General features: G+C 51.8%; 7 protein-coding genes and 1 long non-coding RNA gene across 13 annotated transcripts; 4 read left to right on the forward strand and 4 right to left on the reverse strand.

The window, feature by feature from the left end:
• The first annotated feature begins 1,108 nt into the window (after positions 1–1,108).
• On the forward strand, positions 1,109–18,636 carry WNT2B (Wnt family member 2B). The gene is made up of 5 exons (XM_065698092.1): positions 1,109–1,435; positions 13,448–13,668; positions 15,428–15,705; positions 16,521–16,785; positions 17,650–18,636. The coding sequence occupies exons 1-5, from the start codon at positions 1,272–1,274 to the stop codon at positions 17,877–17,879; spliced, it is 1,158 nt and encodes a 385-aa protein (XP_065554164.1). The 5' UTR covers positions 1,109–1,271; the 3' UTR covers positions 17,880–18,636.
• Positions 18,637–23,892: 5,256 nt separating this feature from the next.
• ST7L (suppression of tumorigenicity 7 like) lies at positions 23,893–46,922 on the reverse strand. The gene is made up of 16 exons (XM_065698716.1): positions 46,715–46,922; positions 45,781–45,863; positions 44,539–44,698; positions 43,650–43,704; positions 42,968–43,083; positions 40,944–41,022; positions 40,035–40,189; positions 39,196–39,293; positions 38,493–38,607; positions 36,616–36,688; positions 35,976–36,078; positions 32,840–32,990; positions 32,613–32,705; positions 29,747–29,886; positions 24,614–24,682; positions 23,893–24,408 (listed from the first exon to the last, which is right to left on the reverse strand). The coding sequence occupies exons 1-15, from the start codon at positions 46,911–46,913 to the stop codon at positions 24,629–24,631; spliced, it is 1,674 nt and encodes a 557-aa protein (XP_065554788.1). The 5' UTR covers positions 46,914–46,922; the 3' UTR covers positions 23,893–24,408; positions 24,614–24,628.
• A 270-nt stretch (positions 46,923–47,192) lies between these two features.
• On the forward strand, positions 47,193–59,676 carry CAPZA1 (capping actin protein of muscle Z-line subunit alpha 1). The gene is made up of 10 exons (XM_065698717.1): positions 47,193–47,297; positions 52,724–52,787; positions 53,044–53,095; positions 53,944–54,007; positions 55,102–55,308; positions 55,689–55,768; positions 56,202–56,280; positions 56,769–56,840; positions 57,457–57,519; positions 58,130–59,676. The coding sequence occupies exons 1-10, from the start codon at positions 47,259–47,261 to the stop codon at positions 58,268–58,270; spliced, it is 861 nt and encodes a 286-aa protein (XP_065554789.1). The 5' UTR covers positions 47,193–47,258; the 3' UTR covers positions 58,271–59,676.
• Positions 50,353–61,201, reverse strand: LOC136023811 (uncharacterized). 3 transcript variants are annotated; one of them, XR_010616708.1, is made up of 4 exons: positions 61,019–61,201; positions 51,842–51,986; positions 51,334–51,567; positions 50,353–50,804 (listed from the first exon to the last, which is right to left on the reverse strand). It is a non-coding gene; the product is annotated as an uncharacterized LOC136023811 (long non-coding RNA). The 3 variants fall into 3 exon arrangements; XR_010616709.1 differs by lacking the exon at positions 61,019–61,201 and adding an exon at positions 52,697–53,299; XR_010616707.1 differs by lacking the exon at positions 61,019–61,201 and having other exon boundaries at positions 51,842–53,299.
• A 363-nt stretch (positions 61,202–61,564) lies between these two features.
• On the forward strand, positions 61,565–68,360 carry MOV10 (Mov10 RNA helicase). The gene is made up of 22 exons (XM_065698085.1): positions 61,565–61,781; positions 62,617–62,713; positions 62,814–62,947; positions 63,034–63,272; positions 63,341–63,581; positions 63,809–63,931; positions 64,036–64,189; positions 64,267–64,421; positions 64,534–64,710; positions 64,873–65,020; positions 65,091–65,252; positions 65,337–65,440; positions 65,710–65,807; positions 65,896–66,015; positions 66,101–66,203; positions 66,333–66,456; positions 66,535–66,726; positions 66,851–66,925; positions 67,017–67,142; positions 67,300–67,388; positions 67,517–67,638; positions 67,855–68,360. Exons 1-21 carry the CDS (start codon positions 61,648–61,650, stop codon positions 67,629–67,631), a joined length of 2,910 nt encoding a protein of 969 aa, XP_065554157.1. The 5' UTR covers positions 61,565–61,647; the 3' UTR covers positions 67,632–67,638; positions 67,855–68,360.
• A 286-nt stretch (positions 68,361–68,646) lies between these two features.
• On the reverse strand, positions 68,647–77,670 carry RHOC (ras homolog family member C). Of its 2 annotated transcripts, XM_065698086.1 has the most exons (6): positions 77,590–77,670; positions 76,321–76,393; positions 70,304–70,461; positions 69,917–70,037; positions 69,492–69,622; positions 68,647–69,355 (listed from the first exon to the last, which is right to left on the reverse strand). In XM_065698086.1, the coding sequence occupies exons 2-6, from the start codon at positions 76,325–76,327 to the stop codon at positions 69,182–69,184; spliced, it is 591 nt and encodes a 196-aa protein (XP_065554158.1). In that variant the 5' UTR covers positions 76,328–76,393; positions 77,590–77,670; the 3' UTR covers positions 68,647–69,181. The 2 variants fall into 2 exon arrangements, with proteins under 2 accessions (XP_065554158.1, XP_065554159.1); XM_065698087.1 differs by lacking the exon at positions 76,321–76,393 and having other exon boundaries at positions 77,590–77,664.
• A 2,350-nt stretch (positions 77,671–80,020) lies between these two features.
• PPM1J (protein phosphatase, Mg2+/Mn2+ dependent 1J) lies at positions 80,021–87,242 on the reverse strand. 2 transcript variants are annotated; one of them, XM_065698240.1, is made up of 10 exons: positions 87,164–87,242; positions 85,476–85,602; positions 84,686–84,997; positions 84,212–84,324; positions 82,775–82,859; positions 81,165–81,283; positions 80,897–80,960; positions 80,585–80,692; positions 80,333–80,484; positions 80,021–80,194 (listed from the first exon to the last, which is right to left on the reverse strand). In XM_065698240.1, exons 1-10 carry the CDS (start codon positions 87,178–87,180, stop codon positions 80,047–80,049), a joined length of 1,245 nt encoding a protein of 414 aa, XP_065554312.1. In that variant the 5' UTR covers positions 87,181–87,242; the 3' UTR covers positions 80,021–80,046. The 2 variants fall into 2 exon arrangements, with proteins under 2 accessions (XP_065554312.1, XP_065554311.1); XM_065698239.1 differs by lacking the exon at positions 87,164–87,242 and adding an exon at positions 86,724–87,085.
• A 6,141-nt stretch (positions 87,243–93,383) lies between these two features.
• Positions 93,384–111,382, forward strand: TAFA3 (TAFA chemokine like family member 3). 2 transcript variants are annotated; one of them, XM_065698241.1, is made up of 6 exons: positions 93,384–93,566; positions 100,397–100,481; positions 100,758–100,873; positions 106,873–107,022; positions 107,916–108,040; positions 109,302–109,710. In XM_065698241.1, the coding sequence occupies exons 2-6, from the start codon at positions 100,468–100,470 to the stop codon at positions 109,527–109,529; spliced, it is 633 nt and encodes a 210-aa protein (XP_065554313.1). In that variant the 5' UTR covers positions 93,384–93,566; positions 100,397–100,467; the 3' UTR covers positions 109,530–109,710. The 2 variants fall into 2 exon arrangements, with proteins under 2 accessions (XP_065554313.1, XP_065554314.1); XM_065698242.1 differs by lacking the exon at positions 109,302–109,710 and adding an exon at positions 110,187–111,382 and having other exon boundaries at positions 93,438–93,566.
• Positions 111,383–137,819: the final 26,437 nt, after the last annotated feature.

The following is a 137,819-nucleotide window of genomic DNA, read 5'->3' on the forward strand; positions in this document are numbered from 1 at the left end:
GGAAGGAAAGAGCAGAATGAGCTGAGCTGGGTGGAGGGCAGGGGGCAGCTGAGGGCGCTGGCAAAAGGACTTTGGTGGATAATGAGGTTTACAATCACAGTAAATAATTAGGCATAGTGGGAAATGCCAGCAACGAGAGGGTACCCACTGCAGGCTAATGCCCGCTCACCTCCAGGCTGGGGGAGGACCAGCCAGCCAGGGACCGCATAGGGAAGACAGAGCTCACAGGTAAGGCTGGTCTTCCCCAGCTGCCAGCCGGGAGTTCAGGGCGATGAAGGAAGGAGAGCTGAGAGCCACCAGCACACCCACCAGCTCTCCCTGTCCCGCAGCCACAGCAGAGGTGGAAGAGCTCCCACCACACTGGCACGAAGGAGCGCGGCTGGCGCTGCACCAGGGGAGGCAGGCAGTGACTCTCGCTGCGGGCATCACCTCCCCAGGCAGCGCCGCGGTGTCCTGAGAACAACCCCCGTGTCCGCAGTGCAGCTGCGGGGCTGCCCCGCGCCCGACACCCTCCCCGCGTCCCTCCCGGCCGCCAGCCCCGAAGGCACCGGATGCCCTCGCTGCCCGCACCGGCACCGGCCGCTGGCGGTCGGAGCGCGGTTTCCCACCCAGCAGTGACACCTGGCGGGACGCGAGCGGGAGGAACCGGCCCGGCCCCGGGCATCCCGCCGCGTTCCCCGGGCGGAGCCCGACGGGGCGGCCGCGACCGGCGGCTCCTCGCTGCGTCCCCGCGGGTGCGGGCGCGGCGGTGGGAGCGGCCCCGGTGCGCGGCGGCGGGGGCAGGAGCCCGGAGGGGGCTGTCCGACGTGCCCTTGGGGAGGCGGGGGTCGGTCCGGCCGGAGCGGCGGCTCCGCGCCTCTGACTCTGCCCAATGAGAGCCCGGAGCACGGCGGGCGCTGTCAATATTTGGCCGCGGCCCCTGCGCTCCCATCCCCAGAGCGTCCTCACCCGCCGCCCAAGGACCTCCATGGCCCGGCCCGGCCCCGCCGCCCGTCCCGCACCGCTCGGGGGGTGCCGGCCCCGCTGAGCGCCCGGAGCCCCCGCGGGGAGCAACCCCCCTCTTCTTCCCCGCCGCCGCCCGGCCCGGCCCGGCCCCGCCGCCCCCCGCGCAGCAGCATGCGCCTGGGAGCGGGGGCCCAGCCGGGGCTCGCTCAGCAGCGCGGAGCCGGCCGCCGTGCCGCGGGGCCGTGACGGGCAGTGCCCCCGAGGGGAGCGCGGGCAGGACCCCCCTCCCCGGTCATTTCTCCGTCTGGACCCCGCCCCGGAGAGATATGCTCAGCCCAAACCGCCTGGAAGCGTCTCCTGGGATTGCCTTGGCCCCCGGGCGTGCGGAGTGCGGAGCCTTCCCTCGGACGGCGGGCGCGGCCCCGCGGCTTTGCCTCCCCCTCGTACTCCTCCTGCTCGCCCTGACGCCCCGCGCCGACTCCTCGTGGTGGTGAGTGAGTCCCCGCGACGGGTCCGCGCCCCGACGGTCCCGGGGCTGCGGCCGGAGGGAGCGGTGCGGGCAGCGGCTGCGGGAAGGGGATGGGAATAGGGGATGGAGAAAGGGATGGAGATGGGAAGCCTGGCCGGGAGCTGGGGCAGCGCTGCGAGCCCCGCAGTGCCGGAGCTCAGCGCCCGACGTGCGGCGGTGGGAGCAGCGCTCGGGGCAGCGGGACCCTGGGCTCCCGGGATTCTCCCCGCACCGCCGGGCGCATCGCGGGCCCCGGCCCCGGCTGGAGCCCCGCGGCACAACGGGCTCGGGGCTCCGCTTGGCTCCACCTGCGCGGCTCCGGGGGAAGCGCAGCGGGAGCGGCAGAGGGGGCATCGCCTCCAAGCTGCCGAACGGCCCCGGCACCGCAGCCGCCGCCGTGCTCCCACGGCCTCGTTTGCCCCCGCGGCCGGGACTTGTCATGGGGCCACCTGCCTCGGCTCCTGCCTCATCTGCTGGGGAGCGGAGCCCCCCGCACCGGGACCCCCCGAAAGCCGGCGGCGGGGAGCGGGATTAGCCCTCGGTGCGGTGTAGACCTGGGAAGCGGCGAGCAGCCCCGAGCCGGTTCGCCCGTTGCAACCCGGACATCACTCCGGAGTCCGCGTCCCCGCGGGCTGCGGTGCTGCCCTGCGTACTCGTATTGCAGCTTCCCCTAAACTGGGAAGTTGCCGTTCTCCCTCGTCTGGGTAAGATGAGGCTCTGTAACAGACAGATACGATGCCACAGAAAATACCAACCTTCTAGAAACTAGTCTCCTCCCGTCCCGATTGCTGTAACAATGAAAATTCATGGATGCAGAATGAGAGTAATTAGGAAAACAAGGGCTGTGAAGTTTTTCAAGCGACCCCGTGCTGCTTCAGCAGTTCAGTAACACTACAGGGAAAAACAGTTTGCTGCAGGAAAGTTCTCAGCGCTCCCCACCCTAAAAAGTCCTCTCTAATCTTGTGGAAAACACTGTTTTCCACGCCAATCTCATCATCATTAGCACATTGTAGTGGATGAGGCAGAACTTAATCAAATTCAACCCATCTGCTGCTGAAAGAGAAGTGGTTTCTGGAATTCCTCAACTACCGTGGAGCTCGTTGCGAGGGCCCGGGAGCACTTAGTAGTCGTGCCGATAACCCAAGTATTCCTAGTGTTTGAGAGCACGTCTGGGCGTGTGGCAGTCATGGCCCGGCTGGCATCCCTGGAGAGCGATCCAAGGGTGAGGAAGGCGAAGGGGAAAGCTGTGGGGCTGGGAGGGAGCCAGGAGCCCAGGGAACATGCTCGGGCAGCGGGTTGCAGCCAGGCACAAAAGGTGGATTCCATGGGGGAAAAGCTCCCTGAGAGCAGCAGGGGCGTTGGGGGGCACATGATGCAAACCAGCAAGATCAGTGCTGCTCCCGGCTATGCCAGGAGGAGTTCCGCAGCCTGATGAGCCCATGGGGAACTGGAATAGCTGGGCAAGAAAATGAGTCATGGTCGGGGAGCATCGGGTTGATACAAGTGCTGGCCTGGCTGCCAGCCGCAATGGCCCCACGCGTCGGGGCAGGTGAAGGCACGATGGTGTCTGCAGCTAAGGGGATGCTGCTGATGTGCTGAAAGCCGAGGAAGGAAGAGTCATAGGGTAGTGGAGAAGTTGGATGGTTTCTCTTCATTATCGAGGATTACCCCAATATCATTTTTATAGGGGGAAGAGAGGCTCAATAGAGCTGAGGAGTGGGTTAATGGAGTGAAGCTGCTCAAAAGGACGAAGTATCGAGTAGCTGCAGCATCATTTGCCCGGAGCCGGGCAGTTCTGGTAACCCTTGAATGCTGCTTGAAGGATGTAAATTCTTTCTTTAGGAGCAGCATGAAAAACACCTATTTTCCTTGCTCTTGTACCCCACTTCTCCCCACAGCGACTCCACCGCAGTGTCAGCCCTAATTCCAAGCACACGTCTCTTCCCAACAAGCCGGGGGAAAACCAGCCGCATTTTAAGCCTCTATAGCTGCGGCTTATTTGGAGGAAGCTGGATTTAGCTCCCGCAGCAGTTTGTGGTCTCAGCTTGCAGACCGGCTCCCTGCCTGGCAGCTTCTCTGCCGGGGGAGGACAGGATGAGAGCGGGGACAGCCCTTGGGGCGGCTGGGGCTGGAGCCCAGCATGGGGCATGGGTCCTTTTAACGTTTTCAGCAAGCAGAATTGATCCCAAGGGCCTTAAATGCGTGGCTTTCGAAACAAAACCAAACAAAAAGTAGAAAGCAAATACACTAAACTCAAAGTTCCCATTTTTGATCATACTTTTCTCTTCTGTAGATCAGAACATTCCTCATTGAAATTCCTTCATATTGAAATGGGTGGTTCTGCTGGACATGTCAGCGCTGATAAAATACCGTGTTTAGATGCAATTGTGTTTTACTGAAAACGGTCTTGACCAGCTGTGGTTTGGGAAGAAGCCATTCCGTGATTTACCCAGGTTTTCAAGCACATCTTCAGCACTACTGATATTCCAATAAATACATTTGGTGGTGCATCATCGCTCCTTATTTTTATTATTGTTGCCAAATTCTTCTAGGGATTCACACACAATAAACTTGTGGAAATAGAGGAAATGCTTCTCATTTTCGGAGTCAACTTTTAAAGTAGATTAACAGGAAAAAACCCCAGCCCTGGGTCCGTTCCGATGGCAGGACATGGGAAGGAAATATCAACCAAATGTTTCTTCTAAACAACTGCAAATTATTAATTTTAGGTGACGTCAGGCCCGGCCCACGCCGCCTCCCAAAACCACCAGGAATCAGGGAAATTTGGCTCTTGAAGAAGTGTCCCTGGGTGCATGTGTGTGTGTGTGGAGCATGGAGTGATGGGAGCAACGTTGGCCAGGCAGAAGGGCTGGTGTGGCTGTGGCCAGCGGCACTGCCTGGGCTCTGAGGCCACCGTGATGGCTGGGAGCATCATCCGTGTGGAAATGCTCCCAAACTATAAAGCGTTCCTAAGCAACAGAATACCACTGAAACACAGACTGAAATGAAGAAGGAATGCAACGGGGAAAATCCCTAAATCCCGTTTACACTTGAGCGCACTTCGGGTAGGGAGAACAGCGAGGGCCAGGGGACGGCAGCTCTGCCCGGGCAGGGCTATGCCCTGCGAGAGGCCATCGAGCCCCAAAAGTGGCCTCTGAAATTCCTCCTGGAAGATTTTGGGAGATAAGACAAACGTTGCTTATAAACATAACCCGTGCGGTAAACAAGCGCGGTGTAAATAACTAAGGAGAGTTTACTCGCTGTCGAGAGCCCCGCTGGCTGCTCTGGTGTGGAAAGCCGTTTACAATTGAAGGTTTGGTTAAAGAAAAATGTCCACAAAGCCGCACGCACACCCCCTGCACCCACCCTCACACGTCCCCACTTGCCTGCAAGCCCACACGAACAGCCCCCCCCCAACAGCACACCAAATCCTTGTTAGCGAACTTGTTTGTTGCTAACCACAGCCCTTGGAAAGTACAAATATTTAATTTCGTCTGGCATTGGAGCAGATGGGAGGCATCAGGCTCCCAAAGAGATAAAACAAATCTGGGGAAGGAAGGATAGCACAAGCTTGGGCGCGGGTTGAGGAGTGTGGAGGAGCCTGGCAGCCACATGGGGCTCCTCAAGGCATCGCCAGGTTACGGGGCTTCCACTGCACCCTGGTGCTTGGTGCCTGTCTCATTACTCTTACGGATGCTCTAGTCCGGACTTAAGGAGCCACCATGCTCCAGCTCCCTTCTTGGCCAAGGGAAGAGGTTTCATGGGCACGGAGAACACACCAAGGGCAGAGCATGAAGCAGACATGCCCTGCGCTAGAGTCAACCCTCAGAGCTGGCAGCAAGCTTTTCTCAAGGGCTTGGCGAGGACACCCCCATTGCAGGTGGAGAAGGGGATTTTCCTACCGCCATGCATAGGAAGGAGCAGTGCTCCTGCAGCCATTCCTCTCTGGGCTTTGCCATGTTTTTCTCTCATGGCACCAGTGGTGGGTCCTGGTCCAGGGGCTGTGGATGGGCATAGAGAGTGATGGAAAAATTGAGCCACCCGTATGTGTGGGTATAGGATACAGGGGCTTACTTAAACAGGCACCACACTGAGGTGTGTGGGAGGGGAAATAGCATCAGTAGGAATGTTTGAAATGAAGCCAAGGGAAAGACAGCTGCACGGAGGAGCTCCACAGCCATGTAACCCTTCTGGGGTCACTGCCTCCCTCCGTGCCAGGCCCAGCGGGCAGACCCCAGCAGCACCAGGAGTGCTTCACTAGAGTCTAGCAGCTCATAAGGAGGCTCTGAGCACTGTTTTCTGCAGCTCGTGATGCCATGGATGAGCTATTCCCTCCTCCACCAATGCAGAGTAGCTCATCATCCAGCGCCGGTGCTGTCACAGGCAAGGTGACATCTCAATGGCGAGATGATGCGCAGCGCTCAGAGCACAAGGGAGCTGCAGGGGGCTCACACTGCCTGTACATTTGTTGTTGCAGAGCATTTTGCATGGCAATAAAAGCAGGAGGTCAGTGACCAGGAAGTCTTTATCCCAGCTCCGGCTGCCCGCACAGCCACACTTTGAAAAATCAGTTTTAAAGTAATGTCAGACTGATGGGGAATGAACCCTGTGGCCTCTGCAGCAGCCCTGGTGTTCTTGGTTGGGCTGTATCGAACAGATGGGTTCTCTCAGTCACTCCGCACCGTTAGAGTAATCCCAACTGTGTTTCTTAGTTCATTTGTCATTAGGGTCACTTTCACCTACAGGAAATCTTTCTTGCAAAGCAACGCAGAACAAAGCATCCTTCTGCTTTTCTAAGCTCATTCACTTTTTCTAACACTAAGAACAATTCGGGCAGTGCCTGCAGCCCACCAGGAGATGTGTGCTGGGCTCCGAGCAGCTCGCATCTAACACAAAAGTGATGCCACGGACTAGGGAAGAATTATCCATCTTACTGCACCACCAGAGACTGTTTTACCTCCCCCCCTTAGCAAAGTGCTTTGAGATCTGGGGGAGAAACCAAATTGATACTTCAGGATGAAGCATATTCTTGATGAGCAGTTTGTGTTGTATTCATTCTTCACCCTCGAGGGACAGCTTTCACCCAGCGCCGAGTGAGAGTCTGGGGCACTGCGGCATTTCCCTTCCCACAAAACCAACATCCCGTGGCTGCAGACGGGAGCAGGAAAACCACAGAGAGGGGACTGCGACAAGGAACCAAAGGCAACTGGGAAAAGGGCGGTACAGAAAGGATCGAGGTGCCGAAAATGTCCCTTGAATGGCACTGGTTGAACGGCTCAGCATTATGGTCTTACAAATTACTCAAGTGAGACTAACGCTCTCAACATACAGAGTAGTGGCTCTAAGTGAGGAAATTAGGACTATTAATCATTGCAAGGCGTTAACAACTCCAGCAGGCCAGGATGGCTCTGTTCCCAGTGGGGCTTAATAAAATACTCAGGATTTATAATAATAAAGTAATATCTCAAATGTCTATAGCACCTTGCAACCCACAGTGCTTTGCAGTTGGCTATAAATTGTCTGCCCAGAGCCAGGGAGAGCAGAGGAAGGAAAGTGCAGCATCCTTGGGAAGTATGCAAAGAACTTGAGGAGGTGAATGCTGCCAGGCATGCTGGAATTTGCTCTTTATCAGGCACAGAGGCAGGGATGTTGGATTTGATCCTATCTGGATGAGGTGTCTCCAATAACTGTCTAAGTCTTTCCAGCCTCCCACCAAAATACAGATTTCGTGCTGACTCAATGGGATGGGAAGAGAATGGAAGCCAAGATAGTTTGGCTCCCAAGTTGATCTTTCAGGACTATCAAAGTGGTTGTAATGGGGAAGTGGATCGGTTTTCTCAGGGGGAGGGCTCCAGCAGCCTCTGACACCACCAAGAAGCCAAACCACGCTCCCATCTCCATATCCAGGGCAGAGCTCTTGGAGCAGATGTCAGCAGAGATGAGGCTCTGTGCAAAGCAAGCTCTTGGCCCCAGCCTGTGGGATGGATGGCACAGGAGGCTGAGCATCTCCTACCCAAGGAGATGGGGACTGGGGCTCCAGCATTCACCACTGACCATGGCACAGCACGTGCAGGGGCAAGAGCAGAATCAGTGCCAAAGGGAACACCCCAAGCCGGGACCAAGCCCCAGTTACAGCTCAACTCATGGGTGTCTGGTGGCACACACTGGAGCTGTGGAGGGGCTTGAGCTCAGCCTTTCTTCCAAATGGTGCTGAGGTTATTTGTCTGAATCATATTAGGTGGGAGAGCTGCATGTAACAGGCAGGCAGCGGCAATCAGAGGATGCTGAGTTGACAGGCACGCTTAACACGGCCAGGAACAACACCTTGTGCTTTTCATGCCTGCTTGCATTTTTGGTTCGGTTTCCTTTGTTGTTTAAACATGGCTTGGTCAAGGTCAGAGCCCCCGAGTGCTGCTCTGCACGCAGCGCGAGGCTGCCAGCATCTCTTTAATGCCTGTGAGAAAGGAGCCTGTTTGGAGCCCCGTGGCTGGGTCCAGTGGTTTAAGTTTGCCTTACCCAAACTGAGAGCACCCTGCACTTGAGGAGAGGCAGCGTCAGTATCTCTGGTGAGACCCCCCCTGCAGCCCTGATCCAGCTCTGAGGCAGCAGCACAAGAGGGACGTGGAGCTGCTGGAGTGAGGTCAGTGGAGGCCACGGAGCTGCTGCGAGGGCTGGAGCAGCTCTGCTCTGGAGCCAGGCTGAGAGAGCTGGGCTGGGGCAGCCTGGAGAAGAGAAGGCTCCTGAAGGGGAGACCTGAGAGCAGCTCCAGTGCCTAAAGGGGCTGCAGGGAACCTGGAGAGGGGCTTGGGACAAGGGCCTGTAGGGACAGGCCAAGGGGAATGGCTTGAACCTGCCCGAGGGGAGACTGAGATGAGCAGAAGCTCTTCCCTGTGAAGGGGGTATGACCATTTTGTGGTTCTATGATAAGTATGTAAGGGAAATTCTCAAGCTGAAAACCCATTAGATGGGATGTCAGAGCTGAGCCTGTTTCCTGCACCAAGGCTTTGGTTGGAGGAGCAGCTGTCAATGATACCCAAGCCATCACGCTGCCAGGCTTCATGGTGTTGTGTCTGGCCAGAGCATCTCCTGCCCCCCAGGCACTGCATCCTCCTCGTGCTGCTGTTCCTGCCCTACTCTGAGCCAAAGAAGGAGTTACAAACAGGTGTCAAAATGGTTTTGGATCCTCTGGAAGAAGAGCTGTTACCCTGCCACGGATGAACTCTCTGCATTACCATAGGACACGTCTGGCTTACTGACTGTGAGCTTTAAGGTCCCTTCCAACCCCAGCCTGTCTGTGATTCTATGATGTTGGAGGGCAGCTGCGGCAGCCTGTAACCCACACACCCCACACTGACACATGGGCAATGACCAAAACCACACAATGAGGCACTAGGAGGAAACACAGAGCTTTACCCAGCCACCGCAACCACCACAGCCCTGCAACGGCTGCTGTTTCCCTGCAATGCTTGTCCTGACCCTATGGAAAACAAGCGGCAGCCAGGAATGCTGCAGGGATACAAAGCTTTGCCTCTGTGGGGCTGACTTACCAACTCCCTGGAGAAACGGCCCTGCACATGTGGCTGGTGGTGCGAGCCATGGGGCTTCGCTGCCGTTGCCTCTTGGGGACTGGAGAGCCAGGAACCGCTGGGTCTGCCAGGAGAGTTTTAGCCATCAACCGCAATCACTGCCAACAGCTCAGCAGCAGAAGTTACTGCCTGCCTGTTGCTGAAGTGCCTTTGGTTGTGCTCTGAGGAATCTGCAAGACATAGAAACATAGAAACCCAGAACGGTTTGGGTTGGAAGGGACCTTAAAGCTCATCCAGCACAGGCAGGGACCCCTTCCACTGGAGCAGGTTGCTCCAAGCCCCTGTGTCCAACCTGGCCTTGAGCACTGCCAGGGATGGGGCAGTCACAGCTTCTCTGGGCACCCTGTGCCAGCGCCTCAGCACCCTCACAGGGAAGAGCTTCTGCCTAAGAGCTCATCTCAGTCTCCCCTCGGGCAGGTTCAAGCCATTCCCCTTGGCCTGTCCCTACAGGCCCTTGTCCCAAGCCCCTCTCCAGCTTTCCTGCAGCCCCTTTAGATATTGGAAGGCTTCTTCAAGGTCTCCCCAGAGCTGGTCAGGCTCTCATGGGAAGCCCGGGAGCAGGACACATTCAGCACGGAGGCACGCCGGGGAAGGGGGTTAGCACAAAACGCACGCTGCCAAGTAAATAGATGCGTCTGCCTCTGATTTGCATGTTTATCTTAGAAGCAATTTGGGTTTCGCCTTGTTTACAAGAGTCGAAGTCAGCAGACTCTCAACAAGAACAACAACTGGGAGCCAACACGTGATGCTTGTCTCCTGTCTCCTGCTCCCCCAGTGCAGTGGGGCAACCAGCGAGGAGCTTGCTTCAGCTGCACCAGGGGCTGCATCTGTGCAGCAGATTGCTTGTAGGGAGAAGGAGGGTTAGCAGGGAGCAAGGAGGGTTAGCAGGGAGCAAGGAACGCTTCATCTCCAGGCTCTGGAAGTACTTGCCTTTCTAACATGAAGCCTCCATGGGCTCTGCACAAGCCGCTCCTCTCAGGGAACAGGGAAGGGAAATCAGTGCCACACGGGGTAGCAGAGAATTCCCATGCATCACACCCATCTCTTGGCTGCTGAACTGGAGCGAATGGGAAATACAGGCTGGTGGTTGATGCTGATTTGCAAGAAGCAAATGGTGCAGCATCACACAGCCAGAGGCTGCCAAAGGGACTGGTGCCAGCCCTGTCCTGAGCTGAGCAAACAGCTCTATGCTTGGCGAGGCAAGGGCTTTACTACATCAGGACCTCACAGGAGGCAGCAGCCCATGGAACCCCATTTGACAGGGTGGGGGATCGTTATCCCCACATGCACTTAATTATCAGCTGCCTCCCTCGCAGCTCCTCCTTGCTGCAGGCTCTCACAGCCTTTCTCCTTCTGACCATGCAGAATCCAAGCCGGAGCAGCCTCCAGCATCAGAAAGAGTTTCTTCTCACAGAATCTTAGCTCAGGGCTTGAGGGTTCTTTTTTGCCTGCAGTGAAAATGTAGATTTCCCCAAAAGTGCAGCATTTCACGGGAATTTGCCACTTCCAGCACAACTTCATTTGTTAAAACCGAAGTTCTGACAAGGCCGGCAGGGACTGCTCGGAGCATCCATTGTCTTTCCTCTTCCAGTGTTTTTCAAGTGCCGTAGTTTTTTAGGGATACAATCGGAAGGGATGCTTTCATCGCTACAGAACAAATGCTTGGGCTTTTTCCCCTGCCACCATCCTGCTTGGCAGAACTCTCTGATGTTCCCCATCTCGCTCCATTTCAGAGGAGCTGAACCCAACTGGAGCATTTCTCACGCAATGGAAGATCTCGGCCCTGCCGAGGTAACCCCAGCCTTTCCAAGAGGGGAAGGAGCCGTGGCACTTAACATGGCCACAGCCATCGGGAGGTGGGTTTCAGGATGCACTGCCATGGGTGCCTGTAGGTACCGCAGCAGATACAGTGCTTGTTGGCAGCCACAAGCAAAGGGAGATGCAGGCACTGGTGCTCCGTCGGCGGTCGGTGCCCTTTGCCCTGTCTCCTTCCACTTTCTCCTGCTGATAATGTTTGCTCTGAGCTGAGTATTTGGCAGGAGAACTAAGCAGACGTAATTAGCTCCGTGTGCAAAGGGAGGGCCTGGTGTTTATCTTGTCTGGAGGGTTCTCCTTGCTCTTGGTCTCCCAGGGGTGCTGTAGTTGGTGCATTATCTTGTGGCTCTCCGCTTGTGGAGGCAGCTCCTCCTTCTCCAGCTTTTCCCAGCATCTCTCCTCCAGGGAAGGGGAGCTTTTGTACTGCTGCAACCTCCATCCTGCAGCCTTGTCCCAGCTCTTGGCAGCACAGGCAGGGACATATCAGCCATTCCCATCCTTGCTGGGACCAGCCAGGCTGTGCAGAATGAATTCAGGACCATGGTACCCAGCCATGCTTCCCTGCGGGATCTCTGCAGCCGCACTCGAGACCGCTGGCCATTGCCATCACCCAGCTGGTGGGATGCTCCTCTTGTCCTGCTCCCTGCGGGAAGTACCGGCAGCTCCTGCAGCCCAGCATGAGCAAGGCAATTAAACACCCATGGGCAGCATTGCTCCTGTTGGCTTTTCTGCCCTAAAGAGCTTCTGCTGCCTCCCTTTTCCCCCTGCTGCAGGATGAAAGGCTATGAGCAAAATAATGCTCACAGCCTTCGAAGTTGGGGCTTACAGAGCCATGGGGGGCCGGGTTTATTATCCTCAGCCCCAGCCTGAGATGACCTTGTGTCTCTGCCAGCATTTAAGCAAAATATGTTTGAAAAGGGGATGGATCCCACTGCGTTTTGTGCTCCCAGGGCTTCCCTGAGCCCAGAGCTCTCTCTGGGGCTGATGGAAGTGATAGAACATGGCCAGAGAGAGACAATGAAATATGGCCCAAGCTGATGGCTTTTTATTCTCATTAAAGGAAAGTTCTTGCTTCCAGTCGGGGTGGGGGGGAGTGTGTGAAAAATGTGAATCCCACCCAAACCTCATCCCTTCCATCCAGAGCCACAGCTCCGTGCTCCCTAGCAAAGCACACGCCGCCGCTGCCTGGCTGGGATGAGCGGGTGGCGCAGACAAGGGCTGCCCGGGATGGAAAATTCCATGTTGCCACCATTGTCCAGGCTGGTGCAAAGCTCAGGGTCCCTCCCTGTGTCTATGGAACGCTGCCCGTGGGGCTCAGCCAGGCTCTACCAGACTGTTGTCTGTACATTGTCTTTCTGCTCCGAGCTCCCACCCTCTCCCAGTGCTGCAGGGAGGGGACCGGGATGTAGGCAGGGTGCAGGGATGCAGGCAGGGTGCAGGGATGCACACAGGATGAAGGGAAAGCTGAGAGGTTTAGGCTTGTTCAGCCTGGAGAAGGCTCAGGGGTGACCTTTTCACTGTGTTCCGGTATTTAAAGGGTGGCTACAAAGACGGAGACTCCTTTTTGACAATGAGTCCTATGGAAAAGATGAGGGGTGATGGGCACAAGCCACTCCTGGGGAGATTCCGACTGGACAAGAGGAAAATTTTTCCCATTGAGAGCAACCAGCCATTGGGATAATCTCCCCAGGGAAGCGGTGGATTCCCCAACATCAGACACTGTTAAGATGGCTGGACAGGGTGCTGGGACATTAAGTCTAGGTCATGCTTTGCCTAGGAAGGTTGGATCAGATGAGCCTTGAATTTCCTTCCAGTCTGGGGTTCTGTGATTCTATGCAGAGCAGTGTGATCCAGGACTGCAGCAACGGGAGGTGAAGCCTACTCCTCCTCTTCCGGCTGAGCATCGTGCGGGTGCCTGTGCCATGGACCCCGCAGTGTGCCCCAGCCAGCGTGCAGAGCCTGTGCTGGGCTCCATCCTGCTGCGCTCAGCAGGGCCGGGCTGGGATGCAGGGGAGAGGGTGGGAGCGAGGTTTTGCACATCAGCAAGTTCCTGTGCTCTGCCCTAGGAGCTCACAGAGCCCTGGCTTGCAGGGCCACGAGCACCACAACTCGCAGCACCCAGAGGTGGCCGTCTGAAGGGAGATGGGCTCTGCAGGACCCCTGCTCCCTGGCACAGCCATGTGCACACAGAGCAAAGCTTCACCCACCCTGGGCTGGTGCAGCTCACAGTATTTTGTTAAACCCAAAGACCAAAGCCAAGTGGCTGTGATGGCTCAGCAGTGCCCTGTCCCTGGATCCTGCCTGTCTGAACCACAGCGGTGGGCAGGTCTCCTTGGGCAGCCAAGCAGGTACAGGGATACAGGCAGGGTGCAGGCAGGATACAGGCAGGGCTCTGCATCTCACCCACAGCAAGGGGATGCTGCAAGGAGGGATGCCCTCAGCAGAGCCCAGAGCAGCTGTGACAGGTAGAAAGAGGGAAAGGTGGGCTTCAATATCAACCCCTTCACAGCAGAGAGAAGACCCAGGGAGGCAGAGCCCTGCAGCTTCCCCCTGTTCATGCAGTGTGATAACGTGGTTCTGTTCTATCCCACAGGTACATCGGGGCGCTGGGTGCGAGGGTGATCTGCGATAACATCCCAGGGCTGGTGAACAAGCAGAGGCAACTGTGCCAGAGGTATCCTGACATCATGCAGTCGGTCGGGGAGGGAGCCAAGGAATGGATCCGGGAATGCCAGCATCAGTTCCGGCACCACCGCTGGAACTGCAGCACCCTGGACCGGGACCACACCGTCTTCGGACGGGTCATGCTGCGAAGTAGGTGCTGCCCCATCCCCTCCGCCTTGTCTCCCTGGGAGAGTCTCTCCTCTCGCTGGGCTGCCGTGCCCAGTGGCTTGAATTACTCCCTTAGGAGAGCTTTGCCTTTCCCTGTAAATTAATCAAGCTGTAATGGGAGCAGAGCGCTGCGTTCGGAATAGCCGCACCAGATGAGATGGAGCAGGGGGAGCACTGGGGGAGAAGGGGGAAGGAGGAGACACCTCCAGAGAACAGGCTCGTATGTAAACAGTAATGGGATATATAAATATTTGGAGAGCAGGGCTGGCCAGGACTCAGCAGTTCACGTGGGAACGGGCTGCTCCCTTGCATGGCAGAGCCGCGGCTGCAGCCCTTGCTTCGGGCTCCGAGGTGGAGGAGGACCTCGGCCACGGGGCCCGAGCACACAGACCCTGCAGGGAGGGACCTTCCGCTGCAGGTGAGGGTCGGGTACAGCGCAGGCAGGGATGTACCCAAGGAGCAAGGAGAAGAGGCCGGATGGGGACAGGGACAGGGTGGTTCTGGAGCAGGAGCAGCACCGTGGGCTCCAGCAGCAATCGGGCCCCGGGATCCGGAGAGAACCCAGCACTGCGGGACAGATGCTGCTGCACGCCGTGACGTGCCGGGGCACTTCCAGCCATGCGGCCTCGGAATCAAAGCAGTCGGGAAGAGCCTTTCCACTCACCAGGAGGGGCTCATATGGAGGACATGTGAGCCCCACAGCGGGAGTGGGAGCGGGGGGCTGCTCCCAGCTGCAGGGGGATGGGGCAGCTCCCTGTGGGGTGAACAAGCAGCAGAGTTTGCGAGGAGACCCCCAGAGAGGAGCTGGTGAGAGGGAAGCGGCTGAAAGCACTGGGATGCAGCATTCACCCCACTATGCTGCAGCCTGCCCCGTCTCAGCCTCTCCATCCCTGTGCCTGCACCTTTACTCTTGCTCGCATCCTCTCCAGGCAAAGGATGGGGAATGATGAAAGCTCCTTGCCACAGCCCCATCCTGCGAGGCCCAAAGAGAGCTCTGCTGCCTTTGAAGTTGCTTTCAAAGGCTCTCAGAATGAAGATGAACATGGTTTTGATTTGCAGCTTCTTTTACAGCATTATAAAACCAGCTGCGAACTCAAACCAGAGACATACAATAGCAGGCAGCAAGCTGTGCCATGCGGGACAAGCCAAGCCCGGCCACAGCCGGCACCAGCTCCCATGCTCCACATCTCCCTGGGACGGAGGTGGCCTTGGCTGAAGGGTGCTGGTGGGCACAGCACCAACAGGCACCCATGCTGCCCCCAAGCTTCAGGACAGCAATGGGGACCAGTCAGGCAGCCCTGAGAGCAGCCCAGCGTCTGAGCTGCAGGGCCCTGAGGCTCCACATGAAAATATCCTTACAATCATAGAATCAACCAGGTTGGAAAACACCTCTAAGCTCATCCAGTCCAACCATTCCCCAGCACTGCCAAGGCCACCACTAACCCATGGCACTGCGAGCCTCATCTATATGGTTTGTGAACCCTTCCAGGGCCGGTGCCTGCAGCCCTGCCCTGGGCAGCCTGTTCCAACGCCTGAGCACCCTCTGGGGAAGGAATTGTTCCTCGGCTCCATCTAAACCTGCCCTGGTGCTGCTTTCCCTTAGGCTGGAAGGTGCCAGGGAAGCTGGGGCTGGGCTTGTCTTCCCTGTGTGCGGGATGCTTTCACCCAGCCGCATGGTGCCATGCTCCTTGGCACAGCCCGGCATGCTCCCTGCTCATCCCTGTTCCTCTCCCTGTGGCAGGCAGCAGGGAGGCCGCCTTCGTCTACGCCATCTCCTCGGCCGGCGTGGTCTATGCCATCACGCGGGCGTGCAGCCAAGGGGACCTGAAGTCCTGCGGCTGCGACCCGCTCAAGAGAGGCCGCTCCAAGGACGAGCGTGGGGAGTTCGACTGGGGCGGCTGCAGCGACAACATCAACTACGGGATCCGGTTTGCCAAAGCCTTCGTGGATGCCAAGGAGAAGAAAGTGAAGGATGCCCGGGCACTGATGAACCTGCACAACAACCGCTGCGGGAGGATGGTGAGTGCAGCCCCTGTGGCTGAGTTGGCAGCATCCCACCGGGATCTCTTACAGGGGAATGGGCAGTAAGAGCAGCCTGGGCATGGGAGCTGGGCCCTGCGTGTCCAGGGAGGGCAGGTACCACTGCAGACAGAAGCAGGATGCTGCCCCTGCATGGTCTGCGCAGGGAACAGCCCCATGAGGATGGCAGGACCCTGCTTACTTGTGCCCCCAGCACGTGCCCTTGATGATGCTGGCATCAGTGACCATGGGAATCACAGGGTGCTTTAGGTTGGAAGGGACCTTAAAGCTCCTCCAGTTCCAACCCCTGCCATGGGCAGGGGCCCCTTCCACTGGAGCAGCTTGCTCCAAGCCCTGTGTCCAACCTGGCCTTGAGCACTGCCAGGGATGGGGCAGCCACAGCTTCTCTGGGCACCCTGTGCCAGCGCCTCAGCACCCTCACAGGGAACAGCTTCTGCCCAAGAGCTCAGCTCAATCTCCCCTCGGGCAGGTTCAAGCCATTCCCCTTGGCCTGTCCCTACAGGCCCTTGTCCCAAGCCCCTCTCCAGGTTTCCTGCAGCCCCTTCAGGCACTGGAGCTGCTCTCAGGTCTCCCCTTCAGGAGCCTTCTCTTGTCCAGGCTGCCCCAGCCCAGCTCTCTCAGCCTGGCTCCAGAGCAGAGCTGCTCCAGCCTCCCTATGCAGCATCCCTCCCTGGTTAGGGGCCCCGTCTCACACAGGCGCGGGCTGAGAAGCTGCACCAGGGACGAGCAGACACAGATGTGGTTTGTGACACCCAGGGTGACCACCGCTCCTCACAGCATCCCTCTTCCCACAGGCTGTGAAGCGCTTCCTGAAGCTGGAGTGCAAATGCCATGGAGTGAGCGGCTCCTGCACACTAAGGACTTGTTGGCTGGCAATGTCAGATTTTCGAAAGACAGGGGATTACCTAAGGAAGAAATACAATGGGGCCATCCAGGTGACCATGAACCAGGACGGCACCGGCTTCACCGTGGCCAACAAGAACTTCAGGAAGCCCACAAAAACAGACCTGGTGTACTTTGAGAACTCACCCGATTACTGCGTGATGGACAAGTCAGCAGGTAAAAGCCAAAGGTCCAGTTGTGGCCCGAAAGCTGCTCTTCCTCCCCTCCTGCCCAGCCTGGCAGGGCTGCTTTGGGATGTCAGCTCCCCCAGCAAGCCCCGGTCCGCAGTGGGGTTGTGCTGTGGGGGGTCACCCAGTGTCAGTACTCACTGGAGCATTGGGTTCCCTGCGCAGCCAGGACTGGATTTATCCATAATCCTCAGGCTTTCCGCTAAAGATCCAAACTGAGGATGCTTCTCTCAATGAATGCAGCACAGCATTTCCTCAGAGCCTGCCTCCTGCAGAGCAGAGCTCTCTTAAAGAGGCAATAAAGAGCCCGTTTCTCACAGCAGGCTGCCGGCTCCTCCTCTGAACACAGCTTGAGGGATGAGCAGGGAGGGTGGCCGCAGGGCTGCTCGGCTCCTGCAGGGATGATCAGTGGTTTCCCAGCCTGGAGCATTCCCAGGTCAGGGGTTCAGGGTGGCTGTGGGGGCTCGGCTGATCAACAGCCTCTTCCGTGCAGCCAGTGCCCAGGCTTTGGGGCTACACTGTAGGACCATGCTGCAGCACGTGCTGTGACAGAAACAGAGAGAACTCACCACTGCTAAGGCATGTAGCCAAGGTCTCTGGTGCAGATGGTAGATACAGGTTGCCTAAAGAAATGGTAACTGCCCCATCCCTGGCAGTGTTTTAGGCCAGGTTGGGTGATGTGGTCTAGCGGAAGGTGTCCTTGCCCATGGAGGTGGGTTGGAACTGGATGATCCCAAACCCCAAACCGTAGCCTGTGATACCCAATCTCAGCACTGCTGACCGCAGGGCAGGGGTGGAGGCATCATTTGAACGAGGAGAAGGAACACCCTGACCCGCTCTCTCCCCCCTCCAGGCTCGCTGGGCACGGCCGGCCGCGTGTGCAACAAGATGTCCCGGGGGACGGACGGCTGCGAGGTGATGTGCTGCGGGCGCGGGTACGACACCACGCGCGTCACGCGCATCACCAAGTGCGAGTGCAAGTTCCACTGGTGCTGCGCTGTGCGCTGCAAGGAGTGCGAGGACACTGTGGACGTGCACACGTGTAAGGCACCCAAACGGGCCGAGTGGTTGGACCAGACCTGAGGAGATGGAGCGCAGAGGGAAGAACCCACCGCCACCTCCCCTTCCTGAGTTTTAAACCCCTGTGCCCTGAGGGCCAGGACGTTCTGGGAGCTGTAGTTCAACTGCATGGCTTTTATTTAATTAATTCTGCAAAGCACTAAAGAGGACTACATTTCCCAGGAGGTGCTGTGGACCCTTCTGTTTGCTCAGCAAAACTAATCCCCTACCTGGGAGGAGTCTGCAATCCTTGCTTAAACTGTGAAACTGCCGTTGCCGGTTGCGCTCTCTCTGCAAAGGAGCCGTGCAGCCGATAGGGATGTGGAGGACCGATGGTCGGGATGTGATGGCTGAGGACACGTGCACCTCCCCAGAGAACTTCTGTTGCAGTAAAGCTTCACCAGCAAACAACCACTAGTGCAGAATAATCCACTCTTGCAGAAAGCATTCTTGCTTGTACTTTCCAGCAAGGCCAGAGGAAGGGTGTTGTGAATCCGTGCCATGATCCCTCGCACTGAGCACCAGCAACCTCTGCACGAGGCTTCTCCCCATCTCCCCAGCGAAGGCGATGAGTGGAGCTGTGGGTTGAAACTGAGTCCTCAAGGACTGCACAGAGGCAAGGGCCAGCCCCAGGTGCTGGCAGATCCAGAGGGATAGAGAGAGCAAAGCAACCTGTGAACATACTGGTAGGTTCTGGAGTCAACAGATAGAGCAGCGTCTCTGTACAGCTCACTTGTATGTTGTGTATACTGCTTATTATTTTAAGTCAAAGTTCATTATAAACCTGTATCAGAAAACTACGTTCTTTGCTTTTTGAGTTCCTACATACCCCATTGGGCACTTCCGCAGAGCAGGATTCAGCCGGCAGCATTTCTGCTACCCACGTGCCTGCAGCTCCTAAAGCACAGAGCTCCCCACCTCATTTCCCACAAGGCAGAGCCGTGGCATTCAGTGTAAAAAGCCCCAGGGAATCCTTATTAAGCAGCAGCAACACTCCAGGACACGTAATGACACAGCACAGGGTCAAGCAGGAGATGCTGGTTTAGCTTCCAAACCTTTCCCATAAAAAGAGAACCAACTCAAACACCCCAAAAACTTAGACCATCAACTATGAGCAAACCCAGAGAGCCTGGGTATCAGAAATACAGTGGTTCCCTAGAGCTAACACCAAGGGCCGGTGCAAGATGAAGTCCCACTGTGGACTTAGAGGAAATGCAGACTGGTCGATGTCTTCCTGCAGGTGAGCCCCAGTGAAGCTCCCCTTCAGCACACTCCTCAGCAAGAAGTTTCCCATCTATAAACGTTTATGAAGGCTGCAGTCCCATCAGGGAACACTCAGTTCAAGCCCCTCAAGTAATGTACCTAAAATGTGCAGGGAGCTTTTTATGTAAGCTCATCTTCTACTTACGCTCCAGCCAGAAGCATGTCTGAGCTCAAGGACAAGGAGCAGAATTAATTCCTCCATGAGCTTCAGAGTAACTTACCTTCTTTGAAGAAGCTGGATGGGACACCCAGGAGGAGTTAGAAGGCATTGGAAATGCAGGATCCATAGAAATTCAGGCTATTTTATCTCACATGTGAGAACAGCCATTCATGTCACCATGGCCCAGGTGACACCACCATTTTTGGGATGGATGTAGTGATAAGATCAAGTTGCAGCATGACCAAGTTGCAAGTGATAAGACCAAGAGCTGCAGCGATGCAGAGCACACGCACTGCTCACCTATACCCCGGTCCCAAACCCCCTTGTTGCTTCCCTTCGGTTCAACATCACATTCACACACACACAAAAGGCTTTGCTCATGTGGCCTGTGGGGGACATCTGCTGTAACAGGTCCAGCTCAGGGTCAGATTCATCAGGGCACATTGACTCCCATTTGCACAACCTGCCCAGACCTGTGTGGGAGCTTCCATATCCTGAATCACTGCGGCCGAGTCACCACGGGCTGCTCCAGCGAGCAGTGAGGGGGTCACTGCTCTGGAATCTCAGCTCATGAGTCAATGCAGGAGAATGCGATAGTCACACACTGTGTCACACTGGTTTAGAACTGATGATAGTCTACAGCCAAATTAGAAAAGAAATCAAGAGGTCCTTAAGAGAAGGGTCCGAGCTGCTGAGGCCGTGATGTGATTGCACAGCTCAGTGCATCCAGACTGAAAGGAAAATGTCACTGCCCAGAAATAACCAAAGCAAGCAGATCCCCACTGGAGACACACACTCATCTTGTGGATGCATCCTCACTGAGGCACTAAGTGTGGGTGTGTTTTCTAGCTTTCCCCAATGACCAGACTCACCGAAGGGCCCACCAAAAAGCACAGTACAGCAACTGAAACTGGAAATAAGGAAAATTCCAAGCACATGAGCAGCATCCCTCATCACTGTCTTCTTGCTACAGTGCTAAGGGCTGGGGCATGCAGAGCACACCCCACTTGGGAGGCTTGAGAAGGGGAGGAGGGAGCCAGGAGACAAGAGGCAGAGCTAGAAACTGGAGCTGCCCTTCCCCTCTATCCACCTTTATTAAAAGCAGGGTGAATTCAGACCAGTGTGGTTGCTGCTGTCAGCATGACCTGTGTTGAGAGGATTTTGACCCGTAAGATCAGAATAGCTCACACATCACCTGCGCACTGTACAGCCTTAACTGCAGAAGAGGGAAGTATCTGTCAGTCCTTTATAACAGCAAAACAGGGCAAGCTGGGTACTACACAGAAGCTGGCAGAGAACAAACCCCATCTGCCCTCCCTGCCCATGCTACCAACACTGTCCTCCGCTCAAAGCACAGCACTAGGGTGGGGGCTTGCTCCCTGCCTTCACAGCGCCCATGTATGAGCAGCTTGGAAGGTGCATTCCCTCCCTCGGTGTCTCATCTGTGGGCAGGGACAAGGGTAACATTCATGTGTCTGTGTGAGCCCCATCCCCGTCTCCTTTCCTCTCAGTGAGTTTGCTCTCGTATCTAACCTCTCCAGCCTGTTGGCACTGGAGGCAGATGATGCAGCCTGTAGAGGTGCAGGCACTTCCCTCTCCCCCTCCCCCTGGAATCTGCCTCTCACTTGTGGTCCTTGGGATTCACCCAATGTTTCTCAGAAAAAAAGAAGAGGACCTCAAGACAAGTATGCATTTAATAAGCAGAGAGACAAATAAGCTCCAGTTATCCCAGCAGAATTACAACACCAGAGAACAATTTTCTGCATTCCTCTGAAGGCCTGAAGGAACCCAATTGCCTGCTCTCAGCCTAAATAGGTACCAGACACCAAGTGCTCCATAAGCAAACAGAGCCCCCAAAGTGCAAAAATGAAATAAGTAAAAAGCTTCACATTACATATAAACCAGCCGTTTGCACCTTGTTATTAATGGTCTTGACTATGACCTTTAAACCCTGCCTTGCTCAGAGTCATGGATCTACGAGCCTTGGCACCCTCACAACAATTCCAGGATGAGGAGCAGGGAATAAACAAGAGCACCGGAGGAGATGCGGAAAGGAACTGGTCTGCCACAAACCCAGAGCAGGAACTGCTCCAGTGCAGCAGGCAGGGCTATGGGGTAACCATCTCCATGTGAATCTGTCACCAAACCTCAGTGACCAGGGCTTCTGACAGCAGAAGTCCTGCTGCCACATATACACATGCACAAAAGCTAGTAACACACACATCTATCCCCAGAGAGCAAAGGGCTCACAGCATGGTAAATAACTGCAAGAGAGCTCATTCCCCAGAGGATAATTCTGATGTGGTTCAAAGCCCACATGAACTAGAGCTGCCTTAACGAGACCATGATACCAAGAAATATTAGTCTAAACTGCCTCATTGCTGCTCTAAGAGCTTTGTTGTTCTAACAGCATCAGTAGCCAGTGGAAAGTTTGCCTCCATAAAGATGCTCAGCACAAAGTCATCGCCTCTGGAGGAGAAGGCACTGCCACACATGGCTGAGAACACTCTGGAGACATGCTCATGCTTGGCTGGCTTGGCTTCTCTGGGCATGCTGTGCCAGTGCCTCAGCACCCTCACAGGGAAGAACTTCTGCTTAAGAGCTCATCTCAACCTCCCCTCTGGCAGGTTCAAGCCATTTCCCTTGGCCTGTCCCTACAGGCCCTTGTCCCAAGCCCCTCTCCAGCTTTCCTGCAGCCCCTTTAGGCACTGGAGCTGCTCTCAGGTCTCCCCTTCAGAAGCCTTCTCTTCTCCAGGCTGCCCCAGCCCAGCTCTCTCAGCCTGGCTCCAGAGCAGAGCTGCTCCAGCCCTTGCAGCATCTCCATGGCCTCCTCTGCACTCACTCCACCAGCTCCACATCCCTCTTGTATTGTTGCCCCAGAACTGGATCAGGGCTGCAGGGGGTCTCCTTGGAGTGCAGCAGAGGGGAAGAATCCCCTCATATATATATATATATATATATATACACACACACACACATATATGCATGCAACTTAACTGCATATGGACTGATACAGGCTATTACCATGATATGGATCAGGTTGTAGTGCCTTGCTCCAAAGCGGCAAATCCATGTCCTATACTGCATGAACAGCCCTGCTAGGAAATCATATAGAGAGCTCCTCCTTCCTCAAGAATTACTGGCACTTGCAGAGAGAGGAAGATTTTCATTACACTGCCTGTTGCCAGCTATACTTTCAGCATAAGCCCATCCCCTTTCTGTTACTGTTATGTCAGGGGAGGACAGTGAAAGAAAGCAGCTCTTGGGATGATACATGGGAGGCAGTGCTTCATTTATAACCCCACACAAACGCTGGAAAATGTTCAACTTTAAAAAGCATTAGGTTGGTTACCTTATGGGCCCCTGCGGACCAAGAAGTGAAATTACATGAACACAACATATCTATTAATCACCACAGTGATTCCACAGTGAGAAACAGCTCCAATGACATACATTCAGCTGGAAAGAAAGTTGAGAAAATTACCTGCTAGTAGTTAGGCAACTCAAAAAATGTGATAGTACCTTTGTGTAGGGCTCCCCTCTTGACTCCTCAATGAATTCAAGTATTTCACTTGGATTAAAGCCCAGCCAATACATACACACAGTGGAGAGGAACAACAGCATTTCTAGCTAAACATGTGTGTTTCCTCTCAGTCAGGGTTACAAATAAGTTACACTTACATGAGATGCATAGGCAACTCTCCACCTGATAGCACTTTGCTTACAACGTAAAGAAGGAGTTGGGAAAAGAACAACAAAAAAGTCATTCCCAGTCTTCTGCATCAAGACAGATTACAGGTCAACTCAAACTGACCTCTGATTGATTGATTTAGGTGTTACTATACAGAACAGAGAAGGCTACAGCAAGTTTCTTCCATCCAAAATTGAGAAACTAGAATAATTTACACCACCTTTGAAAGCAGCCGTCGATGTCACAGCTCACATCAATCCTTCACCAAGATCAGTGAAGATTACACATGTAAAATCTCCCTAGTTATCATGGTAAGTATATATGTTTATCTATAAAATGTAAGACGATGGCCAACGTTTCCTGTGCTCAGAATTAGCATTTCTCCACCAGTTTGGGCTATTTTTATCACTCCCACCCTTAAGCAGCCTTGGTTAACGTGACTCTGCCTCCTCAATGCCAAGCAGTGGACCTGAATGTGAGAAAGGAGACATTTTCTCTAATGGGGGTCATACCAATTACCTCAAACCACTTGGCTGCCACAGCCATTTTTTCACCTCTGCAGTAAACAAACCCTTGTAGCTGGTCCGTATATGAAGCAATTCCTTTGAAGAGTGCTCCACATCTCTGCTCTCTTCAAGTCTTGATATCAACAACGATGAGACTTTGGACTAACACTTGAAAGTTCAGGTCTCCCAAAAGACTCCCATGCAGATATCACAACCACTTTTGGCAGTTTCAGAAAGCAGCCTGTGCTTCAAGGCAAAGTGGTTTGAAAGACAAAAGATACACAATTAAATTTAAAATATCAGTGTGAAGGAGTTTATACTTCCATTTCCTTGCATAACGCAAGCTTATAGGACACAAACAAATCTTTGTTTGCCCACTAAAATCCAATTTAAACAGACACTTAAGAAGGCAACAAGTTCAGTGTGTTAAGAAGCAACCTTTTAATAAAGAAAGCAGAACCATACTTTGCTGTTAACAAATATTTTGAAGAAGGCTTATAAAATTAAACCTAAGCCAATTATCTGGTGCATCTGCAGCTGAGAAGGAAGTGTCAATACTCCAAACATCTGCTCCATTCGTGTCCTCTCCTTTCTTACAGAGGAAGTATCAGCTTCCAGTTGTATGATTAAGGTATTGCTCAACAAAAATTGTTTTCTTAGATGATTACAGACTAAGGCCAAAGAAGGAATTCATAAGTTAAGCACCATTACCAACATGGAAGCCTGTCAAAGGTAGGAGTCTGAAGAGCACAGCTTTCTTCCTTGTCCCACACATCTAGGGGTCAGGTAACCACCCAGGGTGAGGCTTATGAGAACAATCATGGAAAGCACCTCCAGTCACACTGGAGTCGGCTGATGCCAGAAACTGGACAGCAGGAAGACCCTGATGTTTTCCATAATGGAGTTGAGGGGTGAAAGAAGAGTCCCAGAGCACTGTAAGAAATAGAACACAACAACAAATTAGCTCAGTTTCCAAACCAATGTCTTTTCACAGGCTCAGAACCACTCTGTATCTTTCCCTCAAGGCAACAGAGCTGATGCCATGAAATAGGCTTGTAGGAAACATTAAATATCACCCAAGACATACAAAAGAAGAAAAACGCCTCTGGAAGGCAGGGCTCCAGTCTCATCCACTCACCTTGGTGCAGGCCACTCAGCTGGAGGCCAGAACACTGGGAGCACTCACAGGCCACAGCACCCGCAGCACCTAGGGAGAAGCAGGGGGGATTAGGACAGCGTTTCTCTGTGCCACAGCTCTCCCAGCCACCCTCTTCAGTGTGGAACAGGCTGGGGAGGAGGACAGTGTGTTTTCTTGGAAGTTCATGGATTCTGTATAGGTCATCAACTCAAATGTGTGAAAACTGAACAGACCATCCACCAAGACCAGCCCATGCTTCCAGACAGGATCCATATTCTAGATGCCATCTAAACAGTTCCAGAAATAAAGATTAGGCTAAAACAAATGGTGCAAACTCCTCTGCACCTTCTCAACCCATCCCCCAAGTATTCCACTGGGACTTGCGTTATCCTTGCACAAACCCTCTTTTCACAAGGCAGCAATGACAGGACTCATTTACTTTGAGGGTTTTACTTGGGCCCTCCTGGCTTCTATCATAACCTCAAATATTACATTAAAAAGGCTTTTAAAACATAACATTCGGAGCAGCGCAGGAGCTTTTCACTGAGCTAGCTTCTTCCCTGCCTGCTTGCGTGTGGCACCTTCACATTAAGTGCATGAGTTAAGATGTAGATTAGCAAGGCAAGAAACCTTTGCCCTTGGCATCGACACTCAGCTGTGACAGGAAACTTCAGGCTTTGGTTTTTTTCTATGAAGTGTAGAACCACTCATTTCACATTGGAGGGAAGTGCACATCTCCAAACTATACACATTTTCTCTTAGATAAGCAAAAGACTCAAGTGTTTATAAATATGAAAAGTTCAGCAGCTGGCTCAAAAGTTAATTCTCCAGTCTCACTAATGAGCTCTGGGGAAAGTGGCAGAGGGATTTGTTCAGAGAGTAACACAGTGTGTCACAGAAAGCAGGACTTGCCAGACAGGGCTCTCTTTAGTCCTATTTTTCTCCCCCCTAGACGGCTGCTATCGGCAAAATGGCAAGAAGTCCTCTAACGGGGAGCTACAAACAACAAGAATGAGAAATGTTTTCTTCTAATCATGCAATCATAAAAAATAGCTGATTTTTAATGTAAGTCCCATGACTTCTTGCTTTGTTGTGAAAATATCAAGCAATCCGTACCAAAACACTTTAGAAAACGGACTGTCTTAGGATTTTGTCCAACTCCCTGCACAAGGAAGTTGGTTTTAGTAGGATTTAGCAGGAACACTGCTGCAATATTTTTTCAGTACTTTAATATTAACTACTACTGGCCTATTCCAGTAGCATAAAGTTTGGACTTAAAGAATGGGACTGACTCACTTGGAAGGTTAGCTGTTTTCAGGAACTTCTAAGAAGCCTATTTGCAGCGCCTGCTGTCACTCTGCATCTCTGGCTTTCCTGAAGGCAAACTTCTTAGTGTCTTCGTAAGAGATTACAGAAGGATTTGGACAAGATGTTACAGAGCTACCCAGTTCTCCACCTATGTAATGATGAAAAACTAAACATCCATACTTAACGGAGAAATGATCAGACTCTTTTGTCTGCAGTTTCAGAGGCTGTTTTATGTAAAAGTATTTTTCAGCTTGCTCAGTGAACTACACAGATTATAGCCATGCCTTTTGTGTGCTTCCTCCCTCCTGTCACTTACTGAGGATATTCTGACCAGCTTCCTTAAGTAGTTGCTGGTCTCTGATGACCAAGAACAGGGTGATTCTCCAAGAGATCAGAAATCTGGCTGAAACAAACAGCAAGGCTGAGCTCTTATCCACTGAGAGCAACTGTACTTGTACTTCAGCTGACGTGGAGTTCTCTACCACTACCTATGCCACTGTCCCCAGTGGCACATCTTCCCTTCATCAGAGAATATTTAAAGTCCTAGTTGCAAGAGAAATGGGAAGTCACAGTTGGCTCTAACTGGACCCATAAACCACAGAATGGTTTGTGTTGGAAGGGAGCTTAAAGCTCATCCAGTTCCAACCCCTGCCATGGGCAGGGACCCCTTCCACTAGATAAGCTTGCTCCAAGCCCCTGTGTCCAACCTGGCCTTGAACACTTGCCAGGGATGGGGCAGCCACAGCTTCTCTGAGCATCCTATGCCAGCGCCTCAGCACCCTCACGGGGAAGAGCTTTTGCCTTAAGAGCTCATCTCAAATCTCCCCTCTGGCAGGTTCAAGCCATTCCCCCCTGTCCTGTCCTCACAGGCCCCTGTTTAAAGCCCCTCTCCAGGTTTCTTGCAGCTGCTTGTAAATGCTAATGCCAGCACCAGTCCCTGGTGCCGGGAAACCCTTGCACCTCTGCAAGACCCAATGAAACCCCCTCTGGTGCCTGGTCCCAGGGCTGGGAGCATGGCCCAGGACAGACCCCTTCCAGAAGGATCTGACCCACGGACAGCGCCAGCGCTCCGGTCTCTCTTGCTGGTGTATTAGCTGTATACATTGGAACTAGTAAATGCTTCATTGTGATTTTTGGCCACTTGGAACATTTTTAGCAACTTGCCAAGGTTTACCCTGTGATTTATTATGGAGGAAACAAACTCAAGCACTAACAAATGAAAATATGTAAACTCAGACTTTTCAAGTCAATACAAAGGTATTCAGCTTCTTAAAACCCTTTAGAGGCCTGCAGTTTGCTGTAGGTTCAATTGCTGGAAACAGGTTGCTTAAGAAACAACTGAAATGTAATCTAAGGAGTCACATTTAAGTCACTTTATAGAGATTTATAGTGAAAAATTCCGTATGTATCATACTTTCCAAATATCCTTCCTAAAGCTCTGTTCTGGATTTGTTGGGAAATTTAACAGTTCAACAATTTGTTAGGAATATTTTATATTGCTTTTTCATTAAGGCCAAGGTACTCCAGGTATCTACCATCTAGAACTTTATTATCTCGAATTACTGTATGTAATAAGTTAAAACACACCATGAAAATATACTTGTAATAATTAAAAACATGGGAAAAAAATAATGTAGAAAGCTTAAAGCACTGGAATTACCTGCAAATATAATGCTACATACAGCAAATAATAGTTTTATTACAGTATTTTTTGGTAGAGAGGCAGATGCCTTTAAATAGAAGGTAAACTTCCATTTTCGGTATGAAAATTCAACTAGATGCTAGTACCATGTACTTCCAGAACACAGCAGTGTTAGCAGGCATCACAGTATTATCTGTACTTAAAATACTGAAGAAATCTATGAATAAAAATCAGAAGGGTTAGTTTGATTTTGAGTATCATTGTTTCTTGCAAGTTTTCTGAATGCCTTGAATGCATCAGGAATGGGATCAAGAGCACAATAATCTAATAATTATGGGTATTATTGGGAGTTCACATTAATTGCATCTAAAATAGCAGAACACTGGAAGATTGTATTGTCAGCTGTCAATCTCAAGAGATGAACATGGAATTCCTTTCTTCACCGTTTATCTCAGTACACAGTTTCCACTTTAACCAGCATGAAGCTGGTACAGTGAGTGGCAAGAACCTCTCTCTCTGTTCCTGCCACCAGTGGGACTTGGTGGAATGACGCAGCAACATGCATGTTTCTTGACCATCTTTTCAACTGAATAGACACTATCCAACCTTTCCTATAGGAAACAAGCAAAATAAACAGACTGCCAAATGACCAAACCCTGGGAGTCTTTTCTCCTCATTTGGACACGTCACTTGACATTCAAAATGCCATTATGCAAAGCCAACTAACTTGTACAAAGTCTTTTTTTCTTTTGGTTCAAGAAACCCAGCAGAGAACTTCACCAAGCAATTCTTTGTTAGCATAACATTTGACCTTGTATCTCTTTGGAAATCATACAACTTTGCTAATGCAGTCCTTACAGAATTAATCAAGCAGATAGTTAGACCCTGGTTACTATGAACCCAGCCAATTATGAGCAGCACTGAAATTTGTCACTGGCATGTCCAACTACATTTTCCAACATAAAGATCAACAGAACTGTGTGGAAATGAGGCCCCACTCTCAGACCTGCATGACTTGGACACTGTAGACTAGAATCACTAGCAAAGCCAACGCTTTTAGGAACTAAGTATTCTTAAGCAAAAAGGCTCACCTCCCTGGTCTCCATTACCTGCTGCATTAAAACAGCAAGAAAGCATAATGCCTTTCACCCTCTATTTTGACTAGAAAAGCTAGAAGAAATGATTCATTGAGAGTTCAGAGCTCTTTACTTGCCACTCTGCTTTACAACATGAGCTCCACAGTTCAATAAAGGGCAAATCTACTGCATGGCTTAGAATGAGAAGTGGGGAGGGGAAGCTGCCTAGACAGTTCCTCCCTTGGTCAAATGAGACAGCACAACTTTCAGAGTGCAGGGAAAGAGGACAAGGTTACAGCCAGCAGCAGTGGTAACAAATAAGGAAAAGAAACCTGGAAAAAAGCAGGGCAGAGAGAAGGAGAAAGGAGACACACAGAAGGTACCCATAGGAACAAACAGCTCAACAGCAGACGTATTCAGATACGTTTAAAGCAGCCTGGATTAGAAACATATCTACCTAAAAGCCTGATTGCCATTGTCAAGTCTAATTTCTGTCCTTGAACAAGTACTCAAATGACAGAACTGTGGGCACTGAACACATTCTCCATCGAGTAACTGGAACCGGGTGAGATATCAACCCATTGGTCTGGTTCCCAGAAGGGAAGTGGCAGCTAGCTAACTGCTGAACCCAGCTGGAACTTAACAGTTACTTGACCACTGCTCCCATCCATTCCATTCACATCATGCTACTAGTTTCCAATGCTCAGCAAGAGACCTGTTTTTTCCTGCAGCCCAGCCTGCCTTTTACTCATTTCTCAAGATCTCCAGTCAACAAATGTATCCAAGGTTCTCACACCGCAGTCTTGACTTCCATGAGAATAAAATCCATACTCACCACAGTGCTCTGTGCCAGAATTTCTCTGAAATGCTGCTCCCTTACCATAAGAGGGCAAATTAAAGCCATGCTGTTATAGTAACAGTCAGTATCTTTCCAAATCAGACATTTTGCTCAAATTTCAACAAGTGTTGATCACTATTGAGATTCTTACAAAAGGAGAGAAAATGATTCATGCCCAACAAGCATGAGACTGACTAGAACATTCTTCACCACCAGCCTCTAAGCTTGAAACATCCCACAGGTTACCCCATGACAAAGAGAATACTCACAGCTTTAGCAAAAATGACCATCAGCTCAGGGAACTGGTGCGTGAGGAGGGCAAGCATCGCCGAAAAGGAACACAGGCCTGCTGTGAAATGGATGAAAAAGGGGAGCTCCTTCTGTGGGTAAACGGAGACTTCATGAAATGCTGAAAGGGAAAATGGAGAATTATTGGTATTTGATAATCAAAGGCAGTCTTCTGGATTACTTATAGTCTTGTACCTCAGTTCTAGGCTTTCAGAGGGAATAAGTAGGGACTATTGTGCAGCACGTTATGTCCCAGCACTTAAACTTCTCAAACCTTTTCCCCTATATTAAATTCTTCAGCAGTTGGAACTACATGATCTTAATGTCCTTTCCAACCCTAACCATTCCATGATTCTATGCTTGTTAATAGTTGATACATCTTTCTCTTCCCAATCTTTTTTAGCTTGCATGGGCTTTATTTTTGAAGCATTTCATCAGGCTGGTTTCGGTACCTACTCTTTCAATAGGACAGCGGGAAGAACTGTAAAATTCACAAGCTGTCCAAACTACCTAAACCGACTGAAACAATTCAGGTGTTTCAACCCTCTGAAGCATTAATCCTGTTACCTGAAGAGACCAGCACTTCTCCCCACCCTGTAAGAAGCCCAATGCAACCATCCCGTTGTATATGCAAGGTAGCTCCTTAATACTTCTCAAAGATTCCTGCTTCGTAGGCCACAGTAAATTGTTTCAGAGCAGCTGACAGAGCAGACCTCAAAGAAAACACTACCAGGACCAGGTTATAAATTCTGCACATAGCAGCTCCTTGCAATTTCCAATTCATGGTAACAAAATCCAAAGCACGCGATTAGACAGACTAGGGACTGGCATCTGGAGCTTTCAGCACTCAAGACACTACTACTGGTTACTAGCTGAGGACCCATGTGTGAATTTGCAATTACTGGCTCAGAATACCTGCAGCTCTGAATTTTTATCCAGTGATTTTAAAGGGTTTTTAAATGAAGACAAAAACCAGTTTCTATAGATGTAAGTAACTCTGAAAGGGCAGCATGCTGCTGCTTAACAAACTATGCTTAAAATCTAAGAAAACCCTCAAAATTTAAGCAAGCCCTCTCATAAAACAAGAAAATGCAATAATATTAATTTTTAAATTGAAGTTTGAGGAAGAAGACACTTTACCCTCCCAGTTGTTGCCCCTAAATGCTGGCATATAATAAGCTTCCATTGTAAGAGCAAGCCCAGCAGAAGTGGTTTGTGCCCTTGCAACTTGTTAATGGTCAAGTGCTTGAGTTTTGGTTTGCTTTTACGTATATGATTTTGGAGCACTACTAAGGAGAACATTTGGAATTCTGTGTCTAATGCTCCTCAGCCATGTTTAATGTTCTTCCAGAGACTATCAGTTCACCTTAATATGCAACCAGCCCTGATAGGCCACAGTACAGGTGATAGTAACTTGCTCCTCTCTACTGCACAACCAAAGAAACCACTTGTCTACCATGGAACACTTTTACATTCATACTATGTGAAACATGGAGCAATATAATTTAGGAAAGGTCCCAACGTAAGTTTTTCCTACAATGAAAAATCAAAATCAAATCCAAAATAGATAAGGACATCTAAAGATAAATCTGTGTGTTCACAGCCACAGAACTGCTACCAGTCAGACCAATATAGGATTTGTGAATCATTGATTTGGTCAACATTATTTTAAATAGATAAATTACAAAAAAAACCAAAACCAAAAGTGTCAAGATTTCTCAAGGAAGTTCTGCAATAAAAGTGTTAAGATGATTTTATTTATGGGTAGGTTTATATTTAAAACATAACAGGAATGCGTGAGTGATCCTGTTGAAATAGCTGCATGTGTTGGTGTTTAATTATGCTGGGAAGTCTACAATTTAGGGGTAGTTGCTAACCAAGGAATTCCTTGTGCAATATCCTGCATAAGTGAGAAATGAGTAATTTAAAGCAGTCTGGGGGCAAATTTAAATTACACATTTTAAATATAACTTCAGGCTTTTGAAACAGAAACAAGTATGCGTAGTTTTCCTTTCCGCAGCTGTGGTCTCAGTGGTTCTGCTGGTGCTTTTGCAGTAGCCCTTTTCAGTCCCATGGGACTTGTGTTTCTTCATGATGTAGAAGTTCACCCCAACAGAATTCTATTAGCATGTACAATTAACAGTCCAATTCTGATCTGAATTAATGCTATTTTCCTAAATCTAATGAGCACAGAGCCCAGTGATTAGTCTGTTTGCCTCATCTAAAGAAAAAATCACATGTAGGCTCGTCATTGCACAAAGTAATCTTGAAGTAATGGGCAGCTGAAGAAGACTTACTTTTCAGTGTCAAGTGTTAGTATAAATCCATAAATGCATACATAGATAAAAAGTTTGAGGAAGCAGACAAATATGTACCAATGAATTAATGACAGAAAGCAATATTCTGTGAAGCTAAGATAAACCAAGGGTTTAACCGTTTAACAAGTTCTGCTAGATGCTGAAATGCAGGGCTGGAATCATGCATTTATTCCTTGCTAAAAGGAGAGCGCTCCCCTACAACAGCAGTCAAATCCATGACTTCTTCTAAAAGTAACTTACAGAACTGGCCCACTTTGCTGTTCTCAGAGTTGGCCAAACTTGGTCTGAATGTACCAGACACAGATTTCATCTCCAAAGGACTTGCGCTGTTACAGAATCAAGCTAACATTTAGCACACATGCATGTCAAGTGCTTCAGGATCGTTTGGGAGGGACAGCAACAAACAGCTGAATCCCCTTCACAGGAAGCTCCAACTAAAAAATTCACAGTAAGGTAAATACAGAATACCACAAGCTGAACATGTCCTTAGCTTATGTTTTATTATCATTACTGCTTAGAAACCACTTACTTGGCAACAGTTCTCTGTCTGCTGTTTCTGTGCAACTGGGATAGGGATAGAACAGATGACCTTTCTCTAATGGGTATGGGATCATCCTAAATGCTGAAAAAAAGAGCGAGTGACATTAGATCCGTATCTAAACCAAGTGACAAAGAGAACCAATTGTGCTGGAGATGAATAAAGGCAGAGAGACTAGTCTACTGTATAGAAAAAAAAAAAAAAGGAGAGATACTTACTGCCCTCCCATGTGCAGTGTAGCAGATTTAGAGCCCCTTCTATCCTCTTCCAATGCTGGAGGTGAAAAAAAGCATACGCTACTGCCTCACTGTCCCCTCGCTTCAGAATATGCTCTGGAGGTAGCACCAAGCTTTTCATTTCTAGTAAATACTGAAAGTAAGAAAGGAAAGGACATGGAATAGTCAAGAATTTTGAATTGTGAAACATAAATGATCATTTGAGGCACAACCGAGCATATCACAGGGGCTAGCTTCTGCCTGTTGAAGAACCAGCCCCATCCCACCACGGAGCAGACAGCCCACATAGGAAGTGAAAAGCAGCAAAACACATGTTTTATCTAAGACTCAATTTGGGGTTTTCACACACAAAGGAAAAAACCATGCATCTTCAATAAGGCAAAATAAAAATACATTCTTGTGGACTATACATACAAGTGTAACATTGCAGGTACAATAGCAATGGGCTACAAGTTTAGGCTACTAACAACCAAACCACCGAGGTTATTTTTGCACATCATTTCATCACCCAGAGTTTCAACGTGGGAGGCTAAGTACTTGTTAGCTCTCAAGTATGAGGAGCAAACCAGAAAGTGTCAGTGTGCTAACCAAAGGAATAACAACAAACCAAACCCAGGAAGATCTTGGTTTCACGTGGTTTTGCTGGACTACCACAAAGTATCTCTTGCTTTCAGTTTTTTTCAGTTGCAGCCTTGCCCCTCCATCAGCAGAATAGCTGCTGCACAGCAGGGCCAGGGAACACAAGGATCAATCATTTTCCATTTCCCTCGAAACACAGGACATGCAATTTTATTTTCTCATAGCTATTAAAAAGGGCAGGTATTCATTTGAATTTAGCTTTTAAAACCTGATGAGTAATTTTTACAGGAATGAAATGACAGCTTCAGCTCCAGGATTTACCTGTGAGTCGTTCTTTCCTACCATGTAGTGTCTCACTGAATCACAGCCAAAGTTAATCCACATTCTTTGATCAATGTAGCTGGCAATTCCTTTGACTGTCTCCCGAAGTGTAAGAATGCAGCTAACTCGCCGATTTATTTCAGCAGATGCCACAAACTATGAGATTATTTACTAATCCAGTTTGAGGACTTAACTTTTCCCATTCAGATTCTTGAAGGAATGTAGGAGGGGTTATGCCCTAGCCAAATAAAGCACATTTACTGCCTGGCTAGGTTCTTCCCTTAGTGCCTTGGGCCTGCACTCCAGAGGGGAATACTCCTGCTAATCCCCTCTAATCCTCTTCAATTTTTTTCTTTTTAATTTATTTTTGTTTAACACAGGGAAGGATCACTCACACTGGGCTGCTGTGGGAAAATGGTCTCCAATATCTGACCCTTGACCTGACTCCTCATCACTACTAACCATGCACAGTGGTGGGGATGAAGCCCCACTGCAAGTATTGCCACTCCATGCCAGTGCGTTGGCTGTCTCTGTGTCCACGTTACCCATAAAGAGCAAAATTCAAGAGTCTGGCAGGTTTTCATGTCAGTGTTCAACCATAAAACAGGCAAAGTCTCACCACTGAAAATACCTTGGGGTCTGCAGATTTGAGAAAGTCTTTATACACAATATAAAATTCTAATATATTCAGAAGATAATTGGAAAAGATTGTTTCCTACATGACCAAAATGTAGTTACAGATCTCTAAAGTGAAACAGCTCAGGAGGGCCAGTTCTCCAGCACTGCAAAATGCCTTCCTCACTTGCCAAACAAAACCCATCCTTGTAAAAGCAGAACTCAGAACAAAGAGAAACAAATACTATTTTCCTTATGCAAAATGATGTTATGTGCAAAGACAACCCCTTTCATCAGATGTAAGAAGAAAGGGATTTCAACTTCATATACTCATTTATTTTTAGTCCATGGGACAGAACTGACTACAAATTCCAAACCCAGATTTTCTTCCCCACTAGTCCACTGACTTTGCTTGGACTATGAGCATTTCAGAGCTCTGGATAGCCAGCACCAATTCCTGCCCTGCCATCTAATAAACTCATGTTTCAAAGCATTATTGTAATAAAAAAAATCAATCATGAAGACGACTAGATAGGTACAGAGTTAGAAGAGAAGATCAAATTGCTAAAACCTGGAATCAACTTCTATGATTGTCTATAGATCTACAGAATATATTTTGCTAATAGCCTGTTTGAAATGGTATCTTAGCTTCTTTTAAAATGTATGTGAAGCTCCTGAAACAACTGGAGGATACACAAAATAAAAGCACTTTTAGATAACGATAATGCGTTATAATCTTCTTCCCCTAAAGGCAGAGGCTAAAGAAAAATCTGTCTGAGACTGTCTGAAATGAACTTGCCACGCTCTTGATCAGTCATGCACACAAGCAGCAATTTCTCCCATCAATTAGCTTTCTCAGTGCACATTCTATTAGATTGGACAAGCAGACAGAATAGAGCAGCTGGATAATTCCAGCCCTCCCAGCACTGGTCACTGGGACTCCGTGATCATTTGGAGAGGATTAGGTCCTGGACTAAGCCAACCTTCTGCATTCAAGGTTTCAAGCTGAACACATCACCAATGCTAGTACAGTAAAAAGCAACATAACATTTTATTTTCACCCAGTGGAATCTGTATCTTGGCCACTTCAAGTAATGCCAGCAATTACATTACACCCTGTAGCAACACCAACTCTGAATCTTGTTGACACGTGGATGAATAAATTAAGCGACTGTAGATCTTTGCATAAGCTGAGTCCTGAAGTCAGCCGTGGAAGCACAGCAGAAAAGTGCTTTGAAATACTGTGAGTGGTTATTGCTTGGAGAACTTGATTTGGCTTTAAGGATTTTAAATATCTAAATTTCTATGTATTAATGCTTACCCAGTAAAGGGACTTAAGTAACAGATTAATGGATTTTCCAATGAGTTAGAAAATTCTGAGTTTATATGTTTAAAAAAAACCCTGTTTGATCATCACCTATTGCAAACAACTAATTCTGGCACCAAACATTTATGACATATATGCTGATGCATTTAACTCCTTAGTGGCTGGAGTTACCCTAACCAACCCAAGGGAACATGGGGCTGGAAAGGCAATAATACAACGTGACTTGCTTTCAACAGACAATAGGAAGCGGTCCAATAGGAAATAAAATGCTCCTACCTTTGGAACATGAGGGTTAAATTCCACAGCTCTATGAATTGCTTCCACAGCATTAATTTCTGCTGTACTGAGCCCTCTTTTGGAAGCAGTTTCTGGGGAGAACCTAAAAGGAAAAACCCATACTGAACAAAAGTAATAAATAAGAAATGCTAACCAGGTGTTGATTTGCATTGTAAGCTTGGATTTCATTAAAAATTGGCTGATTTATCACAAAAGATAAACAAACCCTTCTAGGAGACAAATGGTCATGTTCATTTAGGCATCCTGACTGTCATCCATACCCATATGACAAAGTTTTGTTTAACTTTTTGAAACAGCATGTCAATCATATAAGGTAAATGAGTGCCCAGTTATTCATATCCCTGATACAGCATCACCTACTCGGAGGTAAAGCTAGAAATCAGCTGTGCAAACAGACCAGGGTGAAAGTGAAATGCTAGCATGAACCATCACAACCACCCAGAACCCAATCCCCAAAACAAAGAAGTGTTGAACATCACAAGCAAGACGCTGAAAACAAGACTGATACAAAACGTGTGTACATGGGCTCTTGAGAAACATCTTCACCTGTATTAACTTTATGGATGCTTAATAGAAACTTTAGATTACATGTTAACTACACACACATATGCATGCTTACCTTTCTGAAACAGCCCTGGCTTTTAACAGGGCTGCTGTGTAACATATTGCTGCTGACTTTGGAAGACTGATATCTATGATAAAATAAAACAATAAAGCTGTAAGATTCTAAGGCAAGACAAACATTTTAAACCCACATCCTTTGAGCTTAAAGACTTTTACTTGGGTGTACCAGACAATGAATGTAACATCTGGAACATTTCAGCTAGGATGAAAAACTCAGCATTTCTTTGCACAGTCTCCCTTCTACTCACCAGTCAGATTAACAACTGATTAACAACTCAGAGCTGTAGTTAGGTGGTAAAGAGTAATTTTTTCTTCTTAATGTACCAAAGCATTGAAACTGAACACAAAGAGACATGCATGTTTAAATACACACTTAAGACTGGTGTGATTCTCCTCACAAGGAGGTTTAACAATCTTCTTTTACCTGATACTGCAATTGCAAATTAACAGCGAGCTTTACACAACACTAAAAGAGAGACTGACTTGAAGCTGACCAAAAAATGACACTACTGACAGGTAGACAGATTTGACTGAAGATGCAATTTCCATTCTTTTCCAGTTCCATGGGGAAGAATTCTTTTAGTTGTAGCTTTTTGTAGAATATCTGAGGCCAAGTTTGAGCTGACAATTACAGATTAGAAGGTTAACACTCCACAGTACAAGTTTACTTTAAAAGCAGACAAAGTCTGGGGTCTAATTCCCAAGTACCATGTTGTGTACAGTCAGATAGCTCTTCCTTTTTTTTTTTTGTAAATCCCATCCTGGGCTTGTCCATCACTTACTAGAAGTCTGGCTGTCGTGTCAAGCAAAACACAGGGGTGCTACAGAGAGTCTGAAGCTCATACTCATTTTTCCAGATGCTTGGAAAAAAAAAAAATCAGCAACCTTTTCTTCAGTGTCACAATTCCTGATTTTAACGTAAAGAAGCATGAGGAAATAAGGAAATGGTTCTGTTAAATTAATAAGGATCCACATAGAACACCATGGACAGTCAAGTAACACAAGCAGGCTGCTAGGGTGGCCATGCAGAAGGGGCACAGGATTTGGGCAAGAATATTCTACTTTCAATTCATTGAAGCAATAAAGAACAGACATAAGAGAGAACATAGCAACTGCTCACAAGCAGGGAATAATGGCCACGAAATACTGCGTCTGTGTCCCCCCATTCTGAAGGTAATTTAAGGGACAGCTTTGACAGCAGCACTAATGATGTGGGCATTACCTAGATGGCAAAACTGTAAGGACAATAAGAAATTAAGTACACGTTTTATTAACTCTTATCTAGACTTGCACAGTACCCAAAATGTATTAGTCGAGATAGAAAGTGAAAGCAAGCTCTTGCCATTTAATAGCCCAAAGCTTGCACACCACTAATCTCTGACATGCAGCACACTTGCACATTGCTAATCTCTGGCAAGCAACCACAGTTTAGAGAATCACGAGGCCAAGCCTAGAAGATAACAGAAGGGAAAACTACCTGTTCCAGCTTATTTACAGCAATTACTATAGGGGCTATGCACTGACAGATAAAAGTCTGATGAATTTAGGCATAATCAGGGATGCAGAAGAGATTAAAAATTTACAGTATCCTTGAATCGAAGCAGAGTGAGCGCAGGGATTTCTTTACAGATTAGAAGTCACTTAAAAACACAAAAAAAATTTGTGTGCTATTTAGCTTCCCTACATTTGACCTCATTGCTCAAAAGAAAAAACTTAACTTGGACTCTGGAGCTTCCTATTTGTTGCTGATGAAGTGAATCTACTCACCTAGCTGAGCTTAGGGGTACACATCTACTGGACAGTCACACCTTGCCCTCCTCACCTACACTCTTACATGAAAACACCACCATTTCCCCAATAGACATCACTTACCATCATACTTTGCTAAAACTGCTTGGACATCTGCATAGGCCTGTAACTCCAGCAGTGCCTCCAGGAGGTTTTCATGAATATTCAGCATGCTGAGAAGTGGAAACTCTTTCATTAACTGCAAATCAGTACAGAGAAATATATTAAGCACATGCAGAATTGCACCTGAATCCCTGAAATACTTCACAGAAATCAGTACAGCAATCTAAGCTTTTTCAACATTCTCTTCCTTCAAAGTGTTAGAAACTGGCACATAAGCAGCATGAAAAGAATCACATTTCTACCTTAGTTTTTCCCTATATTCACCTGCTAGAAAATAAGTAGATTGAGGCTCACACAACACACTCTCAGCCCAAATTCGCACAACTCCCACAGTGAGCTGGTTTGGTCAATAATATTTTCCTATGAAAAAAGAACTTATGATACACCTGGGGCAAGTGAAAGAACCACTGTGAAGTCTAAACCTGGCTATTTTTACAAGTTAGAGTCAAGCATGAAGCAAACTGGACAGCAGAAACATACAACATTATGTAACTTAAACCTGACATGGAAGAACAAAAAAACCTGTTCTCAAATCAATCACAACGTACAAATCTCATGAGAAGAGAAATGTATTAGATTATTTATGATGCCTAGAAAGGAACATCAAACAATCAATTTGGAAATGTGACAAAACAAGTTGCTCTCTTTTTACATTTTCACTTACATCTCTCATCATTTTTACTGCCTCTCGTATCCTTCCAAGTTTTCTGGCACACATAGCCAGTCTCCTTTTCACATACACCAATACATTGGTGTCTCTTCCTGGTAACAAAGACAGAAAAAATTAGGCTATCAGTTTCAGTTCTTCCCTCTCTTTCCCTCTCTCAAAAGCCCCAAACCACCCAAAAACCCAAAGCTTCCCCTGTGAAGGTGCTGAGGCCCTGGCACAGGTTGCCCAGAGAAGCTGCGGCTGCCCCATCCCTGGCAGTGTTCAGGGACAGGCTGAAAAGGGCTTGGAGAAACCTGCTCTAGTGGAAGGTGTCCCTGTCCATGGCAGGGGGTTGGAACTGGATGAGCTTTAAGGTCCCTTCCAACCCAAACCACTCTGGGATTCTCTGAACCTTTTTCATAACCACATGCAAAAGCATAAAATAATTACTACTGCTGTCCCAGGCAAGGCCCATCTAAACCAATGGCAGCAACTTTCAACTAGGTTAAATGAGAAAAAAAAAACAAATCTATTTTTTCCTAAAAATATTTGCTAGAATAAGAGCAAATGCTACCGGTACACACTAACTGCTTCAGTAATTTGCTCTACCTATCCATCTTTCCCAGAAATAATGTACCGAGCCTCAGCAAGACAAGACACGATGAGTACAGAGCGTAATTGCCACTGCTTAAGATTCATTCAGGTGCTACAGAAGATCCCATAGCATGCCACGCACAAGCATGGCTAAAAGAGTAGGAACTCCTTCACTGAGCTGGAAATCAAACTAGAACCACAAATTATAACTTTAGTTTTACATTTCTGCTCACACAAAACCAAGAGTTATGATTCCTTACTCAGCTGTGCTTCATGCTGCGGACTTTGGGAATGGCAGTTCTGAGACTTCCTGTAAATCATTTCTCCTGCTTTCAGAGCCTGCTTGAAATACTTCTCAGCATCCACAATAGTTGTTGCTTCTTCCTCAGCCAGGAGGACATATGCAGTGGCACAACTGTAATAAGGAAGGCATTAAGTTTAGTATTTTTTACGTGTTAGAAGCATTAGAACTGGGCAGTTTTCACTGATGTTTAGTATCAAAGCACTAACAATATTCAAGTACCAAAACATTGCCTCAAGTTCAAATGGCGAGCGGCAGGAAAACAGAAACCTTTTCCATGTTACGGAGCACGCATTTGGAGAAAGAACAAAAGAGTAACAGCAAGTCAAATTATTTTCCTTGAAATATTAAAAATGCTCTGGCAATTGTTGGGAGCGGGTTTCTGTGGTTGCTTTGCTTTTTTTGAAGCAGGAGGTAGACATTTTGCACAAAACCAACATGACTACATAAAAACCAGACCACAGATGTGTGTGGAATTGTTTGGTTTGTATTACAAGAGTATTTTCAAATGCCCCACAGGAGTGACATCTGCGAACTTCCAACAACAGTATTAGCATGATGCCACCTCTGAAACACAACCTCTTCTTCAACTGAGACTGTTCCATACCTGAATAACATTTCTCACTGGTTATGGCTACTGATACATAGATTAAATGACATCTTACCCAAGAAAAGAGGGTAACAAAAGCTATTTTATAATAGAATGGTTCAATATTTCAGTGCAACTGGCAGCCCATGTAGAATTCTCACAGTCATCCTTAAGCTATTCAGAATTATCAGAACACAAAACTGACAGTGTACTCAATATCACTCCATTTAATCTTCCCCACTAGAAACACAGTAATTGAACTTAAGACTCTAAACTTACTCATTGTTCAACTCTAAAGCTTGATATGCTGCTTTAATCCGAGCTTGAGGGTTTCTCTCTCGCCACGCTTTCTGCATAACTGTTGCAAAAACATTGAAAGGTTGATGAGGGACAGAGACAAACACCTGAGAGCCAACTGAGGTGATGCTGGCTGCTCTGTGTCAGCTCCACAGTAACATTCACTTCCATTCTGCAAATTCCTCTTTGCTATACGACTGGTACAGGGAACAGTAAACAAGAGTTTGAATTCCATAACCAGCAAACTTGAAACTTCTCATCATGCAGCAAACTTAGTTGAAGAAAGCAACACCACCAGGAAGATTATTCTCCGACCACGTAAGAACTCCTACGCCGAGAGCAAAGACAGCTTACACAACCAGGCAGATGTACAATTTCTACACTGCTACAGATTTTTGGAAACACTTCCCCAGACTTGCTGAAAGCTTGGCAGGAGCAACTGTTAAACACAGGTTCTTGCACGGACCCGCACAGAGTTTTATTTAAGCTTTCAAACAGAACTTCAAAGGAAACAGGGATGGAGTGTGCTGTGTCTTGCATAGGTATTGTTTCATACTTAAGGATTTAGACAATTACCAGATCACAAAGGGTTAAATTACTTGTTTTTAAATTTATAGAATCCCAGAGTGGTTTGGGTTGGAAAGGACCCGAAAGTTCATCCAGTTCCAGCCCCACATGCCATGGGCAGGGACACCTTCCACTAAAGCAGCTTGCTCCAAGCTCCTGTGTCCAACCTGACCTTGAGCACTGCCAGGGATGGGGCAGCCACAGCTTCTCTGGGCACCCTGTGCCAGTGCCTCAGCACCCTCACAGGGAAGAGCTTCTGCCTAAGAGCTCATCTCAGTCTCCCCTCTGTCAGGTTAAAACCATTCCCCCAGTCCTGTCTCTACATGCCCATGTCAAAAGCCTTTCTCCAGCTTTCTTTTAGAGGCCCTTTTAGGTATTGGAAGGCTGTTACAAGGTCTCCCCTGGGCCTCCTCCGCTCCAGGAACATTTGAGTTGCAAATTCAATTCAAGATATACTATAATAATTTATCGCCTTATCAGAACGTGTTCTAGGAACAACCAAAAAGGGTGAAATTATCTATTCAAAAGGGTCACTTGAATTGCAACTTGAATTCAAAATCGGTCAGATAAGGAGCAAACAAAAGTTCAGTGAAATGACTCTAAACCCTTTCCCACTATGCTTGCATTAGGGAAAAATGGAAATCCCAAACTGAAACCCAACTTCTAAGCAAAAGGAAAACAACATATTTGGAGCTACCACTTTTTGCGCAAGAACTAACAGCTTTCACCCTAAATCTGGAGGTCTGAAAGAACTCCAAAACTCATGGAGTTACGTATCTGGCCTATCTCAAGTACGATAAGAAAACTGAAGAATCTATACATGTTTCTTTTGGAACAAAACCTTCTGCTGTCCAGCAAGAATAACGTGGAAAAATGTTTGAGTTTTCTTTTGGAAACAAAATATTAGTCTTGGCTTAGGGAGCGAGACAATACACTCCATTTTGTGAAACAAAAACACATCGTTCATGTCAAGCATGTCACAGCCAGCTGACAAGTAACACTTCCCCAGCTTGACAAATTGACAATGGTTTGCACCCAGCCTGACAATAACCAGGTAGAGAATGTTTTCTGCACTGAACATGTGGAACACAATGGAAGAATTCTGCAGACTGCATTATTCGTTACTGAGGTTTAAATGAGACATCTCTGGCTGTTGAGAATACAATCCAGGTTTTCAATATTGTGCTGTTAACTATTTGAAAAGTGTGAGATATTAAACTAAGTCAGGATCCTGACAGCCTCCAAGTTAGTAGACAAAGCACATGGCGAAAAACCCCCATCTTTTCACTAAGTACATCTGTTAAACCTCATTAGTAATTGAGAAAAACTATCATTTCACAATGCATTTCACGCAATAGCTTGTGCTACCATCAGTATATATTAAATACCCACTTTACACTCTCCAGCAGTCAGATATGCCATGCATATGACACTGGTACCTGTATCTGAAGGCCGAAGGGCGTCTGTATCACATGTGAAAAAGTTCTGATGATCCTGAGCAGACAAATTCATGTCGTAGTAGGTAAGAGGCTCCTTTCCAGTCACCCACATGTACCTTTAACAGGAGAAATGTCAATAAGAGGCACTCCAACTAAATAACAATGCTGATATCAAGAGGGCATTAATGTGCCTAACAACCGAAGCTAGTGCAGGAAAATTCTATTAATAAAAGACTGGAGCTACTAACCAGAAGTTTCAAGTACTACTGTCCCATAAACTGTACAGATTGGAAAGTACTAACCAACCTGAGAACTCACTTCCTAGGAAGCAGTTTTTCCTACGAAGTAACACAAGCAGACTTACAATACAGCCACATCAGTTTAATAAACAGAATTTAAATTCAAAATCACTGTCTGAACCTCTGAATAAAGCTTTTCCTCCTACTGTACTCTCTCTCTCAAAAAAAAAAAGATGTTATAGTAATATTTGCATTCTTAACATTGAAACTGCCAAAACTTGGATAGCTGCCTTTTAAACACAGGATTGGCATCAATCACCACTATAATCCTGCAGGTCTCCAGCTGCCTCCTGATATTACTAGTTCGAGCTCTGTACAGAAGTCATGTGTATGCCCCCAAATTCATTTTAACAACATGCAATGGCAAGTAGGGTAATAAATACCTGCTGTACTCTGCCCCTCTGAAAAGATTGAGAGGATTTCGCCACACTTTGCACTCTGAGGAAAAAAAGAACATGAACTTTTAAAATATGGAGTCCAGGCAACATTCCCCTGACTTTGAAATACAGGAATGCAAATGCAGGTTTACTTTCTAAAGGTGTTTTAATTGTATCACTACACAACCTGAACAGAAACATATGATCTTCTCTATAAACTTCTGCTATTCCATAAGCATTGTTGCTTCCCAACATTGCTGGGGTACAAAAGCACATGGTGGAAAGATCAAGCACTGCCATTTACATTCATGCAATGTTTATCTTGCACATATTCAGAACAGAAAATATCTAATGTTACTGAAAGAGTTTTAACTGAATAGGCAAAATATTTTAACCATATTTTTAAGAATAAACATTTTAGATCAAAGACATATTATTATTTATCATAGAATGCTCTGGGTTTGACAGGACCTTAAAGCTCATCCAGTTCCAAACCCTGTCACAGGCAGGGACACCTTCCACTAGAGCAGACTGCTCCAAGCCCCTGTGTCCAACCTGGCCTTGAACACTGCCAGGGATGGGGCAGCCACAGCTTCTCTGGGCACCCTGTGCCAGCGCCTCAGCACCCTCACAGGAAAGAGCTTGTGCCTAAGAGCTCATCTCAGCCTCCCCTTTCCCCCTTGTCCTGTTCCTACAGGCCCTTGTCCAAAGCCCCTCTCCAGGTTTCTTGTAGGCCCGCTTCTAGGTATTGGAAAATTTTGCTTACTGGAAGATTTTGTTTATCTTTACCATTATTAATAAGCACTAACGAGGAGACAAAGCCATTTAAAAGCCAGTTCATACCAACCAGCAACCTTGAAGCCTAAGGAAAACTGCTGGGACACATCAGTAATACCTGGCATGTTCTGCCTGCTGGTCTCACTCTCTCCAGCAGAGAATGCTGCTGGTGCTGGAGGGCTGTTTTCTGCCCCCCCAATGAGGGGCCTCAGATGACTCACAGAAACCTGCTCAATGAAAGACGTGCCATACTTTCGGAAATGCCACCACTCGAACACCTGTCACAGGAGGAAAACACACCAGAAATTCCTTAGGTGACACCCTTCCTACAAACATCAGAGATGAGGAGCCAGCTGGTCACAGCTGGTACATCCCCTTGCAAATGACTGTAGACAGAACCCATCTGCTTACAAATTAACACCAATTATTTTGGCCTGTCTGGTCATGCAGGATCACCCACATGACATGAAAGAGACTAAAAAAACAACAGTAAAATTTTAGTCAAACCTATGTTCCTCCCTCCCCAAGTCATTAGAATAATGTCTAAACCCTTTCAGTTGGGTTGTGGTTGGAACTGGATGGGGCAGCCACAGCTTCTCTGGGCACGCTGTGCCAGCACCTCACCACCCTCACAAGGAAGAACTTCCTAATATCAAATCTAAATCTACCTTCTGATATCTAATCTAAATCCTTCAATCAAGTCCCAAGCAACACTACTCACTGCAAAACAGTTGTGTCTGCCGTAAAAGACACTTTTTTTTAGTGGTGGCTACAAGAAAACCTTACCTATGAAACAGACTTTGCACATTCTGGTAAATAGTTTTAACTGATGTGAAAAGACATTTTCTTTAGGTTCTAATACTGAAATAGAGATTAACCTAAAAGATTTGCATGTAGCACCACAGGTTTAGATGATCCTCGCTGAATCATTGCTCCATTTTCAGTTACATGATGACACTTGCATAGCACCACCACCCCCCGAGTTACTGTGGGAAGCCAACCAACCAACCAGCTGGGTTAAGGGAGATACAGATCTCAGTGTTTTCTTTACACAGAGAGGCCTGCAGAGTTTGCATGTGTTTGTTGCATTTTTCACATATCTATGCATATATGCACATCTGTGCACATACATACGGCCATGCACCTCCCTAAAACAAGTGATTTTCCTCAGACTCACCCTAACAACACACATAGCAAAACAGTCATACAATTCATCAGAGAAGATACTAAACAAGTTCCTTCCTAGTACAAAGGCACCCTCTAGAGTCTGACCAGAAAAGAGCTGACTGCATTTACCCTTAATAAAGTCATCTTAGAGGTGTTAAAAGTTGTTTAAAAGAAATAAACACGGACTACTTACAAATATCAGCCCAGATATAAAAGATGAAGTCACTGTAAGGGCAAAGTAGAATTTTGGAGTCAAAGTGCTTAAGAACACAGTCACTGTTAAGAGAAACAGAAACAAAGGCTTTACAAGAGAACTGAAAAACCCAAAGAGGTTTTTATTAAACAATGCCAAATGAAATATGCAAATTACAATGTGGCCCTAATAGCTTTACAGATGTTCCTTTGTTAGCGAATTCTTGCCATCTAGTATTATTTCTTGCTTGCAACCATCTATTACAGTAAATTAGGTTATATACCCAACCTAAAAAAAATTCAGTGTAATTCAGTGTAAAATCTTAAGGCAGGTTCAACCACATCACAGCTGCTAGACCACAAGCCAATGTAATGTATTATTTCATTTTAATCCCAAATGGAAATGTGCTGTTTTGATGCAAGTTGATCCTCGACGTTCAGAACACATTTCCCACGGACCTCCCTTCCCGGTATTCCCAACACAAGGCAGTTTTCCAGCGCTCTCTGCCCCTGGGTTTGACCCTACTGCACATCAGCTCCGGCCCCGCCGACAGCCCGGGAGAAGCACAGGCGGGCGGGCGGCAGCTCGGGCTCACCCCCACTTCAGGCTCCAGCCGCCCCGGGAGCGGGTGTCTGCAGGGACACGCAGCCGGACGCCACGGGACGGGGCGGGGGCCGGGCGGCAGCGGGGCACGGCCGGCATCGCCCCGGGCACTGGCCGGGCCGCCTGGGACGCGGGCCCCAGCGAGAGCCCCGGGGCTGGGTGGATGCGCTCGGTGTTGCCGCTGCGACAGGCTCAGGAATGCGGGCGCCTGGCCCGGCCCTGCTCGGCCCGCACCAATGGCCCCAGAGCCCTCCGCAGGAGCTCAGTCTGCACAGGGGGAACCGTCCCCGCCGAGCCCGCAGCCCCCCCGATGCGGCCCGCCGCGTCTCACCGGCCGCCAGGCTGTCCCGGAGCCGCAGCGGCACCCGCAGCACCACGTAGAAGAGGCCGAGCCCAGCGGCTACAGCCAGGAGCCCGCGGGCCCACGGGGCCGCCGCCGCCACCCTCCGCCTCAGCTGCTCCCAGCGCCGCAGCGCCGCGGCCGCCCCGGGGCACGGAGGCCCCCGGCCGCTCCCGCCGCCGTCCGCCATGGCCGCCGCCGGGGGACGCCGGGAGAGGGGCGGGCCGGGCGGCGGGGCGGGGCGCGGCGGGCGGCAGGGGCGCGGGGAGGCTGCTCCCCGGGCCCATCACCGCTCCTGCGCCGGCGGAGCGAGAGCCGAGCGTCCCCGGGAGCCCCACAGGGCCCCGCGGCTGCCGCTGCCGGCGGCTCCGCCAGCGCAGCCCCTCCCGGTCTGCCCGCTCCTACGATGGCCGCCACCGCGGCGTCTGCCCGCAGCTAACATGGCGCTGAGCGCGCTTCCGGGCCAGCCCGGCGGCGGCGCGCGGTCCGCCGTTCCCGGCATACTCCGCGCGGGGCCGGGCCCAGAGCTGCCAAAATGGCGGACTTCGAAGACCGGGTCTCGGATGAGGAGAAGGTAGGGAAGGGGTTGCCGCTTCACGGGCGGGCGGTACCCCTGTCCGCACAGCACCCGCGGGGGGTAGTGGGTGGGAGGTGGTGAGGAGGCTCCCCCGTTCCCGGTGTGCTGGCCTGTGGCCCGGTCTCACATCGCCCCGGTGCGGGCGCGCCCCCGAGCCCGGCCGGGCCGCTGCTGCCCTGGTGAGAAGCCGGCGGCCGGGAATCAGCGGTTACCTACCAGAGCAACGCTTTGCTTTTGGGTTTGTTTCGGTGCGGCTGCGGGGGCTCGGCGCGTCTTTGGGTGTGGAAATACATTTTTTGGTCTTCCGCTTGCTCTTCCCTGGTCAACAAAGTTAGCGGCGTCTTAAGAAGGTGCTGTGCAACCTATTGGGCTCCAGAAGGTCTTCAGAGCACGTCTGCACGTTTTCTGCTTGCCTCAGCTACTGACAGTAACTTTGATGTTGATCCTACAAATTATCCTGGATGCAGTAGAATCACAGAATCGACCAGGTTGGAAAAGCGCTGTAAAATCAAGTCCAGCCATTCCCCCGGGTCTGCAAAGTCCACCACTAACCCATATCACTGAGGGACTAAGCAGAAGCAAACAGGGAAGGGGAAAATGGAACAGGTAGCACTGATGCTATTTAACACATGAAATTCACTTTTTGTGCCAGTTAACACTAGTTGCCTACAACAGTAGTTAAAATGCTGTTACTCTTCCTTACATCATAACAAATATTACATGTAGCTTTTTGCTTTGTTTCTTAATGTTCTAGAGGAGGTATTAAGCTCATGGATCTTCGAGGATCTTGCAAGTCTGGAGATTGCTTTCATTTTTCCCTTAAACTGCCAATTTCAGCTTCATTACAATGACATTCATTGTGAATCAAGCAGAGCTTTAAAGGTGCAACTCATCCTTTAGTTAATATTTTAGATGGCATGAGCATTGTTGGAAAAAAGAATTCCAGAACTGAATTGATCTGGCCTTTAGCACATAACTGAGATCTAACCAGTGATGTATAAACTATTTTCCCCTGGTATCATTTGGCTGAATTTCACTTGATATAATTGAAGTTATCATTGCATCTGATGTGAAAATGAAGACAAAACTGAAGCTTGCATCTAGGCTAGGGATTTAGTCTGGGACTGAGAGCCAGTGGTACAAGGACTTGGGGTCACTGGGTGGGGTTTTTTCCTCCTTTTTCTGCATTCACATGAAATTTGCAGCTCTTTCAAAGCACTTGCAGGGAAGAGTTGTCCTTCAAAAAGTGGCTTTTCAGAACTACGCTTCCCCCAAGTGCTGTATCTGGCAGAGTAGATGGGATTTCACTTGAAATCGGAGCTTACATTCTATTCCACGTCCTGGCTCAGGCAACCTAGATTCAGTTTAAAGCAGCTCCATGCCAAGCATGGGTAGAAAAGGATAGAGAATCTGAAAAAGAAACATGCAGTGAAGATTTACTGTAGGGTCCATTTCATAACCATTTAGATATAGATAGGTCTAGACCTTTTATATAAGGTTCCTTTTTTAAGTCTGAGTTTACCAGTGCTTCAGTATAAACAAAATTAATTCATTGCACCCCTCCCAAGCCTCACTTCTTTATTCTCTGTGTATTAGGTAAGTTAAGGGATTCATTTTAGTGTAAGGTCTGCTGCAGCATACCCTTTTGTCTACTTAAGTTCATCGTGCTGCCATTTTGCCAGTTACACTCATGGCTGAGCAGCCTCTCACAGCCACTTTCCCCATTTCAGCAGCAGGAAGTGAGTTCTGCTGGCACCTGAAATGGCAGCGCTGGCCAGGAAGTAGGTCAGCTTGCAGAAGTCTTGTTTTGGTGCTTCTGCAAATGAACATCCTGTTACTGTGCTGACACCACTTTGAAACAAAACAAGCCTCAAAACCAACTGCAATTCAAATGCTTGACATTTAGAATTAATTACTCCGCAGCCTGTTTCCTGCACTCCACTCCTGACTTCAGTAGTTTGATTTAAATGCTTTGTGTTTAAGGTTGGATGGGGCTTGGAGCAACCTGATGTAGTAGAAGATGTCCCTGCCCTTGGCAGGGGGTTGGAACTGGATGAGCTTTAAGGTCTCTTCCAAGCAAGACCATTCCAGGATTCTGTGATTTTATTGCTCCACACAAGAGGCAGGGCCAGGAATCCCTTAGAAAAGTGAACACCGTTCACTTGCAGAATTTTCTTTGTTGATGGCTGGTTTTGTGATAGTATTTGGTTGAAATGCGGGCTTATTTCTATGTTGACTTAATTTTGTTCATCCTTCCAAGGAAAAAGAGTTTGTGGAAGACTAAAAATCTCTCCTGTAATATTTACTTTGGTTTGGGTTTGATTTTTCAGTTTTTTCCTATTTTTTTCCACAAGGATCTGTTTAGGAGAATCCATTGATCTAAAAGTCAGCTTATTAAAACAGCGTCCCCTTTATGAGGGTTCCATGTACAGTACAGTAGTACAGTTCTGCAGCCACAGCACTGATGAAGAAATTCATAAAATACTAAATTTTATGCCTTTTTAGGGGCCTTATTTTTCCATATGTTGAAGCACCTCATAGAAGGGAATCTGTTCATCTGGGGAGTTAATTTGCAGGATGTATTCTAGCACAGTCCTCCCACTAACAGGCATCACAGCATGAAGTGCTTTAGCACAGTGCCACACTTTAGCACAGGGACACACCTGCGCTAGTGCTTCCACTCGTGCTTTCTTAGGAAAGCACGTGGTGTCATTTCAGAAGCCTCTCAGCTATTTTGGGCTGGCTCTCAGCAAAGGCCACAGAGAATATGAAGCAGGAGTATCTCTCTTAGTTACTTACACATTATCTTCATCACCTTCCAAATATCTGATAGTGAAATGTAACAAGGCTGTGGGAGCAATCTCTCCTTGTTACAGTTCTGTAGATAGTGAAAACTTTCAAACAGCAAGAGCTGCATTTTTAAGATTGTTGGATACTCACAAAACTTACCTAAAAACAGAAAACCATGAGAAAGTAGTTTGCCATTCTGTATTGCAGCAATTACACAAGTCTTTATGGTTTCATTTCATTGTAGAATTACTTAAAGCATGAAGATAATAGATGCTCAGTCCAGTTAAGGCAAAGCTGTTACACAACACTGTTGGAATAAGGCAATGTACCCTTTGTTTGGGAAGGTGTTATTTATTTCCTTTCATGGCTTGCTTTAAATCATTATGTGACAAACAATACAGACAACAACTTAGAATTAAACCAGGGAGTACAGTTGAGAGAAGCAAGCTCTGGCATAATTCAGCTGAAGAGGATGGATATATGCACACTCCTTTGGTTTACTGATTGGAATGGAAAGTAGAAAAAGTAACCAGAGTTGTAATGAGCACTGTTCTACAGTCACCTTCAATAAATGGCTGAGGCAGGAGGGCTCATTGCCCAGCTGCTTAGCTGTGCTTATTGCAAGAAATGTGACTTTCATTATTCCAAGGGAGAGTTTTAATTTGTGACATTTCCTGTTTCAAGTGTTCCAAGATGAGTCTATTCCTTTTGGGCCTGTAAAAACCGTAAAAGATTCGATTATGAAAACCATAAACTCACTAGTTTCAGCAGAATCAATTCCTAGACCACCTAAATTCTATCAGTGCAATACATGTATATTGGATTTCAGAGCACAGTGCAGGTTTATTACTTTTTTGAAGAGAATGGTGTTTTTCCGTTCCAGGTTCAAAGGTTGCAGACATTCAGGTGTTTTCCTTATATTTGGCCTTTTCAGTTATTTATTATATTACTCACAGCTTCACATCTCTGGGTTCTTCCACTACTCTGACACTTCATGGCTGAGCTACAGTACAGTTTCCAAGAAAACACTACAAGATGGGAGGAGCAATAAGCCACAGAATGGCACAAATGGTGTGTCTGCTGCTCAGGGTTAGGAGTGACCAGGGCAGCATTAGGGGATCGCAAAAAACAACCCCAACACCTTCTCAATTTTGAATGCTTTCACTTCGAGGCTCTTGTCTGACTCTTCTGGTTCATTTTAGCACTTTTCCTTCCCCACTTCTGCCAATTCCCAGCTTTTTACCTTGTATCTCCGTAGTGCCTTCTGCATGCTGAGCACATATGTGGCTTTTCAAAGTCCATGGGGCATAATTAGCTGTGGAAGCAGTGCCATGGCAGTTGATGTAATTGATTTACTGCTCCATTTCTTGAGGGATCAACCTCTGCTACTTCACAGGCTGTTTGCTGTGAAGCTGTGGCATCTCGTTCAGCCAGTCATCAGCAACAAACAAGTTACATCACAGGGAATCACAGTGTCCTGCAATATAAGGTGTAAGGTTCTCTTAAGTGCAAGGTGCTGCACATGGGTTGGGGCAGTCCCAAGCAGAAATGCAGGCTGGGTGGAGACCAGACTGAGACAGCCCTGAGGAGAAGGACTTGGGGGTTTTGTGTGATGAGAAGCTCCCCATGACCCAGCAGAAAGTACTTCCAGCCCAAACCAACAACCCTGATGTGGGCTGCATCCCCAGAGCATGAGCAGACTGTGTGACCAGTCAAGGGAGGGGATTCTGCTCTGTTCTGATGAGACCCACCTGCAGTTCTGATCCAGCTTTTGGGCCCCCAGCATAAGAAGAGCATGGAGCTGTTGGAGTGAGTCCAGAGAAGGCCATGGAGATGCTATGAAGTCTGGAGCAGCTCTGCTCTGGAGCCAGGCTGAGAGAGCTGGGCTGGGTCAACCTGGGGAAGAGAAGGCTCCTGAAGGGGAAACCTTAAAGCAGCTCCTAGTGCCTAAAGGGGCTACAGGAAAGCCGGAGAGGGACAGGACAAGGGCCTGTAGGGACAGGCCAAGGGGAATGGCTTTAACCTGCCTGAGGGGAGATTGAGATGAGCTCTTAGGCACAAGCTCTTCCCTGTGAGGATGCTGAGGTGCCGGCACAGGGTGCCCAGAGGAGCTGTGGCTGCCCTATCCCTGGCAGTGTTCAAGGCCAGGTTGGATACAGGGGCTTGGAGCAATCTGCTATAGTGGAAGGTGTCCCTGCCCGTGGCAGGGGTTTGGAACTGGGTAAGCTTTAAGGTCCCTTCCTACACAAACCACTCTGGGATTCTGTGATGTGTCAAACACTCATTAGCTCTAAGGTTGTGCTGCAAGTTACCATCTAGTTACAATTACACTTTTAATCGAGTGGTTTCTTATTCTTTGTATATCTTGCCATTTACCTGACTGTTTACAGTTCACAGGTGCCCATGTCAAGTTTGAGCTTCTTCTTGAGTACACTTAGAATTATTCTGCTACATAACACTAAAAATCTAGTTTTAAAAGATTATTTCTACTTTGACAGTGCATGCCTAGATTTCCTCCTAAATCTGGCACTTCTGTCACTGTCAGAGTTGATATTGATGGTGAATTGCTTCAGTGTAGGTTGCAGTATGTGAACTCAGTGAATTACCTTTATTCCTTTTCTGCTTCTCTGTAGGTGCGTATAGCTGCAAAATTCATCACTCATGCACCCCCTGGAGAATTCAATGAAGTGTTCAATGGTAAGTAAAGAAGGTAAAATGATTGGTGGCGTTTTCTTCACATTTCATGTATTATAAGAGTCTAAGGCTCTGTCACAATATAGTGCTTTTAAGGTTAAGAAGTGGTGAGGGAAATGCATGCTGTCATCCTGTGACTACACATGCTTAATGAAATGGTGTAATAATTTTAATGTTTGTATTTGCCCAGTTGGAAATGAAATGCATAAAGAGAAACATTTGATTAAAACCCCGATAACCTGAACTCTCTGTTCTCCAGATGTCCGGTTACTGCTCAGCAATGACAATCTTCTCAGGGAAGGAGCAGCACAGTAAGTACTAATACTTCAAACACGAGTGAAATTACCATCAGAGATGCATGCTTTCTTACACCCATCACTCTGTGACAAAGCCATCTATTTCTTATATTGAGAGCAATCTTCTGTAATTCCTTATCCTCCCAACAAAATACATAATGAAAGGCATGGGTGATTCTTTTTAAAGCCCTAAGTCAGAATTTATACTGTAGAGGCCATATAAAACTGACAGGAAGGCACTCTGCCAAGAAGTTTTAACTCTGCAGCAGCAGGAATGTCTGATCTTGTTGAAGCGTGATTTGGAAAGCAAGTGAAGCCTGAAATACTGAGTAATCCTTAGCTAAGGTTTAGAAGAAGAACTGCCCTAAAAAGAAAAGCTTTCAAAATACCTTGTTTACTTATACAGTCTCATCAGAAGGTGTTTAAAGATTATTGCACACAAGCTTTTTGATGCTAAGATCTTACTGCAAGCTATGTGACATGTCACTCAGCAGGTCTTTGCATAAGAAGATTGTTGTGAATATTAGTCTACTCATTTGCTTACCTCGCTGCTGTCTGAATGGGAGCTGGGGTGTTCCTGTTTTGGCCTGCTCACGTTCCCCCAGGCTGCCTGCTGTTCCACTTTTGAACTCTCTTCTTTCCTGATCATCACTAAAAGAACCTGGCTTCAGACTTGGGGTTTTATAGCTGTCTTTAATAAAAGGTATTGAAAAATCCTTTAAAAGGGCTCATGTATATTATTTGCTAAGTTGAAGTTTTCTGTAATACAAATCATACCATGTACTACTTTTGATTGTACATTTAACTGTAGTCAAATAAATGTGCATGTACAGCCAAAGTTCATGTTCTTTTAATTCTTACAGTGCATTTGCACAGTATAACATGGATCAGTTCACTCCGGTGAAGATAGAAGGGTATGATGACCAGGTAAGGGAAGACTCTGTGCAGTTGAGGTTTGTATTACTACACTGTGCAAACCCAATAAAAATGTTGTTTCATCAAGATGTTGGCTAGCTTCATTCTACTTAGAAGTTACCACCTCTTCTCCTCTCCCCACATCATTCTGTTACCAACCTTTTGTTCTTATAGAAGCGGCATAAGTAAAACATTCTTCTAAAGCATTGTCTGATACTACCCAGTAACTAATTCATTGTCCCTTAAGTAATGGTCCTTGCTGAATGCTATTAAATAGGAGTATGAACAAATAAAGATTATTGTTTATTTAAAGCTCTCTTGCAAATCCTTATGTTGCTGCCTGCTTACAGCTCCTACTGAGAAGCAGTAGTAGATCCATTTTCTGCATTTTTAACCCATTCCCAGCTACTGTACAAAATATGTCTGGTCTGTTCACCAAGCCAGGTGCCTCCATAGCTTTCCTGCTCTTCCGGATATGTTCATGGGAGGGAAGTATTTCAGAGGGCTGTCTGTAGAAATATCTTTGACAAGAGAAAGTTACAGAACAGCCTGCAAGAACCCCAAAATCAATATTTGGGAAGCCAGAGAATTATGGTGAATAAGGCAAAGGAGAGGGGAGGCACAGTGCTACTTTGCTGTGTACTTTAGTTGGTGTATATTAGAAATAGCCACATCTCTATCCTTCTTCACCAGAAGGAGAGCTATTGCAACATGGAACATGACAATAAATGATAAATCCCAGAGTAAAATTTTTTGATTCCTTTAGAAATGAGACAGGAAAACAGCAGAAATAACCTCAAAAGCAAAACCACCTCTTTGTGTTTTAAGGATGCCCAACTTTAGGCTAAACTTGCACATTATTATAATATAGCCATTTCTGGGAGAGAAGACTAAGTCCAGTATTACTGTGAAGAGCAAAGTTTAACTCCAGCCTCACTAAGCTACTCTTAGTTGAATTTATTACTGAAAATCCTTCTTTCTTCAAGTACTATTGTAGCTCAAAGAAAGAATCTATGGAAACATTGATATCTATTCTGATAGGGAAAAACACTAAGCAACACATTTACAGCAGCATAAGTATGTCTTAATTTCAACTTCTTTTACAGGTCTTAATCACAGAACATGGTGATCTGGGCAACGGCAGATTTTTAGACCCAAGAAACAAACTTTCTTTTAAGTTTGATCATTTAAGGAAAGAAGCAAGTGACCCCCAGCCTGAGGACACGGAATCGGCTTTAAAGCAATGGAGAGATGCCTGTGACAGTGCACTGAGAGCTTATGTGAAAGATCATTACCCCAATGGCTTCTGTACTGTTGAGTATCCATCTTTCCCTGAAAGTTCATTGTTCCATGTCAGGTGCTTTGTGCTGGGCAGTGCTGTTGGAATTCTCCAGCCTCACGAGTGTTTTCACCAACTTTGGATTAAGAAGTTCCAAAAAGGGTGCAAATATTTTGCTTGCACACAGTATTAGATCTTCTTTCTCGTAGTCATGACTACCAAGCACCTGAGCACCTTTGGTTAAGTAAAAGGAGGCATTATTTGGACGTGTGGAGGTGTTGCACAATGTCATTAGTGGTATATGTTCCCAGTGCAATACCACAGTAGTAAGCCTCTGCAATGCTTCCAAGAACAGAAATGAAGAATGGCTTTCCTCTGCTCTTGGGCCTTTTTAACTCTTTTTTCTAAACACAGGTTTATGGTAAATCTATAGATGGGCAGCAGACAATTATTGCCTGTATTGAGAGCCACCAGTTCCAGCCCAAAAACTTCTGGTAAGACTATTTCAATGTAGTGTATTTTCTTCCTTTACTAGTCCTCAAACAAACCCATCATGTATGTTTTCTGACACAGTCTGAAGAACAAATAGTCTTGGGCTTCCAAAGAAGTTCTTCTCTCATTCTGTAGTCTCTTTTCCTTGCAACCCCTTTGGCACTTCCCTAAAGCCTTCGATGTGGCTTAGTGACATATCCGGAGAAAAAGGTTTTAGGCAGACAGATACCCGCTTACATATTCCAGAGCTACCGGAGCTAGTCTGTGCTGAAGCTGCATGGGGTTCTGCTGTGCTTCAGAAACTTAATTCAGTGCCATGCAAGGCACTGTAATATTGGTCATAAGCTGACAGCAGAAACAACTTGCTCTGGTTAGTTTGGTTCTTTTTGTTGTTTGAGCTTTTTGGAAATGGTTTTCATGCTTTGCTTGTGTTAGGAATGGTCGTTGGAGATCAGAATGGAAGTTTACCATCACACCACCGATGGCTCAAGTGGCTGCAGTGCTCAAAATCCAGGTGGGTTACTTTTTCTGGCAGTAGCAGAAAAAAGCTGTATCGTGTTTCCCTTACACAGATGCATTTGACTCAGAATGAGATGCTGAAGTGTAGCCAAGATGTCCTTCTCAAGTCAAGATGCTATTACACTATACAATTCAAGAAGTTAAATGTAGTGTTTCAGACATCATCTGCAGTCTGGCCTGTGGTTTATTATAGCATTACCCTATAGGCCTCCAACTCTGCTTCACTTTATAGGGCTAAAACCTATACCATGAATTCTTTTATACTTGCTCTTATTTCAACTCCAGGCGTTTACTGCATTAACATAATCTTGAACAGTCTTGACAAAGAATGAAACCTTTTAGAAAATCCATCCTCCTTTTAGTCTCCACGTAAGCAGAGAAGACTGGCACAATGGTGCTTTTGTGCCATTCTAGTGGCATTGGGGGCTCTAGGGATTGCAAAATGAGTGTTAATGATAACCTGCATTTCGTTTCTCTATTCAGGTTCACTATTATGAAGATGGCAATGTTCAACTGGTTAGTCATAAAGATATCCAGGACTCTGTACAAGTTTCAGTAAGTATGCTAAAAGATTGGGTTTATGATAAAGCAACTGTTTTATTCCATAAACACTTCATGACCACATTCTCTTGATTTGAGAGTAATATAATTATAGGGTGACTAGTCAGCATAGTTGTAGTGTTTAGAGTCACATGGGAAACACATTCTCAATTGCTTAGGTTGTATTAGGAGTCTCTATTGGAAAGCTTATCCTGCAAGATTCGGTTCAAGAGGTCAAAATGTGCTTTTCTGTCTCAAGCACAACTGTCTGTGAACAGTAAGAGCGGTATACTAAGGGAAAATAAGTCCTTAGTACAGTGAGGGGGAGCAACAGTCCTGAAATCCCTGATCTGTACCATGAAGGTCTACTTCCCTTCTGCTCGCTAGGGTGCAGTACTGCTCCAGTTTGGAACACAAGCGCTAGCCAGTACCTGGAATCCTAGAACAGTTAGGGTTGGAAAGGACCTTAAGGTCATCTAGTTCCAACCCCCTATCTTGAACCTCAACATGAGGCAGAAGCTACTGAAGTTATCCACTTCATCTATACTCAGCCTATCATTTGAGAAGAAACGCATCATGTAGCTTTTGTAAGTTGCTCTTAAACATAGACATTTCTGTTTCCCCTTTGTAGAGTGATGTCCAGACAGCCAAGGAATTTATTAAGATAATAGAAAATGCAGAAAACGAGTACCAGGTAAGATTGGTGGTGGTTAAATAAGAATCACAGAGTCACAGAATGACTTGGGTTGGAAGGGACCTTAAGGATTATCTAGTTCCACCCACCTATAATGGAATCGTGCCAGTCTCCATTTACAGCTAATGGAAACATGGAAAACTGACCTTTAAGTCTGTCTCTGGCTGAATCTGGTATTGATTGTAAGAATTACTTAGGAAAGGGCAGTAGTATTTGTTTAAAGAATAAATTTGAAAGCTATTTATAATTAAGAATCAGGTTTGCTGTGGGGTTATTTTAAATGGCTACAAACGATGCCTGGAACAAGCATGGAAGAGGAATGGGTGAGTCTATGAATCTTCCTCTGGGATAGTTAAAAACACTGAAGAGGAAATTTGTGTCACAGCTTTTTCTATTGTCCCAGCTTGTGTATAAAGGGACTCAGTACATGTAAGTCAGTGAAACACCAAAGGAGATACCGTTAGGTTTGTAAGGGGAATTTATAGAAACCCTTTTGTGTACACACACCAGTGACTGTTGTATGTCTTCACCTCATAGAAAAGGGTTGTGGACTTTACGGTGATGCTTTCTCAGAGTATCTTACCCCTGCTGTCACTACTTGCCTTTGCAGACAGCAATCAGCGAAAACTACCAGACGATGTCAGACACCACTTTCAAAGCCTTGCGCCGGCAGCTTCCTGTCACCCGCACCAAGATCGACTGGAACAAAATCCTCAGCTACAAGATTGGCAAAGAGATGCAGAACGCTTAACGCAGGAAGAGAGATCGGGGGAGATGAGGAAATGTTTGTGTGCAAAAAAACAAATGTGGTCCTATGCCAAGTAGATGGTTTCTAAACCAGTGCAGCATTTTTCTAGGGCTTTCAAAGTTAACAGGTTTTCTAGCCTCAGAGAGAACTGTGGAACAAATAGCATTGTCTTTGTGTTTTGTGTTTCCTGCTGCATAAACTTCCTGTTGTGACTGCATTTACTGATAGGTTGTTTTAATTAAGCCACATTTCATGGCTCAGAAGTGTAGCTGTTTTCAATCACTGGTTGGAAAACTTCCTAGCTGGAAAAGCCCTATTACAAATACAGCTGAGGGTGCAGAGCATTCCCCTCACCCGTGTACAGCACTCCAGGTACTCCAGTAAGTTTGTCAAATCTGCCAACAGCCCCCAGCGCTATGCTGCAAGATACAGTAAATGCAAGAGACAGCGAGTCCTCGTGTAGCCTGACCTCCACAGAGCAAAAGCCTGCAGGCTTAGGTTGTACTATATCAGATGAGTTTACAAGACCCTTTATAGAACCCCCCTCCACGCAGCCAGCTCTTCCAGGGACACAATTAGTGGGTTTTTAACCTGAAGATTTGAGCCATGTTCCCTAAAAGTGAACGTTTTTGCTCTCCCCTCCCCTGTGTGTGTACGGTTATAAGGCATTTGCATTTTTACAGAGCTACAAGCTCCTGTGTTGAATCACTGCTGATCCATGTAGTCTGGATGGTGATTAAAGATGCAAGTGTCTACAGAACAATAGGTATGTTGTGCTTCAATGCTTTGTGGCAGGTTCCTAGAATTTGTATCACAGGTGTATGGATGGATAGTGTACAAAATAAATAAACTTGCACCAAAGTGAGAGAAAAAACCCTTTCCATTTTGTCTCAATCATGGCCAGTTTCTTATTATCTTAAAGGGGATTTTGGTATCAATCTCTTGCTCTCCCAGTGCTTGCTCTGTTGCTTTTCTTCCCCGCTGTAAAAGCAAAAAACAACAGTCCTACGAGTTTCTCTGTAAGAGGAGGCTGAAGGAGCATGTGTCTGCCTTTCAGTCAGAACTCAGAACATGTACTTACTGCAAAATTAAACCTTTGGTGAGCTTGCTTTGCTTTGTTTGCACTTGGTTATCACTGGGCCTTCCTGCAGTTGTGGTTTTTAAACTGGCTAGTGTCTTCCTGGGTTTAAATACACAAATGGGTTGGGAAGATAGGGATGGGGCTGCCTGTGCATTCCACTTCAGGTTTTGCACAGTAACATCACAAAATAAGTGTGTCTATCCTTTGTGAGAAGTTTTGTCTAAATAAAATATATTTGTATTTGCTGTTGAGACTGACCTTTCATCCTCCAGGCACCCTCTGTATCCAATAGTCTAGTGAAAATACACTGGTCTTTGTTTTAAAGCCATCTGTGTCTGGTCTTTCCTGGTTTTGCTTCTGTTAGCTCCTGCTGGAGGCAGATCTACAAGCACCAGCCTGAAATCTGGGCTGGTGTTGTGTGCAGACCCACAGGTGATGCTCCCACCCTGGCACATAGGCCAGGGAGCTGCAGGGCTGAGAGCTTTCCAATTGAAAGAGCACTGATTGATTGAAGCCCTGTGCATGAGGGAGAGCAGCAAATGAGGTTGTTCCACTCATGGAAACATCTACAGCACCTTTCCTCAGCTTATTGAAACACTGGCAGCGGGTTGCATGCTGTGCTGGGTGAACCATCTCTGAGGTGCCGCATGCCACGGAGCAAAGAGGTGCTCAAGGCCAGTGCTCCAGTGGAGTGTTTGCAGAAGAGTCACCTCCCTGCCCGCAGTGCCCAGAGTTGAAAGGTTGTGTGGACAAGCATCAAAGGTGCTGTGCTCTATGGCCATGATCCCATCTAGACAAGCACTGCAGTAATTCCAAGAATGTGGAGCAGAAACCAGGCCCAAGATAACGCTGTGCACACAGCAGAGCTTTTATCTGCCTCAAGGCTTTTCCCCGCTCTGGGTTAGTTACACTGTGAGCAGCTCACCACCGCCTGTTCCAGCCTGAAGACTGTTTCTATCTCTCTGTCCTTCTCCAAGTCTTTAGCTAATCATCCTTTAGGGCGATTCATTCCCTGCCCACTCCTGGCCCTTCTCCCCCACCAGCCTTCTTTACAGCAGGCTCAGCTATCCCAGTCTTAGCTCCCTCCCAGCTCCTATTTTTCCTTGGAAAAGGACCTCTTCACGTGACCGATCGCCACTGGCGCGCTAAGAAAGCACCAGCCCAGCAGTGACACATGCCCAGAAGCATCCTAATCCTTACAGCCATGGCCTGTGGTCTGCTGGAGACCAAAGGCTTCAGTGGAGACTGAGGCCAGCTCCAGAGCAGCACATACCCTGTGCTGGCTCTGCTGAAGTGTGCAAGAGTCAAACCGACCGCAGAGGAGTCACGGTGAGCAGGCACTGCAGCGTGAGCGAGCCAGGGAAGGCACAGCCAGCCCAGGCAGCAGCAGGGCTATTCAGCTGCACCCAATGGAAAGGGCTTTCCTACCTGTTTGCAAGACCAAACATTAAAGCTCCAAGACTCTGCCTGCAATATGTGACAGAAAGACCAACAAGCAACTTCTTCAGAGGCTACACCCCCATTTTCCAAGCCCCAGAGCCATCAAACAGCCTACAAGGAGCCCTCCACCATCAGTCTATCAGGCATCTCCAGGCAGCAGCACATTCTCAGCATGGCCTGGGGCAGAGGAAAGGCCACCCATGCTAAAGCAGGGAAAACAACAGACTTACCCCAACACACCCAGGCCACAGACAGGGCCCAAGCAGTGCTGTGAGCAGTCCCAGCCTCTGGAGCTGTTTTACAGGGGCAGGTCGGGGATCACCATCCTCACTGGGCAGGCTGGAGGGTGACAGTACAGGAAACCAGCTCCTGCCGCTGCCCTATTTATAGAGCTCCTGCCCCTCATCATTGGATACAGCCCTGCCAGCACTTGGGCTCCCCTCCTGCCCCCCCCCCCCGGGCAACTCCAGCCAGTGTTACGGGCCGGGGGGGGGCAACAAGCCCAGACCTCTGGTACCCACCGCTCGGCTCCCGCAGCCCTGCACTTCTGGGGTGCCCCTGTGGGGTACAAGGCGGGGGGGGGGGGGTGTTGTGCACCCCGCGGGGGTCCGGACTGGGCCATCCCCAGAGCCTTGCGTGGACCCCGCAGCCGGGAACCCGCCGTGGGGTGCGGGAGGCGCGGGGCTATGGGGCAGGATCCGGTTCCTCCCGGCCCCCCCCCCCCCCCCCCAAGACTGTGCGGGCGGGCTCGCATCGCGCACGGCCCCTTTCGCTTTCGTTTCCCGTTACGGGGCCAGCTCCAGCCCAGCCCAGCCCGGCACAGCCCTGCGCACCTCCTCCGGCTCGGGTCTGTTCAGCCATGCCGCGGGTCAGCGTAGTGGAGGCGAGGCTGCGCGGGGATGAGTTCGTGCAGTTCCTGCGGGACACGGGCCGGGAGCAGGAGAGGCGGCGGGACACGCTGCGGAGCATCTACAACCAGGAGTTTCGGTACAGGTGAGAGCGCTTGGCCAGCCCCGGGCAGCATCGCCTGGGACTGACCCCCCGGCATTGCCTCCTCCCCCTGGCCAGCATCACTGATCCCCAGCCAGCATCACTGGGGCTTCATACGGGGTGTGAAGCCAGCTCCACCCGGGTGTGCAGTAGCGCTGCGGAGCAGAGGGGTCTTCAGGGGCTCTCCTTCGTCATCTTATTGGTGGGATGGAAGAGCTTTCCGAGCAGTGAGGACCACCCGGGCCTGTTAAACACGGGCTCTGCTCTCTCCAGGCATGGATTAAACCGAGCAGCATCGGGATCTGGAAGCAGAAGGGGCAGAGCTGCCTCTCCGCACGCCAGTCCACATGCCCCCGAGCTCCTCCATTGCACCACAGCAGTGCTGGGATGTTTCCCAGCTGCATGCCCCCACCAGCAGCCACCCCAACAGCTTCGGACCCCCCAGTGCCTGCCTCACCCCATTGACACCGGTCACGCTGGCCCTTGCCCAGTGTCACCACTGTTAATCATTGGCAAAGCCGGGGCTCAGCCCGGGTGTGGGAGGAGAGACCTGGGAAGCGCAGTAGCCGTGCCTTGGAGGAGCTCCCATCTGTGCTGCAGCTGCGCAGGGGGTGACCCCTCTGGACAGCCTCTGTTCAGGATGTGGGAATGGGGACATGTCCCTGCCCATTCCTTCTCCCTTTCCTGGCACAGCAGGCAACCATCACATGCTCCTCACCCTAACCTCAGCCCTGCTCCACCTTCCGTTGTTCCCACTTTGCCTCCTCTCAGCTGCCAGTGCTGAGCACAGCCCAACCGTGCTGTGTCCTGCACAGAAACCTCTCCCTTGTCTGTGCAGGACTGAAACGAGAATGCCCAACTTCTCCTGTGTCCTGTACGCGCTGAAGGTGACCCACCGGGTGCAGGTTCAAGGGGAGCTGGTGCACTTCAAGAAGGTGAGGGATGCTCTGGGCCGGGGCCGTGCAGCAGCAACACTGGGACTGCCTCTGCTGGAGCTGCACCTGAGGCCATGCTGATACTGGCTGCTCCCTGCAGAAACAGCAGCGCGTGGTGGTGGCAGACCAGTACTGGAGACCCAGAGCGAAGGCAGAGGCATCGGTGTCCACACCTGCCTCAGGGCAGCAGCCCAGCTCCCGTCCTCGAGTGCCCCTGAGCCGTGCCAAGAAGTGGTATGACCAGCAGCACCCTGCCCACACCCGCAATGCCCTGGGGATCCCCTCCCTCACTTGGAAAACCTGTTCCTGCCTTCCCGCAGGGCCGAGTTCATCAGCGAGAAGCACGGGGTAAAGATCTTCTCGGAGCACGACCACGGCAATGGGCACATCCGCTTCCCGGTGGCGCTTGGCAAGCGCCAGACGGTCACCGTGGTGGTGCAGAACCACGGAGCAGAGGCGGTGACGCTGTGGAGGTGCCGGCCACGCAAGCCCTTGAAGGAGCTCTCCTTCACTGATGAGCAAGGGGTGACACAGGGCCAGTCGCTGCTGCTGCACCCAGGTAGGGTCCATCCCCTGCGCCCTGCCCTGTCCCGCTCAGGACCCAGCACTCACCTCTTGGCCGCGCAGGCGGCACATACCCCATCCAGGTGCAGTGCCTGGCCTCCTGCAATGGGTACTTCCATGTCGTGGTGGACTTTGAGTTCACCAAGGAGCCAAACTGCTCCTTCAGCATCGGGCGCTGCATCGCTGCTGTTGCCGAGAGCCAGCTGGGCAAGGACCTGGGGCCCTCGGCACCATTCCAGCCTTACCAAGCCAGCCTCCAGCACCCTGTCACTGTTGTGACAGAGGATGGCATCCCCCCTGACGGGTATGTGGTGGGGTCACCAGCTGCCAAGGCTGCTCTCCAGCTGGGACAAGGCTCAGCTCCCTGGGACCAGGCTGCCCAGCACCCTGGGACAGTACTTCCTTCATCCCTGTGCGGTGGCCCGTGGTGGCGGGGCTGGGGACACCCTGCTTGGTGGGGACATGGGTGGTTGCATCCTGGGGGCACCCCAGCTCTGCAGTCCCTGTGGCACTGCTGTCCTCTCCACCCAGCTTCCTGAAAAGCAAACTGGAGATGGAAATCCCGCTGTCCACCTACCAGTACCCCAAGAGCCTCAAGGACACAATCCTGCTCGGACCCAGCACCAGCGCTGGCTCCAGTTGGGCTGCCATGCAGTGAGTACTGAGGGATGCGGGCGATGCTGCCCATCCCTACAAGGCCCCTGCTGCCCCTTGGCTGAGGTGTCCCCAGGGCACGGTGACATCCCTGCTGCCTTCAGGTCGCTGCTGGAGGCCCCCCTCCAGGCTGGGAACTACCAGCAGAAGTTCCAGCTGCTGCTGCACCTCGAGGAGATCCAGATGGAGGTGGACATCCGGCGCTACGACATGCAGGACGTGCCCATGGTGCAGGAGAGGGGGCTGCTGGTCCTCGACGTGCGTATGGGAGCCAGGGGGGCAGGAGGGGTGCTGGGTATCCCGGGGTGCCGGCATCACCCCAGCATTGGGTGCAGGTCCCTGGTGTGGCTGAGAACCGCCCGTCGGTGCTGAAGGGGGATCACCTCTTTGCCAACCTGAGCAGCGAGCGGCACCTCTCCCCACTCGTCCAGTACAAGGGCTACGTGCACGATGTGGAGCTGGAGAAGGTCAGCCTGGGCTTCTCCTCCAAGTGAGTGGTGTCCAGGCTGGCAGGGCCCTGCTTGGATGTGCCAAGAGCCTGGGCAGAGCCCAGGAGGGTGCAGGGAGCATCCCGGTGCCCCGCTCACGCGGCTCCTTCCCAGGCTGCAGAAGAAGTTTGTGAACAACCTGAGGTTCGATGTCACCTTCACCTTCAACCGGCTGCCGCTGCAGGTGCAGCACCGGGCAGCAGCCCTGGCCATGGAGCGTGGCTTGTCCAGCCTGCTCTTCCCCTCTGCCTCCTGCCACAAGTCCCTCTTCACAGGCACCTTCCAGCCACGGTGAGTCCTGTGAGGCAGGATGGGATGGGGATGGGATAAGGATGGGGATGGGATAGGAATGGGGATAGGATGGGGATGGGATAAGGATGGGGATGGGATAAGGATGGGGATGGGACGGGGATGGGGATGGGAACCCAACCCACTCTGCCTCTGCTCCCGCAGGTGGTTCGACCGCAAGCTGCAGGCAAATGAGGAGCAGTGCAGAGCTGTGACACACATCGTGACGGGCATGTCCCGGCCAGCCCCATACCTTGTCTTCGGTCCCCCCGGCACCGGCAAGACAGTGACTCTGGTGGAGGCCATCAAGCAGGTGAGTGGCTGATGCCCAGGTCCAGTGCTGGTCATGGGGCTCAGTGCTGTCACCCCCTCCTCCTGCCTAGGTATGGACGTGCTTCAAGGATGCCCGGATCTTGGCCTGCGCCCCATCTAACAGCGCTGCAGACCTGCTGTGCCAGCGCCTCATCAAGGACATTGCCCCCCGGCACATCTACAGGCTCCTCGCCAGCTCCAGGAACTACAAGGAGGTGCCTGCTGAGATCAAGGTAGGTCCCGGCCCCTCCATCCCAGCTCATCTGGGTTGGTGGCCCCCGCCGAGAGCAGGGTCCTACCAAACCCCTGTGTTTCAGCCCTGCTGCAACTGGGATGATGAGCAGAGCTGCTATGTGTATCCGAGCAAGGAGCACCTGGGGCGCTACCGGATCCTCATCACCACACTGGTGACAGCAGGAAGGTCGGAGGACCTGGGATTGATCCCACCTCCCATGGCAGGGAAGCTCACGGACTGCCTTGCAACCAGGCTGCAGGGGCAGTCCCAAGGGGGTGCAGAGGAAGGTGGGCAGCAGCAGGGACCCCTTGTCTGCAGGAGGACGAGGACAAAGGGGGTGTGAGGGGATGCCGAGGGGATGCCAAGGTGATGTGAGGGGATGCCAAGGGGATGTGAGGGGATGCCAAGGGGATGTGAGGGGATGCCAAGGCAGCCTCACTCCACTTCCTCCCCAGGCTGGTGTCGGCCAACTTCCCTCCAGGATATTTCTCCCACGTCTTCATCGATGAGTGTGGCCAGGCGGTAGAGCCGGAGAGCGTGGTCGCCATCGCAGGTGAGTGGTGCCTGGCTGCTGTCCTGGGGACCAACGCTTCCGAGTCCTGGGGATCCCCGTTCCCCTGCTGAGCTCTTCCTCTGCACAGGGCTCCTGACTGCCATGGACCAGGACACCAACCCCAACGGGGGGCAGCTGGTGCTGGCAGGAGACCCCCAGCAGCTGGGCCCCGTCCTGACATCTCCACTGGCCATCGAGCACGGCTTGGGTGAGCAGGGAGAGGGGGGGGAGCGCTGCAGGCACCCAGGGATGGAGCAGCCTTGCAGAGAGCCATGGGGTCTTGTTGGGCACAGGCACCTCGCTGCTGGAGAGGCTGATGCTGCACAACTCCCTGTACAAGAAGTCGAGCGGAGGATACGACCAGCAGTTTGTCACCAAACTGCTCTGGAACTACAGGTGGAGAGAGGGACAGCATGGGGATGGGCTGCTTGGCGTGTGCACCACGGGCTCTAGCAGGATGCATGGTGCCCAGGAGGGTGCTGGGGCTGTGTGGCACCCACCCTAGGCACTGTCCTCCCTCTGCAGGTCCCATGAGGCCATCCTCAAGATCCCCAACGAGCTCTTCTATGACAATGAGCTGAAGGCCTGCGAGAGCGATGAGTTTGATGTCCGGAGCCTGTATTGTAACTGGGAGGAGCTTCCCAAGAAAGTGAGGGGAAATGAAGGAAGGGGAACAGGGGAGCCCCGAGGTGCAGGTGGGGCAGAGCCCAACTCTCTGCACCTCCAGGGCTTCCCCATCATTTTCCATGGGGTTTGCGGGGAAGACCGGAGAGAGGCCAAGAGCCCCTCGTTCTTCAACACAACGGAGATCGAGGTGCTGGTGGAGTACCTCAAGAAGTTGCTGCAGAGCCGGGGTAAGGGGCGCTGCCCCAGTGTGTCGCCAAAGGAGGTTGGCATCATCTCTCCCTACAGGAAGCAGGTGAGGGCACAGCTCTGCAGGCAGGGCATGGGCAGAGACTTCCGCATGGGACGGATGGGCAGCCCCAGGGCCGCCACACGAGGATGGCTCCATGACCTGGCCCGTGCTTTGTGCCTCCCCCCAGGTGGAGAAGATCCGGAAAGCCATCACCTCCCTGGACCCTGTCCTGCGGGCGCTGCCGGACATCAGCCTGCTGAAGGTACGGTCCTAGGAGCTGGGGGAGAGGAACCCCCCCTGCCCCACCACCCCGGGTGCTCCCCAGCCCCTCGTCTGCTGCCGTCCCCCCCCAGGTGGGCTCTGTGGAGGAGTTCCAGGGCCAGGAGCGGCGCATCATCCTCATCTCCACCGTGCGCAGCTGCGGCGAGTACCTCCCGCTCGACCAGAACTTCAAGCTGGGCTTCCTCAAGAACCCCAAGGTACCTGGGGTTCCTTGGAGCTGGCCCCTCTCCCTTGGCACACCCCACCATTCACAGGCAGAGCTGTTCCGGGTGCTCAGCACCTCACCAGAGCTGTTTACTGGGGAGGAGGCTGCGAGGTGCTGCTGCAGGTAAAAGGCTTGTTGCTCTCTTTCAGAGGTTCAATGTGGCCATCACCAGGGCCAAAGCTCTGCTGATCGTGGTGGGCAACCCGGCTGTGCTCAGCAAGGACATGCACTGGCAGAGGTGAGCCCCATCCGGCTGTGCCTGGATGATGCTGGGACATGCCCAGTGCTATGCAGGCAGCGAGAGCAGCACAGGCAGCAGGACCAGGGCACCCTCCTGCCCATGCTCCCCTTGCTCTGTGCCCGCAGGTTCCTCAGGTACTGCAGGGAGGAGGGTGGCTACACAGGGTACCCCTATGAGGAGGAGAGCCAGGCAGCGGACGGCCTCGCCGTGGACCTCCATGCCCTGCACCTCGGCAACTAGCACCCAGGTGAGAGGGGCTGGAGCTGCTGGTGAAGCTGTGGCAGGATTGGGGTGAGCAGCGGCAGAGCTGGACCTGCAGCAGCAGCATCAGGGGACGGCAGCAGTTTCATGTGTGTGAGGGGCACTGGAGGCTTCTCCTGCAGCAAACACGACAAGGCTGAGGCCAGGGGCTGGTTGTCCCCTCCCAAGCCAGCAGCCAGCTCTGCCATGGGATTTTCTGCAGGAAACCCACCTGGGAAAGGAGGAGAAGTCCCATGGAGCTCCAGCATCCTTCAGCCTGCCCCTGGCCTGCAGCAGCAGCCTGCTCTCCCCTTGCTTCAGTGCATCCCTGCGGAGACAGGGCTGAGCCCCTCTGCAAGGGGGTCTCCTGACAGTGACTGCTGCAGCCAAGAGCCCTGGCATGGACCATGGGGCATCCTTCATCCGCTCTCACAGAGCGGGACCACACCAGCACCGGACTGGGTCCACTCTCCACTTCAAACACGACACAGCCATGGAAAGCCAATTCTCTGTGACTGCTCTCACCATTCAGTGAGTGGCTTCAGTGAGTTCCAGCCTCTGAAGAGCATCACTGGGTGCAGGGGGAGCTCAGTGCTGCAGGGGGTGACTGGCATGCAGGCAGAGAGCTGGCTGGGCACAGCGGGGTTCTGCACCCCTACCACAAGAGCAGGCAGGGCAGTGCCGGTTCGCTTTACTTTGCTTCCCTAGAATAAATGTTTGGAGAATAAACAGGGCATTGATGTTGAGTCCTGGGCCCTGCCACCGCTGCTGGGGCTGACAGAGCACGAACTGGCTCGCTCTAGCCTTGCTCCAGCATGGTTACAGAGGAGGGATGGCTCCAGCAGTGACCACAGTGCCCATTACATCAGCAACCGGTGTGGCTGGGGAGCTCCCACCTGGCTCTTTCCAAGTGAGCTGCTCCCTGGGTCTTACCCAAACAAGTGCTGATGAGCCCTGATCCTGCGCAAGCAGCTGGAGCAAGAGGGGCTGAAGGATGCCACACAAGCAGAGCTGATTACTAAAATACCGGTTTGCTTTTATTGTACAGTTTGGCAGTTCGGTTCCTGGTGCTCAGTCCGTGACCAAGGCACACCCCAAGAGGTGTCACTGGCAGAGCTGGGCTGAGGTGCTGCCCCAGCACAGGTCCCAGGAGCTCTGCACATGGGGATGGGCTGAAAGCTGCCCTGGGCAAGTCTGTATAGAACGGTGTGTGCTGTCCCCACAGCCGAGAGCACCCTGAGGACCCAGCAGACCCCACACTGGAGCTGTGGGCACAGCCACCAGCACCTCCCCACCTCTGTGGCTCCTGCATGGAGCTGGGGATGGAGCAGGAACACCACAACCATCCCCACGGGAGAGGCAGAACCAGGGAGATGGGTACAGACTGGGGCGACATGGGCAGCTACGCTAATGCCCACCCATAGAGAGCAGTGGGTACTGAAGGCACTGGTGGCTCTGGAGCCTCGCAGGGACACCCCAGGCTCGCGTGGCAGCTCCGGTGCAGAGGGTTCAGGGCAGGTACCGGCACCGCGTGGTCCCGCTCTGGCTGCTCACAGCAGCGGGCAGCCCCTGCGCTTCTTGTTCTTGCGGACCTGCAGGCCCGCTCGGGTGGCCATCTCGAAGACCTCCCGCACGCCCTCCTTTGTCTTGGCTGAGCACTCGAGGTAGCCAAAGGCGTTGATCCTGTTGGCCATGTCCCTCCCCTCCTCTGCCTTCACCGGCTCCTAGGAAGCATCAAATAGAGGGTTTGGAAACATCGCCAGAAAGCAGCAGCAGAAGCACAGTGCCCTTGGCTGTGGGTCCAGCCATCAGTGCCAGTGGTCGGCTGGCTGAGGCAGCAGGACCCAGCGCTGTCCTGACCTGCTTCATCTTCGCCAGCTCCCGCCGCGTGTGCTCGTCATTGCGCAGGTCCTTCTTGTTGCCCACCAGGATGATGGGCACGTTGGGGCAGAAGTGCTTCACCTCTGGCGTCCATTTCTCGGGGATGTTCTCTGCAACAAGCACACAGGGACCCCCCTGAGCTCCCCCCCGGCCTCCTCACAGCCGGGGGAACCGGCACTGGGGTTTTCCCTTGGGAAGTGGGGAGAATTCACCCCACAGCATCCTCCTCTCCCACCGCCTCCAGCAAGCCAGGATACTGCCAGCATCTTCCCGGCGCACACACGAAGCCAGGGGATGGAGGGGAGGGACGGGCAGCGTGGGGGCTTCCCGGAGCCCAGGGGATTTAGCAGCAGCACCCGATCCTATGGGAGTCCCTGGTCTCCCCCTCACTCCCTGGTCCCTACCGAGGCTATCCGGGCTGTCGACGGAGAAGCACATGAGGATAACATCCGTGTCCGGGTACGAGAGGGGCCGCAGCCTGTCGTAGTCCTCCTGTCCCGCCGTGTCCCACAGGGCCAGCTCCACCTGCGAGGGCAGAGGGGTATGGTTGGCAGCTGGCAGGCATCTCCATGGGGCAGGAGCCAGCAGGTTGATCTTCCTCAGCCATAGCTACGGTCTTCCTCAACCTGGGTTCCAGGCTACCCAGATATACAAGGACCATGGGGCTCCCCCAAGAGCTGCGAGTGCGTCTGAGCTGCAGGGACCAAGCCAGGTGGCAGCGATGGATGGTGGCAATGCCAACACAGGAGGGAGGGGATGGGAACAGCTCCGGCACCCGCAACAGCCCTTACCTGCTTCCCGTCTACCTCTATGTCAGCAATGTAGTTCTCGAACACGGTGGGCACATAGACCTCGGGGAACTGGTCCTTGCTGAACACAATCAGCAGACACGTTTTTCCACAGGCACCATCTCCCACAATCACCAGCTTCTTCCTGATGGCTGCCATCGCTGTGGGGAGAAGAGCGCAGCTGTGAGCGGTCCACGATCCTGCCCCATCTTTGCCCCTTGTGCCCCAAAGTCTTTCACATGACTGCCACAAGCATCCGGGCACATCCCAGTGTGTGGATGCCATGCCAGGCACATCCCTGGCAGCCTGCACTGCCTGGACAGGGGCTCTCCTGACACCCTCGTGCACATCACCAGCACCTACAAGGAGCCATCTACACCAATTGCTGCAGCTACAGCCAGAACCACCACACTGATGCCCAGCCAAGGCAAGGGCTGGTGGCTGCATGCAGGGACCTCCTGCAAGATGCTTGACTGCTCTGCCCTACCCAGCCAGGCTCCTGGCCATCAGCCAACCCCTCCACATTGGCCTTCCTGCTGTGCCACCACCCGGAGATTGGATTTCTGACAACCTCAGAGTCAGGCAGTAATCCGCGATAAACCAGTTGTGCTGGTTGTATTTAGATGATGAACTCTCCAGGGCAGAAGCTGCTCTCTGGGTCTCACCCAGGCGCGCTCACCCTCTCCCACATCGTCCCATCAGCAGCTGGAACGTCCCAAGCTGAGCTCTAGGGGGTCTGGGTGAGCACAACCTGCGTGCAGAGCACCCAGCACTGCGCTGGCCCCATCCCAGCCAAGCTGACAAAGAGGCCTTTGCCACATCACCACTGGCACTGGCGGCATGGAAGCTGCCATCCATCAGGCAGCAGAGATGAAACCCCACAGCAAAGCGGGCTGCTTTCTGCCCCACTTCAATGCAGTCTTGCAAGTACAACCCCCACACACTCTGCAGGAGACCTCCCCTGCAGTCCTGATCCAGCTCTGGGGCAGCAGCACAAGAGGGACGTGGAGCTGTTGGAGTGAGTCCAGAGGAGGCCATGGGGATGCTGCGAGGGCTGGAGCAGCTCTGCTCCGGAGCCAGGCTGAGAGAGCTGGGCTGGGGCAGCCTGGAGAAGAGAAGGCTCCTGAAGGGGAGACCTGAGAGCAGCTCCAGTGCCTAAAGGGGCTGCAGGGAACCTGGAGAGGGACATTGGCACAACACCAAACCTTAACTATGGCCTGGTGCATGTCCTCTCATGGGGCAATCACATTCACGCCTGGAGCCTATAGCAAAGGAGGAAAAGAAAACAGCCTCCTAAGGCTGCATCGCAATTAGCTGGGAGTGAAGCATTAAGGAATGAGACTCGGTGCTGACTTGCATTTCAAACACGGGCTGAAGAGAGCTCCTCTCATCCGCACCCTCAGCAGGTCACTGCTCAGCTCCTGCCTGGAGGAAACCTCTCGGACCCACTGCACGGAGCCCTGGGGAAGGCGCAGGCACCAGCTCTCACAAACCAAACTGCCCAAGCACGGCCTTGGGGCAGAAGACAAAGATTCCACCCAGCTCCCAGCCAGACCCTGCTCCAGCCCTGGATCCTGGCAGGTTATGAGCACTTTGGCTCCCAAGCCAAAGCAGGAATGGCTCATGGCCGCCGAGTGCTGTGTGAAGTTGGCACTTGCAAGGTGAGAATAGTGAGGATGAAGGGCTGTATCCGGCAGGATCTGGCACTCCTCAACTGTCCCAGTGGAAGAGCTTGAGACTGTAAAGGGTGAGTGCATTCATGCATCACTGAAGAAAATGCTTGAAGTGCCCGAAGGGTCCCGCGGCTGGGGTCTGAGAGAGGACAGAAACCAGGTTTCTGTTCCAAGGGGAAGCAAGGCTTCCATCCCCTTTCATTGTGTCCTCCTGCATGTCCCAGCTGGGCCAGGGATGCCACAGCCTCCAGCATGGGCATCATCCAGGAGCTCATCCCAAGGAGACAGGACACGTGTGTTACTGAAGCAGATAGAAGGGCTGGAGGAGTCTGCTCTCCCCTGCCCACTTGAAGGGGAAAGCTTTCAAGGATGGTATAACCCTGGGGACACAAGAAATGCATCACCCCTGCTGCAAACCATCCTCGGCTTGTGCTGTCTCCAGCCATCACCTCCACAACACAGGAAAAGGAGAGCTTATGGGCAAAAGAGTCTATTTACTTAAACAGAAAAAGTCTATTTACTTAGACAGAGAGCTCCTTTACCCACAGCAAAACGTGATTTGCTGCTTTGTATCTCAAAGACAAACAGAGGAAGGACGGTGGTGTGGGACGCGCCGCTATCTACTCCACACAGCGCAGCAGGAGACGCATCTGCAGCGCAAGGCACAGCGGATGCCCTGACAGACAAACACCCACTGCCAGACCCCGAGATCTGCCTGTACCCAGTCTGCCGGACATCAGACCTAAACCAAACACAACCAGAGTGGGGCTGCCTGCTCCCCTGCCTGCAGCCATCCTGCTGCTCCAAGCTGGCACCGCACCCAGAGCCCCTTCCCACAGCCTCTGCTGTCCACCCTGACCCAGGATAGCTCCAGCCCCAGCAGCTCCAGATCCCGGCATGGTGCCGAGCGGTGACTCAGCGGGCAGAGGCACCGTCCCCACCCCAAACCTCAGCACAATTCATTCCATTACTCACGAGAGCAACCCAGAAATAGCCCTTACTAATCCCGAGCTGGCGTGCAAAGGCGAGGGAGGGGGACAAGAAGGCTGCGAGCACCGTGTGCTGTCCCCATCCCTGCCTTTGCTCAGCCAGCACAGCACCAACACAGACACCAGGAGAAATCAGCTCCTCTGCCAGGGGATGCTCTGTCACTCAGCAGGATGAGGCCAGGCCTTTACATGGGGAGCCTGATGCAAAGGGCTTCACACAGTTCCCAGATCATGAGCAATAAAAGAAAGTGGAAAACATGAAGACAATGTGAGCAGCACAGCTTGACTACAGCCGCCAGCAGGCCAAATGATTTCAAAGGACACAGTTACCCACATCAGACAGGGAAACTCAGATTTTAAACTCTGCCAAGTGGTAACCACCCTGAGTTACAGCAAAGGCTGCCCAACCACGCTCACAACCCAACCCAGCACGTACAGGGGTGTGAGCAGAGATAGCTTCTGCTCATTCACAGAGATAACAAAAGGGAGCAGCAAGTTCGTGCCCATGGTGCTACCAGCACCAGCCTAATGCTGAGCAGGCAGCTCCATCAGCATGCCAAGATACTACAGAATGAAACCAAATCGCCCCATTCTGCTTTCTAAGCAGCTATTCCAAAGTCATCACTACAACACCAGCTGGGCTCCAGGACAGCCTTGGTGTTATTTGCCTCTCCCAGCTCTGTGCCTCAGTGAGGCTCCTGCTGAACAGGAAAGGGGGAACCCCTCCGGCAGCAGGATGTGTCCATCACCCAGTGTCTGCTGCGGGATCTCAGGAAATGGCAGGGAGATGTTGATGCTTTGAAGGGCTCCAGCCAGGGACAGGAATCTTCCAAGGAGGTTCCTTGGAGAGCCCAAGCTCCCGGAGCAAACAGTGGGGTTTTGTTCTACAGCAGAAACTCCCAAGTGCTGCTGCTGCCGCTGCACCCTGACCCAACCTCTCACACCTCGTATCAGCCAACCAGCCCCATCCGCTCTGCCCACAGCCCCAGAGCCCGGGCAGGGCTGGGATGGAGCCGTGCTGGGAGCAGCCCTTCCCAGGGACACCCCCAGTGCTCCCCACAGCCCCCGGGCTCGGCAGACACCCCACTCCCAGCAAAACCTCCTTATCCAGAAGGAGCACAGGAGAGCAGAGCAAGGAGGGGGGTCAAGCAATTGCGCATCGCCCCACAGATGGGAGAACAGGCCTGGGGCTCATGCTCCTGCCCTGCAGAGCTGCCACCAGCATCTCCTTACAGGCTGTTGGATGATCAGGGAGTATTCCTGTGCCCTGGCAGCTCTCTGGGCATGCCCCTCAGGCTGGAGTTACAAGGAAAAAGCAGTCCCGGCACCCCGAAGCCCTGGCACCACCAGAACCCCAGCACTGTGACACAGCCACAGAAGGAAAACCTCCTCTTTGAAGAGAGGTGCTGGGAGCTGGTATCGCTGTGTCTTCAGCTCTGCTCAGTGTCTTAACACAAAAAGCACCCGATGCAGTTTGGACCGTTTTGATTTAGTGCTTGTTGGGGAAGGAGCTGGGATAACGCAGCACAGACAGGCTCAAGGCTGGAGCGGCCACGAGGGATGCAACTGGGTTATAAAAGCCCCAAAACACACACCTATGGCTGAGGCTGTGCAACCGGTACCACAGACAAGAGCTGAGGCGGCTGCAGCATCCGCGGAGCACAGAACACTCGCAGGGAGTGCAGCAAACGCTTTGTGAGCAGTGCAGCCAAGGACAAGCTGTCTCACTTCTAAACATGGCTCTGTGTGTGCACAGGGCTGCTGCCACCGCCAGGGCACCTCGGGACAGGACCCGAGAGGTGCCACCGGGCAAACAAGAGCCCCTTCGGGCAGCCCCAGGCCACCACAGGCACCGCTGGACCTGCAGGGGCCAGGACATGGGATGCCTCCATGCAGCGGGACCCACTCTCCTCACCCCACCGCTGGGTCACAGCTCCCATCAGCAGAAGTGGAGCCCCACCAAAGTGTGTGTCAAGGCCATGGCTGTCCCCAGGTTAAAGTAGTTGAAAGGGAATTAAGGTGTTTGAGGAGAGAACATGGGTCAGTTGCCAGCAGAAAGCCTCTCCGTGCCGTTTCACAACAGGAATGGTTTTAGGTGGCAGGACTTGCTGGCACAGCCGGAAGTAAACTTCCACACTAACATCTGACAGGTATGCCCATCGAGGGGGATTTAATTCGCTGAGACATCTAAACCATGGCCAAGGTAGTGCAAGTACTGGCAAGTGCCTCAGGTATCAGAGGAACTCTTACACAGAAGCAGAAAAACATTCCGAAAAGGGCTTGAAGTGAAGAGCAATGAAATGGCCAGGACAGAATCATGGCATAGAATCCCAGCCTGGTTTGGGTTGGAAGGGAGCTTAAAGCTCACCCAGCTCCAACCCCTGCCACGGGCAGAGACCCCTTCCACTGGAGCAGCTTGCTCCAAGCCCCTGTGTCCAACCTGGCCTTGAGCACTGCCAGGGATGGGGCAGCCACAGCTTCTCTGGGCACCCTGTGCCAGCGCCTCAGCACCCTCACAGGGAAGAAATTCAGATCTAATCCAATACCCCCAGGGCTCCAAGCTCCACAGTGGATCACAGCTTCAAGACAATGAAGTGGTGCTGGCTTTGGCACAGCAGCATCCCCAGTTTTAGGCTCCCCCAGCTCCGAGGTTCCAAGCTGTGCACTTATGAGCAGCACAGAGGAGAGCAGCCTCCAGCCCTTGTTTGCACCAGCAACCATCACTCACACCCCAAGCACACACCGCACCCGCTGCTTGGAGCCTCCCATCCTGCCTGCCACTGCTGCCAAAGCTGCCCTGAGCTGTGGAACACGCCTGGCTTTACCCCCAGGAAAGCTGCCTGAAACCTTCTTGTATCGAGACCCGTCATATCCAAAGGATGGGCGACCATGCAAAAAGGAGCTCAACCTCAGTGCTTCCAGTTTAGATCTTCCCAGTTCTTTCCCTATAATTGTCAGCTATGCTTTGGGCACAACCAGCCAGCCTGGGCATACAGCAGACTCCAAAGGGCAACCACCCAGACCCAGACCAGAGCTCCTTTCATTGCTAAATCCCACAAAAACATTCCAAGAGGACTTGGAACAGAAAAAATCTCAAGCCTAAACAAAGCCTGAACCACAAGTGCTTGAGCCCTGTGGGGAAACGCTGCCTGCCCTCACCTCCTTTTCCAAAGGACATCATGCCATGCTCTTATTTTACCTCCCATGGAAGTAACAGCCTTCCCAGCCCCAGTGCAGGACAAGTGCCTTGCTGGAAGCTCCGAATACCACGCTGCAATCCCGGCTGATGCCTATACTTATGCAAGGCCTGACTGCCGCTGCCCCAGGGCCAAGCGATGTTTGCTAATACATTCCTTACTTTTCATGTCAATACGCCTCTCCAGCGCACACAGCCAGTTAGGAGGTGAGCCTGGTTAAACGCTCCCGATAACCTGTTGGAAGACAGGGACTTGGCTTATTTTCCACTTAAAAAAAACCTTACCCTGGAGAAGCTGTAGCTGTCAGGAACACGGATTCCATTGAGCCGGTAAAATCTCACACAGTCGCTACCTGCACTATGCGCAGCTCAGGAGGATGAGCTGGACCCAAATATTTGGACACCAAAAGGCACTTGGCAAAATAGAAATAACATGCAAATGGTCTCAGTGAAACACAAGCAGCCAAAGCTGCTGCCTCGCAGTCTCCATTCCACAACCTAAACACTTTGCTGGGAATGGGGCAGTACTGCTGCCTGGCTGGAGGGACCCATTCATGTCCCTGCGCCAGGATCCCCATCGTAACAACACACCCAGGGATCCCATTGCCATTGGGAAGCTGAGGCTGGATTTGGGGGGGTTGGAGGCTGCTGGGAAGCTTGGCTGCCAGACTCAGTGCTGAAAAGAGCCGCGCAGTCATGCTTTTGGAATGCTCCCTTGCTCCTAAGACATTACACAATTATTTCTCCTCCCTGCAAGCCCCCCTAACATAAATGTTTAAAAGTGAGCTCAGCAGTAAGCAAAGAGGACTTTGTTTTCCTCTTTCTGAAGAGACACAAAGCGGCTGCTTCACGAACAGAGCCACTTGTGGGGATGCTGTTAGAGCCCCGCTGCTGCGGGGAGGGTTGGTGGGATGGGATAGAACACCCGGGCTCTCCCCCCCAGCCTGGCCGGGGTCAGTCAGTGGTGGGGAGGCAGCCGCAGCTCAGCCCCTGCGGCACCCACGAGTCAGGACCCGCAGCCCAAGGCTGCAGTTAAAGGACAACCCGCGGTGTCCCGACTGCCACTGACTCATCCCTGCCCATCCCAAGGACCCCCGCCCCATCCCAGGCACACCCACCCCATCCTGTCCTCCTGCACCCCACCCGGCCCGGGAGGGGGGGGGGGGGGTATCCGCTTCTCAGCTCTGCTCCCCCAGCAGTGCCCTAACATCACACCAGCACTGACCCCCCCCCGCCCTGAACCCCGATCCCAGCTCTGACCCCTCCATCCCCAGCACCGACCCCCGATCCCAGCTCTGACCCCTCCATCCCCAGCACCGACCCCCGATCCCAGCTCTGACCCCTCCATCCCCAGCACTGATCCCCCCCAGCCCAGCTGCCCAGACCCCAGCAGTGCCCCCTCCGCTCGGTTCCCCCAGCCCAGCCCCGCACCTCTCTCCGCCGCTGCCGCGGTCCCGGTCCCGGTCCCAACTCTGGCCCCGGCGGCACCGCCCCGTGCAGGGCCGCCCGGGGGGGGCGGAGCTGAGCCCAGCACCCGCCCCGGGGGCACCCCGCCGGGCAGCGCGGCTGGGAAGGGGAGGGGGGACCGGTGCTTCCAGCCTCAGCCCCCGGCGCTCCCCTGAGGGCCCCCGGTTTAGGTAGCGCCGGGCAGGGAGAGGGGCTGAGGGGGGGCTCCGAACCCCCGCTTCATGTAGGACCGACAGCGAAGCTCACCCGTGCTTTGCCCTCCAACCGGGAATCAACCCCCCATCCGAGCATCTCTCAGGGAGGCGCTTTCCCCCCATGACTTGGAGAGGCAACCTCTTCCAGGGATGCAGACCCCAGGGGGAGAGGGGGCATCACCCGAACTCCATCGGACCCCCTCTGCACTTCCATATGCTGCCTACTCGAGGAAAGCCCCATTTCCCACCATGACAGACACAGCAAGCATCCAAGGGACAGGCCCTATTTGAAGCATTTCAGGTCCACCGGCAGGAAGGGCTGTCACACAGCAGGCTCCGCACCGAGGTGAGCCCAGTGACACAGAGAGGGTTTCATCGCCCCTTACCACCACAGGCTGTGAGCAGGGAAACCATCACCTTTTTCTTCCTTCCATTTCCTTGTCTATATCCAGGTGCTGCCTGCAGCAGGGAGGAAAACCAGGCTGGTACCTGCAGGTTTCCAATGCTTATCCAAGCCCAACGCAGCATACAGCAGCCAGGTCCCATTCTGGGTCACTGACCAAACCTGCAAGCCTTCCCTGTGAGACTGGAGAGCTCCAGGTTGCTCTGATCCCACAGTGGGGTTCCTACTCCCATGGGATCTGTGCAGTGTCAAGGGCAGAGGGACAACAGCTCACGTGGCTCTGCCTGGGTCTATTTGCTGCCAAGCCTGCCTACACCAATTAATCAGGGCTAATTGGCTTTTAGGTAAGTCTTCGTTGCAGGAGCTCTGAAAGAGAGACTTTAAAGTGGGGCTGCAAGTGGCAATGCCTTTATTTAAACGCCCTGTGCTACACCAGGACAGGCTCCTGGCCTCAGTATCCCTTCCCTGCTCCCTTCAGCACAGATGGCAATAGGTTATCTGCTCACTGGAGAACTTTCACTTCCCATTAAGTGCACCCAGTTTATTTACACCCGATTACAGGAGACAAACAACATCCACCAAAGGTGACACGTGACAAGAGCTGACTACACCCAGCAACAGCAGGACACAAACTACTGGTGCCAAACCAAGGGACCACAGCCCTGCTCTCCCATCACCACGCTGCCAGGATGAAGCATTCCCCCTACGATGGGAGGATGCAAACCTCTGATAGGTGCAGGAAATGCATCCTCCAGGATAAAGGTTGTGTAATTCAAAAGAAGACCTTGTGCAGGGACCAGCCACTGCTGCAGCTCTGCTCAGTGCCAGCCTGGAGATCATTAAGGGAAAGGAGGGAGTTGCCTTTCCTCCATTCCAGTCACTACCAAGCTGCTTTTATTGTGGGCTTCCAGCCCTCAGCTAAGCAGATCCACACAGCAGTTAAGCTTGCCTGAATAGGGCTGCTCTGTGGCCAACTGCAGCTCAGTTTAGAACCACTCAAAACTATAGACATATAGTCATACAATCTCCCCACACCAAGATTTAGACATTTTCCAGCTCAGCTCTCCAATTAACAATAAATAATTGGCTCCAGAAACACAGCAGTGACCCAAGGCATGAAGAGGGGTGGGAGCAGAACCCGTGGCACAGCCAGCACAAGTGCAATAGCTCGTTCCTTCCCAGGAGCTCTTTGTGCTCCTGTGCCAGTGATGGAGCACAGCCCCATCCTCCCAAACCAGTGACTAAGACGATGCACATGGCTGGGATGAAGGTGCGGGGGGCTGGAGAGGACAAGCACAAAGCTGGGATGTCAGTTGTGGGGCTTGTCCACCACCGCCCCACGCACAATAGCACTGAGCACTGCCTTCAGCGGAGCTTCACCCACCACAGCCCATCCCAGCCCCAACAGCAGCTTCAGCGTCACAGGACTGCAGCAGCAGGCACACGCTTCTCCAGGTACAAGTGCTCCACCTGCCCAAGGGCCACTGCACACTGCTGGAACCTGTGCACCCAGGGTGAGGTGCAGAGGATGCCCTGAGAAGCCAGGGAGCCTTTTGGCTCTTCACAGCAATCAAGAAAGTAGCAGCACAAAAACCATTCCTCCACAGCAGTCCCAGTCTCTGCGCAAGGCCCTTCCATCTCACCCAGGGCTGTGCTCACACAGGGGGAGAGGGATGCTCTGAGCAGGGGCACAGACAGAGGCTCCAGGTTTCTTACTCTTCTCACAGTTGGCTCAGGAAACAAGTGCTTGGGGGAAGAGGTGGCCCCAGGGCAGCACCAGTGTCCTGCTCATCTCCATCCACGCTGCCCTGGGGTCATTGAGCATCACGTGTAGTTGCCTGGACCGCCCAGAGGGATCACAAAGACAGAGATGTCATCGCCGGAGCCCAGTTTGTCGTTAGCCAGCCGCCAGCCCCGCTCTTTCAGCACCCCCCTGGACCGCACCACCAGCTCCTGGGCCACCATGGTGTACCTGGGGACAGAGCACAGCGCGGCTCAGCAGTGAGCCCAGCCTGCAGGGATGCACGGCCACAGCCCTGCTCTAAGGAGCAAGGCCAAGGGGAGGTGTTAGAGCGCAGGACACACATCCCCCTGCCCACTTGAAGCTTACCTGCACGGGTCATTGGGCTCATAGCTCGTCAGCACCTCCATCACCACACCAGCCACCTCCTTGTCATTGGTGACATCCCAGAGCCCATCGGTGCCCAGGACCAGAACATCATCAGGGCAGTGCTCATATTGCGTGAGGTCGTAAACCCTGACCTGGCAAGCAGCAGGGCAAGACACAAGGGTGAGGGGCAGAGAAGATTCTCATTGCTCCAGCCATGGCAGGAACCGCTGGGCACAGAGCAGCCAGGCTCACCTCCGGGAAGCAGGACAGGAAAGGCTTAATGTGGATGTTGGAGCTGAACACCTTGAGGTCATGGTCTCCTAGACCCCGTGTCACCCCAATCGTGGCCAGCACCCGAGCCTGGAGAACAGTGAAATCAAAGGAAAACTTTCAGCTGCTTCATCTCCACCTCCATTCCCAGCTGAATGGACAAGGCTGGGGAGGTGTTTCCACCACGGTGGCTTTGGAGTGGTGACAGCACAAGCAGAAACAGGCTGGAAACCCCCAATTCAGCACGAGCAGGCAGGAAGTGACCCCCACACCACTCCTGCCACAGCACTTCACCTTTTTTCCTTCCCCATAGATAAGTGGAAACTTCAGGTCATCCTCTTCTATCTTTTTGTAAGCCCTGGTTAAAATAAGACAACGTGTCAGCAGGAGGAGGCTTCCAGCACCTCCCCTGCCTGCTCAGGACACAGCACCCCCAGGGACAAGGACTGCTCAAGACATGGGTACCCAGTGTGCCAGAGCCCTGGGAGTGATGCTGATCCAGGCAGAGCAGCACCCTGCATTGCCCCTCAGCACAGAGCCTGCGAGGTGGTTTAGGGGTTACCAGCCATTCATGTCCTGGTCTCTGTACAGCATCTTCCTCCCCAGCTCCTTGGGCTGGATCCTGCGGGGGAACTCGAGGTGCGTGAACTCCTTCCCCAGCAGCTCAGGCCTCAGGAATGCCTGTAGGAAGAAGTGATGGCTCAACTGATGGGCTGGGAGAGCAGGCTCCATGGAGCAGCGCCTGGCCCAGCAGCCAGCACTGCCCACAGCACCAGGCATGGGACCTGCCAACCTGCTGGGACCTCAGCTATGGCACTGCATGGTGGGGACATCACCAACTGCTCTGCTGCAGCTGGAACAGGGGGTGGTAAAGCAGCTCCAAACCACCCGATCTGTGCTACCCGCAGAGCGGAGACAGGAGCTGGGCACTGCCATGCCAACACCCAGCATGAAGGTGAAGCTTTTGCATGGGGAGTTTTGGGAAATAAGGATCTCCAAAAGGGATCAAACCCAGGCACATTCCAGGAGGAGCTGGAATTTGCCCAGAGGAGTCAGAGCTGCAATCCTCCCAGGCTCAGCACTGGGCATGGCAGCCGCCTGAGGCAAAGAGCTGATGGGTCTTTCAGAAACCATGACCGGGCTGTGATAAGGGACAAGCAGCAGCACAGAGCCCCTTCCCAGAGCAACCCAGGGCTTCCTGGAGCACAGACTGGGAATAGGGACAGCGCTGGAAGATGCAGATGGAGGAAGAAAGAGCAAAAGAAAGGAGCAGAGCCCTTGGGAATACAGGAAGGTTCAGTGCAGAGGCATGGAGAGCCCCATCCGCCTCCCGGGGGGGCTCTGACCATGGGCGCTTTGCAGTGGAGCAAGCGCGTGCCTGGCTCCTGCCTGCACCCTGCCCACTGCAGCCGGCTGGAGGAGATGCTGCTCCCAGCAGTTTCCTCCTGTGGATCACCCAAAAATAGAGTCAAGAAAAAACACCCCAGTGTTTTTCCAAGCCAGGAAACAGCATCCAGCGAGGCCTCCTCCTCTGTGCTGCCATCAGAGAGGTCTTTATAACCTCAAGAAGTCTCCCTGCGTGGCACAGGAGGGTTGTCCAGGCCAGGCAGGAGAAGGAGCTTTCAGGATGAAAGCTCAAAACCCACTGGCACACATCAGCTCCCTGCCTCCCCAGGCAGCAGCCAGGGAAGAAACTAGGACTCGCTCCTTGGACCGTGCGAGGGAGCAGGATGGATGGAGAGAGCAGAGCTGTGCTCCTCCTCCAGATCACTGCACGAGCAGCCCAGCGCTCCTGCAGCAGCACAGGCTGCTCCCCATGCCCGGGCAGGAGAAGGACAAGATGGACCAAACTGGCTCCATGCAACAGTACCAAACCAGCCCCATGCTGAGAGGCCAGGACCCCCAAGCCAGACTCAGGCACAGCCCCTGACACTGACCCTGCAGCAAAGCAGGGCTCCGCCAGCCATGAGATGCCCCACACCAGTGAGCCAGGGCAGCTCTATGTCCCAGCACCTCTGGGCAGCCCAGAGAGCACTTGAGGGATGAGTGCCATCAGCAGGTCCCAGCTTCAGGGCTGCCCTCAGCCCCTGGACCCCCACCAACATGGCAGCACAGGGGGCTGGCTGGGAGGTGGTTCAGCAGGGACAAGGTTAGAAGAAAGGTCTTTCTTACTAAAAACTGCAGCCTCTGCCTCTCTGTCTCTGGAGTAAACTCCCTGGACATTGGAATGATTTCCCCGTTACGGATGATAATGGCCCTGCAATGAAACATGGAAGGATGAGATTAGAGAGGAGGAGAGGAGATGTGGCAGGGGAGCTAAACCTGGCTCCCTGGGGCAGATTCCCCCATGGCTGCTCAGCTGGTGCAATCTCTTCCCATGTGCTGCCTGCCCTCTTCCCTGCTAGCCCCTGCCTCCCTCCTGCAGCGATAGGGGCAGGGAGGAAGAGAAATGGAAGAGAAGCATGGGGCAGAGGGAAACAAAACAGAGCAAACCAAAGGACAGGTTAGAAAAGGAGCAGTGCAAAGGTGGCAAACCCTCCTTTAGAGGGGAGCTGCACATAGGACAGGCAGAAATCACCAGCAGCAGGACACGGGTGCAAGTGCCCACCAGCACTGCGGGTCACTGCTGGGGATGGTCTAATTGATGTGTTAAAGAAACATAGAAGTCTGATTATGGGATGTTTCTGGATGTCATAAGAGGGGATGGAGGACCTCCAACGCTGGTGACCCTGCTGTCCTGCCTCTGGCTGGGATCTCCTCCAGGGATGCAGGGCCTGGCTGAACCCAGCTCCAGCAGCATCTGATACCCAAGGAGGGAACACAGAGGCACAATGACAGCCTCAGGACCCTGCTGGCACCGCTGTCCTGCATGGCTGGTGCCTGGCCACTGCTGCCGTGGAGGGGACCTGCACTCAAAAGCAGAGGCACAAAGGATCTCCTCTGTCCCAGAGCTGGAAGCACGTCCTCCACAATCCACCAGAGCCTGTATTTGCTGGCCTGACACTGCTGAGGACATGCTAAGCCAGGGCAATTCGAACCAGCTTCGCCCTCAGGTGGACTTTCCTTCCTGCCATTGCTCTAGGGTACAAACACCCCCAGGCGCAATTACAGGAAAACACCCAAGGAAATGCACATCAGAATCCTTGGGCTCCAAGCTCCCAAGGGATTTATCTGCACACAGATTTGTGTGTCCTTCTCCTGAAACAGTTCATAGGTACAAAGCATGCCCTAAAATGATGCCTTGCACATTTTGGAGAGCTTTGCTGAGGGCAATTTTCACACCCCAGCTTGCAGCCCAGGCCAGCACTGGCAGCAGGATGTGACCCAGAGCCATCCGGGAAGCAGACAGGATGCTGTTGGGAAGGAAGGGAGCAAATCCCAGGTTTGGGGAAATGATTCTGCAGGCCCATGGGTGCCCTGGTCAAACACAAAGCCCACAGCAGGGCAAGTTGTCCAGGGGCAGGCAGGGGGTGGCTTTGCCCTCTCCCCAGCACAGCCCAGCTTCAGGGGTGGAGCTGGGTGCTCCTCACCGTGCCTCCAGCACTGCTCTGCTCTACCAGGGTGCTCCCCAGTTACCAGGTGGGATGGGGCTGCCCTGTGGGGCCGTACCTGCTGTCACCAGCGTTGGCCACGTAGAACTTGCCCATGAGGTAGACGGCAGCCAGGGCACAGCAGCCCCCAGCCAGGCGCTGGGACGCTTTCTCCTGCTCGATCTGGTCGTCCTGGGGAGACAGAGAGCGGCTCCAGGCAGGGCACCTTCCCATGCAGCCCAAGGGACAGGGCTCCATCGGGACAGTGGAGCGGACAGGATAAAGTGAGACAGGAGGGGAGCAGCTGGGACTGCTGGAATGAAATGCAGTGAAGCATCCACACAGAGCCCAGGGCCTCTGCATCCCAAAATACAGCAGAGCACCACAGTGCCCTCCCCAAGACCATCCTGCTAAGAGCCCTCCCTCACTGCAGACCCTTCCTTGCTGTAGAGTTGCCTTTTGCCAGAGGGGAGAAGCCAAGGTAGACACAGAGCAAAGGGATGCTCCCAAAAGATGTCCTGGGCATCCCTGCAGGCTAAGGGGGCTCACTCACCATGTGCTTAAAGGCATTCTCAATGGCACCAATCACCAGGCTCTCGTGGGAGACAGCTTTCTCCAGGTGAAACCGTGGCACAGCATCACTCAGGACCTCCCCATCATCCTCTGTGAGGGGCACCTGACTTAAATCCACAGGGCCATGGGGGAGGCAGATGGGAGGTGGGGATGGATCCTGCAGGATGTCCACGAGGTCCCGCAGCTGCTCACAGATGTGCAGATGGAGCCTCTCAGATGCCATGACAGCAGCACCACTGCCCGCATGGCCATCAAACAAGGCCCAGTAGTGGAAAAAAAACCCCTTCCTGCCCTGTGGGGAGAGAAAGGAAGGTGAAGAGAGCCTGTGAGGAAGCAGACTGGATGGGGAATTCAGAGCAGCTGGGTCACCAGTCAACACAGGGCTGTCTCCAGCTCACAGGTCCCATCCCAGCCCAGGCAGGAGTGCTATGGGCAGCTGATCCAGGGTTCTGGACACAGCTGGTCCCTGGCTGGAGCCCAGCCCTGTGTCAGCACCTTGTGTCTTCAGCAGCCTCCAAAGGAACAGCAGGATGGGGCCAGCAAGCAGCCACCTCCTTGGCCCAAGGGGCACATTGGCCAGTGGCATCCCCAGGCAAGCCAGCCCTGGTGTATGCCAACAGGGGTGATGGCAGGAGCTGGCAGGGAGCAGGGCGGCTGGCCCAGGAACCAGGGGAACCCCCAGGGAAGCAGTGCTGCACACACACTGCCATGTGTCCCGTCTCACATCCTGCTACTGAACATCCTCCTGTGCATGCTCCCCCTGCTCTCACCCCAGTCAGCTCCCCACAGCCTTCCTTGGACAGCAGCCGGCCTCTGGGGCTGGGCCTTCTCTCCACAAACACCACCTCGCAGCATGCCTGGTCCTCGTTGTGCTGGCTCTTCCCCGCATTAATCACCCTGCCGAGGGGAAACAAGGGGTAAAAGCTCTGCCTTGCACCCCATGCTCCAGCAGAGACCACCCCACAGCACCTCACCCGCCCCAAGGATGCTCTCCTCTCTGCAAGCAGAGGTCCCAGACCATTTGCATGGGTTGATCCAGGGCCAGCAGCTCCCACCAGCACAGCCAGGTCCAAGCACCAAGGCAGAGGACCACAAAAGAACTGGTTGAGAGTGACTGCCCGAAGACCTGCATGAGTCTCAACACACATGCACCCAGTCAGGACTCACGGACAGGATTACAGCGTCCTCCATGTCCCATCACACCCAGCACCTCTCAGAGGAGGGGAGAAGGTGAAACCAGCAGAACCTTTGCTAAAAGATTCACACTGACTTTTCACAGCCTATGCCGGCACAGTAGAGCTCAGGTCTAGGCTGCAAAACCTGCTCACAGGAGGAAGCTGTGAGCATGTACAGCAGGATGAGCTCTTTGGGCATGGACTTTTCAAGTGGGTTGCAGAAAGAAGTGTCAGGAGACGGCAGCTCAGAGTACTGCTGAGCAGAGCGGGTTTGGTCCAGGTACTCTCATCCCAGTATTTCCTGGGGCAAATTAGCATCTCTAAGAGCTCCCCAGGATATGAGGAAGATCAGGATGCAGGAATGGACTAATCACGGAGCAGCAAAAATGGCCTTCAAAGCCCGACCTTCCCAACTGTCCTTCAGTTACAGATGAAACTCACAGCGGGTAAAAGGAGAAGAGAATCAGGCTCTTGAAGGGGAAGTCAAAATCAGGTCCCACTCCCAAAACAGATTAAACACCCCGAGTCCAGAGAGAGCCGCATCAGTTCCCCATCAGTGCCACCGGGCATTGCGCAGATATGCACAGGGACAAACGAGACAGACGAGCCTGAAACCCTCGGGGACGGGTACGAGCACAAACGCACGCTGACGGCATCCCCAGCAGCCGGCATTTACGGAGCAAGCTTCCATCTGCTGCTCCTGGAGAAGCAAACGCAGCTCCCGGCCGGCTGCTGCGACCCACTTTAGCTCCCACGGGTGCCGAGCGCTGCCAGGCCCCCTCCCCAGCGCCGCAACCCCCCCATCATCCGCCCCGTGGGTACCCCCCCCCAGGCCCCGCTCACTCGGCATAGCCCGTGCTCCAAGGCAGGCGGCGGCGGCCGTCGCGGGGGCTCTGCACAGCCCGGCCAGCGTGGTCCTGGGCACGGCGCAGCTCCGCGGGGCTCAGCTGCAGGAAGGCGGGCCGGCAACACGGCTCCGACCGCCCGCACGGCTCCGGCCGTGACCGCCCGCACGGCTCCGACCGCCCGCAGGGCTCCGGCGGCTGCCCCCCGGCCCCGCCGCTCCGGGGCTCCGCTCCCAGCCCCGCCACCAGCTGCGCCACGGCGGCGCGCACCCGCGGCAGCATGCCGGCAGGAGATGGGCCGAACCGAGCCGTGCTGAGCCCCGCCGGGCCGGACCGGGCCGGGCCGTGCCCGCCGCCCCGCCCCGGGAGCTCAGCGCGTACGCGCAGCGCCCGCGGTTACTGCGCATCCGGGACGGCCCCCGGCGCATCCCGGCTCACCCCGGAGCATGATCCATGGCTGCGCGGGGAAGCTGCTCCGGGCGGGTCGTTTACCGGCTTCAGGGAGATGGGTCTGCGGTGGAGACGGGCTCGCCATGCCCATACGGGGCCGTTCGCCTTCCTGGCTTCCTGGCTGGATCTTCCAAGGGCTCCGGCAGAGCCATCTACCCTGATGCGCCATCCCCTTCCAGAGGCAGGTGCTTCGTCACTCTCCCGGCGCCCGTCAGCAGAACCCGACCCTTCGGCAGCCGTGCCGACGAGCAGGGAAGCTAACATGAGAGGGGCGAGGGATTGCGCCCACTCTTCCGCCCAGGCTGCAGCACTCCAGCACCGGTCGGGATGCAGCTTTAGCTGACCCAGAACAGCGCATTCTGGCTAGCTGGTTGAGGAGCTGCACTCGCACAGCCCAGCCTCAGCCGCTCCCTACCTCTAGGGTCCTGTTACAACAAAGGACTTGCTAACCGTACAGTATTTTCCTACTATAAAGTAAAATTGAGGCTATTTCCTAACACTTAGGTACCCAAAAGTGCTCAGCTCCACAGAGGAACCATTTATTCCTCTCTATGCAGGGCTTTGGTACAGCAAGGCCTAAGCAAAAGCAGGGCTCTCACTACCAATTCTGTAAAGCCCTCTGTGGTTTAGCCACCTTTTTTATCCAGAAGTCCTCTAATTTTACTAAATTGCTAAGGTGACTATATGGAAGTTGCTCATTACTCTTTATACTCACATCTTCTAGCCCTCAACATTAAGCTGTGCAAAACCCTGCCTTTTTAAGGCAAGCCCACATCCCCTTTCCCCCTCTGCTTTCTGGTACCCCCTCACATACCCCTATTTGAAGCTGCTGCCTTATTTCCTGCCTTGCTTTGCACCCTCTTGCTCAGCTGAGTGCCCCAGCTGTTACTTGGCTCCAATTAGAGCATTTCCTGATAAATACATCCCTGCTTTCCCTTTAGGGGTCTTAAAAGACTGAGGGAGGGAGGTAGAAGTGTTGCTCTACAGCTCTTTGAGATGGAAGTATAGGTAAGTTTATAATAAAACCACAGGCTGGTTTATGCTGTATGGGACCTTAAAATTCATTCAGTTCCACCCCTCTGTCAGAGGCAGGGATGCTTTCCACTAGAATAAGTTGCTCCAAGACCTGTCCAGTCTGGCCTTGAACACTGCCAGCCCCTCACCACCCTTAAATGAAGGATTTCTGCCAAAGAGCTCATCTCAGCCTCACCTCGGGCAGGTTAAAGCCATTCCCTGTTGTCCTATCCTTGCAGGCTCTTGTCCAAAGCTCCTCTCCAGACGTGTGTTGGCTTCTGCATATGCTTCTTCACTGCATCTCATGTTAATGGGTCAGAGCTTCCTATCAGATCTCTGTGCTCCTCTGTGAGCTGCTCTGCTGCCAGCACCACACTGCCAGGGTGAGTGCATCTGCTGCGGGAGCTGCAGGGAGGCAGGAAGGCGCTGGATGGCGGCACAGGCCGCCTTGTCCTTGTTTCAGCTGTCTTCTCCCTTTCAGCATCTCTGTCCTGCTGCTGGTAGCGCAGGGGGGTCTCAAAGGAGTGCAGTATCCTTTGTGTTAACCTTGGAAATCACCGTGTTGTCCAGTGAATGTGTATCCTCTCTGTAGGACTGACAGTCTACCCCGTACTGCTGAGTCACCAGGATGCTTTCCTTGGAAGGAAGGAAATGGCAGTTTCCAGTAGGAATTTTATGATGCTGTTTGACATTTGTTGCTTCTGTTATGCTAAGCACTGCACAGCATCCTGGGTTCAGCTGTAATGGTTATTTTTCTCCTGAGTAGTGCAGTGCTGTGTTTCAGCTTTAGTCTGGGAGTAAGCAAGTGGCTGCGTGGTTCTGAGTTACCGACTTGGGCTTAAACCACAACACACAGGAAGAATGGTCTGACACAAACACACACTGCAAGAATGCTGCCTGCAACAATGGAATGCTAATAACAGCTTTCCAAGAAAAAGGGCAACATTTCCTCCTATTCATATTGCCTGCCCCTTTGATGGCAAGTTTCTTCCTGGTCTGTGAGGCTGGGGTTCCCCTTCACAAGCCTGCCTGGAACAAGACCTGTGCATGTGCCTGGGGATGCAGTCACAGGCCGAGTCAGACTATGAGCCTAGGGAGCAAATGTCAGTAAATGGCCATTTGGGATGGAGCCTGGGGAGCAAATGCCAGTAAATGGGCACTTTGGATGATGGCAGCTCTGCCCTTTGTCCTGCAGTTCCTGCAGAGATGCCTGTACTTTACCTGCCTCCATGTCCCACCCAAAGCATCCCCCCTGCTTGCGCTCACCCTCTGTGAGCAGTGGGGTTTCCTTCTCCTCTCCTGCCCCACAGCTCCAGGAAGAGGATAAATGCCCCCGTCCTGCTCTCCCTCAATTGTCAAGGGTTTGCTTATGCAGAATAGAATAGATGTAAGGTTATGTAATCTTTCCTTTTCTGGATAGAGTTGTGTGAAAAGGATAATGAAAATTATTTCTTTTAATTTCGGGGGGGGGGGGGGGGGGGATATAAATGGAGGAGCACTCTTCCAAATCCCATTTCAAATAAAAAATACTATTTCTTAGAACCATAGAATGGTTTGTGTGGGAAGGGACCTTAAAGCTCATCCAGCTCCAACCCCTGCCACGGGCAGGGACCCCTTCCACTGGAGCAGCTTGCTCCAAGCCCCTGTGTCCAACCTGGCCTTGAGCACTGCCAGGGATGGGGCAGCCACAGCTTCTCTGGGCACCCTGTGCCAGCGCCTCAGCACCCTCACAGGGAACAGCTTCTGCCTAAGAGCTCATCTCAGTCTCCCCTCTGCCCAGTGAAAGCCATTGCCTTTAGAGAGGAGATTTTAGCCCTTTCAGAAAGCTGTTTTCTTTGACAAGACCAGCCCTTTCCCTGGTTCTCCCTGTCCCTGTGCAGGGCAGGAGATGCTGACCCCAGCAGGCCAGCATCTGCGTGTGCATGAAAAGGAAGCGATGTGCACGAGGAGCATTAGGACCGATAACTCCCTGCCTACATGCTGCCTTGGCAAACACCAATTTGAAGACAACAACATAGGAGTTAGACTTACATTATGCTGTTTTGCTGAGTTTCACGTGCAAATGCTTAGAATTAAAAAACCTTTGCTGATTTTCTTCATTCCTTTATGTACCTGAGCCCCAGAGGACGTAGGATGAAGCCAGGAATATTTCCTTGTGAGAGAATGACAGGTTGGTGGCATTTAAGCCAGAACAGAAGTAAATTAAACATCTAGATCATAAAAGTACCAGAGGATGCTTAAAAATAGGCTCTTTGCAGCAGTGCATTAGTTGCCTGCACAGCTTTACTGTGTAATGAGCAATATATTAATTTATAATTAGTGTAATACAGTGAAGCTCAGCAAATAGCTCTGTGCACTCTGGATAATTCATCAGCGGAAGCAGCAGCTCTTAATGGTTTCCAAGGTTTGCCTGTCCCCTGTAATTGGGAAGTTCAGAATTTATTGTTATTTCTTTGAAGGGATAATTTGGTTGCAACCACACATCTTTATCCCATGTCTGCTCCTGGCAGAAAAGCCTTTGGAACGCTGCAGCTCTGGGGATGTGTGACCTGTCTTCAGGCTGTTGTAATCAGGGGTTTGAGCCTCTGGCTCTTGTATAACGCCACCTGATAGCAGAAATACGGGGAAACAAGAATAAATGTGTGGTAATAAGGCTAATAGGAATTTATGGAGCTTTGGGGGATTTTATTTTTCAGGCGAAGCTCAGACCTGCACCCCATGGGATGCTCAGGCTTCCCAGGGATCCTCCCCTCTGTGCTGCTGTGTTGTCAGGCACTGAAATTCCTCATTGTCAGCAAGGCCCTCTGAAAAGGGAACAAAATCCTCAGAGCTGGGGGCTCGGTGCTGCCCCATAGGAATGGGGTAAAGAAGCTTGAATCTTGAGTCATGACCCACTGAAGATAGGGAATGACAACTCTTCCCTGGGAATAAAGCATCAATTCTGCTTTTTCTGGCTTTAATGAAATACTCTGTGTGCCTCTGCCCATTAGCAGCTGCGGATAAGTTGATTGCACTGAGGATTTAAAGTCTTTCTGGCCTGCCCATCTGCCTCATGTAAGCATCTAACCCAAGCCTTTGTCCTAAATCTTGGTTTTTCTTCCTGAACAAGAGCTGCTTGGCCATCTAGAGAGCCCAGGAGTGTTCCAGGTACACCCACAGCTTCCAGCCTAAGGGAAAATGAGTTCTTACATGGTACCAGCAGTTTTCAGTGCTAGGATTTTCTAATGCAGTCGCTTTCCTTGCCAAACTTGTCTTGTTATGGATACCAAGAACTCTTCCCCTCTCCCAGTAAAACACAGGGCTTGAAGAGTCCCAGCCAGGGGAGAGGGATGCTGGAGGCTGCTGCTGTACTGTTGAACAAGAAGTCAGTGGGAGAAGGAATTACTGTGGTCATTTCCAGCCGGATTTGAATGAAATCAGTTTTACCAAAGTCTTAATTCTTCCCCTGCACTGAGATGCTGTGCTCTAGAAAGCAGCAAGTTTGTGTTTTTGTACCGTTGCATCAATAAAAAGCTTGATTTTTGCAGGCTTCTTTATGGAATAATCTGGCCTGATTTAATTGGAATTTGGCTGGTGTGAAAGGTACTTTTGATTGCATTTGCTCTTCATTTCCGTGAAAGCTTTGTGATCTGAAAACTCATATGTTTGTATTTATTTATCATAGCAATAGAGACCTGAATTGGCAGAGTCTCCATCAAGTTACCTGACATAGAAACAGCAGATTGAATTTAGTTTCATATTGATTTTTGCCATTATTATTAAAACCCTCTGCTCTGGAGGAGGAGCTGCTTGTATTTCCTTAACATCTTATTGCTGGCGGTTGGGTTAATCTTGTAGAGCATTTCCCTTTTCTTTTTTGAGCAACCAAATCTAATTAATTGCAATTTAACATGTGGGGATCTTGGCTCTATAAAGGGGAGGAAAAACCTCAGCTGCCTTAGATAATACAGCAAAGAAACCTGTTCTTATCATGGGCCTCTTAAAGCTGGGGTGCTTTCCCCTGGCTCCCTGTGGGTGTTTTTGGGTGACTCATTCCCCAGGGAAGATGTCAAGTTTGTGGGTCCCCCAAGAGCTGGTGGATCACTCGGGGCATCTCCATCCAGCCTGGCTCTCTGCTTTCACCAGCACTAATTGGTTTTACTGATCCAAACTGAGGATGTTCTAAATCAAACCAAGATCACAGAGGGACAAGTCTGGGCTTCTGCTGTGGCTACACTAAGGGAGAGGCACCTTCCCCAGTTTTCATCACTAAGATGCTGTCAGGGGCTTCTACAAAACAGATGCCTGGTGAGGGCACCCAAATGTGGCGCTTTGCTGGGCTTTCCAGCAGAGCCAGGAGAGGGGATGGATGAAGGTGTCGGTGACCTCATGGAAAGAAAACGACTGGGATGCTTGCAACCTGCCCACCCATGGCTTATCTGAAGAGCTGCCGTTGATCTGTAACTGAGATTGGTCTTGGAAATCACTTGGTGCTTCTGGCTGAGCTGTGGTTTGAAAGGTCCGGGGTAAACTGTGAGCTGGCTTCAAAAACCAAAGGCTTCATCAGTGCACAAATGCTTTAAAGTAAGGCGGAGAAAACGAGTTGTGTGTGATTGCAGCTGCCCCGGGGCTGCGGGACTGACTCCTGGCAACAGCTGTTGGGAAAAATCAGCCCCTGCTTTTGCTGTTTCTTGGGAGAGTTGTGAGAGCAGCCGGTGTAGAGCCCGGGGTGTCCCGGGAGGGCTACAGGGCCAGCGCAGTCATCCGGGGTTGGGCTTGGGGTCCCGGTGCCAGGTCCTGCAGGTACCGGCACTTGAGCGGGTCTTGTCTCCTGTAAAGTTCCGGGTTTGGTGGTTGATGCTGAAGCCAGGCTCCGGGTTCAAGAAGCGAGGCTGGCAATCGGCGTGCCTGTCTTCTGTCCGTCTGTCCGTCCTCTCACCGTACAGTACCACTCGTTGCCCGCCGGGCCCATCACACCTTGTTTTGGGGCGGAAAATACTTAATTCAGGTAAATGAGCTCAGCCCGGTCCTCCCCCTTTCCTACGTTAATGAACGCCGGGGCTAATCGGGGCGGAGCAGCGCCCTGCCGGGAGGGACCAGCGGTGGGGCGGGCTGGTGCGGAGCCGGGTGGCAGCCCGGGATCACGGTGCGGGTCCCGAGGGCGGCGGCAGGCGGCGCTGCGCCCCTTCGTGCGGCCACCGGCACCGCACCGGGACCGCTCCGCTCCGCGCCCGCCCAGCCCCGCGCCGCCCCGAGCGCTGCCGGTGCCGCCGCCCGGCGATGCCACCGGTCCCCGGCCGCAGCGGCCCGCGGACGCGGCGCTGACCCGACCCGGCGGAGCGGGCGCACGGCGGCCATGGGCAGCGGCGGCCCCGGCCCGCACGGACGGCGCAGGCAGGTACGGAAAGTTCGGGGTGGGACGCGACGGGACGGGACCCCCGGTGCTGAGCGCGGCGCAGCGGCGAGCGCCGGCGGGGCTCCACGCTCCTGCCCGGTGCCGGTCGCAGGGCGCTGCGGGGAAACGCCGCGCCCGTCCCGCTGAGGCTGGGCCGGTACCGACCGGGCACCGGGGGTGAGCAGCGGCGGGGGGAGCTGGGGGCTCGGCGGCACCGGGGCTCTGCGGCGGGGTGCGCTCCAAGCCCGGCCGCGGCTCGGGTGCAGCGTGGTTGGGTTCTCTTTCCCCTCCGGTCGGTCGGTGCGAGGCTCCCCGAGCTCCTCTGCGGCTCGGTGCGGGGCTCGGGTGGGTCTTCGCGGTAAGTTTCTCCCTGTCGGCTCCTGCTGAGCGCTCGGTTACCGGTGGTGCCATAAGAAGTGGCGATCTCCGGCCCCTGCCCGGCCCTTGGCGGGGGGCACAGCCCGCGGAGGGGGTGCTCGCCCCGGCCTGGCTCTGGCTGGGGGCTGCTGCTGAGGGCGAGCTCTGGCCGGGGCGGTTTGCCCCCAGTGCCACGATCCTGCCGGCCCCTCGAAGCTGCTTCTGGAGAGATCCCGGGTGACTGCAGCCAAAAATGCTTCTTCACCCTGGAAGGGGAAATCGAGACCAGCCGTTTCCTGCCTTTGGTGCAAGCTGTCCCCTGCAGCCGAAGCTTCAGGCAGGACGGATGGGTTGTGGGCTTCAGTCTTCCTCTACCCTTTTCTCTCTGTTGTAACTCCTTCAGATAGGGTGGGCTTGCTTGGCTGGAGCAGGGTGGGGGTGCTGGATGGGGAGCAGCTCTCATGGGCTGGTGTCCCCCTTCACATGCAAGGGGATGCTTGGTGGTCCAGAGGAGAGGGTGAGCTGCACCGGTCCCATTCCGGAGACGGGCAGGAGTGGATCCATGCTGTGGCGTTGGGCAGGGAGCAGGAGTCTCCTCCTCCTGCCGGTTAGCATTCCCTTTTGATACCGTGTGAGGCTTGGGGGGCTACTCAGTGTGCAGGTCCCCTTGTCCTGTGAGAACTCATCTGTGCTGGGGCACGCACACCCCAGCAAAGAGCCCACTCAGGTGAGATGCTGCAAGCCCAGGGGAAGCAATCTGAGCTGTCAAGCCCTCTGCTTTCCTCCCCTGAGAAGACTGAGCTGCTGTTGACCTTGGGTTTCAACACCCCTGAGGAGCAACCATGCTCTGCCAGAGAGGTTCCTGGCACTGATGAGCCTGAGGTTCAAGCTGTCAAAGGCAGCGGGGTGGTGGGATTCACTGAGCGAGGGAGCCGGAACAGGGTCATGCCAGGGTGGAATTAGAGCTAAAAACTCTCCTGCTCACCTTGGCTGGGAAGGCAATGCTGCAGATGCTTGAGGAATAAGCAAGGAGATGGAAATAAATCACAGAAGAGAGTGCAAGAGAGCACACTTCGGGGGAAGGAGTCCTTTGTGTTTCTGTGTGCTCCTTGGTTTCCTCTTTGCCCTGGAGGACACATGCTCATGCTGCCCTCACTGGAACATCTGTGGGGCTGGACTGCTTTAAGTGCACCCAAGTAAGAGCTAAAAGGACTCCGCTCAACCTAGGGCTCTTGGGCTTGGGTCAGGCTCCCCTGCAGCAGGTTTTCCTCTGGGGAGGAGCAGTGCAGTGTCTGGGGAGCACAGAGTATGGGAGGGTGCAGGAATCACTGCATGAAGCTCTTGTCAGCGCAGCTCCAAGTGGGGATGCAGCCTCCTAGGTGCTGTCCCAGCGCTATCGCTGTTGTAGCTCTGACTCCTCAGCTTTACCTGTAACTGAGCATCCTCAGCACTGCAGAGGGAGCAGGGTTTGGCCAGACTCCTGCCCTGCACTAGGATGGGGAGGTTGCTGCTGCAGTTGGTCTGTGCTCAGGGGATGGCAGCATCTTGCTGACCAGGCTCCCCAGGGACACCCCAGCCCTGCAGCTTGTTCTCAGGATGGGCAGCAGCAGTGTCTCAGAGATCCTGGGCCAAAACCTCACAGCCTGAGCGCTTCCTCATCAGCCCAGGGTGGAGGATCCAGCTCCTGGCTGATTTCCCAGCCTTTTGGAGAAGGGTGATGCCCTCTGCCAACCCTTCCCCGCTGCTTTTGCCTTCTCTTTGGCTGCTGGAGACAGAACCACACCGGAGCCTGTGCTGTTCCTTCCCAGGGGATTGTGGAGGTGTCTCCTTGCTTGTCAGCATCTTTCAGGGAGGCATCAGCTTCTCGGGAGACTCAGCAGCCTCTCTGTGCCGCTGCCATCGCCTCTTGTGCAGCCCATGGAGCTGTGCTTCAGGGTGAGGGAAGGACACCTTTCCTCTGGGCAGTGCCCATGGGCACAGAACAGAGCGGTCTGGGCACCCAGCCCTCCCTCTTGTATGAGGGGGGGTTCATCTTGGCCACGAGCATCATGAGGTCTGCAGGTAGCCATGCGCAGGGTGGTCAGGGGCTGGCTGTGCACTTTGTCCCCTGCTCCTGCACATTGGGGTGTTTGCTGAGACTTCTCGCTTCAGGGAAGCAGTAAAATAACCTCTCCCCCTTCAACGTGCATTGTGACATCTCCACCATCGTGGGAAGGTTTCTGTGCCTCACGTTCCCTCCCTACTCTGCGCCTGGGCTCCGGGGCACCATAGAGCCCTGGGTTGTGCTCTATGGGTCAAAGCCTGCACCTCTCCATGCTCTAAACGAAGCTGACCCAACTCCAAGAAGTGCTGAAATAGCAGGAGCATGAAAATAGCTTCTGGCAAACTGGCAGAAGTACAGGGCCAGATGTGCACAAAGGTTGACAGTGCTGGAGCTGTGGCAGGGAGGGCTCGTGTCACTTGGCATAGAAAACCAGCCGCTGTGCTGGCCTCCCCCATCTCTCTCTGCTTCTCTTTTTGGGTGGAACTGCGCTCACTGTAATTATCCAGCTCGCACGGACCGTTGCAAACAATGCTCCAGACCTGCAGGACGTGGAGCATAATCTGGCCTGACAGAAAGTCCCTCATTAGCACTGCGGGTGCCGGCTGCGTTCCAGCCGAGCTGCGATGGCACCGTCCTGGCTGCGGGGTCACAGCTCTACCTGGGGCCTTAATGAAGGAGGAGGAGAAAGCCTCCAGCTCCTGTGACCAAAAGAGGGGCTGGGCGCTGGGAGAGCAGCACAGGGCTGCTCCTGGTGTGTCTCTGTGCTGGGGAACCTCCATGGGGCTGAGATGCAGGTGATGGCCCATGTCTGTGTGCCCATGGGGAGGGACGTGGGCCCATGCAGAGGGGCAGTCATCTCTTGCCATGCTGGTTACGACTGAAGTTTGTCTTCTGAGAGATTTAGGCCCTTTGGGGTTACTTCAGGTCCCAGCTCAGACCCAAAAGGTGGAAAGTAGCTACAAGATGTTAACGGAAAATTCCACAAAACTCCGGACAGAACGTAATGGAATAGAGGATCTTGATATTTTCAATCAAAATTGAGTGCTCTGATGTGCCAGAACGCCACTCTTCATTTCAGCATGACATTCCAGCATGTCAGACCAAACATCTGTAGCTGGAGTCTCACAAAGGTGGAGGTTGATAACTGTCAAAATAGCAGTTTCTGTGGAGCTCTGTTTCCTGATGGGAGTTTGTGCTGGAGTGGGAGCACTGAGCGCCTGTGCCAGCGTGGATCCGGGGAGGAGCATCGCTCCGGTGGCACCTCCTGGCCCCGTGCTCCTCAGAACCCTGGGTGCTGTCCCCAGCCGCCGGCTTGGCTCCCGCTCGGCGCAGCAGCTTCCCTTGAGCACAGCGTGGACACCGTGGCTGCATTATTGATAACGCTGTGATTTATTTATGCTTCCTTGGCTCGAGCAAACAGCTCAGCCCTTCTGAGCTAAATATAGGCTGTGCTGGGAGTGCAGCCCTGTCCTGTGTGGGATGAAGGTAGCCAGCGGGGCGCTTGCTTTTTGGTCCTGCTGAGGGATTTGGGGATGAATCCCTGGATTGATGGCTCCTGGAGCCATCTCTTATAGTGTGAGGCATCCCTGCCCATGGCAGGGGGTTGGAACTAGATAACCTTAAGGTCCTTTCCAACCCTAACTATTCTGTGATTCATTCTATGATTCTGGAGAATTCAGTGATCCTGAGAACCCCACGGGAAGGAGCTGGGCTCTTCCAGCATGGCTCTGGGTGGCCTGTGGGGCTCAGTGCTCATGCCTGGAAGTGTGGCTGTGCTCCCTGTATGCCCTGTGTAGAGGGGGAGCTGGAGCAGCAGCTGGGAGACCAGGATGTCAGACGTGAGCCGACCTCCCATGGGACCTGGCCGCTCTGCTGGAAGCTGCACGGGGTGTGTGTTGGCATCCAATGCTCCCTGCTGCAAACAATGCAGAAGCTGGTGCCAGCATCGTGTCTGCTGTCCTTGCATCTGGGCTGCCAGATGTGCCCCTTTGTGCAGCAGGACAGATGTGTGCTGTGGCACACGTCCCTGGCTCCGCTGGTCTAGCGTGGCGGGGGGGATGCGCTGTGCAGGGGGGCATCCTGCCATGGTGCTGAGCACAGATGCACACAGTGCCCCTGGGTTCCAGTGAGGGGCTGAGCAGCTCTGAGAGCTCTTTGCTTTCTCATAGAGGGGCTAGCATGCATTTTAAGCTGCCATCAGTATCTACACAATGGGCTGTGGCATCTCTGAAGGGACTCCAGCAGCGCAGGCTGTGGGGTGAAATTCCCCCTCTGAGGAAGGCTCTTGCGGAGCAGATTCCGGGAATTGCCTAAATACAGCTTTACACGGGGGAGATGGCGCGGTGTCATTGCATCAACTCGTGCCTGCTTCAAGGAGCGATGGTTTCCTTGCACATGCAGCCCTCCCGGCTTCATTCTGCTGATGCAGAGAGGGCTGGGGCTGTGTGGGGTGTAGCCTGAGTGAGGGTTGTGCTGGAGCGGGGTCAGTCCCTTGTCACCTTGTCACCGGTGGGCAGGGATGGAGCCAGGTGATGGTTGCGAGTCCATGTCCTCCCCAGCCATGCTCTGCTCCTGGCCACGCCGACTGTTCTATAGCATTAATGAAGAGTATTTGCTTACATCTACATTCTTTTCTAGCATAAATCCTGTGGGTTTGTTAAGACACCTTTCCCCCTTTCTCTCTTTTATTGGTTGGTTGGGGGTTTTTTCCTGGTCAAATGTCAACATTTTTGATGGCATTTTTCTATCTCTCGTCCCCCAGCTGGGAGAATCAAAATGAAAAATCTCATTTGAAATCAGCATTTTGGAACAAAGCGTTTTTTTATTTCAAAATGCCAGTTTAAACTAGAACAATTCACTTTGAAATGCTTCAAAACAAGAAATGCCCTTTTTACCACCTCAAATCACTTGGTTTTGATTAAAAACGTCAGTGTTTCCTGTTCTGGTGCTTCATTGTGAGCCTGTTTCACTGTCTCAGCCTGGGCCAGAGCAGATAGAAACTGAGAAGATGGTTGGGAATTCCAGATTTATCCTCCCAGCAGCCAGGGTTTGCCTGGTGCCTGCCAGGAATCCCACACTGCCCTTGCTGCCTGCATTGATGCTGGTGGGTAGAGGTTCAAGCCATTCCCCTTGCCCTGTCCCTACAGGCCCTTGTCCCAAGCCCCTCTCCAGGTTCCCTGCAGCCCCTTTAGGCACTGGAGCTGCTCTCAGGTCTCCCCTTCAGGAGCCTTCTCCTCTCCAGGCTGCCCCAGCCCAGCTTTCTCAGCCTGGCTCCAGAGCAGAGCTGCTGGCAGCACTCCTGAACCTCGGTGTCACTTGTCTTTATGGCCTCTTGTTAATAAACTATGCTCCAGCACTGCTGTTTTATGGGGGACACGGTTACTTGCCCTGGACCCAGTCAGATCTCAGCAGGCGATAACCGAGGCTGGGAGGCTGTCACTTCACTCGGCAGATGCTGAGCAGAGATGCTGCTCTCAAAGCTGTTACTGCTCGTGCTGCTGCCTGCAGAGCCCCAGAGCTGTTCCCACCTGCAGGGCTGTGGCTGATAAATAGTGCAGAGAGCATATTTAAAGCAGTCAACAGTAAAATACCAGGTCTTTGGGGATTTACATTTTTTCCTTGAGGGCTCCAGCTGATGTAAATCTCAGCTCCTTCCCAACGCATCCTCTGTGGCTTGAGAGGGGGTTACTGGGGACCAGGCGTGCTCAGAGGAAGTGGTTGCAGCTCTGTGTCTGTGTGGTTTTATGAGCTCTGAAGCTATTACTGAGAGGAGAAGCAGCCCCAGAGGAAGGTGCTGTGCTGGGACATGGGGTATGGGTCCTGGTGCCACCCAGACATCAGCTCCCCAGCTCCTTAGTTCCTCGTGTGGTGCCAAGAGGATGGTTGCTGAGCTCTGGGACACCCACTGTGGTCAGTCCATCCATCTGTCTGCTGATGAGTGGTTTGCATGAGGACCAGACCTCAGGTGTTACTGCAAGGGACCTTGGTGACACCAGGACAATGACGGCGTGTAACGGCACATGGAAAAGGCAATACCTGGAATGACTCACTGCTGATTTAGTCTGGCTCTTCCCACACACCCTGGGTCTGCTTTTAGTGTTTGTGATCTGTATTCATAATGTACTGTGCTGATTTTCTGTCATTGACATATATTGATATATTGACAGCATGATTTTGCGCTGTCAGCAGTGAAATTCAAGAGCAACGACTCTGAAGCAGATGGAGCTGCACAGTTCGAAGGTGGCGAGCAGGGTTACGGGCTGAGCTCCCAGGAGGGTTTTGGTGTGTGCAGTGGGCATGAGTGTGCACACGAGCTGATACGGGGCCAGCCAAGCCCTGGGGCATCCCCAGCCATTCCCAGGGCACGCGGTGGTTCGCACTCCCCACGCACTTCCAGCAGGTATCACCACCCCATTTCTCTTTCTCCTTTCAGATGCGCTGATGCCTGCCCCTTGCAGAGACCTGACCCACCTGGGGTTGGCAGATGTGCAGGTGCTGCTGTGAATGCCCAGTAAAAGGTAACTATTGCTCATCTGTGCTGCTGCTGGTTCATTTCTTAGTGTCCCGCTGACATGGCCGTGCTGCTGAAGAAGCCCAAGCCCATCCAGGGGCGATGGGTGAATCCTGAGTGTGTGTCCTGCTCCCCAGGGCCATGTCCCTGCAGCCAGGTCCCTGTGGGTGTGGGTGTTTGGGGCTGCAACGTTGCATGCAGCAGCCTCGGTGAGTGGGGGCTGCACCTCCCAACTCTCCTTCAACCCCCCCTTCCCTCGTGCATCTCTTCTTGGTTTCAACAGAATGAGTGAGAGAGACCTCCAGAGCCTGAGCAAATGGGTTTTCGTGCTCACTCTCTGCCTTACCACGCTGTGGGGAAGACTGACGTTGGCCTCCACCCATCACAGAAGCCATTCAGGTAGGGGAAGCGACGTCCTCGCTGTGTGCATCATGTAAAATCTGCAGCCCATCTATGTATTTAGGTCATTACCGAGGTAATTCGTGATCTGTGGGCAGGGAGATGGGAATTTTCTGTCTTAGATAAGTCGCAGTGAATATCACAAACTCTCCACTTTAGGCTTTCATTAGAAATACAGATTTCCAGCCATCTGGTTTTAAAGATCACTTCGAAACATGGGACAGGTGAAAACTGATGGAGAACTGAAAGTCTTGCTGGAAAAGGTAGCCTTGACTCTGGGGTGTGAATCTGTCATTCCCACTGGTGGTTTCTGGACCCCGCTCTGTGTGTCTGGAATGCTGTTCTGTGTGATGGATGGGGTTTTAGAGGGGTTACGTGAGCCCCCGTTTGCAGTGTGTGTTTTGAGAAGGGAAACAGCTGAGAAGTCACACTCAGCCCTTTGTGCCAGAGCTGGAGCCTTGATGGGCCTCAGCAGGGTGGGTCTGGTGGTCCAGGGCTGAGTTCCTCTGCTGGGTGCATGGTGGGAGGATGGTGTGGATGCAGCAGAGCCAAGTGCTTGAGTATGGAGCAATCCTGGGCACGTGCTGCCTGCCTCTTGTGCCTTTGCTTCCAGACGAAGGTGTTGAAGGGTTCATTTGCAATTGCTGGTGCTCCTGCCTGACCCACACCAAACCCTGTCCCAGTTCTCTCATTTTTGCCTGGCAGTTAAAGCAGTTCTAATCTTATAATCCCCAGTCTGAGGCCACAGAGCCCTGCTCCATCCCTGCAGGGGCCATGTGCAGGGAGATGCTGCTTTAGGGAAGAGTCAGACCTGGCATGGATAAAAGCTGCAACTCACCTTGGATTAAAGTTCAGATGCCCCAGTGCACTCGTGGGATGTGAATGACGGATAAATCTCACTCCATACGTGGGGAGATGGGCTCATGTGTTCACGTGCCCACAGGCAGAGCTGGGAGTTCTTCACTCACTCGTCCACAATGACCAAATCTGGTGCTTTGTATTCAAGTGAGTCGTAATGCAGAGCAGAGAGGGCACTGCAGAGCAAAACTTCAGAGTCTGACCCCATTCTGTGTCTGTATTAACACAGTTCCTCTCTGCTCATCCTGGGTTCCTGGCAGCGTGGCTGCCTGCCTCTCCTGGGCTGGATTTCCATGGGCTCAAACCAGGAATTCTTAAGCTGCCTGCTGTGTTTTTCTGTTGTCTGCCCTGTGCTTTTGCTTCATTCGGGACAGGTTTTGGTAAAGGAATGCACTTTCAGAGAATCCCCTTTCATAGAGGGGCTTTGGACAAGAGCCTGTAGGGACAGGACAAGGGGGAATGGCTCTAACCTGCCAGAGCAGAGATTGAGATGAGATCTTCGGAAGAAGTTCTTTAAGGTCCCTTCCAACTCAAACCATTCCAGGATCCTATGAGGATTCCCTTGCACTTGGAGCTGTGTTGGTTCCTCCATCGTGTGCAGCCTTTACATCACTATGGAATACTTTTCTAAGCCATCTTCCCCAGATGAGGCAGGAGCTGCGCAGGGGGAGGCAGGTTGTGTATTGGGAGCTGTATCTCCTGCCCACAGCGGTCCATACAGTGGCAAAGCATTGCAGCTGTTCTCCACACAGCCCAGGCATTTCCAAGTGTGAAGTGATGGGCTTTGAGCAGTTCGTAGATGTGCACACATTCAAACATGCGATGGAAGGGGACAGAGCATGATGTGGAGTCTTGAGGTGACAAGATAGTAGAAGATCCCAACTGACACGCAGTGATAATGAGCAATAAAAACAAGCCTGCCTTTTCTCCAAACCTCTCTTCAATAATACATCTGCATCTGGAGCAGCAGTGATTTTAAGACTTTAATTATTTAGTGAATATTTGTAGTAGAGTTGTCATGGGGCACGGAGCATGGATCACTCATGCTGCTGATGCCCAGGTTGGATGCTCAGGGCTGTGCTGCCCTCTGAGCAGAGCCCACTGGGGACTGGACCCTCTGCCTGTCCCTGCTGTGCTGCTTAGCCCCCCTTGGGACATCTGGACCCCTTGAATGGCATTGCAATACCCAGAAGGAAGGGGTTTGGCACAGAGGGTTTGCCCATCACCTGGCAATTACACGCATTCAACTTCTCTTCAGTTTACAGCTCCCCACCAGCAAGTGCAGTGATATTTTACACTGAACCTGTGGAGCTCTGCCCACACCTCCCTGAGACACACAGAATGTGTCCTTTCACAATATACCATAAAAAAAACAGGTTCTGCTGCTCACTGAAAGGTCAGCCAGAATAGGACAGCACTTCTGTTTTACTCGCATGCAGGGTTCAGAAGCCCTGTCTCTTATGATGCTTTTATGGCTCCATGAGATGAGATTCTTTTTAAGAAGGGCTCCAGTGGGGAAATACCAGCTGAATGGGAGGGACAAGCGTGCCAGAAGCTCTGGATCTTATCCCAGGCTCCCTGGGGGTTTCCTGCTCTTGGCTTGAAACACACCATCCATCTGACTTGCATTTTCAGGCCTATCTGGCTTGAAGGTTCCTGCTGCTAAGCGAAAGGAGAAGCAGCTGCAGGGAGCTCCGGAGGAGCCCATCGCTCGCTCTGCACTGCTTTCTGCTTGCTCTTCCCAGCTGTGTGATATGGAAGCCAGTGTGGCAGGAGGCCTGGGCACAGGGTGCTCATCTCTGCATGGGGAAACACAAAGTCTCTTGCTGACATCCTGGGAATCTCTGTATTTGATGCGGAGGGGTTCATGTGTGTCCATCCGGTTACAACCCTCCAAATTCAAAGCAAGGTTGGATGGGGCTTGGAGCAAGCTCCTCTAGTGAAAGGTGTTGCTGCCCACGGCAGGGGGTTGGAGCTGGATGAGCTTTAAGGTCCCTTCCAGCCCAAACCAGGCTGTGACTCCACGAAACTCCTGCACTTGCTCTGGTGTCAGAGTCGGTGGCACTGGTGTTTGGTGGGGTTGAGGAGCAGAGAAGTGGGTGAATCTGGTGTGCAGGGCACTGGGATGTTTGACATGAGCAGGGTGGCTCTTCTGCTCCCTGTGGGGCTGTCCCTCCTGCCCAAAGGCAGCCTGCAGCTCCATGGGCAGCAGTCACTTGGGAAGGGGATGCCTGGTACCCTGTGGCCGTGCCTTGGGCTGCAGCTGCTGCCTGGAGGAGTCTGTGCCAGGAGGCGAATGCCAGGGGCAAGTTTCCAATGTGGATGTGTCCCAGGGCAGGGATACTCACAGGACCTTCAAGCAGATGAAAGTACTTCATAGATGTGCAGAGGCCATGGAGGTCCTGGGGTGCATGCTGCTGCCCCAGCGCCGCCAGCAGCAGGGCCCTTGCTGCAGGGCTGACCTGCACCCCTGACACAGCTCCTCTCATCACAGCCCTTGAGCAGTGAGAGCATCTCTCCTCTGCCGTGGGTTTTGCCTTCCCTGCATGCTGTGCCCAGACAGCTCTGCACAAGGCACAAGCTGGAGATGGGCCATGTCCATCTGTGCTGGTGGGAGCACACCCCCAGTCTGCTGTGTTCCTTGGTGCCACTGCAGGGATGCAGCGGGTGTGGAGCAGGGTGGGCCCTGAGGGTGCTGTGCTCTGCCAGCTGCAGGAAAGGCAGATTTCTCTTTATCTCCATGCTGCACCTTTCTGAGCAAATGCAAAGGCTCTGGCACGTTGGCAAACTCCCTCTGCGTGCCTGTAAGGAGCCATTTCCCAGCTCTGCATCACCCTCCCTCGGCTGAGCCCTCTTAAATTAGCTGCAAATGAGAAGCCCAAGAGCAGAATTGAAGGGGAGCAAAGGGGTCAGTGCCCCTTCCTTTGGGGATGAGCTCTGCTAATGAAGCTTTGTGGAGGAGCTCCTGCAGGAGCGAGTCAAAAGCACAACCGCATGTGAAGCTCAAGGGTACAAAATCCCCTGTTCGAGGGGTGTGCAGGGTGGGTGAGTGACTCCTCGTGGTGCTGCACCAGAGCGTGGTGGGGATGTGGGTTCATCGCCAGCCAAAGCCGAGGGCCTCTGCTCGGTGCTCAGATCATTTGAAAAAGCGTGATAATGATAAAACCAGGGCAAAACACTCGCGTTTGTTCTGCAATGAGTTGCTTTCCCTCTCACTTTCACCAGAGCCTATCCTTTCTGCATTAAAGAAGAATAGAAATAATCATTAAAGCTGAATTATGATGGCATTTAAAAGGGAGGATAAAATCTACGGCCAGAGATGCTACTAGAAAATATCTCCAGGATAGGTAATTGTGTAATTATTACGGGTGGAAATGAGAGTGATGGTTCATTAAAAGAAAATGACCATGAAATAACAATAAATAGAGGCAAATTAAAGCCATGGTAACTGCGTGGCCCATCCTGCCCATGTGCTGGCGGGTGCAGGGCACAGGGGTGTGTGGCTCCCTGATGCAGCAGGCTGTGAGGGATGAGCAGTGGTGGCACTGCCCATGTTCATGTTAGAACGCGGCCATTCTGCCAGGCTGGCGGCATCGAAGGAGGGCAAATCCTGGGATGGTTCCTTGCATCCTGCCCTTTCATCTCCCGGTTAGTGCTCAGCATTGGGAACAGGAAAGGGACAAGCACTGATGTGGCCGTGCCTGGTTGACACAAGCCAGGAGGTTGCACTTGGATCGGCGTTTTCCTCTGGGAATGTGAAAATGCAGCTGCCGGGCAGAGGGATTCCCCCCAGCCCCTGGGGATAGATCCCATTTCCTGAGCTTCCATTCCAGGAGGTGAAGTGGCTGCTTTCCAGAAGGGAGGCAGGCGACGTCTGCGGGTGAGCACGGTGCGTACGTGCTGTGACACAGGCCAGCACCCCTGGCCCCTGCAGAGCTGGGCAGGGGACACCAGCATGAACTCCCAGGGCCACCCACCCTGCTTTAGGGTGCTGAGGGTGGATGGGCACCTCTGCAGGCCCCTCCGGCTGTGGCTGGGGATGAAGCAGAGCTGGGAGCTGAGGCTGGATGGGCAGGCTTGGAGCAACTGCCAGAGCTTGTGGGTCCCTGCACCAGCAGCAGCACCCACTCTGCTCCCCACTGCCCTGCATGTCCTGCTTGCATCCCTTTCCCAGTCTTTCCTCCTGCGGCTGCTGAGGTGGATGGGGCTGCGGGTGTGGAGCAGCCAGGTCTGATGTCCCGATGCTCCCGTCTGCAGGCGTTTGGGGATGGCACGCTGCAGACACGCAGCTTCCCCATCCTCCTTGCAGCCTGGCTCCTGCTCGCTGCAGAAACAAACGCCTGTTCCCAGCAACCCAGAGGTTGTCTCTGCGCTCCCTCCTGTGCTCATTAGTCAGGACCTGGAGGGATCACCCACTCTCAGGTCATGGGAATGAAGCCTACCCAGCTGTGTTTGGGTAATGTGCCTTGTGCTTGTGTGAGCCATTACCCAGCGAAAGTCATTGATTTGTGATGCTAACAAGCTTCTAAACCCAGATCCCAGAGCTGATAAGCCAACACGTTGGTTTTCTTTCTTCCTTAATATTTTAACGGCACTGGGAAGGGGAGCAGCAGGCAGCCTGGGTTTCTGATGAACACTGACGTTTCTGTTGCTGCAGGGCAGAAACGCATCCTGGTCCTCCCTCCTCCAGCCAGAGGGTGGGCTGTGATGGTGAGACAGGAGCATTGGTTTTAGCTGGGGTTGGAGGTGGTGGTACCCTGAAGCCAAAGGCAGCACAACACTTCATTCCCTCTTGTAGCAAAGTGTGCGGCTCATTATCAGCTGCAATTAACTAATTGCTTATTCATTTGAATCAAGCTCTGGGCTTGGCTATGGCAAGAGGCTGGGCACGACAGGCATGGGCGCTGGGAGGAGGAGGAGCTCAGATACAGGAGGTCTGGAGCAGGACCAGAGCTTCTCCCTATGGGTGGATTGGAGCGATGCTGGGCCGAGCTGTGTCTGTGTCATCAGCACCCCTGGGTGACTGCTGGAGGCTGGGACAGCTCTGGAGTGCCTGGGTCCCACTGGGGCAGGGAACAGGGGGTGTCCTGGGGGCTCTAGGGCACTGCCCCAGCTGACGGGGGCTGTTTCTCCTCCCGCAGTGCACGTAGAGCCCGGCACGTGCGAGGTCATTGCAGCTCACAGGTGCTGCAACAAGAACAAGATCGAGGAGCGCTCCCAGACGGTGAAATGCTCCTGCTTCCCGGGGCAGGTGGCAGGGACGACGCGGGCAGCACCCTCCTGTGTGGATGGTGAGTACCAGATGGTGATGGCCAGGTCCTGTGCCATCTCTGGCTGCACCCTCCCGCTCGGTCAGGCTGGCGTGGGGTTTCTGTGCCCTTGGGATTAACAGCAGAGAGCTGCCTGGGGCTCCTGCAGTGGAGAATGGAGGGAAAGGGAGCGTTTTGGGGGCACTCTTCACTTGGTGTGGCTGTGTTACCCACTCCGTGCAGCCCCAGGCTGTGTGCCATGGAGGGGATATGGTGCTCCAGTGGTTCAAGCTCTGGTGCATCACTGCGCTGGGTCCAGGCACTGCAGCATTGATCCCTGCTTGTCTGCTCATCACACTGCTGCAGCCAGCAGCAGGGACATGACTCCAGCCTTGCAGCACCATCAGCTGTGAGCAGCACCAAGCAAAGCTCAAACCATGTGTATTTTATCCAGTGGCATCACCGAAGAGCTGCAGCCTCTGCCAGCACAGTATCGATTCACCTGGCAGCGGTCTCCTATGAGTGTGGTTGCGTACAGCATCAGAAAATGCCTGGATGAATTGTGGGGGAAGGCTTTTGTTGTCCCAAACAGCTTGTGTGCTCTTGTTCCCAAATGTAAGAGAGCCTGCTCTAGTTACCCATGTTGGAGGTGGAGATTTCAAGCACCTAACAGAGCAGAGTGATAATAGACAGTCCCTTTGCCTCCATAAGTGAAGCCTGAAGTGGGTTATTGCACAGCACTGCTCTCCGTGCTCTTCCTGGGAGTCAGGACTTGTCCTTAGGCTTCTTACCTGGGATAGTGAGAGAGAACAGGGTTTGGGTGGCTGGTGAAGCAGATGGACCAAGTGAAGCGATGACTTCAGCAGGGTCACTGCAAACACAGGGCTGGCACCCCCATGCCCCTCACCCCTGGCACTGACACCCTTCTCCCACAGCCTCCATCGTGCTGCAGAAGTGGTGGTGCCAGATGGAGCCCTGCCTCGACGGCGAGGAGTGCAAGGTGCTGCCCGACCTCTCAGGCTGGAGCTGCAGTAGCGGCAACAAAGTGAAGACAACCAAGGTAGGTCCCCTGCAGGGGCTGGGGGGAGCCGGGCTTTGCTTTCCCTAAACCTGGGGCAAGCAAAACCCAGGAAAGCATCCCCAAAGAGCGTGCAGGGGAAGGGGAGAGCTCTGGCTCCTCCAGGGCGTGAGCTGGAGAAGTTGTGGGGAGTTTGTTATGGCTGCACTCAAGCAGAGCAGGGAGGCTGGGCTGGGCTCTTGTCACCCGTGCTGGCGGGGCTGGCAGAAGTAGCACGAACCCCAGGTGGGTCCCACAGCTTTGCTGATCAAGAACTCATCATAGAAACGTAGAATGGTTTGTGTGGGAAGGGACCTTAAAGCTCCAACCCCTGCCACTGGCAGGGACCCCTTCCACTGGAGCAGCTTGCTCCAAGCCCCTGTGTCCAACCTGGCCTTGAGCACTGCCAGGGATGGGGCAGCCACAGCTTCTCTGGGCACCCTGTGCCAGCGCCTCAGCACCCTCACAGGGAACAGCTTCTGCCTAAGAGCTCAGCTCAGTCTCCCCTCGGGCAGGTTCAAGCCATTCCCCTTGGCCTGTCCTTATGTGCCCGTGTGGGCCAGATTTCTCCCATGGGGAGGCTCAGTGAGGAGGGGTTTACATGGCTCAGCCCACAGGCAGGTGTGCTGGGATGTTTCTGTACCAGCCCAGGGCTGCTGGTCCATCCTGGCTGCTCCCCAGCATCTCCCCATTGCTCCGGGGAAGCTGGTTGCTCATCCCAGCCCCGTGGCACAGCCCTAAACCCATCACCATTCCCCCATCTGAGGCAATCATCTGTGACAACGCTACATGATTATTATTTTCATGGCTTGCTGAATGCCCCAAAGAACAAGGTGTAATTAAAATTTTATCAGACTCATTAGTAATTACATACATGCCATGATTAATCAGCTGCATAATTTTGTAATCATTGTTCATACTGTTGACTTATACCTTTTATTATTCCTTATGCTTTAGTTTTTCTCACCCCACGTCCCCTGCCATAAAATTATCATAGTAAGTGATGTTGGGTTTCGTTTCATTATTGCTATTACTGTTGTGCGCAGAAAGCACTTTCATTCTCAAGTGTTTTTATGGACATCCAAGAAGAGTCCTGTGGCCCTGGGCATCCAGCACTGGCCAGCAGCTGTGGTGTTACACGTAGTTCATGGTCTTTTTCCCATCTTAGAATCTGGGGTTTTTCCCTCAGCTGCTAATTTTGCCCAAAGCCTTTGCTCTGGCTTTGTGGTCCTGGGCTCTTACTTGAGACCATTCCCACCTGCAGGGTCCCAGAGCTTCTGTTGCCCTCTGTTGTCCAGCAGCCCTATCTCCATGGCCATCCTCCCAGCACCCAGTTGGGTCCCAGAGCAGTGGTGCTCTGGAAATGGAGACCTATGTTTGTGGAAGGCCTTTGGTGAGTTTGGGTGCTCCATTGGGTGCTGTGCCGAGGAGGCTGGATGGGCCGCTCCCAGTCCCCTCTGCAGACAGACCCCTGTGGAAGCTGCAGCCATAGCACGGGGTTCACAAATGATCCACAAGCTGAAATTTGGAATGAATGCAAGGAATAAATCACATTTTCATCCCCTAGGGCTGTTCACTGGCAATTTGTGGATAGGAGAATTGTAGAACTGAATCCCAGGCTGGTTTGGGTTGGAAGGGACCTTAAAGCTCATCCAGCTCCAACCCCTGCCACGGGCAGGGACCCCTTCCACTGGAGCAGCTTGCTCCAAGCCCCTGTGTCCAACCTGGCCTTGAGCACTGCCAGGGATGGGGCAGCCACAGCTTCTCTGGGCACCCTGTGCCAGCACCTCAGCACCCTCACAGGGAAGAGCTTCTGCCTAAGAGCTCAGCTCAGTCTCCCCTCGGGCAGGTTCAAGCCATTCCCCTTGGCCTGTCCCTACAGGCCCTTGTCCCAAGCCCCTCTCCAGGTTCCCTGCAGCCCCTTTAGGCACTGGAGCTGCTCTCAGGTCTCCCCTTCAGGAGCCTTCTCTTGTCCAGGCTGCCCCAGCCCAGCTCTCTCAGCCTGGCTCCAGAGCAGAGCTGCTCCAGCCCTCACAGCATCTCCATGACCTCCTCTGGACTTGCTTGAGCAGGTCCATATCGCCTGCTGCAAACAGCTCAACTGTTTCCATCAGCAGGCTCCTGCCTCTCTGCTCTCCTGTGCCCGCAGGTCACACGATAACCTCCGAGCACTCAGCAGCAGTTAACCAGCCTTGGTGCAGGTCCCCGGTGCTCTGCAGAGCTGTGAGCAGCAGGATGTGACCCATGGAGGCAGGATGCTCCAGGATTGCCGTCCTGCATCTGCTGGTGGGACCCTGCCAGGTACCGGACCAGAAGTCGACTGAGTCCTAGTTTCCCAACAGGCTACGAGTATGGGACCCCAGTGCAGCTGCAAGACTTGTGTCACTCCACGGTCCCTTCCTCTGCGGTGGACACAATCACCGACCAAGAAATGGGCTCATTTTCCTATCCTCTTAGCTAAAATACTGCAAACATGTAAGAGCTGTTGACAGTAGAGAGACAAACAGAGACAGACAGCAGTCCCCCAAAATGGGCTTTACTCTGAAATAGCTGAAATCATTGCTGAGTCGCCTTTCCCCATCTCCCAAGATGCTGAATGAGGTTGCCTTCAGGAACTGGGAAGTCCATGGCTGTGTGACACCCTGCTCCACCTGGCTCATGGCTCCTGGGCTGGTGGGTGCCTGGGAGCAGGCGCTGAGCTCTGGCCTCATCTCAAGTTGGGGTGTGCCGAGCCCTGGAGCACGGTGCTTTCCTCACCTCCTGCCTGCTGTGACCGTGCATGGTGGATGTGGCAGTGGGGCTGGGGGGGTCCAACAGCCCATCATCGGCTGGAGGTGGTGAAATGTCCCCATGAGCATGCTGCTGGGTACTCCTTCCTCGGGAACTGCATCAGGCTGGGACTTTAACATACCCTGCAAGTCCCAGGCACTGAATTACTGCTTGTGTTTGCAATTGAGTTTCAGATTCATGTGCCCAGAAACCCACTCCTGTGTGCAGGGCTGGGGTGCCTGACACCCTGCAGATGCCTCAGAGCCCCAAACTGATCCAGGGTTTGTTGTATTAATTCCAGTTGTACCATCTCCTGGCTCTGAGCTCATGTTCTTCTGCAGGACTCCCCATTTCCCCTGCTGTGGCAGCTCGAGGGGGTGATGATGGGAGCTCCATGCTCCCAACGTCCGCAGGGCTGGGGACTCCAGGGGACACGATGGCTCAGGAGGGGCCAGGGGTTGGTGCCTGCCATTGGCGGGACTCCTCATGTAGGCGCTTTTGTAACGGGAGATGTGATACCTGCTGCAGGTGGGATGTAAATACCAGACTGTGAAATAATAAATGCATTTTAATCTCTGCAGAGGATCTTTTCATTCAGCAGCAAAGGGAGGCTTTGGGAGCGCTTCCCTTGCCAACCGGATCCAAGGCGGAGAGGCTGGGGCTCTGCCCTGGGTGTTCCAATCCCAAGCAGCTCATGCAGCGGTGGCCACTGTCATTACTCATGCAAATGTCGAATTCTCTGGCTCAATAAAATCTTTTGGCTGTGACTTACACTCTCTAATTACACATTGCATTAAAAGGCATCCTCCTGCATTTAGCTGAACCACAGAGGGATGATGCTCAGCGGGCTGATTTTCATCTCCATTTCACTGATGTTGCCTCAGGGGTGAGTCTGCTCCTGTCTCTCCATTTCTGCACGCTGAGATCTGACCAGCATCAACCTGCTCCGGCTCCATTAGGCAGCTGTTGATGTGCTGCCGGCCCTTTTGTCCTGTCATGGGTTACCCAGCAAAGGGCTTCTGTGTCTTGCCAAGTGTTTGGATCCATTTTTTGGTTATTACCCATTGCACTGGCTGGAATGGTTTGAGGAGCAGCAGAGGGCAAAGCCTCCCGGAGGAGCTGGCCGCTGCCCATGTGCATGGGGCCATCAAGCTCTCCATCAAAGAAGCCTGGGCCACAAGTTATCAGGAGAAAGAACGCATGGCAGGAGCCTCCTTCCCTGGGGAAAACAGACTGAGATGGACTAAAGATACAGATAAATCCAGCATCAACTTTCTGCACCTCTCCTGATGCGGAGCCATATCTGGTGGGAGATCTTATCAGTTCAAAACAGCAAACGCAGGGAGGAAAAATACTAACCAATTCAGAATAATTGGTAAGAGATTCCTCAGCGCTGATAAACAGAGGATGTGCCCTTCCAGAGGGGAAAGGCAGGACTTGTCCTGAAGACGGGCAGCGCTTGAGAGGAGGGGGACAGGACGGGACAACTTGTGCCTCAATCCAGGCCAGGGTGTGGAGCAAGGGCCAGGGCTGCTGGGCTGGAACAAACAGCTGGATTAGCTCATTTACAGTGATGTTCACAGCATGAAGGATTTACCCCCTCCAGACCTGATCCCTGTTAGCGCAGCTGGTGGCTGGGCTGGCAGCAAGTGAGCTCTGGTTAAACACCTTCTTCCCCTCCGATATCGACTGCAGCCTGCGTGCTTGAGGGAGAGAAACTGCCTGCCTCTGGAGGAGAGCTGAAAGCCTGTTCTGACAAGCAAAGGCTGATTAGCTCATAGTGGTCCTACAGCAGTTCATGTGCATTAATGTCTCCAGGATGCTTTGCTGAGAGCTTCCCCTGTCCTGTCCCTTTTCCTCTGCTCACTGTCTCTTACTGCTGTAATGCGATGTCCCCACAGATGCTACCTCTCCCCAGGACCAGTCTCTGTTTGTGCCATCCATCCCCAAGAGCCCCAGCTATAAAATGCAGAGTGGAAGCCTTATTCCTAATAACAAACACTGCGCTGCTGCTGGAAGAATCCTGCTTGGCTAAGCGTATTTGCAGTCATAATGTGAAGGATCCACTCGGCAGAAGTGTAGAGCTTGACACCTACACTGGTATAAAAACATTGTATTGTCTGTATAATAGCCACTCTTAGCACTGATTTTTCACGTACATGGTTTAGTGAGGAAATAGCCCCTTGGTGTCTCTGCTGCGTGCTGACCTTGCCTGTTGTACACTGCTATCACACTATCAGAGTACACAAACGTGGAAAATCGCTGCTCCTCCCCAGCAGGTAAATGCTTCTCAGAGGCTAGCGCTGCAGCCTGCAGTAGTGCTGCCTTTATCTGCTGTCTCCTGGGAGCAACCAGGGAAGGATACTCCTGCCCCAGCTCCCAGCACTCTTCCCTTGTGCTCTCTTTCTGTATCTTCAAGGCTTTCTTTTGGCCAAACAGGCAGAACGTTTCCAGCAGGAGCATTAAGCCAAGGAAGAGGGTGACGGAGATGGGAACATCCTTGTGCTGTGGCTGCGGATGCCTGCCCCTGTGGCAAGGACTGCATGATGCTTTGTGTCTTTGCTCTCTCAGTGGGACAGTGCTGCCTCAGTGGCCCCAGCTGCCTCAGACACCCTGTTTTCACCTGGTACTATGTTGCTGGTCCCTGGAGGCCCGAGGAGCCTTAAGGAGGCTCAGAGACCTCAAGACTGTCTGGGCCTGGAGCAGCACCATGCCCAAATCCCCCTAAGCTTGCCCTTGGCACATTAGTGCAGTATCCGATGTGGAGCTTGAGCAGCCAAGATTTGGTAGTTACTGAAGGGGCAATTAGAAGAAACTGTCACAGTTAAGGTACTTTCAACATCATCTCCCTGGGTATTATAATTACACCCCATTCAATTAGTCTTCGGTGGGGGGGGGGTTGGGGTGGGGGGGGGAAGCCTTTTGTACTAAGGTTTGGTGGAGAATTATTTGAGAGTGAATGAAAAGACAAGGATTCCATTTTACTTCACAATAGTAAAGGCATAATGTATAAAATACCCCCAAATTACAAGCTGACTAAATTTAATGCTGTGCTAGGAGGTGAAATGAAAGGTAAAATGAAACCCTTTGAGTGGCTACGATGTGCACTGCAAGGGGCGGGGGGGGTATTAGCTGGGAAATAAAATGAAACATAATTAACCACCCAGTATTATGCTGAAAGATGGCAAATTGAAATGGGAGACAAAATCGGGCAAAATTGCAGAGCAGGCTCATTTATTTCTGCTTTATAAATCAGCGCTACCTGTCAGCAGTAATGTAAAGGAGTTCCATAGCAAGAGCTTGCTAGAAGGGGTGCTGCTGGTGGGGACCTCACCTCATCCGAGCCAGGATGGATGTGCACACACCTGCACTCTGCGTCACCAGGGAAGAAGCTGATGTCTTCAAGAGCCAGGTCCTTGGTGCTGCTTTCTCTCACCACCCTTTGCGTCTCCTGCCAGCATTGCTCCTCATCATCACGCTGGCATCTTGCCTTCAGAGGCCTCTTGCGCTGAACAGCCCACTTTAGGGCTGGCGGAACGTTTCCTTTCCCTGGCTTTAAGTTTCCTCCTCTCAGACTTAATTGGCTTCTTTCCCCTGTAGCAGGAAGAGGCAGAGGTAACCTCTGCCACCTCCATCCTACTGCTGCCTCTCAGCTTGCTCCTCTCTGGCCACTTGGTTTATTGCTGCTTTTACAGTGAATTCAAAGAAGGACAAGACAAGAGTTTCCCTTTCCCAGAAGCAGCAAGACTTTCCCTAGAATTACCTCAGCTATGGGAAAAAAATCACCACTCAGCTCCCATGCTGTGCTTAGGAACGCAGAGCACCAAAAGTGGCTTCTCAGAGCAGCAGATCTTGCCCAGGAAGTGTGATTCAAATAGGCGGAAGGTGGCACAAGTGTTTGCACGTGGGTGTTCCTCTATTATTCTTTAGTTCAGTACTTCTCTAATTTGCCAATACCTTTCACTAGGAAACTCTTCAGGTTTTCCTTTCTCTCCGGCATGCTCCTAAATAGATATATCCCTGTTTGACTGAGGGGGCTGCAGGGGGGTGAAGTGAATGGCTCCAGTGTTCACACATGTTGCCCCTTCCCACCAAGAAGAATTCAGAGCCTTGGCTGCTGCTGAGCCCCACTGCCAGGATATGGGGACACGGGGCTGTGGGCATCTTCCCCACTGCCTCACGTGTTGGGACTCCATTAAAGTCCCCAGGATAAAAATACAACTGCAAAGCGTTTGCTCTGGTTAATAAGCTGTGATGGGGCTGTTAGAAGCATTAGATGGCTCTTCCAAAAATGCATCCTCATGTTTTATTAACATGTGCATTTGTGGAGATGTTCATAAGGGAATGGATAAAATATTCATTCAGATGCTACTGTGCAATGGAAGCGGAGTCAGGGAGCAAACCACACTGCTGGGGTCACCTGCAGACCTGGCCCTGCTGCAGGCTGCCTGGTCCTGCCAGCCTTGTCCCTCGTCTCTTCTTCTGGGCATGGCTGCATTTCCACATTTGCATCCCTATGGATTTGGAAAAACAAAACACTCCCCCCTTCCCGGGCAGAAGGCTCATGGAGACAGGGTGGCTGTTCTGGTCAGGCTCTGCTTACTGACTGCAGCAGGGATTAAAGTCGAGTCTCATTTTTATAAAGTGATTTCTAATCTTGTTTTTTGTGCTGGGGGGGGGCTGCAGTGGCCAGAGCAGAAACAGAATCATTGGCTTGGGCAAAGCAACGAGGGAGGATGCAATTTAATTTGTGTGTTTCCCAGATTGTTGTTAATCTCCCGATTTACCGCTGGTATTTGATTTCTGTAGCATTACTTCATAATAAAGGGATTAGCTAGGACCATAGGTCTCCTCTTTGATGCTCATCTGCTGGGGATTACTGAGAAATGTTGCAGTTAGTTAAGGGGTCAAATAGGTAAAGATGAAAATACATCTATGATTTTGTTGACATTTGCAGGAGCATTCACTCTGTGATCTAGCACTTGCTCTCCTGGCCTGTTCAGCATCCCTGATGCCTGTCTGATGGGGGTCCTGATTCCCTGCTGTCAGGTTCAGAGCCCCAGCACCATAAAGCAGGAACTGCTCTCCTGAAAGGAGCTGCTGCAGCCCTGTTGTCCACAGGGACCAAACCCACTGAAAGATGCTCTGGGGAGCTGGAACTTGCACCATGCATGGGAGGACTTGTCTACCTGGGCAGCTCCTGTGTTTGTGTGACAGAGTCATTTACAGCTGTGTGAAGCCCATGTCACAGGGAGGTTGGTGCAGCTTTGTCACAGGGTTGCTAATGGCACCAATGCAGAATCAAGCTCAGTGTGCATGACTGGTTCCCCCCAGGCAGGACATCCTCTCCTGTCCCCTCTGCTGCCTGAGCTGATCTGATACCCAGGGATGTGCTGAAGAGCAGGGCATTTGCTGCACTCAGTCCAGCTTCTTTCAGGCAGAAGGCATACTTTCCAGTTTTCATCCAAGTCAGCAGGAAAAGGATTTTGCCAGCTCCCACCTCTCCTTGCTGGCTGCAGGGCACCCCTTGGCCATGGCACCCTTTTGGCCATGGCACCCCTTGGCCATAGCACCCCATGGCATGAGCAGCTCCATTCTCCCCATCTTCTTATACATTCGCTCTCTCCAGGGAGCATCAGCTCTGTAATCCCAATTTGCCCAGCTCATGCTGGTCTCTTGCTGCAGCCTTGGTCCTTGGGAAATGCTTTTTCATCCCCGTGTGTGCCTCCTGGAGCATCAGGGTGCTCTGGAGCTGCAGGCACTGGGAGAGCCTTGAGCATCACCCAACGGCCAGGCTGATGGCACTCTCTTGGGCTGCCAGTGGTGCCTCTGGCAGCAGCATGGAGAGGAGATGCCTTGGGCGGCATGTAAAATCCCTGCGGAACATGGTTTGAATTCTTCCTGTGCACGTCAGTGGCAACAGAGGTTAATATAATATTAGCAGGCTGACCTGAATATGAATAAGTCAGACATCGCTAATAAATGCCTGCTAACTGAAAACATGGACAAATTAGCACATGCTCCATTGCCTTCTGATGATGTGCTTTTCTCTGGTGTCGGTCCCCAACATGTGTTAGGAGCAGCCTCTGCCTTGAGTCCCATGGAGAAGGACTGGCCGCCTCCTTCACTGTCACCTTCTCCTTTAGCAAGCTCCAAGCTGGACCAGTGCAGTGACCCCACCACAGCTTTTCCTGGCCCAGCCTGGTCCTCAGAGCCCCCAGGAGAGAGATTCTGTAGCAGAGAGACACAACTGATTTATTGGAAGCACAAAGCACTGCATGGAGCCAGGATCAAGTAATGATCCAATTGAATACTTGTGGATGCATTCATATCAGTGAGCTCTAAGTCAATCAACTATTTAACTACACTGGGAATCAGGCCTGCGACTATTAAAGGGACTGAAAGTCACGTTGCATTAATAACAATAATAAATATGGTGGCTATTCAGTTCTTTAGGAAAATGATTCCATGAGTTGTGAAATCTGTTGTGCAGGAGCTGGGAGGATGTGGATATGGATCAAGGGGGATGATTGCACATACCAAAACCAAGGGACAAAATTAGGGAGTGCTTAAAATTCTCCACAAAGGCAAAATATAGAATATGAAAACTTTTGCAATCATTTATAATAATGAAATTTTGATTAGAAAGCCGGGATCATGCATAAGTTATTGCATCAGCCCTCCAGGCCAAACAGTGTGGAATCAGTGGATGCTGGTCGGGAAGCAGGGTGGGTGATGGAGCTGAGCAGTGCGTGCTGATGCGAGGTGGGGGGAATGAGCAAAATGAACTGATTTGGAGGAAGAGGAGAAGGAGGACAAGAAGGAGGAGGTAACCCCACGGATTAGGGCTGCCCTTCCAGAACATCTCCATCCAGCATTCGTGGCACTGGTGGCTCAGCCCTGTGTGCACCATGCAGAGGAAGGAAATCTTTCTTCTGAGTTGTTCTGCTCTTACATAGTGGGGAAAACAGTACATAAATTATTTAAGCAGGCAAAAGATAATTAACTCTAATCAATCTGGATTCTGCCCAGGTTATAGCTCTGCAACAGCATTAATCCTACTAATTACTTAATATTACTAACACAGTTTTCAACAAGTTCAACAATGCATTCAGTGAATCCGGCATTGAGTAATAGATGTAAAGTGATTGATTCTGGGCTGAAAAGCCCTCTGGTACTGCAAATCTGGCCATTTTATTAATCAAATTATCACTTTTAGGGCATTTAAGAAGTTGCAGCTCGATCTTGCAGGGAAATTTTTTCATTACACTGATGGGTTATTCCTGGGTTGCATTACGGAGCATTCTTTCATGAACATTAAGAAAGAAGAATTCAGACCAGATTAACAGGTATCTCTGATGAACAGAGATTACAGGGTGAGCGTTGAGGTTTTGATTGGTCCTTTCCAACCCTAACTATTCTATGATTCTATGATGGGATCAGACTTGTGTCCAGCTCCGTGCTGATCTGCTCCACCAGTGATTTTAGGCAGGACCCATCCAGGTATGGGGTCAGCAACACCAGCCCTTCATAATCCTTTCCATCCCTTTGATGGTGCCTTGGCTCTTGTGCAGCTCCCTGCGGGTGCCAGGCTCTGTTTGGTGCTTCCCAGGCCTGGCTGTGGGTGGCACAAGCTGGGCAAGCCCTGCACATGTGCAGGAGAGGAGGGAAGATATCCGGTTGGGATAAATCAGCTCCCTGGTAAAGGAAAACAAAAGCCACCGGGCTCCTCGGTCTGTTATTTTCCAGTCATTCCACTGTGCAAGGCACAGAAACCAAGGGAAATGGAAAGGTGAGGATGCGTTATTGATTAATTGCTTAGCCATCTCCAAATGGTTATCGGGCATGGCTGTGACTTTGACAAATTGCTCCTCAATTTTTGTGACTGATATGCGAGTTGATGAATGCAGTTTCATGATGCTCCTGGCAGAGGGTGGCCTGGAGTCCGATCCCAGTGCCTTGCAAGAGGCAGCGGTGTCATGTTTTCAGTCACTGATGGCATCTGTGAAGAGATAAGGAGAAAATAATTGGTGGGGGGGGGAGGATATTTTGTTTGAAAGGAACGCTGGGTTAATAAGTTGAGGGGAAGGTGGAATTATCAACTTTGTATAGTCACACTGATGGGTGAGCTGATGCCATCACCAGCACAGGATGTCTGAATCCTGAACCCAGCTAACATCAGTGTAGTCGCTGCTCGAGAGATTGGCACTGGAACCCCCCCTTATGCTTCAGCCTCTGGCTCTCTCCAGGCTGACCGCTCGTTGGGAAAGGCGCATGTGTGTTGGGGCTTGGTGGCCCCTGATTAATCATAGAATCCCAGCCTGGTTTGGGTTGAAGGGAGCTTAAAGCTCATCCAGCTCCAGCCCCTGCCACGGGCAGGGCCCCCTTCCACTGGAGCAGCTTGCTCCAAGCCCCTGTGTCCAACCTGGCCTTGAGCACTGCCAGGGATGGGGCAGCCACAGCTTCTCTGGGCACCCTGTGCCAGCGCCTCAGCACCCTCACAGGGAAGAGCTTCTGCCTAAGAGCTCATCTCAGTCTCCCTTCTGGCAGGTTAAAGCCGTTCCCCTTCGCCTGCCCCTACAGGCCCCTGTAATACTTGGTTTTGACTCCTGCGCCTTCCCTTTGGATCAGAGGCTTTGGACAGCAGAGCGCACAAGGAAATGCAGTTAAAATCCTCTGCAGGAAACTGGAAAATTAACCACCTATGGCTGCAGTGCTGGGCAGCCCTCACCTGCAGCACCGGGCCTTTTATCCTTAAATCCTCAACCCTGAGCAATGGAAGAGCAGGACAGCAGGGCCCAGAGTGGACAGGCTGTCTCTCTGATGAATAGCATCAGGGATAACTGGGAACATTAGATGCTGCAAAAGGCCGTTCTTGTAGACCAGAAGGCAAGTGGCCTCATAAAGAAGGATTTCACACTATTTAAACAATAAAATCCCTGCTGGCTGCCTGGGAAAATAGCCTTTCACTGTGAAAGAACTGTGATTTGGAAATAGTGACTGCCAGATCCCACTTCCACAAAGGCTGGTTGCGAAGGGAAGAGCCAGAGGAGCCGGTGCAATAACAGCCACTGCACAGACACGAATCTCTTGCCTTGGTCCATCCCGGATGAGCATCCTCCCATGCTGCCCGGGTGAAGAGAACCCCAGCAGAAAACCTGGCTGTGAGCGCAGAGCCAAGGGTCTGGGATGGGAGGGGAGGGGAGCTCCAGGGACCCTTCACCCTGTGCTCCCCTGCCCACCTCCCACTGTGGCTCTGCTCATTTTCACTCCACAGTGAGCCATAATTCGGTTTTTTAGACAAACTGTCTTTCTGCTCCACTTGGAACCGTTTCCCTCCAGCTCTGCCCAGTGCTCCATTTAGTGCTATGTGTTTAGCAAGCTGCTTCCTTCAAGTTTTTCTCACCGAGTTCATGTGCAAAGGGTTTTCCTTGCTGCTTGTGCTCATCACTGGGTTGCCGACGACGTGCTCGTGCTGCAGCTCACCCTGGCGTGAGCTGTTTCTGCACCTCCAGCTCTCTCCTGTTAGCACCTTTTCCACGTGAGACCTGGGGCGAGCTATTGGGGATGGGGCACAGGGAACAGGGAGTCTTCAAGGTGGCAAGATGAGTAATGAATATTTGAACTGCTTCACTTGAATAAATTCAGCTTGAATGAAATTAATTGAAATTAGTGGCCTTGTGCAAAACGAGAACAGGGACGTTGCTTATCTCATATCATAACGTCCCAGTTCTTAAAGCAAAGCTGCGTTTCAGGTAGGACAAACTCCAGCATCAGACGGTCTCCCCCTGCATCACTTCCAAATGCAGGGTTGCTGCTGGGCTGCCCTGGAGCTGGGAGCTGGAGATGTGCCTCCAGATGCTGGGAATGAAAGAGAACAAGCAAATCTGCCTCTTAAAAAATAAGCCACTGTTATTTGGGGTGGAGCACTGGGACTTGGCGTCAGGTTCCCTCTTCTATTAATCAGTATTTGCGTTGGGTTTAATTAGTTTTGATTGCAGTTTACAAATGTAAATGTGTCTCTCATGACATCTCCCTCACCTCCTGGGAACATGAAATGAGCGTTTAGTGCAACAGCTTCTGAGGAAGGAAAACAAGCAGAAAAGCTCCATGTACATTCACAGCACCAGGGCAGTTCCTGGTATCTCCAAAGCCCCTGTGTCCAGCCTGGCCTTGAGCACTGCCAGGGATGGGGCAGCCACAGCTTCTCTGGGCACCCTGTGCCAGCGCCTCAGCACCCTCACAGGGAAGAGCTTCTGCCTAAGAGCTCAGCTCAGTCTCCCCTCGGGCAGGTTCAAGCCATTCCCCTTGGCCTGTCCCTACAGGCCCTTGTCCAAAGCCCCTCTCCAGGTTTCTTGTAAACCCCCATAAAGTATTGGAAGGCTGCTTTAAGGTCTCTGGGACCACAGGAGACCAAGCAGGGAGATGTCCCATCTCCATCAGCTGAAGGCAAGCTTCCTCACTAGGTTAATGTACTTGATTCACCACCCACAGGGATATCATCTTTCTTATTAGTGTTTGCCATCTTATAGTTTAATTAAGGTCACCCAGTGGGCCTGTAAATGACATCTTAATTAATAGCCTATGATATCTGCAGGTGCCAGGCAGGCTTGCTCTAGAGTCAGTGCATCAGGAAGAGAGCGCAAGAACTGATGTGAGGCACACCTGCAGGTATTCATCTCCAGGAGGAGACAGTGTGGCCTTACCCTGAACTAGCCCATGCACACACGTGTGCGAACACGAGCAGCACAGTGGCAAACACCTTGGTACACTGTCCTGGGTTGAGCAGCAGCAGTCATTTTTCTCCTTCTTAGGAGCTAGTGCAGTGCTGTTTTGATCTTTTGGCCTGGGAAGAGAGCTGATAACGCCGATGTTTTCAGTTGCTGCTCCAATGTTTGGTCTGGCCAAAGACTTTGTGAGTCTCATGCTCTGCCAGGGAGGAGGGGAGGCTGGGAGGAAGCAGAGACAGGACACCTGACCTAAACTGACCAAAGAGGTATTCCATAGCACAGCACGTCATGCCCAGGAGGTAACGGGGAGTTACCCCAGAAGGGCTGGGACTGCAGGGTTGGATGAGGTATCGGTTCGGTGCTTGGCTGTGGGGAGTGGGGCGAGTTATTGGTCAGCTGGTGTTGAGGTGTTGTATTCTTTCCTCTCATTATTTCCTTTAGCACTATTATTATTGGTGGTAGCAGCAGTGATTTGTGTTATACCTTAGTTACTGAACTGTTCTTATCTCAACCCGTGGGAGTTGCATTCTTTTCGATTCTCCTCTCCGTCCCTCCAGGAGCAGGGGGAGGGCAAGAATGGGGGGGAGCGAGTGAACAAGGTTTGTGGTTGGGTTTAAACCACGACATACACACGCAGGGCATGTGCCAAGGGCCAAGCTCTTGTCAGTGGGAGCTGTGTGTCTGCAAGCAATGCATCCCCATTGTTCCCCGGCTGCTAATTGGGGTCAATAGGACCAGCAGTGGGGCTGTGCTGCTGCTTTAGCTGAGCCCATGTGCACTGAGTTGGGAGGGCTGAGTGCAGGGCTGCGGGCAGCGAATGCACATATCCTGGTGGAAACATGGCTGTGACCTGCTGGTGACAGTTGAGGACACAGCCACCGACCCTCTCTCATGTAGGTAAATGCTAAGTCCCAGTGAAAGCGGTAAGCTCAGTGCATTGCCATGTACAGGATGATTTCATAGCAGTCAGACACTGGTTTGGGTCAGAAGGGACCTTAAAGCTCCTCCAGCTCCAACCCCTGCCATGGGCAGGGACCCCTTCCACTGGAGCAGCTTGCTCCAAGCCCCTGTGTCCAACCTGGCCTTGAGCACTGCCAGGGATGGGGCAGCCACAGCTTCTCTGGGCACCCTGTGCCAGCGCCTCAGCACCCTCACAGGGAACAGCTTCTGCCTAAGAGCTCACCTAAATCTCCTCTCTGTCAGCTTAGAGCCATCACTCCTTGTCCTATCACTCTATACCCTTGTGAAAACATTCCCCCACTTGCCCTTTCCGGGGCAGCATGGACGTGGGTGAAGGGCTCCTCACCCCCGATGGCAGCCCCATGCCAGATTTACACCGTGGCGTTTACTCACAAACCATGAGCTAATGCAGACACCAGCTCACCGGCCCGTAAATCAGGGTGTGTGATCTGACAGCGCGCTTGTGACTCAGCTGTGTACCCAGATCCATCTCTTGTGATTTATGACTCAGCTTTGTGACTTATTTCAGAGTCAGTCATAGTTCAGAGCCCATAACTCAGATCCATCACGTTTTCATCAGTGACACAGGACTTGGATAACTTGGGGATAACTTCAGAATTAATTGTGTTACTTATGAAGTTGCTGACATGTCTTATAAATTGCCACATGGTCAATAAATCAGCGAGACACCTGAGAAGTTAATCATATTTTCTTTTTCAGTCAAAAACTGCATATGCCTTATAAATCAGACACTGGAACAGCTTATTGTGCATCAAACCCACACTTGGAAAACAGCTTTTGGGGGAGAATATATATTTATGTTCTATCTGTCCTGAACAGGGTTAAAGAAAATGTAAGGGCAAATGAAAGTGAAACATGTGAAGGAAAAGCACCCATCACCATCCCTACTGCAGCATCTGTGCTGATGGAGCCAGCTCTGTCCCTGCAGCTCCTGTGCACGGAGCTGACTGGGGCCTTCGCACCAGGATGTGTGGGATGCTTGGATGGTGGTGGAGCCTTGCTGCTGGGGTGGAATGCTGCCAAGATCTCATCTCAAGCTCCCCTGTTTCAGTTTGAACCCATCACCCCTTGTCCTATCACTATAGTCCCCAATGCAGGTCCCTCTCCAGCATCCTTGTAGCCCCCTTCAGATACTGAAAGGTTGCTCTGAGGTCTCCCTGCAGCTTCTCTTCTCCATGCTGAGCAGCCTCAGTTTTCTCAGCCTGTCGAGGCACGTATGGCACAAACACGTGAGGACTGAGATTTCTCCAGTGTAGGACGATGGCTTTAGGGAATTGCAGGGCTCACAGGGACATGCAGGTTGACCCTCCAGAGCCTTCTGCTCCGTAGTGCTGGCTGCTGCTGTTATTTCTATCAGCCCCCTGCTCAGAAAGTGTAACAAATATGCTCTTAATGACAACAATCAATACATTCGATAAAGAATCGGATTTTATTTAATGTGCAATTCGCTTAGAGCTTGACACATCTATTTAGATTTATTAAAGCCATTCTTGTACATTGACTCGGTACTGATTGATTCCTTGAAATACATTTTAGTGGGGCTTTAAAATCCCAGCAAGACAAACGTTTTCTATATCCAGCATTTAAACTACTACAAATGCAACGTGTACTTATCAGTGGGTGTCCCTTTAGAATACAGAATCTCCCTATTTTTGTTCTATAGAAAATGCATGGAAGAGATTATTCAGGACATATTTAAAACATGGGGGGGGTTTAATGTATCTGTGGGCAATTTACCATAAATTACACATGGAAATGTAAAATCTAATCAACCAGCTGCGTAAGCATAGCCATATGTGCCGGAGTTTCACTCCTGCAAGAAGAAAGGCAAATTAAATGAACACATTGGGGATGATTTGAATACATCAAGCAGATTTTTAAAGTATTTCCCTCAGAAACGCAGCCTGCACAAAGCCCTGTCACTAATGGGATGGGAATAGCTGCTGGTAAATATTTACAGTAGCAGCTTTGGATGGGAAAACAGAACTCCAGGCAAAACACCGAAGGTTTTCCATCAGACGTGGCTCTGAAACCTGATTTTTCCTGCTGCTCTCCCCAGTGGCGTGGGGTGCATGGGTAGCTCTGCCCTCCCTGCCGAGGGGCCTCCGGGATCCCTGCTCTGTGCCCAGCCTCAGGCACCCAAGAGCTTTTCCAGAAGCATCTGTAGGAAGATTTGATCCTAAGAGCTCCTTCCCTGTGATGTGCCCCCAAAGTGGAGGCCGTAAACTCCACTTCCAGCGCAAAAAGGGCTTGGCGAGGGTGGGTGGCCTTCTTTCTCCAAAGCCTTTTGAAACCCATAGGTGGAGATTACCAAGGAGCGGCTGCATCTGCTGCTGCTGGTGACCAAGCCTGGTCCAAGCCCTCCTGGGATGCTCCCAGCAGCAGTGGAGGGGGTCACAGTCAAGGAGGAGAAAAACTGAATCCCAGCGTGGTTTGGGTTGGAAGGGACCTTAAAGCTCCTCCAGTTCCAGCCCCTGCCACGGGCAGGGACCCCTTCCACTGGAGCAGCTTGCTCCAAGCCCCTGTGTCCAACCTGGCCTTGAGCACTGCCAGGGATGGGGCAGCCACAGCTTCTCTGGGCACCCTGTGCCAGCGCCTCAGCACCCTCACAGGGAAGAGCTTCTGCCTAAGAGCTCATCTCAGTCTCCCCTCAGGCAGGTTCAAGCCATTCCCCTTGGCCTGTCCCTACAGGCCCTTGTCCCAAGCCCCTCTCCAGGTTCCCTGCAGCCCCTTTAGGCACTGGAGCTGCTCTCAGGTCTCCCCTTCAGGAGCCTTCTCTTGTCCAGGCTGCCCCAGCCCAGCTCTCTCAGCCTGGCTCCAGAGCAGAGCTGCTCCAGCCCTCGCAGCATCTCCATGGCCTCCTCTGGACTCACTTGAGCATGTTTGCAGGCAGCAGACACAAAAGGTGAAGCTGCAGATGGAATAGGTTCATAAGATGCAAACCCTGGGAGGTGTCAACTGAGCTCCCTAGTGCTGTGTATGGGAGCTCTCACAACTCAGCCTCATTCCCTGCTTGCAGTCAAAGCAGAGTGGATGTCCCCACTTCCAGCTATCGGTGTGGCTTTCTTAGGGGTAGAATAAAGGGCTGATGAGAAGTTAAACCCCCCCAGAAGCCACGAGTCTGTAGTGATGTGCTGCTTGGTTTCTATGGGAACAGGCTGAGCTGCCTGATTGGAAAACCACACGGAGAAGATGCAGGAGAAGCAGTGAGTGGTGCTACTGATGCGAAGATTAATTGGTGTGACTCAGGCTGGGCTTTTACATCATTTGCCGCCATCCCAAAAGCTGCGCCAGCACCTGAGTTGGGATGCAACAAGGGGTTGCTCACGAGACAACAACCTCACTGTTTGTTGCCATGGCTGTAGTTCTCTTACCTTAAAAAAACCCTAATGAAATGGGTGATTTACTTCTGTCTGCTGGTTTAAAAGTCACCTGTAACTTTACTCACAAAGAGCAGTGCAAAAACCATCTGCTGCCAGTGGGAAGGCAAGAGGCTGTTCCTCCCCTTGCCCTTGCTTATCTTTGTCTCACCAGTATTTGCCACAGGTTAAAAATGTGGGGTTTTCCCATTGGGAGCATCTTCCTGGTTGTGGAAAGGACCTAGACAAGCCATGGGACTGCTGTGTCTCAGTCCTGGCATGCCACAAACCCACCCATCTCTCCTTAAAACAGATCCCTGAGCTAAAACCCTCCATGCTGTCATCCTGGAGCACCGAGATGCCCTGGCTCCATGCTCGGCAAGAGGGAATGGTGGCTGGGAACTGGGAAGCAGAAACCTGGTGGTGAGCAGTCGTGTTCCCTCCCCTTGTTGTTTCCCTTATCATTATTATTCTCGGTGGCAGCAGCACTGGTTTTGTGTTATACCTTAGTTACTGGACTGCTCTCATCTCAACCCATGGGATTTACAGTCTTTCCATTCTCCTCTCCATCCCTCGGGGAGCAGAGGAGGAGAGTGAGTGAGCATCTGCGTGGTTCTGAGTTACCGGCTGGGCTTAAACCACGACACCTTTGGTGAAGGAAAGCTGCACGAAGGCACTAGCTCCATATTGATGCCTTTCCAGCCTGTTTGGCACAGGGGCATTGCAGGTTTGATGCACTTTTCCGGACGATGCATGGGCTGGGAGTGTGGTGGAATATCCGTAGAGTGTGTGGAGTGCATGGAGTATGCTCCACTTCAGCCACTTAGAAATTACAAGTACCACTACAGCCTTGTTTGAAAAGAAAACACATTTGGAAACCAAAATTAGACCTAAAGCTGAAAGATAAACCCTGTTGTAAGCACTTGTAAGAAAGAGTTTAAGAAAAGGATTAAAAGGGATTTGTTGGGTCTCCGAGAGAGAGGAGCTCCATCAGTAAATCTGATTATCAGCTCTGCGTAGCGCTTGCTGATTTAAAATGCCAAAAGGCTGATGCTGGAAATAAGGTGGATTTCCATAATCACAGCCCTTCACTCTGCTGTGCTGGTAGTCACGGAAGCTGGAGGCCACGTGTGGATGGTGTAGGATGGGGTGACAGCCCCGCACACCCCTCACAGGAGGCTGGGCTCCCTTTGGGAGCAGGGCACGTTCCTGTCCTCTGCCTGCAGAAGGCCAAGTCATGCCCCCAGGTCCCAGACGAGAAGCTGAACTGAGTGTGCTCATTTCCCTGGTGTTAGCTGTGGATAGGTGAGGTTTTCATCCTCCTCCTAATGAAGGATGCTCAATGCAAATCAGGAGATATTACTTATGTGTCAGTGGCTGTTGAATTATTCATCATTGGAAAAACCCTCACCAGGGACCAGCCAAAGGCAAGCACAATAAGCAATTAACTGCCTTCACTGGTGCTGCCTGCCTCTCATTAGGCTGTGTTCAAGTAATCAATACTTCTTCCAAGGGATGTGCTTGGCTCAGCCAGGGAGCAGAGTGCACAAACCCTGCTGAGCACAGGGTAACTCCTGCTGGTATTTCCTAGGGAGTGGAGGAAGGCTTCTCTTTGTCCTGGATGTCTGTCCCGCCTGCATCTGGTGTCCCTCCATGACCCCCCCCAGAAGATGTAGGGCTGGAGCACCCTTGGCCCACTGAAGCAAAGAAAGATGAAGGTGGCACAACTGCCCCAGGCTGCTTTGTACTGGCTCCTGAGGGCTCTCTGGGACCAAAGGGGACCTGATAAGCTCAGTGCTCCCCATCACCATCACCGCTCCCTGCAAGTCTTTGTGGGAACTCATCAAACCACTCCTTAGAAGTACAGTGGCTTTTTTCCCCCCACTGCTGTTGGAAGGGTTTTACAACCCGGATTTACACTCTTTGAGCTCAGAAACCTGTTTGTGATTTCCAACCTCAATTTATTCCTCAGTTCGTGCCTCATTATCCCCCTGCCAACACCATCCCTTCATTTGGCTCGCCCCTCTTCCCGTGGGACATCAGCACAGGGCTGTGCAGCTGCATAACGCATCCGCTTGCAAGTTCCCCCACCCCAGGCAGATCTGCGGGGTGGGACATCCTCATCCCAGCTCTGATGTGCTTCCTGCTCCCTACTGCTCCTTCTTCACAGCAGCAATGCCAAGGTGAGCAGGCAGAGCTTGGGCACTATCCCTGCACCAGTGTCACCATCCCACAGGGCCCCTCATGCTCATCCAGCCCCCAAAAGATGAAATTCAGACCCTTGGTCTCAGGGTAATCTATAGCAGCTCGTCACGTCACTGCTTCCAATGTCTGGGTGTTTTCTTTTTGTCTTTTCATAAAGATAAATGCTCCTAATGAGCTGGTTAAACATTGGTGATCAAGAGGAAACGGGTTTTAATTAAATTTACATACAAAAAATGGGTTGTAATTACAACAATTAGCTCGCTATGAAAATTGGGTGTGCAGAGAGGATGAAAACGTTCTTGCAAACAAAAGGACAGAAAAATCACAGTCACACTCAGGGAAATAACCTCCTTCAATTTGTCCCTTTGACTTCAGTCCTGGACTTTTCATCTGTGCCTTACAGCCCAAGGGTTTCGCTCACTCGCTGAGTGATGCCACACACGCACGTGCTTGCAGGATGAAGCATCAGCGCTGCGGGAGCTGTTTTGAAGTCCCCTGTTTTCAGTTGTCTTTCCTACCCTTTAACCCTCTGCTTCACGTGCTGGCAAGAGGTACCAATGCTTGGTGGAAACTGAGAGCTGAAATACTTCTGGGCACTCAGTTGTGAGTAAATGGGGTGGTTCTTTTTGTTTAAAATGAGGGGGGAAAGCCCAGCTCTCCCAGCCTGTCTCCATAGGGGATGTCAGCTCTGCCCATGCCTGCAGTGCTTGCTCCCTATGCTGCTGTGTCCCGAGAGCTCGCACAGCCTCTGCCCCATAGCTGGGACTCTCCCTGCTGTGACGGGGAAGGTGAACCAAGGCTGTTCTCTGCAGCAAGGATACCTCTTTCCACCTGCGTGCCTGGAAGGCGAAGGGGTGGTTTGCATACTGGGAGCTGTAATCCGTAGTGTGATGTACGGAGTTTTGTTGTCTCCTCCCAACATATTTAGAGGATTAAAGAAAACCCACATCATACTAGGGATATAAATGTTATTAAAGAAGAAATGTATTTTTCAGCACAGGCAGCCTGATAAATGTGCAGCCAATAGTGTTTCAAATACCCCGGCACAGTTATTCATAGAAAATGCTCTTCTTTTTGGGTTTTTTCCCTTTTTTTTGCCTAGTGTAACTGTAGTCATCATTCAGCCTTATAACTATAATGGATGGTTGCTAGAAGCCTTCCAAACAAACCAGCACAATCAGATACAGTTAACCCACCTCGATTCTCTGTGAGGCCCTTTAATATGCTCTTTTTGAAATGATTCAGGTAAATCAGTGCACGGGGCACTGCTGCGGGGAAAGATTGAACCTGGAACAAAGCGGAATGAGATGCGAAATAATCAAAACAAGCTAAAAACACGCAGCCAAGCTTCAGGTACACCTCCAACATTCAAATGAGCTCATTTGCAGAGCTAAACATTTCCCAGGGACTCGAGTTGATTCAAAGAGAAATGTATTTAATTTAAACCAACTCACTTCAGGGAGCTCCGCGCAGGGATGAAATGGGTTCAATAATTGATCAACCAGGGAGCAAGAAAGAGGGAAAAGAGAGACAAAGATGGGAAAGAAGGCACCTGGATGGTGCGTGGAGCTGGAGAGGGAACGTGGGGTTGGCTGCCAGTGTGAGCCTGGCCGGGGTCCCAGAGCCACCTCCACTGTCCCCAAGGCTTGACGGCACTGAACCACCAAGAGCCAAACCAGGGGCACAGGGCCAGATTCACAGCACATCCCAGCGCCCCTCCACAGGGATGTGGGAATATTCCTTCATCCCGCTGGAATGACACAAGTTTAAATAACAGCTTTTGAGCTTGGAGCAACCTGGTGTCCCTGTCTGTGGCAGGGGTTGGAGCTGGATGAGCTTTAAGGTCCCTTCTAACCCAAACCAGTCTGGAATTCAGTGATTTTCTCCCAGCCAAAAGTCACACAGAGCCTTGGTATTGGTTTCCTTTCTGCTTCACTGGGTATCTTCCAAACTGCTTAAAATAAAGCAAATATACTTGGTCCTTTCTCAGCAGCTCTAAGGGCAGATTAAGATGTAGCTGGTATCAAAACACACATAGCAATGATTTCTCTGCAGTGGCTCCGATTTGGATGTAAAATGGAAATGCCCTTCTAGCGCTTGGATGTAACACTGCTGTGTATGCAAACAGCAATTAAAACCTGCAGCCAAACTACATAAATCCACCAGCGACAGAATAACTGTGGTTGGGGGGAAAGAAACTGCAGTTCATCTGCATTTTGTAGGAGTCATTTTGTTCAGGCTACAGTTGCTCTGGATGAAATGTGACTTGTAAGTACTGTTCCAGCGCACTGAGCCCACGCTGCGAGCGCAGGAGGCATTGAGGTGATGAGAGAGGTGCAGCGACATCAGGGACCCACCTCACCCAGCCACAGCAGCCAAACCCTCCTCTTCCTCCCCATCAAGCCCAGCTGAGCAGGGGAGGGTCAAAGCCACCCCCAGCACTGCCTCCCTACACTTTGCTTTTATTGATTTCTATTTAAATGCTTCCCCATAAGAACTAACGCAGCCTTTCAGACAATATGGGTTTTGCCAGCAGCGGCCATCACACGACTTAACACGAGCTGAATTTAGGACCAATCTATCTCTTTTTACTGCAGACTTTACACACTCCTCGCTTGGGGGCCCCCAGGATACATGGACTGGGGGGAAGCCCTGTGAGTGTTTGCTGGTGTCAGTGGGAAACAACGTATGGATGCTCTTATAACTTCATATAAATTAATTAAATTAGAGGCATAAATGTGGTTGTTATCCGCTTCATTTAGTATTGACTGTGATATTCCTGCTCAATAAGGATCAATGCGGGCAGCGTGCAATGTACCATGGGTTGGGGATGCTTCAGGGAGGCAAAGCCCCCCCAAGCTGTAGGCACAACCAAGTGGAGCTGCTCAGCCCTTCCGAGGAGCATGTGAGGCTGGTCACTCCTCCAGCAGCATTCCCCCCGTATGGCTCCTGCTCTTAGGGACACCACTGTAGGAAAAGCAAGGATCAGAAAGGTTGGAGTTCAAATGGATGCTGGACAAGGAAGCAAATGTGCCTTTGGACCAGCAGTGGGGTGCTCAGCTCTGCTGCTGAGGGCTGGAAATGAGGTAAAGGATGTATTCAAAGATACTCAAATGAGGCCAGGAGAAGAGAAACTGGGCTGCATCCCCAGAGCAGGAGCAGGTCGAGGGAGGGGTTTTGGGCTCAGTCACACAATGGAGCCAGGTCCTGGGGAGCTTCTCATCACCCAACACCCCCAAGTCATCCTAAGGGCTGCTCTCAATCCAGTCGCTGCCCAGCCTTTATTTGTGCTTGGTGTCGTTCCCCCCCCCCCCCCCCCATTCACTTCCTTGGCACACAGTTTTAGGAAGACAGTAATTCAAGCACGACAGGCCAAATTCCTATACCTCTGTGCATCGTTTTAGCTGTGGAGTAACTGCATTATCTCCCATGGAGACAGGCTCTGAGCAGTGCAGCCAGGCAGCAATTTGGCAGCATGTGTCCCTATGTATTTTATTATACCCAGAATTGAAATAATCATCTCCTGGATCTGTATGGGATGAGCACGCTCAAACATGGAAGCTAAGCTGCTTTGCTGGGCTCTCACAGCCTGTGGGTCTGTGTGGGGACAGTTTATACCCCACCAGCATCCCAGGGGAATACCGTGGCACTGCTCTGCCACCCCTGCTCTGTGAAGGGGGGGGGAGCTTCTTACAAGTGTGATACAGGTCTGTTATCATAGGAATTGGCTCTTCAAATGACAATTTTCACTAGCTTTTAAAGATGGCATTGAAATAAGATCTATAAATTTATACCTGGATCTGATCCTTTCTAATGCAAATGTGCACTCCTTCAAACACCAGCTCCCACAGGCTGAACGCTTTAACCCAGCACTGGAAGTAACACTTCAACCCATCAGGGCAGTTTTGTGCCTCCCATCCTTCATCTCCAGTTCCCAAGGCTGGGGCAGGGATGCGGTGCCTTTGGGCAGGGGGGGAGTGATGGCTCTAGACCTTTTCTGATGAATATGTCCCCATTTAACCCTCGAACTGTTTAACCCTTCCTGGCTTTTCACTCTGCTCTGCTCCGTTTTGTTAGAGGAGGTGGCTGCACATATAAATATCCGAGCCATAAAGAACGTGAAACAACTGAGATGGCAGTAAACATTCCTAAGCCTGACTCAGCAATAAAATAAGGGTACAGAAGTTGCTGGCTGGAATAATACTTGGATAATGGCTTGAACCTGCCCGAGGGGAGACTGAGATGAGCTCTTAGGCACAAGCTCTTCCCTGTGAGGGTGCTGAGGCGCTGGCACAGGGTGCCCAGAGAAGCTGTGGCTGCCCCATCCCTGGCAGTGCTCAAGGCCAGGTTGGACACAGGGGCTTGGAGCAAGCTGCTCTATGGAAGGTGCCAGGGGGTTGGAATTGGAGGAGCTTTCTGGTCCCTTCCAACACAAACCATTCTATTACTTGTGACTCTCTTTTCCCATGGAAGGTAGAAGCGACCTTCAGGAGCCTCATCAGAAAGCATGGCCACCAGGAAAAAGCAGAGTCTGGATGAGACCACGTCTCCTGGTTCCTCACGCTTTTCCTCTCCACTGCCAGGCATTTATGAATGGGAAAACATTTGGATATGAAACTGCATGTGGGAAAAGTGCATTATTTAAAGTAACGTCAGCACAAGGAGGTCTCTTTCTGCTTTGTTGGTTTTGGCAAAGGGCTGTGGGGATGCTGTGGAACATGAGGGTGATATTTGTCATGTAGACGTGTTGAAAAGAAACCACACTAATAAATCCCGGTGGTTTAAACAGAAAGAGGAGAAAGCCACCTCCTGCTCCCCTCTCTTGGGTATCGGAGGTGGCCAAGGGAGGACAGGCAGGGCTGGCACTGCTTGCAGCATGAAGACCATCACACTCGGAGAAAGATGGATCATTTTCCCTTGTAAATGCTGCAAACACACGGGAGAATCCAGTGAACAAAGGGGAAAAAAAACCAGCAGGAAAATAATCCCCAGTGTTATAGAGAGAACTGGAGCTCATAGGGCAGCAGTCCCAGAGGGAATTTCTCACTAGGAGGAGTTCACACCATGGAAGGATCAGAACAAAAGCCCTGCAAGGATGGAAAAACACAGGGAGGGTCTGGGGGAGCTGTGGACCCCCTGCTTCTGACAGTGCTGCATTAGAGCAGTGAGACCCTGAGCTGAGCAGGAGCCTGCTTGTTCCAGCATCTGCATTTGTGTCTCCCTTCAACGGGCATCTTTTATCAGCAATGGCTCTGCTGCCCTGTTTTCTCAGGGCACACAAACCCACTCTGCCTGCCTGCAGCTCTGCTGCTTTGCCCTTTCCTTCACATCAAACAAGGGTTAACACAAGCAAAGCCGGGCGGGTTTACGCTGAAATCCCCCCTGCAGATCCCCAACCAAAACCTGCAACAAAAGCCATGAATAAATTTCTTCCCATTTGGCTGCATTTCCAGTGTTAAACGGGCTCTTTATGTGCTTTGGTTACCCCAGCAGGAAGAGGGCTCAGGCTGTTTGCAGAGTGAAGGCAGCTCAGTCTGCCTTCTGCTGTGCTGTTATTTCACCTCCATCATTACTGGCTTAAAGACCCAATAAGCCTGAGTGACCTCTGGTTAAAGCCACCGGGCATACAACCAGCCCAGCGCTGCCAGGGCTCACAAACCACCTCTATGCCTTGCTGCTTCCAGACACTGGAGGAAACGCATCTTTTGACTCCTACCAGGTGAACCTGAGCTGTCAGATGGGAGATTTAGAACAGGCTCGTTTCTTTCAAACAGAATAACTTGCAGTTTGTTGGGAGTTTTTAAGCCAAGCTGTTTCCCTGCTTATTTCCTGGGTTTGCTGTTTTAGGTTAAAGAACTGCCTCCTTTATTCAATGGCAGCTGTGGACTTGCTGCTGCAGTTTATTCTTGATGGGAAGAAAGACCAAAAGCCAGCAAAATATCCCAAACAGGGTTCTGCCTCTGAAGGGAATGGCTGTCATGCCTGCACCCATGTTTTTGGGTTATGTGTGACCTCCCCATGCATAGGAAGGAGAGGAGGAATATGAAGCTCTTGGGATTAAACCAAAACAGCCTGGGGTGTCTCACCTGCACCCCACAACACTGTCAGAACCAGGAGGTGATGGGCAAAGCCTCTTCTCAATGACATCGATCTGTTGGTTGCTTTTGAGGCACCATCAGGATGTGGGTGTTGGGAAGGACCATCAGCTGCCGGTGCTGTCACGGTGCGCACAAACCCCATTGCTTCATCCCACCAGGTACTCCCATTCCCCTGGGGGCTGTTCTTTTGGAAGCAGCTGTGATCCCATGGTGCAGGGTCACTCCTTTGGGATAAGGATTAAAAGGGCATTCTCCTTGCTGTGGCATGGGTGATGGTTTCCCGGTGCTCCCTGCCATGCGAGCTTTCTCCAGAGTTAAACCCCAATGTCCCAAAGAATGAAATCCACGGTGATTTCTCGAAACACAGAGAAAAGGGAGAACTCATGAATGGAAAAAGATGCCTGACGTGTCATTCTCTGAACATACTTTGGGAAAAGAAAGAGCTTACTTCCAAATAACGAGTTTCATATTTTGATAACAGGGCTCTTAATGAGCTCTGGGTGCTGCTGCCAGCAGGCTCAGCTGTAAGAGGAGTGTGAAAACTCACACTTCTGGAAGTCTTTTAATAGCCTCTTTAATATGGTACTTGGGAGGCGGGTGTCGCAGCAGGCTCAAAAGGAACAGGCTTACAACAAAGGGAGGAGGGCAGCACCTGGGGCTCTGCAGTGTGGAGCCACAGGCTCCTCTGTGCCAGGGATGGGCAGCACAGGATGCTCTGCCACTGGGTCAAGCCACTCGCTGGGCCTGAGACTCCTGGACCATGCACAGGAAATTAATGTATAGAAAAAGCAAAACCTCCAGTGCTGCTTCCCATCGAGTATTTATTTACCCCTGTACCCATTTCCAGGTAATTTATATATTATATTTATACATTTTCAGCTCTAAGGGCAGCAGCACAAGAGGGACGTGGAGCTGCTGGAGTGAGGGCAGAGGAGGCCATGGAGATGCTGCGAGGGCTGGAGCAGCTCTGCTCTGGAGCCAGGCTGAGAGAGCTGGGCTGGGGCAGCCTGGACAAGAGAAGGCTCCTGAAGGGGAGACCTGAGAGCAGCTCCAGTGCCTGAAGGGGCTGCAGGGAACCTGGAGAGGGGCTTGGGACAAGGGCCTGTAGGGACAGGCCAAGGGGAATGGCTTGAACCTGCCCGAGGGGAGACTGAGATGAGCTCTTAGGCAGAAGCTCTTCCCTGTGAGGGTGCTGAGGCGCTGGCACAGGGTGCCCAGAGAAGCTGTGGCTGCCCCATCCCTGGCAGTGCTCAAGGCCAGGTTGGACACAGGGGCTTGGAGCAAGCTGCTCCAGTGGAAGGGGTCCCTGCCCGGGGCAGGGGTTGGAGCTGGAGGAGCTTTAAGGTCCCTTCCAACCCAAACCGTTCTATTCCTCTATGATTATTGTTCTTCCATGGGCACAGACAGGAAGGCAAAGAGCAATGCCACGTGTTGGGCCCATCAAGCAGGGCTAGGAGCCAGCTCTCCTTCACTGCTCCTCACCTTCTTAGTGCTGAGCTCAGAAAGAGCCAAGAGCCTTATTTATTTATTTATCAGTCAGTTATGAGTGCGGACGATGCCTTTGAAGCTCCCTTTAGTTATCTCTGCCTGGCAAAGAAACCTTGCGCATCTTGGTATTTTATTCCTTTTGATCTGGCTGCCGTGATTTTCACTTCTGCTGCTGAGGCGCTTGCTCAGGCCTCCATTTGATGTGGGTTAACGATGCCTTCCACAACCCTTTGATGCTCCCTGAAATGCTGCTTTTACATTCTTCAGCAGCACAGCATACTCACCCTGGCAGCTCCATCCTCACTGGCACCCATGGGTGCACCCTGGCGCAGGAGTCCAGTCTGGACCAGCTGATGCTGCGCTGGTGAGAAGAATGAGTGGAAAATGACCTGCAGGTTGGAGTTGTAGCAAATGGAGCCCTGAAATCCTCACCTCCCTCTCTGCTTTGCCAGGGGACCCTCTCTCTGTCCAGAACCTTGTTAAGCACAGCCCCAGTTCTCCTCCCTCCCTTCACCCCAGGGTTTGCCTAAGGGCGCATCACAAAATCTCCCCTCAAGTGTGCCAGGTCCCAGGAGAAGCTGCTGCAGGGCCATAAGGGATAAAAAGCTCCCCCCCAGTCTCCAGAATGGGACCTTCATCATCCCTGAAAAATGAGCACTCAGCTTCTGGCCTGGATGTTTAAGGGGAGTAGGACCAGGAGCCTTTACCCAGCATTAAACCCCCCCACACCGCTACTCGCCCTGTGCTAATTGTTGCCCCGCTGAGCCGGGGTCACTTCTCCTCCTGTACAAACAGCCATTAAATGTCACCTGAGGGGTCTGTAACAGCCCAGCTGCCTGCTGTTTAATGCGCAGCGTGTCCTGGGGGCCAGCTGTGATTGATTCCACTTCCTTGCGTCAATAGTTTAATTAGGACTGTGTTTTAAGGGTTAGGTAAATCTGAGAGGAGCACGCATGGCAGGGAGCACCATGTCTTCACTCGGGAGCAGCAGTGGAACCCATCAGCCCCTCATGGGGGCAATACAAGGGATTTCTAGCCCATCACACCCAGGCAAAGGCATGAAAGGGCTTGGGGCAGAGGCTGCTGGGCTCAGGGTCTCAGCAGCTTCTGGTTGTCAAGCACTGCCAGGGACACTGTGACTATGGTTGCTGCAGGGGTAGGGATGGGGGAGCTGGGGTCCCATGGCTGGAGTTGGTGGTGATGCTCTGGTGATGACCAATGTCCCTGCTCTCAGCTTTGCAGCTCTCGGTGTTTGCTGCCTGCAGCATAGAATCATAGAACCCCAAACTGGTTTGTGTTGGAAGGGACCTTAAACCTCATCCAGCTCCAACCCCTGCCTTGGGCAGGGACAAATTCTATAGCGCAGCTTGCTCCAAGCCCCTGTGTCCAACCTGGCCTTGAGCACTGCCAGGGATGGGGCAGCCACAGCTTCCCTGGGCACCCTGTGCCAGCGCCTCAGCACCCTCACAGGGAACAGCTTCTGCCTAAGAGCTCATCTCAGTCTCCCCTCGGGCAGGTTCAAGCCATTCCCCTTGTCACACATGTTCACATTTTAGCCAGTGCTTAACGTTTAATCCAGCTGTAGGCAGGCAGAGGTGCTGGGGTGATGTGTGTCTGTGTGTGAGCCTCTGGCAGTCCCTGCCAGCCCTTCTGCATCCCTCTTCCCAGCCCACACAGGGCAGTCCTGGTTTACCAACATCTGCCAAGGTCATAAACAGCTACTTGCGAAAACAAAAAGTGCTTGAATAGGCCCAAACAAGGCAAAAAATACATGAGGGTAACAAATGGTCTCAGAGAAGCCTGTGAGGATAAGGCAAGTACAAAAGGGCTAATTATGCAAAAGAATCCCTTAATCCCTTACCTCCTTAGGTAACACTGGAAAGGTCAATGTGGTGACTGGTCTCTGGTGTCTCCTCGGATGTGCTGGAGTTGGGTTTGGAGACAGAAGCTCCCCTGTGAGAGCATCAAACCGTGATCACACCAAAACTGGGATCCAATGCGCACTGCAGCCTGTTGGGAAGCAGTCAAAGGCCTGGTCAAAGGGATCTCAGGGGACTGAGTCCCAACCCTCCTGGAAGAGCATTGCCTGAACTGCTTGACAGTCCTGTCCTGTACTGGATGCAGGCAGAGGTCTTGTGGTGACTCTTGTCTC

Source organism: Lathamus discolor, chromosome 19 (assembly GCF_037157495.1).
Source record: "Lathamus discolor isolate bLatDis1 chromosome 19, bLatDis1.hap1, whole genome shotgun sequence".
NCBI lineage: Eukaryota > Metazoa > Chordata > Aves > Psittaciformes > Psittacidae > Lathamus > Lathamus discolor.

Coding starts and splice junctions, on each gene's coding strand:
- WNT2B (XM_065698092.1), top strand. CDS start 1,272: ATGCTCAGCCCAAACCGCCTGGAAGCGTCTCCTGGGATTGCCTTGGCC. Junction 15,706..16,520: donor ACAACCGCTGCGGGAGGATG/GTGAGTGCAGCC, acceptor CTCTTCCCACAG/GCTGTGAAGCGCTTCCTGAA. Junction 16,786..17,649: donor CGTGATGGACAAGTCAGCAG/GTAAAAGCCAAA, acceptor TCCCCCCTCCAG/GCTCGCTGGGCACGGCCGGC.
- ST7L (XM_065698716.1), bottom strand. CDS start 46,913: ATGGCGGACGGCGGCGGGAGCGGCCGGGGGCCTCCGTGCCCCGGGGCG. Junction 39,294..40,034: donor GCAGCATGAAGCACAGCTGA/GTAAGGAATCAT, acceptor CTTTGTTACCAG/GAAGAGACACCAATGTATTG. Junction 38,608..39,195: donor CAGTAAAAATGATGAGAGAT/GTAAGTGAAAAT, acceptor ACTGATTTGCAG/TTAATGAAAGAGTTTCCACT.
- CAPZA1 (XM_065698717.1), top strand. CDS start 47,259: ATGGCGGACTTCGAAGACCGGGTCTCGGATGAGGAGAAG. Junction 47,298..52,723: donor GGGTCTCGGATGAGGAGAAG/GTAGGGAAGGGG, acceptor GCTTCTCTGTAG/GTGCGTATAGCTGCAAAATT. Junction 57,520..58,129: donor ATGCAGAAAACGAGTACCAG/GTAAGATTGGTG, acceptor TTGCCTTTGCAG/ACAGCAATCAGCGAAAACTA.
- MOV10 (XM_065698085.1), top strand. CDS start 61,648: ATGCCGCGGGTCAGCGTAGTGGAGGCGAGGCTGCGCGGGGATGAGTTC. Junction 63,932..64,035: donor TCCAGTTGGGCTGCCATGCA/GTGAGTACTGAG, acceptor TGCTGCCTTCAG/GTCGCTGCTGGAGGCCCCCC. Junction 66,204..66,332: donor AAACTGCTCTGGAACTACAG/GTGGAGAGAGGG, acceptor CTCCCTCTGCAG/GTCCCATGAGGCCATCCTCA.
- RHOC (XM_065698086.1), bottom strand. Junction 70,038..70,303: donor TAGAGGTAGACGGGAAGCAG/GTAAGGGCTGTT, acceptor CTGCCCTCGCAG/GTGGAGCTGGCCCTGTGGGA. Junction 69,623..69,916: donor CGACAGCCCGGATAGCCTCG/GTAGGGACCAGG, acceptor TGCTTGTTGCAG/AGAACATCCCCGAGAAATGG.
- PPM1J (XM_065698239.1), bottom strand. CDS start 87,007: ATGCTGCCGCGGGTGCGCGCCGCCGTGGCGCAGCTGGTGGCGGGGCTG. Junction 80,485..80,584: donor TCCTGTCCTGCTTCCCGGAG/GTGAGCCTGGCT, acceptor GCTGCTTGCCAG/GTCAGGGTTTACGACCTCAC. Junction 80,195..80,332: donor GAGCCCAATGACCCGTGCAG/GTAAGCTTCAAG, acceptor CTCTGTCCCCAG/GTACACCATGGTGGCCCAGG.
- TAFA3 (XM_065698241.1), top strand. Junction 100,874..106,872: donor CCATCACAGAAGCCATTCAG/GTAGGGGAAGCG, acceptor CTCCTCCCGCAG/TGCACGTAGAGCCCGGCACG. Junction 108,041..109,301: donor ACAAAGTGAAGACAACCAAG/GTAGGTCCCCTG, acceptor TCCCACCTGCAG/GGTCCCAGAGCTTCTGTTGC.